Consider the following 144,179-nt stretch of genomic DNA (forward strand, 5'->3'; position numbering starts at 1 on the left):
TTATAAGGTTATTGGGAATTTACGATTTTGTTACGTTTTTCATACGAGAACAACTTCAATATCATTTTTTAGAAAATTTAAAAAGACGACAGGGAATATGAAGGTTTCTTGATGACCAATTTTTGGGACGAGATGTTTAACTAAAAATTGTGACTGAAAGAAAAGCATTTTTAGCATTGAAGTATGTTTTAAGTTATGTATTTAATATTAAAATAAATATCGAAAAATTTCAGAAATGTGAACATTAATATTGGTAGGTATTCAATTATTTTCATTTTTTAAATAGTAATCCCAAAATTTCTACGTCCCTGGTTTAATTTGACGTAAAATATGTCATTTTATGCATTTGACAAAAATTATAACCTTGAAATTATTTTCGACATAAACCTCGTGACATAAGTTACTAACAAAAATTTTAATAAAAATGGATAGAAACCCTATACCCGCCTATGAGTACAAAAATAAGAGAGCCGAACTATTTTCGTTGTGATAGAAACGGACAATTTAAACAATTTAAAACAATAATGAAAATTGTTGCTATGCATATAAACTAATTATTAAACAGTGACCGGCTCGTTTGCACTAGAGTTCCTTTATTCCCAATAATAGGAACTCTAGTTTGCACAAAAGAAAGGAGGAAAACCGTAGAAATTTTAAAAAATGTTGTATAGAAAAGTTGTTGTATTTGATGAGTTTTATTACGTAAAAGTTGTTGTATTTGTTAGTCTCCAACCCAAACAGCGTGCCTCGTCAATGGTAACGTAATTGAAAAGAGCAAAAATGGCAATAAATAAGAGCAAAGAACGCGCCAACCATCTCGCCGCTACCAAAAATAGCATCAATACTCGATCGTTGGCAAAAAGTGGTCATTTTGGAAAAAAGTAGCAGCACTGTTAACCCACTGTTCCTGTTTGTGTTTATTTGAAAGCATATGGTGCATTATCATGAGTAGCATAATTGGCAAAGGCAAAAAAGCCAATAAAGCGAGGAGAAAGAAAGAAAGAAAGAGAGTTGCTTGGTTGTATCACGAACGTGAGTGAATATTCGGGTGTAGAGTGAACGGCGGATGTCGGCGGTGCATCGGCCAGCGAGTTCGCGGGTTCGATATTAGGCCGCGGGGTCGTCTGCAAGTGCGGGGAAGGGGCCGAGACACGCCGCGGCAGAGCAAGACCAAGGAGGAACTCGAAACCCTTGAGAAGGTCGCGGTGACTGTGACGGAGATTGCCTGCTTGCCATTACCGTGCCATACTGGAGAATATCGCCGTGTGTGTCTCGATTTCTCGTACTGCCGTGCCGCCGCCGCCGACGGACGGACGGACGGACAAACACCTCATTTGCATAAATACACTTACCTACACAAATTTTGATCAACGCCGTTCGCCGATACAGACTTTTTCCGATGTTGCAATGTTTGCAATTCGTCGACTGCACACGAACGCCTGATTTAAGTTCAGCGGGACGTCTGGTCACTGCGAGGTTTTATTTATGAAGGGATTTGCATTCGACGTTCAAAACACGATTATTTGCACAAAAATACAGTCATGAACTTCAACATAGCTTTCAGACTACAGAAAAATCCATCTAATCGATTTTGTCGGTCATTCATCTACTTTACGTCACAAAGACATGAAACATGGCGAAGAATTTGGGAACGCAGCGTTTACAGTGGAACCTCTATAATTCGAGCTTGTCTAGAGTGACAATATTTATACATTTACAATATTTTTGATTAATTAATATTTAAGTGGTATTAATGTCAATAGTTGTAAGAAATTCTAAAAAAAATCACATGCTTATGTTTGTTTTTGAAATACAGTAAAAAATACTTATAGCAGATTCATTTTGTATCTGTATCATTTTGTATCTAACACTTTTCTGCAAAAGTATTGGTAGTTCTAATAATGATAGTCATTTGAAAATTTGTATACAACCATAATCTCTTAGGTCCGGCTCAATGAAAATATTTTCAAGATGGTGATGGTTGTATGTGTAGCGGAAGTCGCTATCAACTTTTTCTTTTAAATGGAAATCTATTTTCTTAATTAATTCTTAATGTTTAAAGATTAAATAAGTGAGATATTGACTCTTTCTTGATGTGTCATGTATACGATGTTTCCCGAAACAGCTTAAATGAAACTAAATATCAAAGAAATTTAATAGTACATTATGATACGAGTTTTATAAGACGCATTTTGTCGCACGCACGGATTTAGGGCACGACGAGCGCAGCGAGAAGTGCCATAATAGAGTAAGTGCGACAAAATGTCTTATAAACGAGATATCATACAGTATTTTTTCTACTTTGCACTTTTTGTACCAAAAAAATTAATTTCGAAATTTAGGGCATTACGCGCAAGACGTGAAATGAAATTAATAATTTGGACAGTCATTAGATTATTCGTACAAATGTATTCTAAAAGTGTCTAAGCGGTTTTGCAATATAGCTCTTAAAAAATTCGGCTTTTGTGGCAAATACGTGGAATTTGAGAAATGGCCTTAGGATAATGAGATCTCAAATTACCTACTTGCACTGTCTTTTGAAGTTATGTTTGTACATTACTCGAAAGGTGTTCGAAAGGGCCACATATCAGGGTTGATACAAAAGCCTCTACAGGTTCGTATTTGATTAATTTGATTAAATTATGAACTTGAAACAGGTGCCGATTGACTCAGTGTTGTTAAAAATACATTTTTGGAAGTATTTAAATACAAATACAAATACTTTTTTGGCAAAGTAATTAAATGTAATTCAAATACAATTTTTGGAAGTATTTAAATACAAATACAAATACTTTTTTGGCAAAGTAATTAAATGTAATTCAAATACAATTTTTGAAAATGTATTTAATTAAGTACAATAACATTAGTAATGTAATTTAAAAGTATTTAAATACTTAGTGGGGATTATAAATTTAAGGATAGGAAAGTATGAACACTAAGATTAAAAAAACTGTTTATTTACATTTTCTTTCGAGAAAATAGTCAGTAGAGCATACAATCACAATATACAATCATACATCAACACCAATACAAAATTATTTACATGTTCATAATACTATCTAATTTAATATACTTCTATATTCTAAAACCTATCCAATCATTTTAATCTAATTTATTTTTTTAAAACAACAAATTTTCAAAATGTTCATCAGATAATTTATTTCTCTGAGGGGTCAATATTTGGCCACCTACACTAAACATACGCTCAACTGGAGCGGAAGATGGTAAAATTACATTGTATTTTTTAAACATTTTCAAACCTGTCAGATATGACTAACATTAAAATGTTTTTAGTGCCAAAGAACAAGTGGAAAAAATGTATGGTCTGCTCAGCTCGTTTCAAAAGTCTAAAATTTTATCAAAGCGGGTTTTTATACTTTTAATTATAGTATTTTGTATCTCTGCACAGAATATTAAATCTACCATTTTAGATTCACTGTGCAATATTTGCAAAATCGTTGGCAACACATATCCTAAGCAAGAATTTTTTCTCCTTGCAAAGTGTCAATACCTATCGCTAACGGCTTTAAAACCACACAATACTCATCTAAAAATTCTAGCTCTATTGATTTAAGAGTGGGTGGTTAATCCTTCTACCATTTTCTGAAAGGATGGCTTATCAACTATATACTATAAAAGTTTTGTGATTTCTTCTACATACAATGTACTATTTGTCCTTTTTTTTTCTGTCATACGAATATATATATATATATATATATATATATATATATATATATATATATATATATATATATATATATATATACATAATAGTGATAGCATTTCTTGAGTTATGAAATCTATTACCAACTCGTTGCACTTCTCGTTGGAGATGGTCAAAAAGTTCGATGTGGCTTTCGGTGATCCACTATAAGTTTTATTAACACCAACACATAATAAACATTTTGCTGTAATTTTATTTTCTAAAGACGATATAACTTCGAAAATATCGTGTGTTAAAATGGCGGACAATCGGATTGACACTGACAGTTCTTCCAGATAATTGTCAAAATACTAAGTTGTCAACATTATCCAACTAAATTGCCCTGGTTTTTAGTGTAATACGCGATTTGCGTATCGTAATATCTAACGGAGTGCTATAATAATTACACCAAAAACCAGGGTAATTTAGTTGGATAATGTTGGCAACCTAGTTTTTTGACAATTATCTGAGAGAACTGTCAGTGTCAATCGCAAATCGCGTATCATAATGACCTCAATACGAAACCGAAGTAGAAAAATTAATTTTTACAACGTCTAAACAGGTATTTTTTTCAAATGAGTCAGGTAAATAATTTTTTTGACAAGGCACGAAAGTATTTTCTAACCTAACTAAGGAAAATTCTGTTTTTGTGACGGTTTTGGGAAAATATCTTTACTAGAACTTTCAATAATTCTAATGTGGAATTTAGACGGTACAGGCTGTAGAAACCTCTCCACAACGGACACCGGTGTAGAATCTTTAATTGGTCGTTGTGGAGAGGTGACCACTAATGAGAAGTGGGTAATTATAATAAATAATTTTAAGCATCATTCCATAAACTTCTCACCAAACATATTCAAATTTAAAACAGCAGCAAAAATATGTTTTACAAAAAAATATTTTAATCGTACGTATGCAGAATATTTGAATAAGTGAAGTATCTGTATTACATGGATTAAATATGTGAGATTCGTTTTCTCCTTATCAAAATTGTCTTTATCAGTCTTTTTATCACGTTTTTCTAAAAAAATATTTTCAAACACTCATTGATAACTGGATTTTCGGTATAGAATTTTTCATCTATTTCTACAAGGTCTTTGAAACAAAGACTTGGTTGGTTTTTTTTTGGGTCTGTCCGTTGTGGGAGGTAATTTTATGTGATATTATGGTAATTGGGGACTTTTTTTGTCCCTGTCCCCTATACAAAGGGTCCGTTGTAGAGAGGCTTTCTTACATTATTTTCCAATGCATTTGCTAGCTTCCTACAAAAATGTCCGTTATTCGGAGGTGTCCATAAAAGGAGGTTTTAATATTGTAATACATAATAATTAAATAATGATTTAGGATGGTATACATACTGAATTTGGACACCCTCACAAGATATATTATATCTAGTACTTATCATAACGTTTTTTCTTTTTAGACAAAAAAATAATTTTTGTATGAAATTAATCTTTTGATTTTGCATCATATGAAAAAGTGTATTATCTTAGCCAGTGGTTTATAACATTTTTTACCTGACCTGACTTGACTTAACCTGACAAGTCTCTATCTTACTTAAAAGTGTTTTTTTTTTCTATTGTTAAAAACTACACCTAATATTTACTATTTTTTGTTGTTGTTCCAAATCTAATTTTGCAATGTTTCCCGAAATTAAAAAGAAATAAAAAAGCATGCAAAATTCCTCAAAGAAAAAATTCGTCAATTAACAAATTAAAAAAATTCTAAAAAAACAAATTCTGGCTAAAACATAATTTATTTCGAAGCTTGTTTTTTCATAAATTAACCAATGAGTTTTTAAAAACTCAAAATTGTAATTTTTAAAAAAATTTAAAATTTCTGGTTTACAGTAAAATTAAGAAATATCTAAAAAGCCTTTAAAGTCATTAATTGAGCAAACTGTTATCATTATTTAATATCTTCACTAAAAAATTAACATATTCGAATAAATATTATACCGAAAAACACAACTTTGAACTTATTCTGTGATTTGCACTACCAGCAAGGAATTTTTTAAATAAGATACTTTTTTCTAAAAAAAATTGCTATATCTGGCACTAATTCCCTAAATCAGATATTAAAAAAGTACAGATTATTCCACCTACATATTTTGTATAAAAGTGATTCTCATTGAAAATAAGCTAAATCGAATAAAATACCTATAAAGCTGAAAAATTAAGTTTGGAATATATTTTTACAACAGTATGCGTCGAAGATAGGATTTAATTATTAATCGGATATGTATTCAGCACACACAAATATTTCTTGAGTTAATACTTTTAAAAAGTCAGATTGAACGGAGCAGCAAAAACATAACTTATTTCAACACATATTTTTCTATAAGCTGATTTTTTTTTCAATCACGGGTAATTTCCAGATCTGTTTCTTAGCGATTACCATACTCCCAAAATTAAAGGGAAAAAGTTTTATAATTTTAGTAATTTAAGAAAATTAAAAAAATATATTTATGAATTTAAATTCTTCTTTATATCACAGTGGCAACAAATTACATATTTATCTTAAGCAGTCACTGAAAAGGAAGGATTTATTTAAAAATATTTAATTTTTTGGCCATAATCTTCAGGTTGTTGTAGTTGCTTTTAAGAAGGTAAGTAATTTCGAATTTTTTTTGACTTTTGAAATCACGTCCTGAAAATTTTCTTAGGAACAATAGAAGTGACTATCGAAATAATAATTAATTAATCGAAGTAATTGTTATTTATTTTATTTTTAAGTTTCTGGGTGCTGTATGCCAAGATCAGTTTCCAAAAAAAGTGCTCCAAATGCACTTACTAATAATAAACTTACTAATACTAAAACTGTTTTTTTTTTCGACAGTTTATGTAAAAATAAAATTTAGTCTTCGCAAAACAATGACCGAGAATTGCATCACTTTATTCTCACTTTACGTTATTACCCGAAAATTGTTTTTAATTTTCATTCTCTGGATAGGTACTGTAACAACTTCTAATGCCAGATTTATATTGTAAGTTCTCTAGAAACTAGGAAACTTCTAACTTTCTCTAGAGAATGTTCAGTGGAACTTAGCTCGTATTCTGGCTATGAAAACTAAAACATTACACGATTCTCGAAAAGTTTAGGAAAATATTAATTATTAAACACGAATACTCATAGCAAAAAATTCGTTAATAATATATTGTACGCTATCTTTCAACTATGACCTAGGCGTGACACAATTTATCGCTTGATTGTTGCCCCAATAAGACCGAATGTAGGGATGGAAGTCCTCCAAACTTCTGCAATGATTTGTTGACAAACAACACAACTTCTCTCCTTGTTCTGGTATACTCTGGGCTAAAACAAACACTGGATTTTGCAACTCACTCGCGGACTTTAGGACGTCATAAAGTTCAAGCAGCAACACGTAAACTTGGAAATATGCACAATATAAACAATTCTTTGGATTCGGGAATTACACCGCAATGACCTTTCACGACGGCCGTAATTTTGCCCAACTACAAATACGGGATTTTGAGCATGATTTTTATACCTCAATATTCGTTGTAATTTACGTTTGCGAGATGGGATTTTATGGCAATATATAAACGCATTAATGACCAGTTTCCTGTAACGAATTGTACATTTCTTTCCCTGTAAATGTGTTGATGATAAGTGGCGACTGGCTATTGTAAATTACATCTATCGAGGAAGAATGGCCATTATTATTTTTAGATAGTAGTTGCAGCAGATTTATTGTCTAATCTTGGTCTTGAGCTTTCGCACACAAGAATAAATTTTGCAAAATCCTGAACTTTCTCTTAATTACTACCCCGATTTTAAAACTGTTTCGGAAATTCAGCCACATCTGCAAAGCGGCCACTTGTTTGTTTTGCAAATTTTTAGGCCTGTTTCTTTACGGACGTTCGAGAAATGATGACCTATTATAGAGAGCACATTGTTTTTACGACTGTTGGTGAACTCTGGCGGGCGATTTGACCTGCAATTTACTAATATTGTACTCGTACTTGAGCAAGAAAGGTACGTTTAACGACCCTTATTGTTAACGTATGTTTAATTTCACTTGTAATATCTCGAATCTTAAGGTTTTGCATAAAACCCTGCATGGAGAGTAATGAGACGCTCTAATTACTTCACCAGATAGGATCCTCATCACTCGTTACTCAAAAACGTCTGCAAAGTTCACGACACGGAAAGAGGTTTTTTCATTCTTGAAAAAATTGAAGTGGCGTTGACTTACGTACTTTAAAATTGAGCAAATAAAAAGTTCTGCCGTTATTTTTTGGCAAAATTTATTGTATTTGAAAATGTAACAACTTATTTGTGCACTAGGCAAAAATTATAATTTTTTTTATAAGTTTGAAGTTTTATAAAGCAGAATGAGATAATTTTGGTTAAAATACACACAATTACCAATCAAACTGGATATTGGCATACCATTTTTTTTGTCGTGGTATGAAGAAAAGGAAATATAGACTGAAGATACAGATCCAGATGCTTAGGTCTTAAGTTTCCACACGTAGTAGTAATTTAAACGTCTGGTTGTTTGATTTTTGGACAGTTTTTAGATTGGCTTAGAAAGACAGAATTAAAGAATCGTTCTATACATGCCCTAAAGGTTTTTTTATGAAAATGTTAAATAACAAATTCATTTGTATTTGTAATAATTTTACCTAATAAAAGAAGTTGGCAGTTCGGTTTCTGATTTACTAATTTGAAAAAAATGTTATTAAACGTCACCAAAAAATTCTGTATACTTAATAATTAGAGTTCTTTTATTGGGAGAGTTGGGACACTGAACGTCAAACCGAGCCAATTTTGTATTATGTGGACAAGGTATATATTTCTATCCATTTTTATTAAAATTTTTGTTAGTAACTTATGTCAGAGGTTTATGTCGAAAATAATTTCAAGGTTATAATTTTTGCCAAATGCATAAAGTGACATAATTTTACGTCAATTTTAACCAGGGACGTAGGAAACGTTTGGGATTACTATTTAAAAAAAAAGAATAATTGAATATCTACCAATATTAATGTTCACATTTCTGAAGTTTTTCGATATTTATTTTAATATTAAATACATAACTTAAAACACACTTCAATGCTAAAAATGCTTTTCTTTCAGTCACAATTTTTAGTTAAACATCTCGTCCCAAAAATTGGTCATCAAGAACCTTTCCTATTTCCCGTCGTCTTTTTAAATTTTCTAAAAAATGATATTGAAGATATTCTCGTATGAAAAACGTAACAAAATCGTGAATTCCCAATAACTTTTTAATTTGAAACATAATCTAAAGTTCACGTAGATGCTTAAGGCGGCCAACTAGCGACAGGTTCAACTTTCCTAAAAATTAGAACCAATTTTGGGTTCAAGTACCTACGTATTTTGTAAATGCATAGACAAATTCCCAAAATCTCATAGATTTTGTACATAACATTATTTAGACAATCCACTTTTCCAAATGCTTGTTAATAATAAACGTAAAACTTGGCAGGAAAGGTTCAATTTCTCTCTCTTTCATGGATGATTACCATTTCTTAAAGTTAAGGAAAAAATGTTTATGATGAAGAGTTTAGACGTAAAATTCTTGTACTTACAAAGAAATTTCTTTTAAAATTTGGAGTTTATATAAAAAAACAGTGAATTGACGACGACTGCCAGTCCAAGCCATTTCTAAACGCAGTTAGTCGACGAAAAATGGAATCATTTTTTGACAAATTTATTTGACTTTTCGCCAAATTTCAAGTGTAACACCACTGATTTCTATCCCAATTTGTATTTTTACACATTCCAACCGACGTAAATGAAACAAAATTTCGAAAATTGACATTCAATGTCCCAACTCTATTAATATAGAGTTATAGGAACTCTATTAATAATAAGGAAGCGAAACCACAGAAACAGAGACAAATTCTATACCGGTAATTGTTGACTGTGTTGAAAAATTAACATTCAGAAGAAAAGTAAATCGACATAAAGTTGCTTACAACATAGTATATCAGACAGATTTTTCGGTGTCAATGGTGATGAGTACAGTTAATGGTCATAATCTCAAAATTTAAAGCCTTTTTTAATCATTACTCATCAATCATCAGGATAAATCTAGCCTCTGAAAACTCACATGGATCAAACTTTGTCGTACAAAGCTATGGGTTTGGTAAAATTTTGCTACTAAACGAACACAGGGAATTAGATTTCCTTTTAGGAATAACAAAGTTTTTTTTTAAACGTTAATATGCTGGAACTTTGAAAAGTTGCAGATTAAACGTTCAAGTTCATGTGTACCTACCCTACCAGTCACTCTGCGAATACTACTGACTGCGCCAATTAAGTTTGTACAAAAACTTGGTTTTTAAATAAATATTAAAATTGGCAATATAAATACTTATACGGTGCGTTTAAAAAGTCTTTAGATCAACTCTTGCCGTGGAATGTTGATAGTAATCGTAAGAAATCAAGATATGTTCAAAATTTCACGCCAAGAGTTGATCTAAAGACTTATTGAACGCACTGTACTAGGACAGTGGGTTCAAAAAATATATAAAAAGTCTTATATGTGCTTAATAAAATGTTAATTAATTATTGAAGTGAATTAATTATTGAAGAACTGGCGTAATGGGAGGTTCCATATCATGTCCCGATGTCCGGGTTTGTTAAACAATATGGCTGATGTGTCGTAACTTGATCAAAATGTGATCAAGTTGATTGGAGTTGTTGTAAGTGCGTGTGGAAAGTAAAATAATGTCTTGTGAAAACGTCGTCCTTGCGGCGCGTCTGAAGACTTAAGAATCCTTGTCAATAGTGAAGTTAATTGTGGTCAGTTCAGTCTCAGTACTCGTCAAATTGCGTGTATTGAAGAAGTAATGAATTTTCTTGGTAGCGCAGTACTTAGTGTTTGGTTTCATGACCATGGTTCGAATTTGGATATGGTCGTGTTCGTGTTTTCATCATTAATTCAGTCATCAGTGACAAATCTATCCTCCAAAAACTCAAGCGCTCATATTTTGTCTTTATAAAAAAATTTTATAACTAAATGAGTGGGGTTTTAAAAGAAAGTACTGCTGGTATGCTGGAGCCTTGAAAATTTCTTCAAATTGCAGATTCACTATTCAAGTTCAAATATACAAATTCTTCTTTATTCGACAGAATAATTCCCCGAGTCCTACTGACTGCGCCAATTAAGTTAGTACAAAAGAAAGTTTATACGCTATACACCCTGTATTGTTAATTAAAAGTTAATTAATTATCGAACTGAAGTTTCTACATTATTGCTATGACGAAACAACAAAATAACAGTTTTTTGAAAAATAAATTAGGTACCACATTCACAAGATAACAGAAAATAAATATAAAAGTTCTCTTAGCTTTTATATTCACAACAAAGGACACAAAAAACATTATTGATTTAATTTTCCCTCACTGCGTCTATACATCTGTGCCTATTTCAGCCAATCTTCAAGTGTTTCAAATTAGGACTTGAAGAGATTATTTAAAGTAATGGATTAATCGGAATAGGTATAAAATATATTGGAACAAACGGCATGATATAATACGAGTGCGAAAATACACGCTTAAAGTTCGAGGGCCGTCGTTATAGCACGAGCATATGCGAGTTGCAAACCTAGATACCCGAGAACTTTAAGCGTTTTCGCATAAGTGTCATTCAAACTTTTTTTGTTGAAACATTTTAATTTAAAACAGTTGCTATGGGAAACCTGTTTTAAAATAGTGTTTATAACCTAGATATTAAAAAGAAGGCTTAAAATGTTATCAACCAAAAAAATACTACTTAATGTTAGCTCTATTTATTAACAACACCGAAACTACCAAAACTAGGTATAGGCGAAGTAGGCCCTTACCGAGGGGCGCAGCCTCAAGGGGCTCCAAATTAGCAGTACTTTTGTTTTCCAAATTCCAATTAAACAAAAATGTGTGCAATCTTATAAACAATTATTTTACAGAAGCGTTTGTTTTGGAAAACTCATTTTGTAAAGATATATCTTGTTAACGTACGTGACTTTCTTTGTTTAGTTGTTAATCAATTTCAGTTCTGATATTACTTTAACAAGTGAGATTAAGTAATTTTTGCTGGTTAAGAATTAGTTCAGTTTGCATTTCATGGGCAAAATGGTTCTCGGTCTTTTGAGTCGTGTCACTGAGTCTTTAGTGGTTGTGTTAAATTTGAGTTTCAAGTGAACTAGAAAAATTGGCTTCAAAATGTCAGAGACCAAATAAAAAACCGTCAGGGCCGTTTTCCAAAAAAATTCAAAACAGCAGACAATTAGAGCGAGCTAGCGGTGCCAGGTTTTTACAAAATTTTGTTCAAGCCGAGTCTGATGATTACTGGATGAACCCAGTGAGATAATTCATATTAAAAAGACTATAGAGGTTAGTTTTATTTTTGTTTCGGTACCAGTAAGAAGTGCATCTTGCGAAAAAATTGTTTCGAAATTAAAACTGATAATTAAAAATTAAAATAAGGTCGTCAATGGCACGAGGACATCTGTCAGGTTTAAGCATTATAAACAAAAGTTAAATTAAAATTTTGATGACAAATAATAAGTGTTTGCCAGGTGAAAGCAAAAAAGGTTCTTTAAAAATTTCAATATTTGGATTAAATTAAGCGGATTCCTACATTATTATTATTGAATTGTTACATATAATCTTATTTTTTATTACTTATGTCTTTATATTCAGCTATATGCACTTAGACTAAATCTCAAATAGGAAATTAAATGTGTACTTATTGTTTAAATAATTTTAAGTATGCCTTTAATTAATTAAGACCGGGACTATTTTCTTTTTTCAGGTTTTCTTAGTCTAATAATTTTTTGTTTTTTTATATGTCTCTAAGAGATGTCTCTAACAGAAATTATAAATAGTAGCAACCTAGTATTAAGATAATTATGCTTAAGGGCGCCAAACTGAAAACTCGCCTATAGTCAATTAGTACCTGGTTTTAGTGGCATTGTCAATCAACACTATTTTGTTACCTTTTTTTTAACATCTTATTCCCTTATACGACATGAGTTAGAAAAATGTTGGCACAGTTAACTCATTTCCAGCACTAACCCCTCGCTGATGATATAGGGTTTCATAATGAACTATTGGCAATATAAAACAGTGGTTCCCATTTTGAAAAAAGCTTCTAAAAAAAAGTCAACGTCTCATACTAGGAACTGTCTCATAATAGGCACCTTTACCCAACTGTGTTTTATGATTTTTCGAAACTCAAAAATGTTTAAAGGAAGTACCACATTATGCCCACATGTCTGTATTTGTTAAACAGTAGGTATGGTTGTATCGTAATTTTGATCAAAATGTTGTAATTACATGTGGAAAGTGAAATAATGTCTTGTGTCTTGTCTGAAGATCCAATAGTAGAGTTAATTGTGGTCAGTATTCTTCAAATTGCGCGTATTGACGAAGCAATGAATGTCGTTGGTACAAGTTTGTGACCTAGTGTAGTGTCCTGGCATGGGACAATCAACACTATTTTGTTACCATTTTTTAACATTTTATTCACTTATACGACAAGAGCTAGAAAAATTTTGGCACACTTAACTGATTTCCAGCACTAACCCCTCGCTGATGATATAGGGGTTCATAATGAACTATTGGCAATATAAAACAGTGGTTCGTTCCCATTTTAAAAAAAGCTGTAACTTTAAAAAAAAGTCGATGTCTCATACTAGGAACTATCTCATAATAGGCACCTTTACCAAACTATGTTTTATGATTTTTTTTTATAATTTTGATTTTTTTTTCGAAACTCAAAACTGTTTAAGGGAAGTACCACATTATGTCCACATGTCTGTATTTGTTAAACAGTATGGTTGTATCGTAATTTTGATCAAAAAGTGATAAAGTTGATTGCAACTGTTATAAATGCATACGGAAAATAAAATAAGGTGAAAACATCATCCTTGTGGCTTCAAGAATCCTTGTCCATAGTAGAGTTAATTGTGGTCAGTCCTCGTCAAATTTTGTGTTGAAACATTTTAATTTAAAAATTTAAAACACGTTGCTAGGGGAAACCTGTTTTTGAATAGTGTTTATAATCTAATATTAAAAAGAAGACTTAAAATGTTACCAAAAAAAATACTACCTAATATTAGCTCTATTTAATAACAATCAACAATATTTTGTTACCATTTTTTAACATTTTATTCATTCCAGCACTAACCCCTCGCTGATGATACAGGGTTTCGTAAAACTATTGGTAATATAAAACAGTGGTTCCCACTTTGAAAAAAGCAGTAACTTTTAAAAGAAAGTCAATGTCTCATACTAGGAACTGTCCCATAATAGGCATCTTTATCCAACTATGTTTTATGATTTTTTTTCGAAACTCAAAAATGTTTAAGAGAAGTACCATATTATGTCCACATGCCTATTAAAAAGAAGGCTTAAAATGTTACCAACAAAAAAAATACTACCTAATGTTAGCTCTATTTAATAACAATTAACACTATTTTGTTACCATTTTTTAACATTTTATTCACCTATACGACAAGAGCTAGAAAAATTTTGGCACAGTTAACTGATTTCCGGCACTAATCCCTCGCTGATGATATAGGGGTTCATAATGAACTATTGGTAATATAAAACAGTAGTTCCCACTTTGAAAAAAGCAGTAACTTCTGTAACTGTCTCATAATAAGCACCTTTACCCAACTAGGTTTTATGATTTGTTTTATAATTTTGATTTTTTTCTGAAACTCAAAAATGTTTTAGGGAGTACCATATTATGTCCACATGTCTGTATTTGTTAAACAGTAGGTATGGTTGTATCGTAAAATTGATCAAAATGTGTTAAAATTGATTGGAACTGTTGTAAATACATGTGGAAAGTGAAATAATGTCTTGTGTCTTGTCTGAAGATCCAATAGTAGACTTAATTGTGGTCAGTATTCTTCAAATTGCGCGTATTGACGAAGCAATGAATGTTGTTGGTACAAGTTTGTGACCTAGTGTAGTGTCCTGGCATGGGACAATCAACACTATTTTGTTACCATTTTTTAACATTTTATTCACTTATACGACAAGAGCTAGAAAAATTTTGGCACAGTTAACTGATTTCCAGCACTAACCCCTCGCTGATGATATAGGGGTTCATAATGAACTATTGGCAATACCGGGTGCTCAAAAACCGGCGCACCAACTCAATGGTATGTGGTAGAGGATGGCTTCCATTTAAGGGTAAAAATAGTAAAAAAATTCTATGTATTAAAGTTGTTGATTAATAACGACTTTTAAATAAATGATATGTGTCAACGTTGTCTAACAGTCGTGATCTCAATAGAATTTGAACAACAATAAAAATTAATTATTTTTGAAACGGTTTCCTAGGAAATAATTCCCAGTGTTGCCACATCTACAAATTGTGATTTTTTTGATAAATTTTAATTTTTTTAAATTCAAAAAACTGCTAAAGTATGACAGTAAATTAAAAAATAATTATTTATCATTGCGTTAGGGAACGATTACTTAGTGTGAAACATAAATACGTTAAAAAATATCGAAAACTGAAGAAGTTAGCAACATAAGTTTGGAGCTTCACATTTGTTAAAATATGACTTTAGGAATTTTTTCAAGAATTTTCCCGTAATCTACGCATGCTTCTCAACAACGTAACACTGAGTTGGTGCGCCAGTTTTTGAGCACCCTGTATAAAACAGTGGTTCTCACCTTAAAAAAAGCTGTAACTTTAAAAAAAAAAGTCGATGTCTCATACTTGAAACTGTCTCATAATAGGCACCTTTACCCAACTATGTTTTATGATTTTTTTTCCAATTTTCAAAAATGTTTAAGGGAAGTACCACATTATGCCCACATGTTGATTGGAACTGTTGTAAATACATGTGGAAAGTGAAATAATGTCTTGTGTCTTGTCTGAAGATCCAATAGTGGAGTTAATTGTGGTCAGTATTCTTCAAATTGCGCGTATTGACGAAGCAATGAATGTCGTTGGTACGCGTTTGTGACCTAGTGCAGTGTCCCGACATGGGACAATCAACACTATTTTGTTACCATTTTTTAACATTTTATTCACTTATACGACAAGAGCTAGAAAAATTTTGGCACAATTAACTGATTTCCAGCACTAACCCCTCGCTGATGATATAGGGTTTCATAATAATTATTGGCAATATAAAACAGTGATTTTATAAGTCGATGTCTTATACTAGGAACTGTCTCATAATAGGCACCTTTACCCAACAAGGTTTTATGATTTTTTTATAATTTTGATTTTTTTTTTTCGAAACTCAAAAATGTTTAAGGGAAGTACCACATTATGTCCACATGTCTGTATTTGTTAAACAGTATGGTTGTATCGTAATTTTGATCAAAATGTGATAAAGTTGATTGAAACTGTTGTAAATGCATGTGAAAAGTGAAATATTGTCTTGTGAAAACGTCGTCCTTGTGGCTTCAAGAATCCTTGTCAATAGTAGAGTTAATTGTGGTCAGTCCTCGTCAAATTTTTTGTTGAAACATTTTAATTTAAAACACGCTGCTATGGGAATCCTGTTTTTGAATAGTGTTTATAATCTAATATTAAAAAGAAGACTTTAAATGTTACCAAATAAAATACTACCTAATATTAGCTCTATTTAATAACAATCAACAAAATTTTGTTACCATTTTTTAACATTTTATTCACTGATACGACATGAGCTAGAAAAATTTTGGCACAATTAACTGATTTTCAGCACTAACCCCTCGCTGATGATACAGGGTTGCGTAATAACTATTGGCAATATAAAACAGTGGTTCGTTCCCATTTTAAAAAAAGCTGTAACTTTTAAAAGAAAGTCAATGTCTCATACTAGGAACTGTCCTATAATAGGCATCTTTACCCAACTATGTTTTATGATTTTTTTTTCGAAACTCAAAAATGTTTAAGAGAAGTACCATATTATGTCCACATGCCTATTAAAAAGACGGCTTAAAATGTTACCAACAAAAAAAATACTACCTAATGTTAGCTCTATTTAATAACAATGAACACTATTTTGTTACCATTTTTTAACATTTTATTCACCTATACGACAAGAGCTAGAAAAATTTTGGCACAGTTAACTGATTTCCGGCACTAATCCCTCGCTATTGGCAATACCGGGTGCTCAAAAACCGGCGCACCAACTCAATGGTATGTGGTAGAGGATGGCTTCCATTTAAGGGTAAAAATAGTAAAAAATTATATGTATTAAAGTTATTGATTAATAACGACTTTTAAATAAATGATATGTGGCAACGTTGTCTAACAGTCGTGATCTCAATAGAATTTGAACAACAATAAAAATAAATTATTTTTGAAACGGTTTCCTAGAAAATAATTCCCAGTGTTGCCACATCTACAAATTGTGATTTTTTTGTTTAATTTTTTTAAATTCAAAAAACTGCTAAAGTATGACAGTAAATTTAAAAATAATTATTTATCATTACGTTAGGGAACGATTACTTAGTGTGAAACATAAATACGTTAAAAAATATCGAAAACTGAAGAAGTTAGCAACATAAGTTTGGAGCTTCACATTTGTTAAAATATGACTTTAGGAATTTTTTCAAGAATTTTCCCGTAATCTACGCATGCTTCTCAACAACGTAACACTGAGTTGGTGCGCCAGTTTTTGAGCACCCTGTATAAAACAGTGGTTCTCACTTAAAAAAAAAGTCGATGTCTCATACTAGAAACTGTCTCATAATAGGCACCTTTACCCAACTATGTTTTATGATTTTTTTTTCCGATTTTCAAAAATGTTTAAGGGAAGTACTACATTATGCCCACATGTCTGTATTCGTTAAACAGTATGGTTGTATGGTAATTTTGATCAAAATGTTGTAATTACATGTGGAAAGTGAAATAATGTCTTGTCTTGTCTGAAGATCCAATAGTAGAGTTAATTGTGGTCAGTCCTCGTCAAATTGCGCGTATTGAAGAAATAATGAATGTCGTTGGTACGCGTTTGTGACCTAGTGCAGTGTCCCGCCATGGCCATGTTTCGAATTTGGGTACGGTGTGTGTGTCTAGCAGAGTTGTCTCGGCTCGGCTTGGCTGCAAGCAAGGTGCAAAGCCCCGCTTCAAGTCGGGTCAGTTTTTTGTGATAATGTGTGATATTGATTCGGGTGCAGCAGGCCGGCGCGATGCACGTGCATAGGACGGCCGGCGGGGGTGCGGTGGGTGGTGAAGTGCAGCAGCAGCCAGACGAACGAGACGAGACGGGTAGAAAGAGCGGCGGCAACAGCGCGATCCTCTCCTCATCTCGCGAGCGAGCGAGCCATGAGGTCGTCGGCAGCCGCCGACTCTGACTCCGACCCACCAGCGTCAGCGTCTGCATCCCCGCCACCGAGCGCGCACTTGGGCGAAATCGAATGCAGCCGCAGCTCCGGTTAATGCTGCGAGTGGCCGCGTCGTCCCCATGGATGCTGCCGCTGCCGCTGCACCACCGACGACGCCATCTCCAGCGAGTGCATCTCCGCGCGCCGCCGCGCTCCACCCCGTAGTGTGACAGTGCCATGTGCCCTGCAGTGAGTGACGACTTCTTCAGCCGGTGATCCGCCACGACGATGGCCATCAACTTCTCCGCGTCCTTCGCGGCCTGTCTGGCCGCCGGCCTCAAGGTGCCCCGACAGATCATGTACTGCATCTCCCAAGGTAGGCGGACACCACCACCATGGTGATGACGACGACGACGACGACGACGCACGCACGCAGCGTCCCGACGCACTACACCACTGACCCGTGCACCCTTTTACTTACCTTCCTTCCTCTTTGCTTTGCTTTGCTTTTCTTCTTTTGTGCGCGTTTTGACGCTTACTCCAACGCCGAAAACAACAAAACCTAGAGGAACGAACCCAAACAATGATGCTGCTGCTTATTATTTATTATCCATGCACTGCCGTCTTATACAAAAATGCGCAAAAATGCGACCATTTTTATACACACACACACACCTACAAGGTATGAGTTGTACCACCCGTTCAAAAAATAAATACTCTTAGTTAAATAAGAAAAGCTTTGAGCCAAATAAGGATCATTAACAAAATTGCATTTATTTTTTTTATTTAGTACGTGTCGTCGTATTTTTACACGCAGGGTGAAATTTATTTCAGAAAATGTTGTAATTCATACTAGTACTGAAACTATGTTTTACGACGCATTAAATGTAATTCAGACTCGTGAGTTGGTTTGTCAGTTGTATTACAGAAAGTGGTAATTATAATTTAGTTAATCATAATTAATGTTGTAATAAAAATATTATTTTAAATATTTTGGGTTTAAAATTAAAATTTTCAAAATGTCACACAATTATCGTTGCGTTTCTGTGCTTGGTTTAGGTAAAAGCTTTGTTTTACATTCACAAAACATTAACAACTTCTGCGTTTTGATTTTACTTTCCATAATTATGTTTTCTTAAATATTTGTAAATTGAATTACGAGTGACCTTTTCTTAAATACAGCTGAAAAAAGTGAAATGGGGTGCCCATTACTATAATGAAATAAGTCCATTAGACGTGTTTTGAGTTAGGAAAGTGGCCGATATTTTGCAAATCTGAGGACAAATTATACCTACAACAATATTTTATTTAAAAATTAATTAAATAAAAGTTGGTGTAAAACGCTGATTGCAGGAATGTATTATAGAATTTATTTCTTTGATTTTGCTAGGATTAAGTATTTTTAAAATTAAAAGCTCTTTAATTTTTAACCAGTTACACCTTTGTCCAATTAATGTCACTAATATTAACAATTTTTCCTCTTTTTTTTTTTCGAAATCTTACTTCCACATAAATTATATGTAGTATGTGAGCTCGTAATAAACAGTGTAAAGGTGTTCTCCAAACTTTAAATTTGGAAATAGAATAACGAACTTAATTTGACTTAAAATGCGACGCAATTTTTCGTTTACAACGAGTTTTCACCGAATTTTGACAATATGTTGGGGTTGATAATAACAAAGCAACAAGAGAAGTGTTAACTGGTGAACAGATTATTGAATTACTAACTAAAAACATTTTAACCAATAAAAACGTGTGTTTTTTAACCTATTTGCAGTGTGAATTTGATAGTTGTGCAAAAATATTTTTGAGCTCCAAAAATTTAAAATAAATGAATTTTTTTATCTAAACTTTTACAAATTTTTTAAATTTAGAGGTTGCAACCTCCACTTCAGCGTCTAAAAATTCTTCAAAAAATGCAGTATCAACAAGGTTTGCGTCTTTTGAGTACTTTTTTCCAAAGTTGACATGACGAGCCCTCGATTTCTTCGTTTTATCGGTAAATAAATGTCGGTTGGATAGTTGGTAAGGTAGATACGATTTGATTGGTGTTTTTGATTTGGTAATAACTCGTTCGAGAAATGGCGGTAATTTGAGAAATGAAATTGAAAATTGCCAAAAATGTCGATGCAAAATTTTTACATTTTTATATTTTTTACGGCAGGACTTGTTTTTCTGTTACTGTTTCTGCTTTCTTCCACAGACTTAAAAACTAGAAGCTCAGCGATCAGATTTATTTTAAATTTTTGGTGGTCCCAAATTTATTTAACTACTAAAACGCTTTATACAGCGTGCTCAAAAACTGGCGCACCAACTCAATGGTGTGTGGTAGAGAACTGGTTACATATAAAGGTAAAAATAGTAAAAAAATTCTTTGTATTAAAGTTATTGATAAATAACAGATTTTAGATAAGTGATATGTGGCAACGTTGTCGAACAGTCATGATCGCAATAGAATTTGATCAACAATAAAAATAAATTATTTTTGAAACGGTTTCCTAGGAAATAATTCCCAGTGTTGGCACATCTACACATTGTGATTTTTTTGATAAATTTTAATTTTTTAAATTAAAAAAACTGCTAAAATGTGATAGTAAATTTAAAAATAATTATTCATCGTTTTGTTACGGAATGATTACCTGGTATGAAACATAAAAACATAAAAAAATAATGAAAACTAAAGAAGTTAACACTATAAGTTTGTAGCTCCAGATTTTTTAAAATATGACTTTAAGAATTTTTTCAGCATTTTTCCCGTAATCTGCACTTGCTTCTCAATAACGTACCACTGAGTTGGTGCGCCAGTTTTTGAGCATCCTGTATTTCAGAAGATAAATATTCGGATAAAACAGCTGGAGTTATTTTTTCATCATTTTCACTTTTAAGCTCTACCATCACCCCTTAACAATATTTGCACAACATTATAGCATACAGAGTGTATCAGAAATACGTGTGAATTTTAACAAATAACGGAGCTCAATAAACAAATCATTTTTTCTGTTTGTAATTTTTCAAGTTTGTAAAAGATAACATTTTAAAACATGAACCGAAAACTATTTTCGTTGTGATAGAAATGGACAACTTAGACAATTTAAAACAAGAATAAAATATGCAATAATATCGAAAACGTCGCATTTGATTTTATTTTTATTTTATTTTTTAAATAAGGTTGATAAAAATGTAAAATAGTTATTGATGATTAGATCTCACATTGAAACTATAAATTATATTAGCTACTAATTTTTTGAAGTACATGAATAATTTATAACAACTAATTTTGAGAGAAAATGCGACCTTGGTATTTTTATGGTTCTGAAACAGCTATTATGAATATAAAAAATACAAATTATTTATAACTAAACAATGAAAACAATGACCGGCTCGTTTACACAAAAGAGAGGAGGAAAACAGTGAAGATAATAAATAAGAATTTTGCAAAACAATTTATAGGATAGTTGTTATACCTGAGTTTTATTACGTGGTAAAGTTAACACACGTATTTCTGATACACCGTGTACATATCACTGTTTTTTTAGAACTTCGGATATTTCTTTGATTTTGTTAGGATTAAGTTTTTTTTCAAATTAAAGGCTCCTTAATTTTTAAGTTTTGTCCACCCAGTGTTACTGCTTTTTTTCCTATTTTTTTCTAAAACCTTACCTACTTCCACATAAGTTAATGTCTGGGAGTTCGTGATAAAAAAGTGTTAAGATTTTCTATGAAACCTAAATTTGAAAATAGAATATAAAATATGTGGTTTAAACCTCTAAAAGTAACCCTTAAAAGTTTTTTATATTTTTTTAATACTTTCTCTATCAGGAGGTTTTAACATTTTTGTTTAATAAAAACCACCCCTTCAAAAATACTGACTTCAAATTTTTGGAAAACTATTAAAGTGATAAATGTCAGGTTTAATTTACCTATAATGTTTTTATATTACTTTAGAATTAATTTTAGTTTGTAGACTTCGAGAAAAAACGGTTGTCTATTGCACTGAATACATTTACAATTTTTTGGCATTATAACAAATTTGTTTAATATTTATTGCATTTAAAAGAGAAAATAAATATTTATTTATAAAATATGTTTATATATAATATTAATATATATATTTTTCTCAAAATGACTAAAATCTGACTATGTTAACTGATGTTTTCTCAAGTCAAAATTTGCTTCTTATACTTAGTTGATCTTTTTGAAATAAATGTTGCTGATCTGAATTTTGATTGACGTTATCAACTGAATAAGGGATAGTTAGATAAGAAAAAGCTGTAAACAACCTATTGAAAAACCAAATAGATCTGAGATACACATGTTTTGAAGAGAATCATTAGTAAAAATTTTGGGACAGTTAATTTCATTCCGTCTTTTAACTTAGTTTTCTACAAAAGTGGTAAATCAAGAATTGCGCTACAAAATCACATTCAAATTATACAAAAAATTTCTCATTTTCGCTTATTAATAATTTTAAATTAGTTCTTATTATATTTTTATTTTATATTCTTTTTATCTGATTTAAATAACTTTCGAAGTGTTTGCTGGTACAAACTGTAAGCATTTGTTCTTACGCAACTGCGAGTATTTATTTTTTGGCGGGCGTAAAACCTGGGAAACCCTCTGTACGAAGGAATTTTTGGTATTTCCGCTGACTCCGAGTCACATCTAATTCAGAAATTTAAATCTCTTCACTAGTGTTGCGCGTAGGTAGCCGTAAAATTTTTCACTGCTTCTATCTTCAATTTTATTACAAAGAATCTTCATCTTATTTTATTTTTGCATCGATGAATCAATTAATAGCACCGTCGCATATTTAAATTTTTCAATGAGACAATAATATTAGTCACGTGAGTAAAATCGGTTGTTTTATTAACGAGCGATAATGATAAATATTTACCTCTGTTGGAATAATGTAATAGTTGATTGATTACATTTGAGTGCGAGTATTATTAATTTTAACACTTTCAATTAATGTAACATCACAATGGTAAAGCCAAATGTTGAGTACTGTTTTCGCTCGTAATGATTCAAAAATTTAAAGATGAATGGATGTAATAAAGATAGCAAAAACAACTTGTACTTTATACGTCGTTTTATACTTACGACTTGTATAATTTCTCTTAGTTGATCTGAAACAGTAATTCTGACGCCCATTTTTATGAGCTTTCGCCAAATACCTACGCCTTTTTTACGTGAAATTATTTAATTTTTTTTATCAAAAAATAAAACACAAGTATAAGCCCATCATCATAACTAAAGTATTTAACTTCTTTTGACATTTTTATTAAGGCTTGTAAGTGACAAAATATAGCAATAATTTAAACATATATCAGCGAATAAAAATTGAAATCGTAGTAATCGTAGCACAGATATGTTAGTTGTTACCTGACGTCATCAGATTTATTGTTTCATTTTTCTAATGTATGTATTAAAAAGCTTGATTGCCTTGCCTTGTCTGTCTCCTGATGTGTCGTCCGTTCATCTCCCACATCTTCATTCAATTTGGCTAATATTCCATTAGATCGTTTGTCTCACCACAAGGGTGTGAAACACATATGCTCTATTAATTACTCAAATTTAGGTGTTTGTATTCTCTGCATAGTTGTCGCACATGAAGCTTTGATAATAAACTAAATTACATGCATCGTTATCGACGTTAAGTTTAAACATTTCGATTAGTTATGGCACATAAGCATTTTGCATGTTTTTCCTGGAGGTATTGAAGTTTTGGACGATTTCGAATGCAATTTTTACCAATTTTGATAATAATTTCTGTATCTATAATCTATTTATGTTTGGTATGTTAAAGCAAATGAAGTAATTTTTTTATTGGCAGCAGTGTGTATAAATCCAACTTTCAAAAACACGCGTTAGTATCCATGGCAACATCAATAACCCAAGAAACGTGAAGTACAAATGGCAAATTTTTAATAATTTTGATTTTTTATTATAATGACATTTAATTCCATGACAACGGAAGGTATACTGATTATTTCCAATATTTGTACTTATGATTTCAAAGTGTACCAGTAAAAAAATAACGTAAAGTATTCGTGGATAACTGGTCTTTAAAACACTTGCTCTATTTCGAACACTCCGGCTATGCCGTCGTGCTCGAAAAATCGCTCGTGTTTTAAAAACCTCAATATCCACTTATACTTAAAAAAGAAGAAACGATTTACTTTCACAATCTTTCCTGATTGTTAATTAAACAGCAAAAAACTGTTTAGAAGAAAATTAAATAAAATTTAATTTAAAATTTCCGTCCACACGTCACACTAGCTTTTCATATATAAATTTAGTACGTATTAAAGATTATTTTAATGCATACTTTACCATGGTGTATATAAATTAAATCGCTGTTGTGTTTGGTGGCCTATATTAAACTTTGTCTGGAATGTGATGGTTACTGGAGTTTGGTTAACAAAAATGTCACATTCTAAACCATTATTAATTTAAAGACCTCTATCACAAGCTATCATAAAATCGATCTTTATTCGCAGTGTAATCATTATTATAATAATGATTTATAACTGCTGTCCTTTTTATTTCTTTTGGCATCAGTCAGTTTACGAGTCCGTGAATGTTGTTTTCCATTATTTTTAAAACATTTTTTCTGCAAACTTTCAAATTTGCATATCTTACCTGACTTGAAATATTGAAATATTGTTTACGTACCTCTCATTCACAATTTTTTTAAGTGAGGAGTAGGTACCTACCTATAGATTTTTTCCTTTTGAATGACCCAATGACAAAGAGACTTTTAAGTACAACGGAAATCTGTTAATTGTGTATAAATTTTTTTTTTGTAATTTATACAATTTGGCGTAACTACCATTTTAGGGGTGGAACACTTCACATTACTGCTGAGTGTTGATAATAATTGATAGCATAACAACAATAATAATAAAATATTTCGAAAGCTGCAATTCATGATTCTTTAATTTTGAAATTAAAAATACATTTCTAGGTGTAACTACCAGTTTTGTTTTCAGTTTTTAATATTTTTTGTGTATCAGATTTGTTCAAATTTTCTTCTTTGCGAAACAAGTACAATTATTATTGTTATGTCGGCTGTTCATTTAATTTCATTTAATTTTGATTTGATTTTTTTTCAACAAAAAAGTATGTTTTTTGTACATCTTATACATTTTTTCCAACGCTTTTAGTAAAAAAGTATACGTAACATATCAGTATAAATAGGTAATCATTTAAAAGTGTAACTAATAACAACCTAAAATTTTGATCTGAGTGTAATGAAAAAAAATCTCAACTTCTAATATTTTCTGCTGCGTAACATTTTTTGGAAAAAAAAGGTCTTTAGTAATAACACCTTAGGTTTATAGCATCAATTTTCTGTACACATAGTCGTTTTATTGAAGAAAATTAGCACAGAAATATATTTTTCTTTTTCGACTTTCTTCGATTTTAAAGTAGACTGTAAAATACACAATTACCAGTATTATTCAAAATGTCAAATAATTTAACAAATAAGAAACGAAGTTTATTTGGCTTGTAAATCTACTAACTAAATTATGTCAAAAATATTGTTTATACAAAAATGAAGTGACAACTATCTGCATAGTGACTAAAACCATTCATTTATTTATTTATTGTAGTGCTATATTTATTTTTTAATCCTTTTAATAAAATTATAATTATTCGAGGGTCAGTCATTATTTATTTTCTTACAGTTGACTTTTGAGAAAGCCTTGGCTGTTTTCATGACATCAGATCATGTTTTTTGCCTATATTAAAAAAAATAATAATAAGAATAATAATAATAATTATTATTATTATGGGCAAAGTTTAACCAAAGCTACTCCAACTTAACCGAATACAAGGAAAATAAAATAATTATAATCATGTTTAAATAGGAAAAAAGAATAAATGCGATAAACAAAATGAAAACAAAATAAGAAAAAAAATGATAATGAAAAGAGGAAAGTAAGTAATAGTAAAAAAGAGAAATAATACAAAAAATCTGTTCTTGAATCGGAACCTGATATATCCTTGTTCTAGACTAGAGTCAGTGTCCACTCAATTAAAATATCAAAGTTTTAAATTTTAAATTAAATCGGATTACATAAAGAAATTCTACTTTCTCAGTTTTTCATAATTTGTCAACAAGTGCGTTAAAAAGTTATAGAATCAATTTAGTAAAATAATAAACGACTATTCGAAAAAAGTTACGGAATAAAACACCCTTACAACCGATTAATTACAAAATCCAGGCGATACTCTTGAATATATTAAAATCTTAGAATTCTTAACTTTTTTCAAGCTTTGCAGTAGGTGGAACACGTTCCTATAAATTCTTAAAAAATAATTTAAAAATAGTCTCTCTTCATTATTCTTATAGCAGTATTAAAAAGTTAAGTGGAGAATTTTATATTTAATTTTTTTAGACATTTCTAATCGGTGACAGAACCAAGAAAATGACCAAGTTCCTTTATTACTCCACATCAACAAACCTGAAAATTACCCATCGATTATCGTCAAAATTGAACTTTAAAAGTTGTTATTTTTATATCATGACAAACAAAAATAAAACAAAATAAAATATAAAATACCAGGTGAGACAACCTTATCGCGCACCTAAGAAAATCGCTGTTTCTAATTAAATATTTTTTTTGCATTTTACACGCCTGACTAATTTTTTGGTAATTTTTCATTTACAAATAAAGTTAATAATTAAAAAAAAGTAATCTTCGACCAAAAAGTCAAATTTTGAATTTTATTCTAAACTACGCGTATTCACTTCAGATAATTGTTTACGAAATTAGAGAAAAAAATACCAATCAAATTTTAAATCAAACGCACTTTTACATTTTAACTTTAAAAATTATTTTTATTTATGAGTTGCCACTTGTGGCGTCGTAAATTTAAGTGACAATGTGAATTGTAATTGAGGTAATACTGTATAAGATTTGGTCAAATGCTTGCCATTAATTTTATAAAGCGGCATTTCTGATTTTACATGTGAAATTCAAAAAAAACGATTATTTAACAAACTAAGTAAAAATTTATAATTCTTAAACCAGGGTTCGATGGACTAGCAGGTGAGGATGCACCTAGTCTAAAAACTTTTGAAAAATTTTAAAAATTGTGGCTTACATGTTCATTTGTGTGGGAGGATCGAATCCCAGTCCTGGCCAAAAAAGTTGTTTTTTTTTTCGTAAAATTTTATAACAAAACACAAATTAAATCAGAAGTTTATTGCGGAACAAGATGTTAATTTTCATCTGCTGTTTTGTTAATAATATCAAAATTTATGCAAGTTTTTATAATCCTAGTTCAGCGGTTCTCAAAATTTGAGACTTTAGTTTCAGAACGATTTTTTTGGAAAACGATGCATTTTTGATTCACATAAATTTTGCTTAATCGATTTGTTTTGCCATTCTCAATCTACCTTTAACTTTTTGCTAAAGCATTCCCTAACACGTTGTATACAAGGTGAATCTGCTAAATGTATATTTTTACGATATCTTGAAATTAAGAAGCACATAAAATGTGGCGTTTTATTGAATGTTTAATATGTATTTTTTTACGCACGTGAATTAAAGAAAAATTCCATAATTCCTTATAATTATAATTATTACTTAAGTAATTAATTAATTCATGCTAAGTCGGTGCAAAAAATATTATTATGTTACATATGATGTTGAAATGTAAAAAACGTTATTAGCCCCAAAAAATAATTTATGTAAAAAAAATTGAAAATTGAAATCAACGTAATAAAATTTTGATTAATTAAAAAAGAAAAAATTCACACAGAAAAAATAGGAAGTATTTAACGGTAGACTATTATTTCTGTGTAACTATTAGTTTTTGAGATGTACTTAATAAAAAGTAAAAATAAAAACAAAATTTAGGACTTTAATATTAGAACGATTTTTGGGAAAACTTTTTTGATTTACATAAATTTCACCTAATCGATTTGTCTGCTAAACCATTTGCTAAAACGCTGTATATAAAATAAAATAAAAAATTGATCTGCCTTCATGGTACCAAAAATCATCGTAACTACACGAACAACTTAATTTCACAATTAAAACTGAGGTGCGAAAAAATAGACCATGGTTTATTTATTACATTTTTAGAGGTTTCTTGTAACGTATGTACCAAAAAGATTTTGCGCTACTTGGTCCACTCTGTATACAGACTATAACTTATCGTTTGTTTTCAAGCACCTTCCTTATTCTTACTGCTTTATTTTAACAAACATGATTGGGCACCAAATTCGTATCATACGCTGGAAGGTTTCGTTCATAATTTGATAAATGCAGTAATTACACTCCTTTTAAGGTTTGCAGATACGGCGAATAATTTGGTCTGTGATGATACGTTTTACGTATGAAGTGCTTATATCTGTTTATTGTAGTTACCTTTTTAGTGTTTCTTTAAACTCACATTAATTAAGAAAGTGGTGTCGAGAAATACTTTTCTTCCAGAAAAAAAATGTGTCAATTGAAATGTGTTAGATTAATTTTTCTTCCTTTGGAAAGTAATGATTAATGACGAATTACAATTTTTTAATTAGCTCATGCAGAAAATTCCAGTTTCCTGCAAATTCCATTGGTTGATATGTAAAAAAAAGTCATCACAACTCCAATTATTACATATTTGTGCCACCATGAATTTAGATCTTGAATTCAACAAGTAAAAACCAGTTTGATAATAATACCGTCTAGAGTCTCCTGTCTGCTGTGGTGGTGAATAGTGGGTGACACATAATATAATGAGAATAAATTAATTTCACTGGAAGTTCTCATTGTAACTGTGGTTTCCTAGAATTTAGTCATCCTCAACAACAACACGAAAAACCAAAATAGGCAATTCAGTATCAGAACTAATTCTTGAATTCGAAACTTAAAAATGATTCCTATTTATACCCAGCGTCATTTCAACATTTTTGATAACCTTTTTGAATTAAACCAAGGCTGAATGAATTATTACACCGAATTGTTCGCCAAGTGCTCGCGATTTTTTAAAATTAATTATTAATTTTGGCTGCAACAAGTTTTTAATTAGAGTATTACATTAACACCAATGTGTTCTTCATTGAATTAAGCTGTCAATAATGAAACATGAAGTACAAACAAACGGAAAAAACGGACATAAACAGAATAGTTAAAGCAGTTCGTGCCTCGAGTACTAACAGATTAGTGCTACTGGCAATTAAAAAAGACAAAATAAATTGGTTGCGACTGTCAATATTCGGTAACATCAACCAAATTATGTCAATAAAGTGCATTGATTACCTCGCTCTTGATAAATGTTATTATTATTAAACCCAGCGAAATAAACATAAAGCAAGTTTTATTTTTGGTAAGTTGGAGCAAGAATGCAACGATGATAATTATGCGTTTGTCTGACGAGTGGTATATGGGGAGACATAAGGTCATCAGTTATTAACCATTTGTGCAAGATAGACAGTGATGACTTTTATATGATAATTACCGTTAAAAATAGATTTGCATAATTTTATCTCCTTAATATGTTTTATATCGCGGTATTATCGGGAGATTAGATTGTAACTATGCTGACAACAGTGTTCATAAACGCATATGTTTATTTTTATCTTCATCATCTGCATCCTAATTTAAGCTTCGAAATGCTGCATTTTTCACGACATGACAACTGGCTTTTAGCTTTTAACACCGCAAATTATGCATGGAACCGGTTGGCCTTTGAATTTTTGGAGAATTCGTTTCGAAATTGGCGACAAAGGCGCCAACAATTAGAACCGGAATTGAGCCCAGATTGGTGAAGGTTAGTTATCTGAAGAGTGTCCCCAATTAATTAATATTCAGAACATTATAATAATCAATCGCCCGAAGGTTCGATTTTATAAAATCCGTATAAAATGCTTGCATTAGAAAGGAATCCTTTGCAAAAACAGATCTAGATTTCTTAATTACTTTAATAACTCTTCGGTGCACCTTTCTTTATTTTGAGTAGGTCGCCTTGTATACAGGGTGATTCATTTAGGGCCTACATTAGAAACTTTTTAACTTCTTATATAGCTAGAGTTTTAAAATTTTGCATATGATCCAAATCGACCATTCTGAGATCAACTAAATTATTTTTAAAGTTGGTACTTATCTGTCATAGTTTTTGACATATGTCAGTTTTTTTGTTAAAATTTTCATTTGAAAAAGTTTATCTAAGATATCACAGTCCTTGAACTCTTTGCGATAAGAATATTTTTTTTTTGCATTCGATAACCGAAGGTTTGGAGAGTCTTCTTGAATTTTCAAAATTTTCAATTGTCAAAATTCATCGCTAGTATGATTTTTTTCAAAATGGTTTTCAAAAACTGCTGCAACTCAGTTTTTTCAAATGGAATGACTTTATTTTCTTAACGGCAATCGAAAGAATATCGATATTTATGGTGACTTTTATCAATACGTCCTATACCTATCTCTTACAGTTTTTGAAAAAAATCACAAAAAACGGATTTTACTTCGTACTTTTCTTAGTTAATCAAGTAGACCTTGTAAAATGGTCAACAATGGGCTCGTCCCGCAAATCGTAGATTTTGTTAATTTTATACCTAATGAGACTTCAGAGGAAAACAACACAATTTCTACGAGATCTCTGGCCAAAAATTTGCAAGAATGCCTAAAAAATGAATTTAAGTCATCATGACGTCACAGGCCGAGAACCGCCCACTAGCTTTTTGATTGGTTCACTAACCTGACACGCGTATCCTAGATGCAAGCGCAAATCAAAAGTTGGGTTATGTTCATGTTCATATAACGTTTAGTGTGCTTTTTGTGGTGTGTGTAAGCAATTATGTAATGACAATTAGCAAACACAGCATAAACAACATAAGAAATACAAAAAATAACCTAAATCAGTTGATACAAATCGTGAAAACCAGCACCCAGGCCTTCTTTAATCATTCTATTATTGAGGAAGGTCGAAATAATAGTATGCGTTTACAGTGAATGCGCATGCGCGCTTTGAAATGGGAGTGGCTCGGCCTACTACGTCACGCGATCAAAAGTTGCTTTTTTGGCATTGATACTGAAAATCTATTAAAACAAAAAAATAAGGGTAACCTAAATTTTTGAATTTTCCAAAAATGCAGTTAAAAAATTGCGGGACGGTCCCATTGTCAAACTTCAATATTTTATTTAGTTTTTAGCTGGTTGATTATCGAATAAACAATTAAACAATAATATTTAATTAGGGCTTATTATAAGTTAGTGAATTATGTAAAATAAATCAGTCAGTCTGCCATCGAATTTTGAACTTCTTGAATAGAAATGGTAGACAAATCGAACATTTATTTTAATTAATAACTCAACGTTATCGTATTTTTTGAAAGTTTACTTGATTATAAATGAAAATACTGACCTAAAATTATGTTTTTTGCGATTATTTCAAAAACTGTAAGAGATGGATATAGAAGATGTTAATAAAAGTCTACATAAAAATTGATGTTCTTTTGTTTGCCATTGAAAAAACAGGGTCAATTTATTAAAAAAAAAGATTGTTTTATAATCATTTTTTTATCATTTTCAAAAAATCATAGTAGCCTTGCAATTTGACAGATAACAATCTTGGAGATTTGAAAAATCAACCATTTTGAAAATAATTTAGTTGAACCCAGAATGGTCGATTTGGATTGTTTACAAAATCTTAAAGCTCTAGCTTTATTAGAAGTTAAAAAGTTTCTAAAAGAATCAGCCTGTATTTTTTCGAGTCGTTTCACAACTGTTTTCGTCCGCGTCTAATCGCTGAAGAGGACCTGTTTGTGTCCAAGATGCATACATGTTGACCTATCACAATATCAGGTTTCTTTCCATCGTGAAATCTATTTTGCATAATTTATTTTTAGACGACGAACAGAAAAAAACTTGGGATAGGTAAAGTTAGTTGTTAGGTGTGTCGGTTTGATTTTATTGCCTAGTCAAAAAACGTCATTATTGGCGTTGTTTATGGACCGGTTTTTTGGACGAAGAACGGGATTTGTTATTTAACACAAGTGAAAAATTTTGCATCAAAACTTAAATTGCAGAAAAGTGGAAGTTGATGGAACAAGTTTATTCGCATGGCCGTGAAACTGCGGGAAAGGACCACAAGCCACATTACGGTTTGAGTTGACAGTGGACTTTGTAATTTTATTTGTTGTTTTGCCATTGCTTCGAATTGGTTTGACTTTCATAAATACCGCAAATTACGAGTAGAACAATTGTTTCGGTCGGGGTTCAAAAATTTGAAATTCATGAGCTTACGAATTATTTATATTAGATGGGCTATTAGATGTTATAAAAAGAAAACAATTATAGCTACAGAGCAGACATTTATGGTTTGACATCATGCTGGTCAAATGGCTGGTATTACAACGAAGAGCATCGACCAGTCTTGTCAAACAAAATTTATTTCTGGTTATTTTTTTGTGAAGAAAGCTTTAATAACTTTGTTGCTGGATAGATTTATCAATTTATTAAATGTAATATTTACTAAATTGAATACTTGCTTTATCAGGTAACCACGTTAACATTAAAAAAATCTAATTTGCCCTTGTTTGTAGTGTATTATTATTTTTTGGAAAAATAAAGGAGTTATAACTGCCAGCATTTTTTCAAAACAACTTGAACAACGAAAGACATTTATTAATTATTGTTTTGTAGAACAATTTTTATTAAAATTTAATACTTCAAAGTTTTTGTTCGTTTAATCAGTAATCAAATAAATAAAAAAAAATCAAAAATTAACGGAAACAAATCGATCTTTAAAAAAAAATAAAATTTCTGTGTTTCACTTCTGTAAAATTTATATTTTTAACGAAACGCACTATAAAAAATATTTTTACAAAAATTACGACCAACTAATAACATGTTTGTAAAAAAATTAATATTAGAGCAATATGTAGTAGATATTACCTGTTTCAAAATTATAAAAAAACGCCAACGTCGCATTTTACCCAATTAATTTTTTAAATTAGTTTAATAAAATTGTAAAATAGTTATTAATAATTAGACTTCTCACTGAAAATATAAATTACATTAGCTACTTTATTTTTTTGAAGTGCATAATTAATTTGGAGAGAAATTGTGACGGCGTTTTTCTAGTTTTGAAACAGCTAATACTGTGTTTACACACAGTAAAAAATTGTCTTTATTTACCTATTGGCAACACTGATTAGTTATTGGTCAGCTAATGAAATATTTGACATTTGAATTTGATAATCAAATTAAGATTTGAAATGTGCTACCAACCTCACGACAACAGTCTTAAAAAAGATTTTTCAAAAGCTTCATGTGGAAAACTACCATGTTTTTTCCACACAGTATTTTTTCTGAAATTTAATAATTAACCAAAGAACGCTAGATTATACAGAGTGAACCAAAAATAATGCACAAAATTCATATCTTTTTTATAGGTTATTTTTCAAAAAATCTATAAACCGGTCGATTTTATTTTTTTAAGTGCTACATTTTGACACCATAATAACGTTTCTGACGTCACTCGTTTTTGAGTAATGACGTCATTTTAATTTTTTTTAATGGCTATTTACATTTTTGATTAGTATTTGCTGTTTCAAAACTGTAAAAATTAGTTGTTATAAATTATTTATGCACTTCAAAAAATTAACGGCTAATATAGTTTTTACTTTCGATGAGAGTTCTAATCATTAATAACTATTTTATAATTTTATAAACCTTATTTAAAAAATAATTTGGTAAATGCGTCGCTGGCGTTTTTATAGTTTTGAAAGACCTAATACGCATTTTAGATAATTCACATTTTTATCTTGGCCAATAAGTTTACACAAATTCAAAAAAACAAGTTAGAAAATCTATTAAAAGCTTTATCTTTTCGTTGCTTTATTTTATAAGGGGTGATTGTTTTTTGTAATTTTTTTGTTTTTAGGTGTCATTTTATTGTTTTTATTTTAATTATACAAAAAGATAAAGCCCATAATGTTTAATCGGCAATATTTTCTTTATTTTAATATATTTTTTTAATTAATTAATTTTTATTTTGCTACTACAAAGATAAAGATGTGCAAATATGTAAAACAATGAACAAAAACGTTGGTTGTTATTAAAAAAAATCAATGTCACTACGATGTTAAAATGTAGCATTCAAAAAATTAATTCCACCTGTTCAAGGATTTTTTTTTTTTTGAAAAATGTCTAATGAATTTAGTTTCTAGTTTTTTTGAGATGCAAAACACATAAATTAACCTTGGAAGAAAAGAAGTTACCGTGTGTAGAAATTATGCGGTTATTAATAATTTTCTATTAAATTTTTATGATTCGTTATTCGAAAAACTTTGTTATTAATACTGTTTTCTCGGATTTGTTCTTTCTTTTACACAAACCAACCAACATAGTATTTTAAAGTCACTGTTTATTTTGATTAGAAATTTAATACAACACTCGGTATTATAATTATAGTCCCAAAAAAAGACGCGAAAATATGGGTTTTAGGAGGGAGGTCAACAAAAACATTGACTGAAGTCTAGTTAATAAATAAAACCAGACAAATAATGAATAATTAATTATTTATAATTCTATTTTTTTTCAAAAATAAACTGTTTGCTCTCTTTACATAATGTTTAACACTTTAATTCTTCCGGAATGAAATCTTGGAATAGCCGGTTTCTTTGCATACATTTTCTGCATATTCTCTCTCAAGTAAATGATGCAAACTGTTTTTGACTTGATTATGATCGACTTTAGTACTACATGAAATAATATTTAAACAAGTCTGCGGTTATTTTTTGGAAACAATTTTGGAATCACCATTCATAGGTATGTTAAATGAATTACTTACGTATAAAAATTATTGTTCTCAAGATAGAAACTACCAAACTTTTTCTAATTTTAAGAAACGACATTTTTAGAATAAATAATATCACCAAAATTATTCTTCATAACCTTTTCACTTATATGAAATATTATAGTTTTTGCAAGTAGTTATATATGAAAAGTAAAATCTTTCACAACCTCTGGAAGATTAATTGTTCTTTACCTAGTAGCTGTATACAGGGTGCTCAAAAACTGGCGCACCAACTCAGTGGTACGTTATTGAGAAGCAAGTGCAGATTACGGGAAAAATGTTGAAAAAATTCCTAAAGTCATATTTTAAAAAATCTGGAGCTACAAACTTATTGTGTTAACTTCTTTAGTTTTTATTATTTTTTTATGTTATTATGTTTCATACCCGGTAATCGTTCCGTAACAAAACGATAAATAATTATTTTTAAATTTACTGTCAGATTTTAGGAATTTTTTTAATTTAAAAAAAACTAAATTCATCCAAAAAATCACAATGTGTAGATGTGCCAACACTGGGAATTATTTCCTAGGAAACCGTTTCAAAAATAATTTATTTTTATTGTTGCTCAAATTCTATTGCGATCATGACTGTTAGACAACGTTGCCACATATCAAAATTCGTTATTTATCAATAACTTTAATGAAAAGAATTTTTTTACTATTTTTACCTTTATATGTAACCAGTTCTCTACCACACACTATTGAGTTGGTGCGCCAGTTTTTGAGCACGCTGTACATAAAATTGATTTGTTTCTTTCAAAATTAATTATCCAGACAAACAAAAATTTAGTATCTTCATAATGTTTTCAAGAGTTCTTAAATTTTAAAAATTTTAATTTTTTAGTTTAATTTTTCGTTTTGAAATGTTTACTTTTTTTCCTCCATGCAATTGCTGTCATAAATTTGTGATAAGTATTTTCGAAGATTGTGCAAATATTGGATTAAAAACTTGTGTACCTACTGCAGGAAAATAATCTCAGTTGCATTAGCTGTTGCATTATCATTACCATTTGCACAAAATGAAAACTTCAAAACTCATTTATGATTAATTTCAGTAATTGTTCTCCTAATATCAAATATACCTACCTGCTACCATCTTAAAACGTCTTTTAATAATAAGCTACATAAGTAGCTTACCCACACTTGAAAAGATTGTGTTGCATTAATTATCCCATTTCTTACTGCATTTCACCTAATTACCTTCAATTAAATTTAAGCTGCTAATGAAAGATACTTCAAAAATTCCGTCCAAAATGCGACTTACTAAATACGTAATGTTAAATCGATAATTGGAACCCTAACGAGCGTTTTTGGTAGATGTCTCGTCTTAAATACCACAGTAAAATCAATAATTTATAGCAATTTATTATTATTGAAGCAGTTATAAATTTTACGTTGGTTAAAAATGCTCGATACTTCCATTAAACTGCAATTAATCAGGAAATAGAAGGACATTAAGTAAGCCACTATCCATCCATTTTTAACGCCAACTTAAAAAAAAAATCAAACTACATATTATATTTTTCATCGTTTAGTGCAAAACTGCACAATAGTTTCTTATTATTTATTCATATATTTACGTGGTCAAATGGATCCACAATCACTTTTTGCGCGCATTCTAAACATTAAACTGCAATTAATCAAAAACTAGAAAATCATTAAGAAAGTTAGTAGTCATCTATATTTAACGCCGTACTTATCGGAACTGTTTATAGGTATTATTTTACGGAGATCGGAAAATGTACGTAATTTAAAGATAATGGTGTTTTAATGTACATTTAAATTTTTATAAGCCTAAAGACTTGTGCTTTGCTCCTTCTCAGTTGCCACTTATTACTCAGTTAAAGGATTTTTTTGCAACTAAATAAATCCAACGTTGGTGGTTTGTGGGCATTGATAAAATAACAATCTAAAAGCCAATTGTTTACAATTTAGAACTCACGTAATAATAATTATTATTATCGATATTGTAACTGTTTATTCATTCCATTTTGTAAATAGGTCTCTTTGATTTTGCTGCATTTCATTCAACTAACTTTTGGTTGCAATTAATTGTGTCAGCCAAACGCATCCAAATAACTTTTACCTTTTACATGCAGTTAAATGCATGAAGAATGTTAGGCATTAATTTATTGTTCGCTACCCTTTTTACAGCAATATTTAGTGGAAAAACAATTAGCTAAAAATTTTCAACAAATGTAAAACTTCTTCAAAAGATTCTTGTTTACACTAAATAATGCCAAATAATTAAATTGGGTCGTCTACTTTTTGTTGAAAGTTTTCCAAAATCTAGCATTTTGCAGAGCAGTTTTTGGAATTTTTTCGGTGCTTTTAACAAATAATAAAAGGAATTTTGGTATTTTTTAGGTAATAATTAGGTGTTCGTTATCAGCTAATAAAACTTAAATCATCTTGCGCATTTGAAATTTACTTGACTTTTAATTTGAAAACCAAAAAAATATGAAAATAAATCGATTTTGTTGTTTCTGGCTGCACATTTTGCTGGTGTTGGGATCAAAAACTTTAATCTTTGTAGTTTTTTTTTTGAATTACGAGTAGCAGAATAGCTAAATATGTGGTTACCAAATTATTTCTTTAACGGTTCTAATGTACATCACGACATTTTTGTTGTGCACTCGTAAAATGTACGATCACGGACAAGCCACTAAATACGTTAAGTACTTTAAAAAATTATAGAAATGACGTACCAAAAATTGCTTTTTATCCTATGTTGCCTTAATTGTGCTTTAGTAGTTTATTTTGTAAGTTATCGCTACCGGACATTAAATCTTCAATTAACAGCAAACGTGCTCTGAAAGGATCTCTCTTACGAAATGTAGGCGAATTTAGACATTTTATATTTCTTCGGTATCTAATAATAATAATAATAACTAGTATGATCTCTATGTATATATTTCTGCCAGAATTTTTTTACCATTCCATAGAATGAGAATTAATTAATTAATAATTATATATTTATTATGTCATTCTAAGAAAAACAAGTTTAATTGTTATCTGAAAAATGGGACTAGCCCCTAAAATTATTAAATTAAATTAAATTAAAATAATTAATAATTAATACTATTTTAATACCTATACATATTTTTAATTTTATTAACTTAATAATTTATTCTTCAACAGTGTCAAAAATTTACGGTTTTTCTCCTATGTAGGTATAGAAGTTTTGACAACTGTTTGGCATTTCTGAATACGAAACACCAGATTATTTTTAACAGATTTACCCCTAGTTTCTAGAACGATTTATCCTTAGATAAATTTTATCGATTGTATAATTGCTAAGGCAGTGATGACCTGATTGGTGTTTCTATAGAAATTATGAAACCGATAACAATTATCTAACAATGACTCGTTGTAGAAACCGGGAGTTAAGCAATTTTAAGCCTTGTTGAGTCTAAAACGAAGAATAAAATGTTGTATTCAACTCGTTTTCGTGTAAATCGGATCATTTATTTCACTCGTGGTTTAATATTCCACTCGTGAAATAAAGCGTCCCATTGACACTCAAAGTCGTTAAATAAATTACTAATAATTAAGAAATATTATTATGTTATTATAAAGAATTGTAAAAAAAAAATGAAAAAAATATTATGCTTAGAGGAAAATACAGGGTGTTCCACCAAATTTTACGAGGCTTGCACCTTTCGCAAAAATGTTTTTTTCTCCGTTTTGATACATCGTTGTAATCAGAAACAAAAACACATTTTTAAATACGAAAAGCAAATATGGCTTCCATAAGAAAAGCCACAATTGTAACTGTTGTAACTTTGACATCAAAAACGCTTTGGTAAATACGATGATAGATTAAGATTTCTTGTAAAAAAGTGATTAAAGAAGGTCCAAGTTAAAAACTGACTGGTGTAGCTCGAAAAACGAAGACCTGTTGGTATAACAGTAAAATATGTGGTGAAAATACGATATAATTATGTATTTCTACGATTACGAAAAAAAGCAGCAGTTAACTGTATGGGTACTTCAAAATGAAGAAAACTCGGAAATAGGGTAAATAAGCTATCTACAAAGATCTTAGTTTGAAAAAGTATAACTCGTCAATAGAATAAGATATCTTTCTTCTGTTTTTTGCGATAAACAAAATATGAGGCTAATTAAAAAATTGTTAAAACAGAAAGAGAATAGTCCTCATTTGGAACTATATAATTTTTTAATCACTATATTTTGTGTTCATTTAAAGATACAATATGTGTTATACAAAGTGTGTTTAAAAAAGGTTCCCATCTAGTAGCCTGTGCATTTTTTATGTAAAATTTGAAGTAGTGCTTTGTGGAACCAATGATAACCATTCAAACATCGAATATTGGCATTCTCCATTTATTTAAATCCCAAATTCGGATAAGGCTGCAACAATAAAAGTGCAAGAAAGCACAGTGTAACAGTTTAGTTGCTTTTTTAACAAATCTTTTAAATGTAACTAATTGACATCACATTTTTTTAGATGTAAACCAAATTCAAAGTTAACTAGATGAAAATAATTTTCCACATCTTGTACTTATTTCATAAGAAATGTAATACCTGACACCTTCCTTTCCGCACACATTTTCTGCAAATTTACATGAAACAATTTGGGTCAAAAAAAAAAAATAAAAAAGCGAGTTTTTTGAAAAAAAACTAGTTCAGACACAGACGAATTTGTGTCAAATCTTCTGTTTTCAACTCTTGAATGTGAATGTTTAATATATAACAATTTGGTACTCTTGTTACTAATTTATGTCAACATTATAGGTGAACAATGGACTTTAAAGGAGATTGCGATCATTAAAAGAACAGTGTTAGTGTAAAAATTTTTTAACTTTATGAAGAACTGTTAGACCCAAAATATGTGATGTCAATCACAGTTAAAGGCAAGAATTCCTCCTTCTTTCCGCGTATAAACCGCAAAAAGTCATTTGCTGTCACATATTTTATGTACTCTTATGTACTCAACTGGCCAGGAGATGGCCTATCAGTAGCGCCAGTAGCAGTAAATAATTAATAATTTATTTGTCCATCCGGGTTGGAGGACTTACATTTTTTTGAACTGAACTTTATGCAAAATTTTCTGTTGACTTTGAATCCAAAGTTCGATTTTCTGTTTGGAATTGCCTTCATCATAAAAAAGACGTTTTTGTGGAAATTTTTGAAAAACTTAAAACTGGTCAAACTTTGTGTTTACATCCTCATATCTTCCATCTGGATAAAGCTAGAAACTTCATTTTTTTGCACAAGATTCCTCAATGAATGTGGATTCTAACAAATAGACACAAGTTTTAGTTTTGACAAAATAAAAGTGTGAAAATTGCAGTTTTTTTTGTAACGTGTCTTAGTGTGTAGTGAAATTTTCGAGATGCGAGTAATTTTTTTTATCTTAATACATAGACCTATACATAATTGAGATGAAATGAAGCTAATAGATTATATATGTTTTTGGTGCAAGAATCATTTTGAAATCTTTAATACTCACCAATTTATTGCAATTTAAATTTACTGCGAAATGCGCTTGAAGTGGCATTGCCGCGTATTTTTCTTTGTAGATTTGCCCAATTTTCTCAGTTTTCTTTTCTTAAAACTAAAAGTTGTGTACTTACGTTAAAAACTAAATTCATTGAACAATCTTTTGAAAAAAAAGAAGTTTCTAATTTTATCCAGAAGGAAGATATGACGATGTAAATGAAAAATTTGACCAATTTTAAGTTGTTCAAGAATTTTTACAAAAACGTCTTTTTCATGATGTAGGCAGCTGCAAATCGAAAAACTATATTCGGATTCGAATAGCAGAAAATTTTGCATAAGAATAAGTGTTTTGTTAATGAAAAGTGCTCCTCAGCCATAACCATAAGCGAGCGCACAATAGAAGGATGCTGATATCATAGGCCAGTAACGCAAGTTCGTTTTATGTTTTTTACCAGTTAACGACTGACAATTGGAGCATTTCACGTGAAGCGGACAACTCGGGTTGAAATTCGGGTACAATTGTTCTTTTAAAAGGTGTGTATGTAAATACGTAATGATTTTTTTGTGAGCGACTTTTTTTAAAACTTATTGACTTCTAAATATTGACCAAATATTAAGCATAACGTTTTTGTAAACTGTTATTCTAATTAAACAATATATATCAAAATATTTAAAATGAAGCTTTATACACAAAATTCACTGTTCTTTTTAACTCTAAAATCAAATTTGAAACTTTAATTTTTTTTCGTATTGAAAACCGGAAGTGAAGTTTCAAATCCGAATTTTAGTAACTTGGACCATTTTTTTTTAAATTTTTTTTATTTAAAAAAATTGCTTAAAGTAAATAGAGTTTACACTATAAGTCGCAAAATGGGATCTCTATTCGTTTAGGATATATAGTACTATAGTATACTAAAGTCCTACTATAGTAGGAGATACTACTCAAAAGCTCGTAATTTCTTAATAATAAAATAATAATAAATTTAATTTAATTTATAAATTTAATAATAAAAATAAATTTAAAAAAAGTGGTCCAAGTTAGCAAAAATCGTATTTGAAACTTCACTTCCGGTTTTCTTCACGAAAAAAAAATTCAAATTCCAAATCTGATTTCAGAATCAAAAAGAAAAGAGAATTTTCTATTTAAAGCACTATTTTAAATTTTTTGGTATGCATCAGTTTTTTGAATAAAAACTTCCAAAAACTCTGTGTCCCATATTTCGTTAAATTTTTAGAAGTCAATATCTTCACAAATAAGTGTCATACAAAAAAATCATTATGTATTTACAATCATGCTTTCTAGGAGAACAATTATCCCGAATATAACCAAATTTCAAGATGTCAAATTTTTTTGGTTGTCCGCTTCGCGTGAAACGCCCCAATTTCAAGTTAAACCAAAAACCACTTTAATTCCAAGATTCTAACTACAGGTGCAAAAGTAATTTATTTTATATTTAACACACAATGTTGATAATGTTGAATAATGTTCAATGGGCACCAATTTTTTCAATTTTCGGTATTTTTTTCTGAATTAAATAAAGCACTTACAGCATTTTTAAAGACTTTCGCACCTACAGTAGCTTAGCAGACTGTATCTTGTAAAAAACTTTCAAAAACCTTCCTCAAAACGGCTGTAAGACTACAAGGAAAATGGCTGAAATTTGAGGCTTTTTAGCGTGGGTATTCTCCCCCTTAAGAACTCTCTTAACTCTCTAAAATTTGAATTTGAAAATACAGCTACTTTTGCTTATACCTAAAATCTCATTACACAATTTCAACAAACTTGGAAGATTTGAAGAGATTTTCGCCAGTTACTAAGTGAATGACAGCAAAAAACCCCTAATATGCCTGACTAGTCACAGTGTTTACTGACTTATAAAACCAATTAATTTTTGCAGATACGGCCGCTCCTTACGTACTGTACAAAGATGGAATGGACCAAACCAGAAGTCAATGGGGTGCCCAAGACGCATATCCGCCCCCACAGCAAGGCACCTCGGGGGCAGGCAGCCCCCAACAAGCGTGTGGTCCCACCGTACCCCTTGGAGTCGAAGCCGACGCCGTTCCTCCCCGAGACCAAAGTTTACCCTCTCCCGCCCCCTCCCCCTATCCCGCAACCCAAGCCGAGCCCCGTGACGACGACATCCCTCCCGAACAGCCGACGATGGACATAGAGCCCAGACCGGCGTCGCAGTGCTTTCCCACCGATCTCCAGCAACAGCAGGCGTACCAGCAGTACGCCAGAGCGCCACCTCCAGCGGCACCGCCTCCCGTTCCACCACATATGCTGGGAGCCGGGAGTTTCTCAGCGCTTCATTATTTAAAACAGCCCGGTGTCATGCTAACCAGTCTTGGAGCGGAAGGTAATTTCGTAATAATAGACCATTCAGCAATTGAAGTGGAACGTTATTTCGAATGATTTAGAACTGATTCGGGGAATAGAAAGAACGAACGTAATTCACCTTTACGGTTATCTTGTAGAACAAATACAGCGTGTTAGGGAATAGTTTAGCAAAAATTTAAGGGTAGATAGAAAATGGCAAAACGAATCGGTTAAGTAAATTTATGTAAATCGAAAAATAGATCTGAAATTAAATTCCCAAATTTTGAGAACCGTTCTACTAGAATGATAAAAATTAACGTCAATTTTAATATTATTGACAAAATTGCAGAGGTAAATTAACTTCTTGGTCCATGCCGTAATTCTTCTCTTTAATTTGTGTTTTGTTATCAAATTTTCCAAAAAAAAAAACAAAAAGAAATTTACGCCAGGACTCGAGTTCGAAAGTCCCACACAAATAAGCGTGCTAGATGCAGTTTTGGAAAATTTTCAAAACGTCCATGCGCCACTAGTAAAATTATGTAAATCGACAAATAGATGGGAAATTAAATTCCCAAATTTTGAGAACCGCTGTACTAGAATAATAAAAATTAACGTAAATTTTAATATTATTGACAAAATTGCAGAGGTAAATTAACTTCTTGGTCCATGCCGTAATTCTTCTATTTTAATTTGTGTTTTGTTATCAAATTTTCCAAAAAAAAAACAAAAAGAAATTTACGCCAGGACTCGAGTTCGAACCTCCCACACAAATGAGCATGCTAGATGCAATTTTTGAAAATTTTCAAAACGTCCATGCGCCACTAGTAAAATTATGTATATCGAAAAATAGATCTGAAATTAAATTCCCAAATTTTGAGAACCGCTGTACTAGAATGATAAAAATTAACGTAAATTTTAATATTATTGACAAAATTGCAGAGGTAAATTAACTCCTTGGCCCATGCCGTAATTCTTCTATTTTAATTTGTGTTTTGTTATCAAATTTTCCAAAAAAAAAACAAAAAGAAATTTACGCCAGGACTCGAGTTCGAACCTCCCACACAAATGAGCATGCTAGATGCAATTTTTGAAAATTTTCAAAACGTCCATGCGCCACTAGTAAAATTATGTATATCGAAAAATAGATCTGAAATTAAATTCCCAAATTTTGAGAACCGCTGTACTAGAATGATAAAAATTAACGTAAATTTTAATATTATTGACAAAATTGCAGAGGTAAATTAACTTCTTGGTCCATGTCGTAATTCTTCTATTTTGGAAAATTTTCAATACGTCCATGCGCCACTAGTAAAATTATGTATATCGAAAAATAGATCTGAAATTAAATTCCCAAATTTTGAGAACCGCTGTACTAGAATGATAATAATTAACGTCAATTTTAATATTATTGACAAAATAGCAGAGGTAAATTAACTCCTTGGTCCATGCCGTAATTCTTCTATTTTAATTTGTGTTTTGTTATCAAATTTTCGAAAAAAAAAAACAAAAAGAAATTTATGCCAGGACTCGAGTTCGAAAGTCCCACACAAATGAGCGTGCTAGATGCAGTTTTGGAAAATTTTCAAAACGTCCATGCGCCACTAGTAAAATTATGTAAATCGAAAAATAGATCTGAAATTAAATTCCCAAATTTTGAGAACCGCTGTACTAGAATGATAAAAATTAACGTAAATTTTAATATTATTGACAAAATTGCAGAGGTAAATTAACTTCTTGGTCCATGCCGTAATTCTTCTATTTTAATTTGTGTTTTGTTATCAAATTTTCCAAAAAAAAAAAAAAAACATAAAGAAATTTATGCCAGGACTCAAGTTTGAAACTCCCACACAAAGTGCGCACTTTCTCGATCATTTCATTTTTACAAAAAGTGTGCACTTTCTTTAGAAATTTTTATTAAGTCACCTGTTGAGAGCCACTGTGGCTTATGTTAATTTATTAGCAGTTAATTTGTTCATTAAACAAAATGAAAGTGGTGGCGCATGGGCGTTTTGAGAATTTTTCAAAATTGTGGCTAACATGTTCGAATCTCGTTCATGGCAAAAAAATTTTTTTTTCGTAAAATTTAACAACAAAACACAAATTGAAATAGACGATTAACGTGTTTTGCAATTATATTAAAATTTACGTTAATTTTTATAATTCAATTTCAGCGGTACTCAAAATTTGTGACTTAAATTTCAGAACGATATTTTTTGGAAAACTATGCATTTTTGATTTACATAAATTTTGTTTAATCAATTTGGCTTGTCATTCTATATCTATCTAAAACGTGTATTTCGGGAATGGACGTTCTTGTTGCTTACATCTGAAAATATAAGCGTATCTTTTTTTAGGATAAACTTGTTCAGGTGTTTTGGCCTTAAGATGCTATTTATGTGATTTACAGTTCAAAAATTCAAGTCCGTCAAAAATTGAAATAACTCGTGAAAATTTTTGAGCGAAATTTTTGTTTCAATTTTCTATGTGGATTATCTTAACAATAGTGCATCAATGAACTTGATGCGACTTTCACTCATGAAATACCATCAAAAACGCCTCTATATCGGTGGTGAGGGTTTTCCAAAATCGACTGTTGTTCCCGAAAACTTTGATCCTGTGCGTGAAATCATACTGCAAGATTGTAATGTGACTTTATCGTCTGATTAATGCATCTTTGGGCATTCCAGGGACCAGCATACTTCAACATTACATGAACATTTAACTAGCAAAAAAAATTGTTTGCGTTGGATCCCGCATTGTTTCAAAAATTGCTAAAAAAAAGATATTTCTCAGCCAGAAATGGGGCTCGAAAATTGATTAAAGAGAAGTCATGGAGAATATTTTGAAAATTTTTAAAGCTATATACCATAAAGAATTGCTGTTACCTTACTTTGTTCCCGAAATATAAAAGGCACCCTCGTATACAGCGTGTTCGGGAATGACTTAGCAATATTTCGTATGTGACTTTGTCATGATTAGACGAGTTAAAAACCCTTATATCATTTTTCCAAAAAATCTGTACTTTCTTCGGGAATGTTTATTAACCCACCTGTTGAGAGCCACTGTGTGTCTTATGGTAGTTTATCAGCAGTTAATTTTTTCTTTAAACAAAATAGCTTAGGCGTTTTGGGAATTTTTCAAAATCGTGGCTAACATGTCATTTGTCTTGGAGGTTCGAATCCCGGTAGTGGCAATTTTTTTTTCGTAAAAATTTAATAAGAAAACACAATTTGCAGTAGAAGAATAACGTAGTGGACCAAGAAGTTATTTTAATTTTGCTGTTTTGTGAACAATATTAAAATACATGCTAATTTTTATAATTCTAATTCAGCGGTTCTCAAAATTTGGGACTTTAATTTCAGAACGATTTTTGGGAAAACTATTGCATTTTTGATTTACATAAATTTTGCTTAATTTATTTGTTTTGCCATTCTCTATCTACCTTTAAATTTTTGCTAAACCATTCCCTAACATGCTGTATATTAAAAACTAAGCAGAATCAACCAATAAAGAACTAGCTCAAAAGCAATGCGGAAAAAGAAAAAAAGTGATTTTTGACAAAATTTTCGGCAGGGTTAGTTATTTATGACGAGATTTCGCAAAATAATTGCGTTTCTGTGCTTAGCTTAAATACTCAAAATATCCAAAAGTAGGAAATAACTTATTGTTTTTAAGCTTATTTTTTCAGTTTATTGATTCTTTGTTTTAGCGAACTTTTACAAAAAATTAAGTTTTAAGGTCAAGCATATGCTTAAAAAGTGCTTGAGAAAGGCGCAAAGTATTCAATTTTCGACATAATTTAGTAATTTTTCGGCTTAGATATGACGAAATTTTGCAATAACTGTATGCCCCTGCTTCTAATATATTTCTTTTAAAGAAAGGACTAGTGGTAAACTCAATAGGTATGGTCTCCAACTTTCTTAAAACATTTAAACATTTTTAAATTATACTTTGATACAGAGTGTTCTAAAAAAATGTCATTTGGCGGAGTTATTGGGAGCATTACGACAGAAAATTCTTGCATAAATATTTAGTCCCTAGATCATCTTTGTCTAAGAATGTTTTTGGCTCACACCAACTTCCTAATTTGGTTAATTTGTTGTAAATTTAACACAAAGAATGTTTTAAAATATAACTTATAAGTGATACGTTTTTTCCAAATGCACTTCTTACACACGATGATGGCAAAAATTAAGTTTAGTCTTTAACGCATCTAATTTTCTGTTTCATATAAACTTTGCTACCAAACTTCCGGAATGGTCACATTTACGTGTGAAGAGTTGCAGAGATGTATCTTAAAAAATGACTTTAGTGATAAGACATTTTTGACTAGGGATTTATATTCAAAAAATTTTTACCATTATAACCCTTTTTAAAACCTTTTTTAAGGCGTTTTTGAATCATTGGATAAAATCTTTTAAACCCAAAAGCATAACAAAACAGCTCTAACATCTGAAAAAAGTTAAAAAAAGAAACAGAAGGAATAAGCAGTAGGTTTTTAGGTATCATAACGTCAAGTAGGTATTCTGGATTATACTCGTAAAAAATTGGTATCAAAAGTAAATCTTTTTTAAATGAATTCGTGTTGAAACTAAAAAAATCGGATCCTAACACGTCGTATTAATTAAATGCACACTGTTATTCTTTTGTAGTACTATTTTTAAATAATCAATTGTCGCAGACGGTAATTATAAGCGTGATAGACACAAAGGGTACTTAAGTTAATTCCATGGTACTTCTTTGGTTTAAGTACTGCAGAATTACGCCCGATTAAAAAATAATGATAATGATAGTAATAATAAATTGCTTGTCTCAGATCTTATCAGACTTTTTGCTTCCAACCTATGCATTATGTTTTGTACAAAGTAGCAGGAATGCAAACATGGCGTAACGTTACAATTACTATTGGCACTTGAGAAAATTTTTGTAGGTAGGTTGCAGAAAAAAGTGTAAGATCAATATCTTAATGAGAAATGTTTTATTTTAAAAAAGTCTTCTATAAAAGCGTGAAATTGTCATCGTAAAACCACAAACTTATTCTAATTATTGTCACAGGAAAGAGCACTAATAAGGCATAACATGAAGAAAATAAAAATAAAGTCTTTAACGGATTCACTAACGAGACATTTGAAAAAAAAACAGAAGAGTCTCAAGCTTGGTTTCGAGTTACAACATATCAAAATGTTAAGTTTTTATTATACACAGGGTGATTTTAATACTTCTCCAAAGAAATATAAGTTCCCACAATTTTACCACTTTGCTGGCAGTAACTTCCACTGTTTTAAATAAGTGAAATGAAATAAGTGAAATGTGTAAATACCGCATAACACAACTAAGCAAATTTTTGTGCATTAGTTGACCGAAAAGAAAATTCAATTTTAATCGTTCATGTATAGGTGTCTGGCTAAATTAATGGATGTAACACTTATTTCCATTTCTTTGCATACTTTTGGCATTGTTAATTATTGCAACTAACGCAACACATAATTGGTTCAATTGCAGTTGGACATACCTTCATTCGTCTCGAGCGAAATTTCCACAAATTTCAACTACACAATCGATGTATGAATGAATTTATTGTTCACTGTGAAACTCATTGATGTTGCCACATTTTTTAACATACTCACATAACTACAACTGACACATCAAGTTGGATAAACTCTATAATAATTGAATAAACTCTGAATAAAACTGGTTCAGATAAATAGAAAAGAAAAAATGTTGAATGAACACGTAATTTTTAGATGTTTATGGATGTTAAATGATTTAATTTGATCCCAGAATAGTAGATCTGTCACCAACTCTTAATACCAAACTATTTTATGTACACATTCCGAATCTCCAAAAGTAAGATGTTTAAAGAAAAATGAGTAACACATTCATGGGTTCGTTTTTTGAGAAAATAATTTTGGACAAAACCGCATCCCGCTATCGTCTTTTGTTTTTGACTTATAAACACTAAAGTTACCATTTTTGTGAAATCTTAAAAAAATCTTATCTTCGTTATTATAAAAAATACACATTTAAAACAAGGAAATTTTTTTACTGAGAATTTAATAATGTTATCAGCGATTTTTTTTAACCTTTCGTTTAGCTGTAATAACATAAAGTTGTATTTTTTAAATAGGAATCATAGTTGGCTATGATATTTTCGAAAAGCTTATTTTTTTCTGAACTGAAAACAATATAAATACAGTTTGATATTTTTATATACTTTTGATAAAAAATATGTTTCAAATATTTGAAAGTAGTTGGCCATGGAAAAATTATTTCACATAAAAAATGTGAATAATCTAGAAATTTGGTGAACGGTTATTAAAGTAAAAAATGTAAAATTATAAAAATAAGCTATGTTAAAGTTATTTTCAGTTGAACAAATATACGATCGTCGCAGATTTTAATTACATAAAAATGTGTAGAAAATTAAAGATGATGTGTCACTACCATTTGATGACACTTTTTTATGTTTTAGTGAAGTGCAATGGAGGTGACGTTGATAGTGATGTATTTTTTTACCGCAGATGGGATTTGATTTTTGTGTTTGGATTGACATTTTTTTGTAAAATAAAATTTTATTGACAAGCAATCATACAATGAATAAGATTTTTCTTTTTCCGACATTTCATGTTTAAAATTAGAAAATAGAATGCCAATGTAAGCTTGCCATTTTAATCTAAAAATAATTTTTATTAATTACAAAAATTTTATTAAATAATACTTTATTATGCTGTTTTTGAATTAATTAGTTTTTAAAAAAATCTTTAAATCATAAATACTTGTTGTTTAATACAATTTTCATAGTTTTAATTAAAAATCCAAAAAATTTTCATGGCCTACTATAAAGAAAAAGCGAAATGTTACGTTTTTTCTTAAATATTTAAAAATAATGTATTACACAAATAGACATATGAAATCAGAAAAAAATAAACTTTTAAAAAATACTACAGTCGCCTATGATTCTCATTTAAAAAATTTAAAAAAATGTTATTCCAGCTAAACGAATGGTTAAAAAAATCGCTGATAGCATTATTAAATTCTCTGTAAAAAAGTAATGTCTTGGTTTTAAATGTGTATCTTTTATAATAAAGAAGATGTGAATTTCTTAAGATTTTGCTAGAATGTCAACTTTTGTTGATAGGTCGAAAACAAAAGACGATAGCGGGATACGATTTCGACCAAAATTATTTTCTCAAAAAACCGACCAGAGAGTGTGTCACTTGTTTTTTTCTAAACCTTTTCGTTTCGGACATCTAAAATACAGCACCCTGTATACAATCGCTTGAAAATATAAATTGACATAAAAATATTTTTTGGATTATTATTTCAGTAATCAGATAATTTTACTAATAAAATGACAAAATTTCCCCTTAACAACTACTACATTCTGTGTCTTAATTTTGTATTAACATTCTGGTGTACTAATAATGTAATAAAATGAAAAATGGAATAGCTCTATTGTGACTTATACTATTGTGGGTTTTTTAATCACAAAAACTTGTTCTTTAGTGTTATAAAAATTCTACAACTACTTAGACGAGGCACGCGCTTGAAATATTGAATAGAGCAGTGTAGATACTGAACTAATAATTTTGGTATTTATCGTCTCACTATCAGGCACTGATAAATTATTTAATAATGCGGTTGGTACTGCAGTAAAACCGACATTTTGGAATATTGAATTTATGAACAGGTTAGAATATCTAGGAGAACTATTAAAGGCTTTTATTATAACATTTCTTGTTGTGCCAAAAACTGACTTCAAAAACAGCGTTAATAATTCAGTTACGTGTAATGAATTGTTTGTCATTGTGAAAAGACAAATGACACAAAAAGAAACTTGCACCTCGCTACGTGACATTTGCATTAGCATTTTTATAGGTGCATTATAAGGAATTTTATAGATAAATCATTAAAATGGGCGAGTTAGGTGATGTTTCGTGTTTCCAAATTAATAAAACAACTTAAAAAATAGCAATTCTTGGTTTCAGATTAAAGGAAATTTGTCATAAATATGAAATTAAAGTGCATAGAGCTCGCATTTTTCAATGTAATCTTTCTTATTATAAAAGGTACACATTTGAAACAAAGAAATTTGTTTACAGAGAATGTAATAATGTTATCAGGGATTTTTTTAACCTTTCGTTTGGCTGTAGTAACATAAAGTTGTATTTTTTAAATAGGAATCATAGTTATAGTTATTTTTTTTCTGAACTGAAAACAATATATTTGTTTTCAAATTAATAAAACAACTCAAATAATAGCAAGTTTTGGTTTCAGATTAAAAGAAATTTGTCATAAAAATGATATTAAAGTGCATAGAGCTTGCACTTTTTTAATGTTTAATTTTAAAACGCACTAAATCTAATTTTGTATTTTGTTTTAATAAAATATCGTATTAACAAAACTAAACGTGTTTTTGATGGCAAAGAAAACGTGCAACATGCAAGTATTAAGTTAAAGGAAACTTATTTTGTAACCTTAGATGAACATTTCATTTATTTTTCTTATTTGCTGTATTTGTAGAGCAAGGTGCTTTTTATTGATTAGGAATTTAACCCAGAAAATTATGCATCCTCTAATTAGGTACACTACCAATCAAACATTTAAAATAAATCTACTAAAATAATCATCAAATAATAGCGGATCGTCAAAATCAATTGGAATCGTTGTGTTAGGAGGTAATTTGTAATATCACCCATTACTCGCTCCATTATCAGGTTGGCCTCATAAATCGCTGTTGTATGCGTACTCACTACTACTAGTCTCGCATTATGTTATTTATCAGCATCAACTTAAAACTAACTACAAAACTATTTTAATTGGAACCAAATAATGAATGGCTATGATAGCAAGCTATGGTTGTGGAGTGTGGCATGCTTTAGACACAAAGAATTAACAAAAACTCACACAATACATGATCTTTATTTAAGAAAGAAAGTAGGAACACGATACTTTGCTGGGTTTTGTTTATAATATCTTCTTATTCTACAGTGAAGTTCCTCTGACATTAAAAAATTCTAAAATCAGCAATTTTAAACATAAATGGAAAATGTTTCTAACAAAATGATTTTTCTTATGTGTTTTTTTCCTCTCTATAATTTTGTTAAATAGAATTAGATATTTTCTTTATTATTATATTTTTTATGTTTCGTCAATCACATTGTTTATTTTTATTTTCTGTTATTTATCATTTATTGTCGGGGCCAAAATCTTGATCAGCTTTGCTGCCTTTTGGTCTAATTTGTGGTAGGAACAACTTGTAAAAAATTTTAATTTTCTTATCGTATTTTTTTCTTGTTGTAAGTAATTATATTGTAACTGTTTTATTGCCACAAATAAATTATTATTACTATTATTGTTATACTCTTAAATTAGATACAAGAAATATTGATGCTTTGTACGAAAAGAACATCTCGGCATTAGAGGTCCCTCAAGAAATTAACGCTGTGTTTCAAATTTGCTTTAATGAGTTTTTTATATCCAGACCACACAGTTTTTTCAAGAATGGAATTGAAACAATTTTCAAACACTTTTTGACTTCTGAAGATAAAACGTGTGACACTAAATCCGGATAAAAGGCGGATGACCAACCAAATCATTATCATTTTTTAATGATTTAAATTTAATACAGGGTATAGTAAACGTTGTTTTTTTGCACGTTTTCTGAAGAATTCTGTAATTTTTTCACTTAATTTAGTTACAAACGCAATACGTGTCTAATAATAATCTATCCCGTCTTTGTCCCAAAAATTTGGAAGTTATAGTAAATTTTCGAACACGACATTTTTTGGTCCTGAGGAAGCAGAATACTTTCGCTCTTTTCATTGCTTTTAGTTTCAGGGTCATAACATAACTCATAATAGAGCACCCACGTTTTGTCTGAAGAAACAAGCGGACCCAAAAACCTTGAACAAAATTTTTAGAATTTGACATTAAAGAGGTTTTCTCTAGGTCTAAAAATTCAGTTTTATTATTTTTCAACTTATTAATGTTAAACTCTGAGAACTTATTTATACAGACTGATCCAGAAATACTGAGACTGTTGGTAACACTGGACTTAAATTTTTAAGGATACCAATGTAGTACGCTTCCTGTTAACAACAATTTAACATTCTTGTGAGGTTGTACGCCAAATAATTGTCAAAAAAAATCAAATTCGGTTGCAATGTTGCAAATTACGAGCACAAATACTTTCAAATTAGTTGCCAACAGACTCAGTATTTCTGGATCAGTCTGTATAAAAATAATATATGTATAATGATAAAATAATAATAAAAAATAATATAATAATATATAAATAAAAATAAAAATAATAAAATTTTAGCTTGTACTCCTCAAACCACATTCAATTTTGTTTACTAGAAACCCTATCGACCAGCTAGAATACTCTGTACCTATGATATCTACGATGCCTTATTTTTATAAAATTGGAAAAATTTCGGATAATGTAGAGGAGCATAGGTGAAGGAACATAAGCATAAACATTACCGCGGATGCAAAAAAAACGAAAATTATTCATTAAAACGCACAAAAGAGCAAATAATTTATTAAGTCATTATTACAAACTTTATGAATTTTTTTGGAGAAATTTTTGTCTTCTGTGGAACTGTTTTAGAAATAAACATCGATAGTTTCTCGTTTCAGAGGCGTACTTTCGTTTTTTGCAGTGACTTAAATAACCTAATTACATTTGGATTGGATTTTTGTGAGTTATTTTAAATTAATAAATACTTCGTAGCGAATTAGAGTTTTCGAATTTCTGAAGAAACACCAAATGTGTGGGCGAATATATCCTTTGAAAATTGCCGGAGTTTTTTTTTGTCTTTAAAATTATTATATAGAATTGGTTTCTTTCGTTAAAAACAAAATAATTCCTGACAAATATTTAAGGAGATTTCTCATTTGACGCCACAACATATGTAGTTCTTTCTACAAATCCCACTGACTGCGCCAATTAAGTTTTTTAAATGAAGTAAGATGTCACTAAATTTTCGGTCTGAACCATTACTAAAATTAGTTGCTTTGTTTTTTTTTTTTCGATAGTGTATATTATACATTTCTCGTCCCTTTCATTACATTTTAAAAAACGCGATTATTTGGTGAGACTTCGTCAAATACGGGTGCGCCAGTAAGTTGGTAAAGTACACTTTTATTGACCATTAAATGCACTTATAAAAATTTAAATTCATGTGTAGATTTTTTGGTAGATTTTAGTACATTTTTTAAATAACTTGATTTCTTTGCGGAAAAAACTATTTGTATTCAAATTAATTTATCTACCGTAGATGAATTAATGCTCAACGCAAAAAGGAGGGCAGTAATCAGTTAAGCATCTAAGAGAGAGAATAGGCTTTACTTCAGTATCATAAATATCATAAATATCATAAATATCATTTCCACTTGCCAAATATTCCGTGTAAGTGCGTTATTTCCTCCCAAGGGAGGAAAATGAGAGAGGAAAATACTTTAGAGAGTAGAAAACGATATTTCCTGAAGAGGCCATCGAATTTTTTTTATTTATTATACCAACGAAAACGATGAATAATAAAAATTTTAAAAGAAGAAATTATGAACTTGAGTGATTCAACAATTTTGTGGAGGCTGATGCAGTCGAGAAATTAAAGAAGTCTCTAAAAGTTAAATTACTTTTTAAAATTTGTGTTGCTACTAATTTATTTAAATATTTTAACATTAATAGACTTAACCAACTCACTGGAGTTTGAGTTATCTGTATAATATGAGAAATTTAAAAAACGAGCAATTTTTGCATTTTTTCAAGCGTTTTAGCAAATTTTTGACATGAAAACGCAGTTCTTTTTACAGCTTTTGATTGATTAATTGGCAGATTTTCCGGGAACGTAACTATTTCTCGAAAGCTAGTAAAACATAAGTCGACAAACTGCCGAATTTAGTCCAAAATGGTGTTTTTTGCGTTTTCTGGTCGTTTTTGTAATTTCGTAAATTTTAGTCAAAAGACACTCACGTTTTTGGGCTGGAAACTAAGTTTTTTTCATGTGTATTACGAGTACCATCCTTGATCCAAATTCCAATTATAGGCTGTCCCAACAATCCAAAAAAAACTCTATAACTTGTTTATTACTAGGGACATTGACTTTTTCTTTTTTTTGTAGATTATAGCTATAGTGCGTTTCTGCTGCATAGTTTAAAAATATTGCAGTATACAAGGTGTTTCACACAACTTTACAGGCAGCCAAAAATGCAAAAGTCACAAAATACTACATAGTTTCAAAAAGTACACCTTCAATTATTTAATTTTTGGAAACCCATTACAGGTAGTTGTCAAACCAATAAATGTTTAATTAATAATCATGATTTGGATTTTTCAGCAACAATTATCATGTGTTTTATTAAAAGAGGACCAATTACCCTAATCTATCTATCTTAATAATAAACTAACTAAAAATGTTGTAATTTTTTGGAGGGGGAACAAAGTAGAGAAGACTATCCAATTTTTAAAAATTTGTAATCAAGTTCGAATCGGACTAGTTTAAGTATAGTTGCTTAGATATTCTCATTGTTACAAGCACTAGTAATTAATTTCTGGCTATGACTGTGATCAATAGCGTCGAATGTGTGTGGATAGGGGTTCATTTATCCCCATTATTTTTGACTTAACAAAAAAGGTTTTCCGGACTTGTTATATCGGAACCATACTGTATACTGCAATAATTTTAAAATAAATATGCAGTAAACCCAGTTCTAGCACAAGTTCTCTAAAAAACAAAATAGTTCTGAAAATATTAAATTAAAATCCTGAAAAAGTTCTTTGTTATGTCACCAAACATGCACTAGATTTTTAAATGTAGTGTCTTTTATTTTCTAAGTTCTAAGATATCTATTAAAAATCACTCTATGTTTATTTAAGAAGATTCTGTTTTACAAACTGTTTTACACTGTTTCGTATAATATTACATTGTCTCTGACTTTTTTCAAAGATATTATTATTTTCTATTGTGAACCTACTACTCAAGCTTTTTCTTCTATTACTCATCGTAATTCATTTAATTTTGTTTTATATGAAATGAAACTAGGCAACTAGATACTCATTACCTAAACGATTAAGAACTTAAGAAGTTAAAAATAGGACAAAAAGTAAAAATGTGTCAAATTGTTAAAAAAACAACATCAAGATAGTTTTCTACTTTGGTGACACAAATTGTTCATTGTGAAACCGAAAATAGTTTCACAAAGAGAACTTATGTGCAACTCCTTTTAGTACATTTTTAGTAATCTAGTGTATGATCTATCAAAAGCGTCAAGTTGTTTATAATAAACCCAGAATAATTAACAAAATTAAGAAAAAATAGTTTGGAGAGATTTTAATAAGTTAAACTAAATAAAAACAAACAACAAACATATAAAGTAGAAAAAAATAGTATATTACACTTTTTTTTATAAGACTTAATTGTGGCACTCCTTCGTCGTGCTCCAGAACCATTCGTAGAACTGTTTGTCGCTACTGAAGCTCTATCGTCCTGGGGCCTGTTTCATAAAAAATACAAGTTGAAGTATGAAAAATTATTAAATAGGCTTCTGGGCTATATATAGTCCATTTAGCCCATACGTAAATATGCCAGTGATTTAGAGTACGTTCGAATTTATACTGTCCCTAGTAGCACGCTTGTATAACCGAGATGAAATCTTCCAATATAACCGCCAATTCCTAAATGTGACACTTTTATAACCTAATTGTTAGTTAACCACTTTATCTAACCGTTATCTACGCGCGGTTATGTTGCGGTTATATAACTCCTTTTATATCTTGGTTATATTGCGGATATGTGTCTTTATCTAACCTTTATCTAGGCGTGGTTATATTTGGGTTATATAATTTCCTTTACATCTCGCTTATATTTCGGTTATGCTTAGTGATCTAACCATTATATTGCTCTTATATAACTTTTGCCTAAAGTTTATTTAAAAAAACTCGTAAAATAAAAATTTTAAATATTTAGGATAAATAAATTGGTACTTCTATCAGCCTCTTTAGGGTGCACAACATCACTAGGGCACAATAAATATTGTTCAGTGTTTTGTTGAAAATTCCAAAAGAATTTTTAGGAATAACTTCTGTAAAAAAATGTTCGATGACCAGAACTAACATAGAACTACTTATGTTAAGACCGAAGATGCTGTACGAGTAATAGAAAAGGTGAAATGCCATCTTACGGCAAAACTTCTAACGTAGTCAGTGTTATCTTTTTCCTCCACAGAACAAGAGTTTGTCAAACTGTTTACAAATTACAGTTATCAGGAACTAAAGTATTACTATTTTCAAAAACGTATTGTTTACTGTTTTCTCAGCTTTGGACAAGTTCTCCGAACTCAGCTTAACATTGTAGGATTAAAGGGTTGGCAGGTAGAAAGTGAGAAAACATTCATTTCTTAGAATAATTTGCTTGGGTTTTAACAGATTCATTTTTTTGTGGTCAAGACAAAAATACATTTAGGCAACTTTTTTCAGCTTTCAATTAAATATTAATTCAAATTGTACTCTACTTACATGATAAACAATAAATATAGATGACGATTCACGTGGTTGCAACACGTAGAAGTAAAGAAAAAACAAAAATCACTATTGAATGCATTTTACGATCAACAAACTAGATAATTTTCTACTATATAACCAAAAATTTCTTAGATCACTTATTTTGTTTTGTAATTATTATTATAAAATGCCGGCGGATATTAAATATAACTGTAACATAACCATGCTTAGATCACCGATATATAAACTGAATCTAGCATACGCTATATTGCATTACATACATAGCAGTTATATAACCGTCACATAACCTTTGCTGTATACGCTAGACATAACCGTGGTTAGAACACTGATATGTAACCTAAATCTAGCTTGGGCCATATTGCTTAAGAAACATAACAGTTATCTAATCGTAACATAATTATGGTTAGATAACCGTTATATAAACCGAGTCTAACATAACCAATGGTTAGATTTGTGTATTGCGGTTATATAACGTTATATAACCGAAAGATAACTCGGTAAAACTGTGCTACTAGGGATATGTTGAAAATGGCATTGGTTTTGTTTATAACATCGCGTAACTGATCGTTTAGTTTAATTTATTTCAGTTATTTTCTTTTTGTTAATAATCTTTAGGTGTTCTTCACCAATTTGGCGCCCTTTTTCACTAATCCAGCTTTGTAGTTAGGTGTTTGTCTCAACAAGAGCAGGAAAGGTGTAATTTCAATAAAAAATTTTTCCTGAAGCCGATAGATAAATAAGATGGTTAATGTTTGCTTTTGATGACCTAAATGAGTGTCTGCTTTGTGTTTCAGGGAACGGCCAACTCGACCAGTATTCAGGAACCATGCAGGACTTGCGGTCGGCAAGCCTCCCGGACGTGATCCAGCAGCAGCAACAGCAGAGCCTGAAGCAGAGCAAAAACGGCCTCGGTGGCGAGCTGCGACTGTTCAAGTGCTTGACATGCGGCAAAGACTTTAAGCAGAAGTCGACCCTTCTGCAGCACGAGCGCATCCACACGGACAGCAGGCCGTACGGGTGCCCCGAGTGCGGGAAGCGCTTCCGCCAGCAAAGCCACCTCACGCAGCACCTCCGCATCCACGCCAACGAGAAGCCGTACGCTTGCGTCTACTGCGAGCGCACCTTCCGCCAGAGGGCCATCCTCAACCAGCATCTGCGAATCCATTCCGGTGAGAAGCCCTATGAGTGCCCGGAGTGCGGGAAACACTTCCGCCAGAAGGCCATCCTCAACCAGCACGTCCGCACACACCAAGGCGAGCGCCCCTCCTCAAAGGCGGCCACTCTCGCGGCCCCGTGATCTATACAGTACTTGATATTTGATGTCCTACCGCACGGGCGGTTAGAGTTGGTCTGCTGCACTCCCCACATATTCACTCTTTTTTTTCTCATTGTGATTGATGATTGTTTCTACTTTTTTTTTCTTTTCGTTGCGAATTCGATTGCCGCTTGTCTGTCGTTCGGGACACACGGGTGCGTGACGGCCGATATGTGCTACAGCAATTTTGCAAAATAAAACTATTCATTACTTTGTTATAAAATGCCGTCTTGTGAAGAATTTACCCAATAAAAGGACAACCAACCTCATTCGAAATTCAGATGTAAATACGGGATTCTCTATGAGAGATGAGGATGTTTAGTGACTTGTGGGTAACTAGCGACATCTCTTGTTACAACAGATAAATTTTGCGGAAACACCTACAAGCCTTTACAGTATTCGTTTTCATTGTATTGTTTAAAACATCAAAAGCAATCAATAATATAAATGAAAATCAGTCACCACTTCTAAACTGTTTTTGCCGTTTTGTTACGTTTTTCAACCAGATGATATCTTTGACAAATAAATCACAATAAATTAAGAATATTTTATTGAAACAATTCATTATTATTTCAGGCAATTACAACTTCTGTAAATATACTAGAAGAACACTTTTTAAAGTCACACCTCTGCCGGCAGGCTGTTAGATTTTTTGTACTGCGGTTTTGACTTCTGCGGCAAATACTAACAATCGTTTTATTACCAACTGTTTCTCCATAATATTCTTTAGAGTTACTGGAGTCTTCTATGCGGCTCTTTAGAATTTATATCTATTAATTACGAAATTTAAAGAACACAATTTGAAGACACTACATATCTATTTTTTTTATTTGGTATTTACATTATTAACAGATTAGTTAACTAGAGACACCAATGCAACGATAATCTTATATGAATTATTCAAAAAAAATTTGCTCTTTAAAACAGTACAGTTGTAGAAAAAAAGTGGTTTATACTACGAGCAAAACCGGTTTTCTAACTTTCGAATGTATTTTTAATTTCATTAAAAAACTCAACATGCTCGAACTGGCCCCTGAAAATAAAAATATAGAGAGTGATTCTGTTCGAGTCTACATTAGAAACTATTTAGTTTTAATGTAGATATTTGCTGTTTCAAAACTATATAAACGCCAACGTCGTATTTTCTCTCAAAATTAAAAGAGTAGTTAATATAATTTATGCTTCTAATAAGAGATCTCACTATTAATAACTATTTTACATTTTTATCACCCTTGTTTAAAAAAATAATTTGGTAAAATGCGACGTTGGCGTTTTTATACTTTTTAAACAACTAATACATGTTTGAAATTTTGTGCGGAACCAAAATACACAGAATACCCTGAAATCAACTAAATTATTATTTAAAATGACTAGATTTGGAAGCGCCAACTTTGAAATTTTAAAGCGTAACCACCTCCACTTATTTTTATTCCATTTTTGAATTCGTCTTCAAATTGTTGGTACTTATGTTTACCATACAGTTTTTAAGCTTCAGGTACCAAGGAGTTGAAAAAAGCCATTACTGACCGTTAAATAATTGGAAAATAAATAGTATTTTATAGAAGCCGTATATACTAACCCTTTGCTTCACCTAAAATTATTTTCAAATATACATGGTGTTTCTGAAATGAGCTACAATACAAACCAACTTTTTTTAATAGAACACTTTAAATTTTAAATTTTTCGAATGTAGCTTTTAGGACTTATTAAGGTACTGAATGCTGTAATGGACAGAGGTACTGTTATCATATGATTTTGACAATGATAGCGGCTTTTTGACTTTCAAATCTTGACACTCTTTTGGCATTTTTCAAGGTCAAAAAACCGTTGTCACCAAAATCATATGATGGCAGTACCTCTGTTAATGACAGCATCCAGTACCTTAGTCATAGACCTTAGTACAAATGATTTTGATTAAAAGTTGTATTAGAGATTCTGCTTAGTTTTTGAAATAATTTCATTTTTTTGACGAACACGCTTTCTAAAATTTACACAAAAACTACTAAAAGTTCTAAAAAAAGTAGGACTGTTTTAAAGGGAGAGGTTTAAACTTAAATCTGTACCAATTGTTTGCTGCATTGCAATTAGGAACGTGGATAAATTAAAAAATTTACTGAAAGTTGAGAAACCTGAAAAAGTTAAATAGAACATTTAATTTTTTGTTTTTGCTTTTCTAAGATTATTAAATTGTCTCTGCAAAACGTATAGTTTCAAATGTCTAAAATTAATAACTAAAAAGATATGAGTTGATATTGTTGTTATCATGGTAAACCATACCATAACCATTGTAACTCCACCAAAGATCATCTGTTGGGGTTTATTTAAAGATTTGTCATTAATATTAAAATTTTAATTTCTTCACTGTAATAAATAACGAATAGCGGCCTAGTGATGAAATTAACGTTATTATTATCTGAAATTCTCACTTTTCGGCTATTAAAACAATAGTAATATTTTTTTATGTTTAAAGTTAAATATCCTTTGAGCAACCACAGGAGACACCTAACTCTTTATGTTTATAGGGAGACAATTTATAGATCTGTCCAATTTCAAAAAAAAATTGGTTCTTCCATTTAAAATCTTTGTTATTCAACTTATAACAAACCTCTTCATATTTGTATCTTCTTGATTTCTGTAAGCTAAAAAATTATATCCTTCAACTTTAATCTTCCTTCTTTAAAATGCTGAAAGTCCTACTTTTCTAGGATTCTAATGGTTTTTTTGTGATAATCTTTTTAAGCATATTTTTGTCAACAAAATCGACCCATAATAATTTAGTCTAAAAACATCAGTCTTAAAAGCAACATCGAAAAGTGCAAAAAATACTGGGTGTTTCATTTTAAAAAAACATAAATTTGTATTGTAGCTAATTTCGGAAATAATGTTAGGTGCACAGGGGGTCGTATCTATGGCTGTAAAAAATATTTTTCTAACATTTAAAGGTCAATAATGAACTTTTTTAAATCATTGAGACATCCTGTATGTAATTTTTTTGTCGAAATTTTCGTAAGGATTTATTAAAAAAAATTACAACTCTTTGTAATACCTAAGTGAATATTTTTTTGCGTTTAATTACCCAAGATTTAAAGAAGTATAACTATATATTTAAAATTTCACTCATTTTAAAAATTACGAAGACGAAAGTTAAAGTTCTAATGTTGATCCGAAAAAAGTCCTTGCTTCAATTTTTCATATGTTATCAGTATCACACAGTCTTTCAACATTTATTTTGCGAAATTATATTAGAGCTAAACCGAAAAACTTCACAGCTTTTTAGTTTGCTTTTAGTTCACGCTTTTAAAATCACCCGATTTAATTGAAATTTAGGTAATTTTAAGGTTTTTTTTCAGAATTTGTTTAGCCAAAAAGGCTCCAATTTTGAAAATTATATTATTTTTACATTTCGTAAAGATTCTAACATGTTTTCCTGTATCTTATCGCAGTTACACAAAAATTTTTTTTGGAAGAAACTTGTATTATTTTTGCGTTTTTCGAGCATCACCTTTTCAAAAACCACACATTAGGACGAAAATTATTTTTACTTTCTCCAAACTTCTTAACAATTTTTGGAGTCACATGTGCACTGATGCGAAATTACATCAATAGTAACCCCAAAATCACCTGATTTGTTCAAAAATGCATTTATCTTTTTTTTTTTTGTTCAGGCGTGTTAGCACATTATTCAGCATAAGTCAAAAAACTTCTCAACTGACATTTTACTTTTCTTCAAAATAGACAAAGCGATTTTAACAATTGAGTAAATATTCTAAGACAGGATAGTAGTGATAAAAGAAGGCATAAATTTTTATCTTACATCTTCATCTTTAACAGATACAAATCGATTGGAATAATTTTTAAAATGTATTGAAAAACTCATATCCACTTTCTCTATGTAAAAAAAAGATAAACTGTTACTGTTAGTTGGTACTACTTTTGTGAAAAAAATTTTCAAATTAATTTCAGAGTGGAAGAGAATTTATTTTCTCCTTGTGAATTATGCATATAATACTCTTACATATTATTCCCATGTTTGCGGTCACATTAAATTTATAATACACACAATATTACTGTCACAATATGTTACGTTATCTTGTTATTAAACGTAGCACATCGCTTTATGGATACTTAGCAAACCAATTATTTACGAGACATACATAGCAATATTTTTTGAGAACTGATTTCTAAATTATTTAAAAAAATAATCCGAAACTAATACTAAATAATAATTATGTACGACCACGATGAAGCCATTTTCTGTAGTTTCACACATGGTACCAACAAGTTATGCGTTTTCTGTAATTGTTCAGGGTTTAACTTGGTCTTTCTTATTTATGGCTTGCTATAGTCACGAGAAAATTACTGCAATATGCGTGGAAATAAGCATACATATTTATTTGTGATGCATCAAGACTGTCGATAATTCTTTTCTTCCTTTAACAGTCAAACATATTCATTTAAGATTTACAACATAATATTGTAGTCGAACGAAATGCATCTACGTCTTCACAAACATGTATTGCAGATTCCTGGAGGTTTCTAAGAATGGAACACTAAATCTCGTGACATTTGCATGCACAGTCCTCTTTCTCATTCATAAATAAAGCCAATAGGCGAAAATTATATTTCGAATATTTATTACCTTATATTATACAATGTGTTTTTAAATGATTCTCATCTAGTTAACTTTGAAATTGGTTTACATGTAAAAAAAATGTGCCGCTTAACTAACTTGAATTATCTGTCAATAAATGTCAAAACTGTCAGTTGTGAAATTCACAAATTGTCAATTAATTATGTTTAAAATGCAACTAAACTGTTACACTGTGCAAGAAAACACTTTTATTGTCGAAGTTTATTTCCGAATTGAAGACTTAATAAATGAAGAATTGTAATATCCGGTGTCTAAATGGCTGTCATTTGTTCTATAAAGCGGCATTTCTGATTTTGCATGGACGACTAGATGAGAATCATTTAAAAACACATTGTACAAATATTGTATTTTTTTATTGATTCAACGGCGAAGGTGACTCAAGTAAAACTACCGAAACATATAACTTTATTTGCATATCGATTTGGATAAAACTAAATATTATTATAGAGCAATTGAGTGACCTTGGCAAAAATTAGTTATTTAAATTCATGTGGTGACATTTTACTTATTTTTTTCATTTTATTCAGATTTATTTTTATATGGACTACTTGTTTGTAGGGTGCACCATTTTAGATGTCTAAATAGAGAATCTACGAAACTAAGCATCTTGCTATCGTCTTTTGTTCTCGACTTGTAAACAAAAGTTGACATTTTAGCGAAATCTTAAAAAATTCATAATCTTCTTATTATAAAAGATACACATTTGGAATAAAAACATTATTAGGCGCTTTTTTACAAGGAATTTAAAAATGCTATCAGCAATTTTTTAATCTTTTGTTTAGCTGTAATAACAAATAGTTGTATTTTTTTAAATAGGAATTGTAGGCGGCTGTGATATTTTTGAAAAGCTTATTTTTTTCTGATTTGATATGTCTATTTGTGTAATACATTATTTTTAAATAATTAAGATAAGACATAACATTTCGCTTTTTCTTTTTAGTAGGCCATGAAAAAAATTTGGATTTTCAATTAAAACTACTAACAAAGTGTTACCCAACAAGTATTTATAATTCAATGCTTTTCTAAATTCAAAAACACCATAATATATTATTACATCAAATTTTTGCAATTAATAAATATTTTGTCATCAAATGGTAGTGACACATCATTGTTAATTTTCTGCACAATTCTTATGTAATTAAAATCTGCAACGATCGTATATTTTTTCAATTGAAAATAACTTTAACATAGCTTATTTTTATAATTTCACATTTTTTACTTTAATAACCATTCACAAAATTTCTAGAATATTCACACCTTTTATGTGAAATAATTTTTCCATGGCCAACTACTTTTAAATATTTTAAATATATTTTTTATCAAAAGTATATAAAAATATCAAACTGTATTTATACTGTTTTCATTTCAGAAAAAAAAAGTTTTTCGAAAATGTCATAGCCATCTATGGTTCCTACTTAGATAAATACAACTTTATGTTATTACAGCTAAACGAAAGGTTAAAAAAAATCGCTGTTAAATTATTAAATTCTCTCTAAAAAAGTGCCTCAATAATGTCTTTGTTTCAAATATGTATCTTTTATAATAAGAAAGATATGATTTTTTTAAGATTTTGCTAAAATGTCAACTTTTGTTTATAAATCGAAAACAAAAGACGATAGCGGGAAGCGGTTTTAACCAAAATTATTTTCTCAAGAAACGGACCTGAGAATGTGTCATTTGCGCATTTTTACTGTAAATGTTAATTGAAGTTCGGTTTTGTCGTCTCCACTGCTAATACGTTTGCGATTTATTTTTCCGCTTTATGATACCTACGTTAAATATCTGCCATACATGTCTCGTAGCTTCAATTTTAAATTACCATAAAAGTAGGTTTAAATTGTTTTCCTTTTTGCAAATTCTAATAGAATTCTAAAAAGCTTTACGTTTCCGCTCAGTTTTATTACAGCCATTGTAGATATTATTTTGCTTTTAAATTAAATTAAAGGAATGCTCAAGAGTTTTATAGTTAGAGCTTTCCTTTTCATTAAGATACATTAGATGATTACTTCAGAAATTCAACAAATAACCTAGCCGTGTAAATATATATTGCTTTCATCTCCAACATAATTAAAGATTCTTGCTAGGTCCTGAAAAGGTCTCTAAATATTCGTTGTAACTGCTCCAACTAGCTTTCCTACAGCTATTCAAGTCCAAATTAATTTATAAATGAATCTTGACCGAGAGATTTCAAAGTTACACCAAAGCAAAGGACTTGTAAACCTACTTGTTGACTATTAACTAATTGAAGTAATGTCTGTTTTTTAAACGGAAATATGGTACTACTAGCTGAGCTAGCAAGTCTGATTTTGTGTCATTTTGAAAATTTTTTTTTGGATGTGCCAAAGTTTTAATGCCATCCTATTTTTTGGCAAATTGTTCATTTTAATTGCTTAGAATTATCACATTTCTATTGTTTAGTTTAATAGAACACCCTATATTTTTTGCATTTTTGGATTCTAGTTTTCAACAGTGATTTTAACTAATTTAATTGGTGGTTCGGATTATTCAAAAATTACTGAATTTTTAAATATTTTGAAACCGTATTTGGGTATTTGCTTTGGTCGTTTCAGATTTCGAAAAAAAAATAATAACAAGCCCTAAATTTTTAATTGTAGAACTTCAAATAATATAGAAAGCTTTCGCGTTCAAAATACCTGAAAATAACAAAGTTACCAATTTTTGAAGAAGGAGGGGCAAAACCAATTTTTTTTACCTAAAATAGAAGAGAAGAGTTGGACAGTGATATAGTAGTGTCCAATTATAAAGAACACAGAAAATCTATCAAAATAAGTTCATTATATCCAAAGTTTTCTATAAGCGGTAAATTAAAGCGAAGTGTTTTTTTAGCAGTTATTTTGATTTTACATCTGAAATAAGACAAAATATGCAAAAATGCATATTGGGAAAAAATGTTTCCCAAATATATATTTTCAAGAGTGATTGTACCTAGAACTCCAAATAACTCCAAACAATTTAACTTGCCTTATGCGAATAGTTTTAAAACAGTTTAATTTTCTTTGCGTTCACTGTGGTGCAAATGACTAACCTGTTTCCATGACACCTCATATAAAAGTTAATGCCAAGAGCATACCATTTGCACCACAGTGGACACAAAGGAATGAAACTGTTTTTGTTTCTGAGGTTAGTCCTTCAATATTTTAATACATTTCTTTAAAAAAATTTACTTAAAATTAGCAACCACAGATAAATAAGTCTTCCCATTAAAAAATATAAGAAGGTAGTTAAAAATTTTGCATTGATTTTTTGCGAAGATACCACTAAATTTCATTCCTCAAATGTTACCAACCATGCAAACTTTGGAATAAGTTTGTCAAAAGACGAAAACCTATCATACATTGCATTTTTTGATGAATTTTTCATACGCTAAAGGGAAGATTGCGCTCTCTATATCTCAGAAAGTAAGGAAACAGTTCTCCTACTATTACCTCTTAAAATATTTGCACGACTATCAAATTCGCACAGTATTTATGTTTCAAATTTCCACTTATTAAAATGTTTTTAGACGGTAATTTTTACCATTAGTTAACACTTCTTTTACTGCTATTGTACTGTCAGCATATTCTTCAAAATTCGATCAAGAATTCGTTATAAAAGGAAATCATCATATTTTATTTCACATCTACACCTTTTCCAAATTTATTTCAAAAGTAACTATTCTGAAATACAGGGTGTTTTAAGTTTTATGGCCGAGGCGAAAATAAATATTTTTAGCTCCAATAATTTATGGCAGGCTTTGTGGTAATTGGTATTCAAGTAAGAATTCCTTCCTTGCCAATAGATAAAGGTTCGCTATGGTGTTTACTATTGTCAAGGAATTCTGACCTAATCACCGCATACCACAAAGTCTGCTATTAATTATTCGAGCTTCAAGATCTCCAATATTAATATGTTAATTATTGAAAAGCTATCAGCTGTCGCATAATTAATTCTATTTTAGCAATTTCGGCTCTAAACAGAAAAGTCCCACTTTTCTAGAAGTCTTAGTTTTTGAGTAATAAATTTTTATAATAAGCGTGTTTTCGTTAAAAAAATTTAAATACTTCAAAAACCGGTATGTAGTGTTTTTTTTTTTTATTAAGAGAAAACTATGACAAATTTTGAAATACTTAAAAATGAATTACACCTTGTGGTTAGGAATACTTTGGGATAAAAATGTCAATAAAACTTCATTTCAAAAAGACAATTTTATAATTTATACAAAGCCACCATAAAGATTTTTCGGCACAAATTAAATGCACAGTATTTTATTTAAACGCCAAGTATTTTTGATCAGTAAAGATAACAAATGCACAGTAAAAATAATAAATGCCTAGTAAAAATAATAATTGCACAGTAAAAATAATAAATGCACAGTAAAAATGATAGATGCAAAGTAAAAATAATAAATGCACATTAAAAATAATAACTGCACAGTAAAAATAATAACTGCACAGTAAAAATAATAACTGCACAGTAAAAATAATAAATGCACAGTAAAAATAATAATTGCACAGTAAAAATAATAAATGCATAGTAAAAATAATGAATGCACAGTAAAAATAATAACTGCACAGTAAAAATGATAGATGCAAAGTAAAAATAATAAATGCACAGTAAATAATAGCATTTTAAAACTAGAGTGTAGGATTCCACATTTCGAGTTTTACGTTTTCGAGTTTAATTGTTCGAAGGGTATGTTTCCTTTAGGTACAAATTAAATGCACAGTATTTTATTTAAACGACAAGCATTTTTGATAGTAAAAATAATAATTGCACAGTAAAATAATAAATTCACAGTAAAAATAATAAATGCACAGTAAAAATAATAAATGCACAGTAAAAATAATAAATGCACAGAAATAATAATAAGTGCACTGTAAAAATAATAAATGCACAGTAAAAATGATAGATGCGAGGTAAAAATAATAAATGCACAGTAAAAATAATAAATGCACAGAAATAATAATAAGTGCACTGTAAAAATAATAATTGCACAGTAAAAATAATAAATGCACAGTAAAAATTATAATTGCACAGTAAAAATAATAAATGCACAGTAAAAACGATAGATGCAAGGTAAAAATAATAAATGCACAGAACTAATAATAAGTGCTCTGTAAAAATAATAATTGCACAGTAAAAATATTAAATGCACAGTAAATAATAGCATCTGAAAACTAGAGAGTGTAGAATTCCACATTTCGAGTTTTACGTTTTCGAGTTTAATCGTTCGAGGGCTATGTTACCTTTTAGTTCGCTTGGGCGAAATCCCAGCCAGCAAGCTAGCTACTGAGCGTTTATTATTTCAACTGTGCAAACTGAAACTAGATACTGTGCATATACGATTTTTTTACTGGTCAAATGTTACTTGTCATTTAAATTTTTCACTGATCAAAATCGAATTTATTACTGATCGCTTTATTACTACCCAAACTTTTTTACGAATATTATTGACACTTTCTTGTCTGTAGTAAAAAGTTCGGAGTTTCTTTCTGTAATTTGCCTGAAATAGTTTTAAAGTTTTTTTGAAGTTTTCCTAAAACGCTCAAAGCGGTCCGAAGGAAATAAGCCGGTTTTTCCTAGCCGCCATCACTTATCTTAAAACATTTAAAAAAAATCGCGTTAGATAGCTATTAATCTTTGTAATTATTCCAGTTTAAAGAAAAAAAAACAGACTTCACCGTTCAATTATTAGTAATAATAATAATCTAGTTGAAGTATAATTTCAGTGATGGATTTTTTCAACATGCTGTTTTCTCTTTATAGACGTGAGCCCTCACCTGGTGTTCAAGAACGGCATGAACCCCACACTCTGGCCGCAAGACGTGCCGTTCCCGCCCGACGAGGGCAAGGAGGAGGTGGCGTCGACGTACGGCGACGGAGACACCAACTCGCAAAACGACCGCTCCGGCTGTTTCTCCCCCAACGGCGTTTCCGGCAACTTGCAGTACCCCGCGTACTTTAAAGACGCCAAAGGCATGAACCACTCTGTGTTCGGGTCGAGTACGAACTTTGGTGCGTTGCAATACCTCAAGCAGCAGCAAGCGGGCAAAGTCCTGCCCGATGTCATCCAGCACGGGCGCTCGGCGGGGATGCCCCTCTACGTGCGGTGTCCCATCTGCCAGAAGGAGTTCAAGCAGAAGTCGACGCTGCTGCAGCACGGGTGTATACATATCGAGTCGAGGCCGTATCCGTGCCCGGAATGCGGGAAGAGGTTCCGACAGCAGTCGCATCTCACGCAGCACTTGAGGATTCATACGAACGAAAAACCCTACGGGTGCGTCTACTGCGGCAGGAATTTCAGACAGAGGACCATTTTGAATCAGCATTTGAGGATACACACCGGGGAGAAGCCGTACAAGTGTGGACAGTGCGGGAAGGACTTTCGGCAGAAGGCGATCCTGGATCAGCACACGAGGACGCATCAAGGTAATTTTTTATTAAAATTGTTATTTTTTATCAAAACATAACAATATTTTTTAAAACCATTATTCATTCTTAATGATCTTTTATTTCATAACCATTTACACCGGGTTTCTCTTTGAAATTTCGTAACTTTTAAATTTAAAAAAAAAGTGTAACCATATACAGGCTGTCTGGAAAGTCGCGCACCTCATTGAAGGGGAGTAGTTGGAGAATCCTCCAGGGTACCGAAAAAATGTTTAAAAAGATTCCACATGCTCTGTTTTTATATCAGAGCCTAAACAAATTATGGAAAAAGGCAACATTGCACAAAGATACACGTGAAAACTGAAATTAAAAATTATATATAATTAAGGTCTTGGATACCATTAAATGTTGTTGAACATATTTAATTTCTAGAGTTCCTATATTGGGCGAGTTGGGACACTGAAGGTCAATTTCCAAAATTTTGTTTCATATAGGTCGGTTGGAATGTGTAAAAAAACAAATTGGGATAGAAATCAGTGGTGTTACACTTGAAATTTGCCGAAAAGTTAAGTAAATTTGTCAAAAATTGTTTCCATTTTTCGTCGACTAACTGCGTTTAGAAATGGTTTAGACTGGCAGTCGTCGTCAATTCACTGTTTTTTATATGAACTCCGAATTTTAAAAGAGGTTTCTTTGTAAGTACAAGAATTTTACGTCTAAACTCTTCATCATAAACATTTTTTCCTTAACTTTAAGAAATGGTAATCATCGATGAAAGAGAGAGAAATTGAACCTTTCCTGCCAAGTTTTACGTTTATTATTAACAAGCATTTGGAAAAGTGGACTGTCTAAATAATGTTATGCACAAAATCTATGAAATTTTGGGAATTTGTCTATGCATTTACAAAATACGTAAGTACTTGAACCCAAAATTGGTTCTAATTTTTAGGAAAGTTGAACCTGTCACTGCTTGGTCGCCTTTAGCATCTACGTGAACTTTAGATTCTGTTTCAAATTATAAAGTTATTGGGAATTCACGATTTTGTTACGTTTTTCAAACGAGAACACCTTCAATATCATTTTTTAGAAAATTTAAAAAGACGACAGGAAATATGAAGGGTTCTTGATGACCAATTTTTGGGACGAGATGTTTAACTAAAAATTGTGACTGAAAGAAAAACATTTTTAGCATTGAAGTATGTTTTAAGTTATGTATTTAATATTAAATAAATATCGAAAAATTTCAGAAATGTGAACATTAATATTGGTAGGTATTCAATTATTTTCTTTTTTTAAATAGTAATCCCAAAATTTCTACGTTTTCTACGTACCTGGTTAAATTTGACGTAAAATTGTCATTTTATGCATTTGACAAAAATTGTAACCTTGAAATTATTTTCGTCATAAACCTCTGACATAAGTTACTAACAAAAATTTTAATAAAAAAGGATAGAAATATATACCTTATCCACATAATACAAACTTGGCTCGGTTTGACGTTCAGTGTCCCAACTCTCCCAATAAAGGAACTTTATTAATTTCTAGTCTTTAAAACCATGGTTACGCCATTGTTCTTAGTCAGATTAGTTCGCGCATTATCGTAATTTTTAATTATGTTATTGAATGCAACTGAGCGGAGAACAGCTTTATTTATTGTAATAATGTTTTAAACAACTTAAAAACCGAATAAACAATGCACTAAAAAATTATAACAAATGCTCAAAGGTTTGGCTTGCACCATTTGTAATATTTCTGGAGTGATCGTAGCACTAGCGGCATGATTTCGGTTCACCAACTCCTCACGAGTTCTTCTAAAATTGCTTCTTCCGCAGTAACGGTTTTTGTACCTCTGGGCCGATCAAGTTCCCTTGGTAAAAGATCCAAACGACCAATTGATCGCATTCTTTGGTCCAGTCAATGGAAATTCGAGTTTTCGTCTAGATCGGCATCCTGATGAGCGGCTTCACTTGCATTTCCAACGTATTCACCAAACAGCAAACACAAATCACAATATTCATAGTAGGAAAACATTTTAATCCTTCACTGACACTGTTTGAAACTGAAAAATTACCGCTGACAGACGAAACAAAAATTTTAATGACATTATAAGCAATCACCGTAACCATGGTTTCATCTGAACAACAATGGTTTGTGTCAAGTGTTGCCAGATTTATTATCATTATTGACTCAAAAATTTTGTTAACAGTTCTTAAAGAATCTGGGAAGGTTTCTTCAGTTCTTATGTTACTACGTCCTTTTATGTAATGTCATTCATACCACAAATGAATTTGGATTTGAAATGGTAGTGCAAACACCTTCATTTTTAGCAAAGAATTTTTAATCTTTACGTCATCATATCTTCATCAATAAAAGACTTAGATTTTTTTTAACATTTTTCTGGTTATCTAGAGCATCGGCCGATGATGTAGTGTCACGGCGGTGCGCGAATTTCCGGACACCCTATACAGATTGTTCCGTCTAAACCCCGCATTAGAAGTATAGGAAGTTCTAATATTGACATATTCTACAGGGATGGTAATTTACGCGTAGAAAACGTTTTTTACGTTTACATGTCGTAAAATGCGTAAAAAACGTAAAATACATAAAATATATAAAATAAACCGATGTTTTTTACGTCAAGTAATTTACGCGCCCATCCCTGTAATATTCATCTAAAATTTCGCACGCAGCCATAATTTCCAACATGGTTGTAACCTCCGGTCTTACCGGAAGAATATATCAACTTTCTTATTTTAAATAGAAAGCTATTAGCTGTTTCAAAACTATATAAACGCCAACGTTGCATTTTCTCTCAAAATTTGCTGTTATAAATTATTCATGCACTTCAAAAAAATAATAGCTAATGTAATTTAATTTTTAATGAGAGATCTAATGAGTAATAACTATTTTACAATTTTATTAATCTTATTTAAAAAACTAATTCGTTAAAATGCGAGGTTGGCATTTTTATAGTTTTGAAACAGTTAACATATTTTTACTATGTTTTTGGATTACACGAGTTATTATTTTAAAGGACTTTCCGTCAGTTTTCCCTATACAGGGTAACCCAGGGGTGTGTCTATAACTTTTTTGGTAATTGAAATATTGTTAGGCTGTTTTTATTATCCGATAAATGGACTTAAAATCCACAAACTTAAAATATTTTTATTATGCACAGGGTGTTGTATACATGGTGGTGAACTCAAGTTATATTTTTTAAATGGAACACTTTATACATTTTTCATAATTGGAATCTTCGCAAAAAACAATGTAACTTCATATAAATAATCTGTTATGGGTCTATCTTTTTTCGTTTTAGAATTATTTAACTTCTCCTTATAAAAAAGACCAATTTTTGAAAAATCCCTGCAAAGTCGCCAATGAATATTTTCCGGCAAATTTGCAACAGAAAAACACAGAACAACAGAATAACTTGTAGTTTTAAAAATGCAAATGCCCTGTTGCAAAATTCTACTATGAACTGAAATAGGATATACTAGTATACAGGCTGATTCTTTTAGGGCCTACATTAGAATTTTTTTAACTTCTAATATAGTTAGAGCCTTAAGATTTTTATACAACCTAAATCGACCATTTTAAGTTCAATTAAACTATTTTCAAAATGGCTGAATTTCTGTAACAACGAGAAATTGGCGCCAACTTTGAAATTTTAAATAGTACCAAATATTTTTATTGCATTTTTGAATACGCCTCTTGAAACTGAGTAAAATGTACCCTAGTTGTTAGTACTTATCTGTCATAGTTTTTGACATATGTCAATTTTTTTATAAAAATTTTCATTTAAAATATTACAGCTCGTGAACCCTTTACAATAAGCGAATCATTCTTTTTGCATTTGTTAGCCAAAGGTTCATAGGGTTTTCTCAAGTCTTTAGGATTATCAGCTGTTAAATTGCAAGGCTACTATGATTTTTTGAAAATGATGATTAAAAATGACTAGAATACAATTTTTTCAGATGGGACGACCCTGTTTTTTCAATGGCAATCGAAATAACATACATTTTTATGTATGTTATGTATGTTATGTATGTAATGTATGTATACCTATCTCTTACAGTTTAAAAAAAATCGCAAAAAACAGAATTTTGGCTCATTATTTTCAATTTTTATTTTTTAATCAAGTAAACTTTTGAAAAATGTGATGAAATTGTGCTATTAATTAAAAGAAATGTTCCATTTGTTCACCATTTCCATTTAAGAAGTTTAAAATTCGATGCCAGATTGACTGAGTTAGTTTACATAATTCACTAAGTTATAACAAACTATAATTGAATATTTTTGTTTTATTACTTATTCGATAATGAACAAGCTAAAAACTAAATAAAACATTTATTATTAACTATAAAAATTATGAAATAAAAGCCGTTTCTTGTGATTTTTTTCAAAGTCACCATAAATATTGATGCCCTTTCGATTGCCGTTAAGAAAATAGGGTCATTCCATTTGAAAAGAATGAGTTATAGCAGTTTTTTGAAAACCATTTTGAAAAAATCATACTAGCCATGAATTTTGACAATTGACAATTTCGAAAATTCCAGAAAACTCTTTACACCTTTTTTTAATCGGTAAGGTACAAAATCGATTTGTGATGTATTTTTGCTGACATTATCGTTTTATCTTTAGAAAAAAAGTCTCGTTTTTATTCAAAGTCTTATTATTACAAATATTTGAAAATATTTTATCCGTTTTTACATCTTTTTTTCGTTAGTCAAAAAAAATTAAAAGCATTTGCAAATCCATTCATACAAGATTAAAAAAATTATCTCTTTTTTTATTGTAACCAAGGCTATAATAATAATATAATGTGCCAAATTGTAGTTGTATTTTGAATTATAAACTTAAACTTAAAAAGTAGTCTTACACACACAAAAAAAAATTCTATGTATGTAGTTTTTCGAGGTAGATATATCATGCAATTTTGCTTAGGTGGAAATAAAAATCTAGCTATTTGATGTTTTCGCTTTCTTGTTTTTATTTAGCGCACATTCATTACTTCGCATTTCAAAACGCATCGACTTTTACAACAGATTTTATTACCGTGGTTTTTCTGATGTAGCTGTTAAATAAATATTGCTACTTTTTAACAGGCCTTAAACGTGCAGAATTACACAGTTATTACCACTTTAGGGAGTTAATGGATTTACCATAAAATTTTAGTAAACATTATATCCTTGATAAATCGTTACTTTTTAAAATGCAGTGTGTTTGTGTTATCCTTTATATCTTCCTGAAGACCTATCTGTTTTTTAAGTGTTTGATTTTATAATCACAATACAACTAAAAACAAACAAAAACAAGACAATAAGTAATTCTTACAAAAAAGCTGATTGAAAAGAATGTAATCTTTGATAATTAAATACATATTACATCTGGTGCAATTTTTCTTGTCAGTCTTGATTGAAGAAGAATGTATGAAACAGTAAACTTACTTTTTATTTTATTGCAGTTATAATTGCTTACGTAAGGCAAAAAATATGATTACATTCCAGTGGTTTATTAAATCGATGTGAATAATAATAATTTCTCTGGTTTAAGGCAACGTTTAATATTACCTGTGACTGATTCATTGATTCCCAGTTACCCAATATTTAAAATTGAAATTAGAGAAAATCATTTTTCTAATGTAGTTATGCACGAATGTGGACAAGTAAACTGATATGAATTAGCATTTAACGATTTTTAATGCGTTTCCAATGCAAATTTAATAACAGTTATTTATGTATTAAGGGCATAATATTCTTTAAGATACCCAGAGGGAATAGTTAGGTGTTTTTACGCGAGATCTACACCTATAATCTTTAATTATATCCGTGGTGCACACAAGATTTATTTTATTTTTCCTTTAATTACAGATTTTTTCCAATTTAAACCACACAGGTAATAAAAACAGCGCTTCCTTATATCTCCAAGTTCACTTAACAAATTATTTATAATTTTTTAGCCATTCCATTTTTATTCCCGTATATTTGTTTCTCGTATCGTAATCCACTATAATATAAAAAAAACAATATAAAAACATATGAATTTTAGACCCATTTCGGGATTTCTTCTTGACAAAAATTCGGGAAATAAGTAGTTCTCAGGCTGGTAAAACTTTTAAAAAGCATAATCTGAAATATAAATTCTCGGATTTTCTTGAAAAACTTAGTCTTTCACTTCTTCTTCAACCATATTGGTAGTGTATTGTAAAATTGGAGCTGTACGCATACTTATTGGTAAAAGCTTGCAATGTGTTTAAATATAGTTTTTCATAAATGTATTACATTACTTTCATTTTAACTTTAGATTTTTAGTCTTTTCGTGGTACGCTTATGGTTAACGTTTAAAAAATTTTAATTTATGACACCGCCAAGAAATAAAATATGATTTATAATAATAGCCCGGCGCATCCACCATTTTTGGTTCTCGTTCAATTAAATTTCTAATCAAAATTGTTTTAAATTAATAACATGAAAAATAAAATACGCGTATAAATAGAAGTCTTTACTCTAGGCAATCTAACCAACTTAGTTTCAGATTCATAGCCCACTTTATTTAGAATTTTAGTGATAATAAAGTTATTGGTGCAATAAAACAATAATTTTTACGGAGGTCACAATTTGAGAAGAACACTAGGCAACGATTGACTAAAAATACATATTAAAAATTAATAGTTATTTATTATGGAAAACGATAAAATTTTATTTTATCTTCCGAGAGTGGTTTTAGCCTGAAGACGTAGACCGAAACGCTTGGAAAGATATTGGTGAATATTAACATCGTGGACAAACAACACAAAATTTTATTCCATCAACCAATATTTCGATTGATTTACGTAGTTACTTTAATGAGCAATTATAAACATAAAAAAATCAACAATAAAAAAGACGTCAAAAACAAAAAAGAAACAATGGTGTGAACCATATTTCTCTAGGCGACCAAATTTCATTTTACCAAAAAGTAAAGAATGAATAAAATACCATTTTACCGTTTACAACGGAATAAAAATACATTTATCTACTAAAATTGTTTGAATTTAGTTTTAAAGCTATTTCGAGGTATGCAGTCTTTTTCACAAAAAAACGTACTATTAGTGAGGTATGGTGGCGGTCAGCTTGATTTGCGTGTGCGTCATCAATTTCATTTTTTCATTACCAACACAAAGCTGTAAAAAAATTATCAAAAACAATGCAAATTTAAACTAAGGGGTATCTAAAGGTGGTATCCTTGAACATTAATTTACATGTGCACTTCGACAACACCGTCAATTGTCACGAATTTGTCAACCTGACATTGACAGTAAATTATAGTCGTTGTCGCATGGTTGTCTAAAGTGTTATCGGTGTTAATCGCAAGTATTTTCCGTTTGTTTATTGTGTTTTGTGATTTGCGTTTCGTTAGGTTTTTGATTCTGCGTTTATTAGTTCTTGTTTTGTGAATCTGTATTTTTTGTAACAAATCATAATTTAAACACTTCGTAAGCTCAAAAGATATTTGATAGTTTGTCACCGCTATGACCCTGCTATGTAAACGTAGTGACAGAAATGTCAGATGACGCACACGCAAATGGAGCTGAGCGCTACCATACTTTAGTAACTAACTGAAGGTAAATCTTACCCAAGATTTTAATTTTGAATGCGTATTTCAGTGCTTTAGTAGAAATTAGATTAAATTCCCAGCTTTCTGGCCACACCGTACGCTAGGATGTTAAATACGCATGTCTTTATTATTGTCGTTGAAAAATAGGAATCTGCTTTTGATTTTTTGGTGATTTTTTTATTGTTCCTTAAAATGATGCAATAAATATCCACAGCACTCATGTTTCAGATAAAATAATTACAGCGCCACCAAAACACAGTCAAAAACTGGTCGCAGAAAGTGGCAAAATTGGGTGATATCCCGCGAAAAAATTAGGTTAGAAAAATAAGGAAACTAACCCTTTAAAAGTAACTCGTCACATTTCCTTCGGTAAAGCTTTTAAACTTAGTTAATACCGGGCAGTAGTGAGGAAGTTTTGGTTAAATTATCTTATCCTATCCAGTATGATCCATTTAATAATACTATCATACTAGTCATTTAATCATAGCACTAATCACATCTTTTTAATGAAGTCTTATTCCCAGTCACTTAACAGTCTTTCGCCCGATATTTCAGTTGACGGTTAAACCAAAAATGTTTTGGTTAGCAATCTATTTTTTGGCTTGGCGTATTTCCTTGCTTGGTTATGAATTACCAAATCTTTATCGAAGTCGGGTTACTAACTTTTTTCAGGGTTAGTCATATTCATACGCAATGTTTTTGTTTTTCTAACCAAATTTTTTCCAAAATATCAAGCAATTTTGTCACTTTCTGTAATTCATTTTTGCCTTTTTAACGTCAACAACGCATGCGCATTTAAAATGCTAGCGCAAGTTTTTCCCAAAAACTCAGAATTTAACCCAATTTCTGTTAAAACAATGAAATACACATTCTGGGTTAAATTTTAGGTAAGATTTACCGATGGTTAGTTACCATATATTCTAACCAAGCACTGATGCTGGTATGCTAAAAAAAAGTTTTGCTCTATTAATTTTTTAGCTCCATTTAACGTAAGGAAAACCTTTGACAGAAAAAGGGCATTAGCTATTTTTTACATCAACAGGTAGAAAATGCGTAATAGAATTATTATTCTGCAAAAATTTCATTTGAAAAACTGTTAGAAATTGATTAAAATTCATTTTTACAAAGTAATTGACCACTTTGATATTATTTTGTTGAAAAAGTGTGCTGCAATTTCAAAATGCAAATTAAAAGTCAACGACGAATATCTTCCAAAATCTAATTAGGCATTTTGATGTATTACTTCAAAATACACTTATGGGCTAAAAATCATTAATGTTGAATTATAGTAAACTTAGTTTACTGTAGTCGTACTTAGTATAGTACTATAGTTGTTTACTTAGTTTTTATAGTAGTACTTAGTTTGTAAACTAGTTGGTTAGTTTATAAACTAACCGGCTAATGTCTAAACTTGGCTAGTTTGTAAACTAGCTGGTTAGTTTATAAACTAACCAAACCGTTATTTTTAATAGAAAACGCAGTTTCCGCTAAAATTTAATTTCGTTACAAAATGAAATAAATAAAATAGTTCAATAGTTTATGAACTATCCAAGGGCATTCGATAGCTAATACGAAAACCATATTTTTTCGTAACACAAAATATACAATGCTTTAGCTAATGTTGACGAACTAATTATTTGCTGACTAACTTAGAAAAGAAAATGAGGTTATGAGATCTTTTTATTTTTGATTACCGAGTTACATGTATAAACTAATTAAAACATTGGTTGTTTTATCTAGTTTATAAACCAACCAACCATCTAACTTGGACTTCTATTTTCAAGTAGCTATTTTAGTTGAAACTGCGTTTTGTATGAAAATAGCCAACGGTTTGTTTAGTTTACAAACAGCTAATATACAAACTAGCCAAGATTTTCCACTATGGGGATCTCAGTTATTATAAGAGATACAAGGTCGGTGAAATTAGGGCAAAGTTGTGCATTTTTATGCTGAACAATTATCTGAAAAAGAAATTTAATGTGTCGTTTTTAGTTTTTAAATAATTGTAAAAAACAGAAATTTGCAATTTTTGTTTTTATTTTTTCAATCAAAAACCAAAAGAACTAGACATTTTTAACTAGGACCTTCTTAAATCCATTTTCTACAAGGAATTTAAATCTGGCATCAAATTTTCCAAGGCGTTCTTGATGTCACAGTTACAACACTCAAATTTGGTTTTGCTTATGGGTGTCATATTTGCTTTTTATAATTTTAAAAATTGTTTTTATTTCTGATTACAACGATGAATCTCATGATATGATCGAGTGTTACATACTGATCAAAATGGAAAAAAGCACTTTTGCGAAGAGTGCTTGGGAAAAAAACACCAATTTTGTTTTTAAACAAACAAAATTTTGGAAGTCTCATTGAATTTGGATTTGGAAGGCTCACATTTCGGCCAAACTTACTTATTTAAAAACTAAACGACATCATAAGCTAGAAGTTTATTTTTTGCAAAACAAAACAAGACAAAAATTCTGCTTGCATATTTAATAGAACTGTCAAAAGTTAGTTTGTTAAAAAAAATTGGCGTTTTTTCCAGAGCACTCTTTGCAAAAACGCTTTTTTCTTAATTTTAATCAGCATATAAGATTCGACCATATTATGTGATACATCGTTGTAATCAGGAATAAAAAGACTATTAAAAATACAAGTATTAAATATGGCGTTCATAAGAAAAACCCAAAGTTGTGTGTTGTAATTATGACATCAAGAACACCTTGGAAAAGGCGATGACAGATTTAGATTTCTTGTAAAAAAGTGCCTGAAGAATGTCTCACTTAATAATGTTTAGTTCTCTTAGTTTTCGCTTGCTTAAAAAAATAAAAACGAAAATTATAAATTTTTTATTTTTTTCCTCAAAATGCGCAACTTTGCCCTAACTTAACCGACCTCGTACTCTTATAATAACTGAGATCCCCATGGTGGAGCTCGAAAAACGGACACCCTGTATACAATAAAATCACCTACGGTTTTTCTAGAGGTGTTTGGAGAATGAGAATAAAACTGGACGAAGGTAAAAAGATGTTTCTTTTAAACGGATCAGAAAACAGTTTTAATTTTGGTACAACAAGCAAAACTATTCGTATGTATCTGTTTTAGTGATCGGTAATTCCTATTTTTGAGTTATTAAAAAAAGTTTTATTAAACATCGCTAAAAAACACAAAAACAGTTTAATTTTTCTGCAGAAAACTTAATTACATTTTTCGAAAAGCAACCTCGATATCGTACAGCAAAGCTACGAGTATATTAGCTTTTGGGCAAACACAGAGCGTTTATTAATTTCCGCGGTCTCTTTTATCCACCCAATCCTACATTTGTTGTGTTTTTGGTGTTTCAGGTGACCGACCATTCTGTTGCCCGATGCCCAACTGCCGGCGCCGCTTCGCCACCGAGCCCGAGGTCAAGAAGCACATCGACAACCACATGAACCCGCATGCTGCGAAGACGCGCCGCGACTCCACCGGCTCCGACGGCAAGCTGACAGCCAATGGGATGCTGCCACGCGGCCTCACCCCCACCACCGTGGTCAAGCCCGAGCTGTACTTCCCCCAGTGTTACGCGCCCAGCTTCAACCCTCCAACCAGCGTAGCCCAGTTCCAGGCTGCGAACCCGGAATTCAAGCCGCCCAACGCGCTGCCGACCCAGTGACTAACGGCGAGCTGGCAACTGGGTCCGTGTATTGGGTGACCCTTTGCCAGTCTATGGACTGAACCCGACACTTAGTTGCAGGCTTAACGGACTCATCCGCTAGTTAAGTTATATATTTATTGGTGATTTCAATGAAATATCGACGAGATATTTTGCTGAGTGATTATCACATGGTGCTGAGAACCACTACACTGGTTCACTGTAACATACGGAATGTAGCACTTAACGCGATAAGTATACATACTATAAATATATGTAAAATGTAAAAGTATTTTAAATTTTATCCAGACGTGTCCTGTTCACATAGTGGCAATACTTTTAAGAACAAAGTACTTTCATAAGGACAGTCTGGGACCTGGCCGACGACTTACTTACACGATTTTAGACACGTTGAATTTTGTAGAAAAATCATTCATACTTGAATCGCTTATTTAAGAAAAAATAAGAGATTTTGGTACAAGAATTATATTTACACAACTTGAAACAACCGAAAATTTTTAGTCTTTAAATTAGCGTCATTTTTTAGCAACTTTTTTCAAATTGACCGCCTCTGGGAATCTTAACTTTCGTTTTTTGTCTGAGCTCAGAATTCACATTTTCCCGTTTTTTTTTTCTAAAATGCAAAAATACCTAGATGATGCAACAGAGACAAACTTATCAGCAGAATTTTAACGTTTTAATGTTAAGACTCCTACGCCTCTTGTAGTGAATTCCTAAATTTTAATTTGAAGAAGGAATACTTCATTTTTCAGAGCTGAATACAAAATTTTGCCCTTTTTTAAAATCTTATAGGAAGGCTGTACTTTCAAAGAACAGTGTTTTTGCATTTTTTGGACTAAACTAGAGCATAATTTGAAAGTTTCTGTGTAAGAAAAACTTTTTGCGTTAAATTGAATTCCAGCAACAAGTTTAGAGCCATAAAACCTACCAATTTGAAGAGACAGTCATTATGAAAATTGATAGTAGTTGATAAAGTTAGAACCGACCATATATTACAAATTAAAATAAAAATGTTGAATTTCCAAGGCATATTTTGAGTACAAACTCGGGATTAAGTTCAATACTCAAATATATGGTTCTTCGGGCCGGATATAATTAATTTGAAAAGTGAGCAAAATCTCGTTGACACAATTTAACCTAATCTATTTTACCCTTGCTATAGTCACAGTTTTGGTAATTTTTCTTAAATTCTGAACGAACTATATAACTTACATCTCCAGTTAATAGCAATAAATTTTTTGTACATACCTAATAATTTTTACAAAAAAAAACATTTTTTTTAGTTTTGTTGTTTTGTTCTTAGATCACCGCCTTCTTATCATAAGTATTTCGTGTAAACGGTTATTGCTATTCTGCAAATTAATTAATTAATTAATTAAACACAATTAATATATACTGAGAAGTAAGGGTACAACCAGATAAGATACAGAAGGACTAGATGAGATCTTCAAGTTAAACACTTTAGTTCCATTAAATGAATGTTTAAAAAAATGCCATAGACTGCAGCGCCAACGCTAAAAAAATGTCCAGGCGAAAAAAGAATTATTTTTTTTAATGTCAACCACATATTCAAATTTTTAAAAAAGTTTTCTAAAAAACGCGAGATTTTTCTCATTTTCTGAAAAATTAATAAACACTTGTACACTTTGAAACCTCACATTTGCCATTTTTGTTCAACATTGTTTTTGACAAAATTGAATACTAATTAAAACATGTTTTATTTTGAGCACTGTTTTTGGTTAGAGAATTCAGTCTAAGCTAAAGCATTTTGATTCAATTTTTGTTTATACCTTATACAGAGTGATTTTTTTAAAACGGAAAGCGCTGTAGAATTTTTATTTATGGTCCATCTTCAAAAATTAAAAAATACATGGCTTTTAATAATTTAATGCTGATGCTTAAAAAAATTGGGCTGTATTCAATAATCCTATATCAAATTGCGACTTATAATTTCTTTTTCGTAATTTGGAAAGTATTAGTTTTTAGTTTTTTTTTTAATACAAAATTATGTAATTACTAAAAATTGTTGTTTATTAAAACTTGAGAAATAAAGGAAATGTTATTAAAATCTAGTTGCATGATGTTAATGAAACATTTTGACGTTAAAAATAATATTGTTACAAGTAAACTCTTTCTTTAAAATGAATGATTTTAATTACTTAACGAATATGTTGAAAGTATATTTGAGAAAATATTAACAATAGTTTCTTTTATTTGCTACTTTTTGACATAACAACAACAGCATTGCTTTTTTGACACCAAACAACTAGGTTTTATTAACTTTTATAAAAAAAAATAAATTCAATGATTTATTAAATTAATAAAATTAGTAAATTAGAAAATAGCACTTGTTTGAAGTTTGAACCAAAAAAATGAATATCTTTCAAATTACAAAAAATATATAGGTTTTTATTTAAAATAAGAAAGTTGAATATATCACAAAATTGACTCTTTGACATTTAGAAAAAAATTAAAAGCATCAGCATTTTTTAATCAGGCCATAAATAATAACTCTACAGCGCCTACAGTTCTTTAAATATCACCCTGTAACTCGTTTTATATCCAGAATGGAATAACAATGACAGACTCAATCACATTTTACTAAGGTAAGACAAAAAAAGACTTGTGTTTTATCATAGGTTAATAAAAAAACAACTTCGATAATTAATAATTGTTGTGAAATGACTTGTGAAATAAGAAATAATGAAAATTGAAAACCAAAATATCAATTGTTAAAAAATAAACAATTTCTAATGAAGTGCTTTGAATGAAAACATCAGGGGACAAAGTGGGTTTTTTTAATTTTGTTTATTATTTTAATAGATACCATGCATTCAATTAAGTTTCTGATCAAAGTGACCTGTGAGTTTAAAATTAAGTTGGCAATAATGAAGAATGTAGAGATTGTAAGATATGTCAGATTCCATATTATATTATTTTCTGACTCCTTTTTGTTAATTTTTCAGAAACTTAATTGACATTACGGATGTTGAAAATTATGCAGTGTTCGAACTTTCTCTTTGACATCCCTAAAAATGCAACTGTCTTTTCAAAAATTATGGAACCATTTTACTAAAGTCTAGTAGTTGACGCTTCAATTTTTATTAATTAATTTTTGTTTACGATTTATTAAATAATAAAAACACGTTCACTTTTAACTGAAAAGGTGGCGCTATACCTTGTTGAGGTACATGTGACTTTATGCGTCAACTTTTCAAAATCGTCCCAAAACTAAAACACAAAACGTGTTTTATTAAAAACTAATAATTCTTTCGACATTTTAATGTAAGAAAACTAAGAAACAAATTTTCAAATAAAGGATTACTGTTTTGTTTTTGCCTTGGTGGTGGCGACATCTGTCAGCAGTTGTTTGAAATGGACCTTTGTACTGTCGTATATTGACAGATTTAGCGAGAAATCGTAACACCACCATCGCATTAAAACATGACTTCGTACCAAATTTAAAAAAATATTATTTAAAAATGTTGAGTCACAAAAAAATCAAAGAAATTAATTCGAAAATTTTTCTACATAATTCAGTCCGTCCTCAGAAATCCTGGAAGTAAATCGTGCGCCAGCTCTCAGTCTAGCATAACTTTATTGTTGTAGTTAGATTTTACTCTTATGTGATCTCTTTAATGTAAATTGGCAAGAGAGAGTTATAGAACTGTTTGACGGGTTCTAACTACAGTTTTGCGCAACGCAGATCCTCTTCACTTCTCCAGCAACAACAGAAATTTTCGTTAATATTTATACATCAATCATTACGTTAAAACTGAATTTTTTACAGATTTAAATGTTATAAACACACACTAATAATAGGGGTGATGGTGTGAAAAATCATTCTTTATATGATCTACAGTTTTTATAAACATATATTCTATATATACATTAAGAGGTAAAACTTTTTATAGACGGTCTACACACCTAATTTGAGTCAGACTCAGACACTGCTTCACCTTGCACAAACGGAGTCGAATTGTGGTTGTTTTATGCACCGGGCGACCAGAGGGCGCCGTCCTCGGTCACGTGGTTCACATTGTTTTAATTTAGGTCCCGTCAAAACCTAAACTAATGACCAAATCGTTTTGTAAATGTATTTGTTTATATAGATTATTTGTATACGATTACTTTAGTGAAAAAGATATATTGAACCGTTTAGGATTTGAAAGTGGTGTGCAGGCCTACCTTTTTTAATTGTATATGACATTGAACAAGGCTGTAGCAGCCGATTTTGTTGAGCTACAAGACTTATATAAAACGTGATAGCATTTAATTAGTTGTAAGCCTTTTTATGTATATAATTCAATTTTTAAATCATTTTTACTAAAATGTGTTACACCTACTGTAATAATGTAAAGAGATAAGACGAGATTAAGTGATTGTGTGATATCCCAGTTGGGTCACTTTTGTTAACTATACTCTACCTACAAGTTTCACAAGTTATAACCGTTTTTCGAACCGACTCCATCAGCCAATCATCTCATTTATTCACCAATCATCGACGACAAGACTGACCGAGGGCGGGAAAGTGTCGCTTTCCGCCCAAGGGCTGAAATGACAATTTTCGTTTGCATTTTTGGTTTACAGCATTCCCGGACCTTTATCTGTTCAGCAGATACATTCCAGTTCAGTCGGTTCGAAAGCGGGTGAAAAAATCTGGTGTTAGTTTTAATTTGCCGGCGTGCAACTGCAATAATTTAACTTCCATTTCGCTAGATCGTAGTTTAACTACTCTAAAATACTCATATATTTATGTAGTAATAAGAAATATTGTACTAAGTGCAGCTAAATCCTTGGAAAACTAAAGTTTTAGTAAATCTGCCTCCGTGCTGAGATCTCTTAGAGTGGAAATGGTGTAGAACTATTTGTTAAGTGCCATAGTCTAATAACTATTGTAAGGGTTTTGTTTGTTATGTTTTGTTGCTCATTTACACTGCATTTTAGTATTTTTCGTGACTCACTTTTGTGTTTCCTTAATAGTGAGACTGATGATGCGAGAATATTCGTTTTAATTAATTTGCCAAGTGATAATCAAAATTCAAACCTTAGTAATTCTAAGATTGCAGAACTATTAAATCAGTAGGAACAGATACAACCAAAAGACTGGGATATTAATGAACAGGGTTTTTAAATTGTCTTGTAAATGTTTTTATTTAGTCAGAGTGTTTGGACAATGCGCGTTTTTGGTGTTTCAAAGCGCCCTCTTTCTGTTCGTAAGACAATCTTTAAAGAATCAAACGTTATGTTTATCTTATAGGTTTTGATTTAGAATTTCATTCAAGAGAAATGTGTTTTTTTTTTCAAGTATTATTCAGTTGACGATCCTATAAGATAAACATAAACTACTCAAAAGTTTATCCAGTGGTATATATGTGTTTATAAATCGGAACTATTTTGCGTCCAACGTACTTTGAATAAGAGAATCATTTCAATTTTTTTACTACAGCTACTCAACAGTAACCTCAATAATGCCATTACACAATGACAGTTACTAAATGCTCAACCAATGTACAATAGTCGTATTTTTTTTAAACACATGCAATACAAGTATTTGCTCAAAAGTACAAATACTGTAAATAATAGATACCGGAATTGTTTTATATTATAAATATATTCTAATAGAAATATATGAATTGATTCTCTTTGTATTGCATATTAAATAAATATGAATGTATTTGTTAAACCCAATCTTGTTTTTTTCAACCCGACCTCAATAACAAGCTAGATCGCTTCCTCATTCCACTCCAGTGTGCAATTTTTCTAACCGCAGGCGGTTGCTTTATTGAATTGACGAATGTGATGCCATTTTTGTTACTTTTATCGCTTGGTCAAATTTTTAAAAAATTTATATTTCGACGAACGATTTTTTTTCAGTTTTTTGACAACTTTACGAAAATTTGAAGCTCTAAACTAATTTTGTTAACTTCTACAGTTATCATATTTTTTTAATGTTTTTATGTTTCACACTAAGTAATATGGTTTTCCAACACAGTGATGAATAATTATTTTTAATTTGCAGTTTTTTAATTTAAAAAAAAACAAAAGTAACAAAAACATCAAAATTTGTAATTTTGTCTAGACTAGAGTTCCTATATTGACTGAATGTCAATTTTCGAAATTTTGTTTCATATACGTCGGTTGGAATGTATAAAAAAACAAATTGGGATAGAAATCAGTGGTGTTACACTTGAAATTTGGCGAAAAGTCAAATAAATTTGTCAAAAAATGTTTCCATTTTTCGTCGACTAACTGCGTTTAGAAATAGTTTAGACTAGCAGTCGCCGTCAATTCACTGTTTTTTTTTTATATAAACTCCAAAGTTGAACCTGTCGCTGCTTGGACGCCTGTAGCATCTACGTGAACTTTAGATTCTGTTTCAAATTATTAAGTTATTGGGAATTCACGATTTTGTTACGTTTTTCATACGAGAACACCTTCAATATCATTTTTTAGAAAATTTAAAAAGACGACAGGAAATAGGAAGGGTTCTTGATGACCAATTTTTGGGACGAGATGTTTAACTCAAAATTGTGACTGAAAGAAAAGCATTTTTAGCATTGAAGTATGTTTTAAGTTATGTGTTTAATATTAAAATAAATATCGAAAAATTTCAGAAATGTGAACATTAATATTGGTAAGTATTCAATTATTTTCTTTTTTTAAATAGTAGTCCCAAAATTTCTACGTTTTCTACGTCCCTGGTTAAATTTGACGTAAAATTATGTCATTTTATGCATTTGACAAAAATTATAACCTTGAAATTATTTTCGACATAAACCTCTGACATAAGTTACTAGCAAAAATTTTAATAAAAAAGGATAGAAATCTTATCCACATAATACAAAATTGGCTCGGTTTGACGTTCAGTGTCCCAACTCTCCTAATAAAGGAATTCTAGTCTAGACTGGGTACTATTTCCTAGGAAACGGTTCCAAAAATAATTAATTTTTATTGTTGATCAAATTCTATTGCGATCACGATTGTTATACAACGTTGTCACATATCATTAATTTAAAACTAGTTATTTATCAGCAACTTTAATGAATAGAGTTTTTTACCTTTATATGTAAGCATTTCTCTACCACACACCATTGAGTTGGTGCGCTGGTTTTTGAGCACCTGTAGAGTGGTATGATTAAAAAAAATATTTGCTTTTACTTCAAGTAAATACTACCTAACGTAGCATTTACTTCACAATATACTTGAAGTAAGTAGTAAAAGTAAATACTTCAGACTTTGCTTTATGTACTTTGGTATATAGAGGACAATACTATGGAATTTTCCAATTAGCTATAGTATTTGCTTCATCGTGAAGTTTTTGCGAAGTTGCTCAAGGAGTAACTTCAATTTCCTGATTTTGTCAAAAAACTGTTTAAAATAGCTATTTTCACCAATTATAATACAAATCATAGACAAATACGTAAAATATTATGATTAAAATAAAGCAGAAATCTTATAGCTTTAATGCAGAGAACGTTAAATGGATCAGGACCACCGAAATCTATAGAAAATTAAATAAGATCAGAAAATGTAATAAGAATGAAAATATTTTTAAAAAATCTCGTTTATCCTGGGTTTCAAGAAACTGATTTTCTTCTAAACCAGTGCATAAAACTGAATCTCCAAAAAGGATAGCACACACCCAGAGACCCAAAGCAATAAGGCTTACAGATTGTACCTACTAACACTAAAATAATAATAAAAAACTAATATCCTTTAACAAAAGATCAATCCTTTGCATTTGCTTCCCAACATTATTTTGACTCTCACTTGTGGTGAAAACTATTAACTAGTGTTAGAAAACTTAATGAAAATTAGTTAAATATAATCAAAAAGCTCAAATCAAGATTCATCCACTTTGGTAATTAACACGTGTGAACTCTTTTACTGTTTAATTCTGTCTCTCGTGCTCCAGAATACCGTCCTTCTATCCCCTTGGTACTTCATGACCTGGGCAGTCTTTTCCTGCGTTATTTGTCCTAGACACTTCCCATAAATTTAAGTACTATATCACTACTTCTTGTTGGATTTCCTTGGCGTGAAAACTAAAATAAACAAAGTTTAAAAAACCCGACACACCAAACCTTTATTTAAAAACACTACGCGTTTCAACCACAAAGTGGTCTCACCTGAGGATAAACTGTTTATATTCTCACCTGAGGATGACAATTTAACAATTTGCGTTGCACCTTATATTTTTGCGAACGCTGCGAATACGGTTGAAGATATAAAAAAAGTGTAAAGAACAAAGTTGTAGAGAATTAAATTTTCTACAAAAAAGTCCGCGACACCAAACTTCTATCTTCAACGGTTTAGCTATAAATTAACTTTCCAATACTTGACCACCGGCACAATGAGGCAAATCTGTCGCTTGAGCGTCTTTGAATAACTTTGGGGCCTAAATGGTTGAAGATAGGTATACGGGGTGAGTCTAAATTCCATCATAATCTGTGAACTGGAGTATCTTGAATATGTGTATAAACCAAAACTGTAGTTCAAAATTGCAAACACGTAAAGTAAAATTTTCCTTAATTTCATTCCTAACGCGACGTTTGTGAAGGTTCTGATAAATCAAAACAGGAATGGCCGCAAAAACACTTTAAAAAGAGGGGTACTACTGTCTTTCTTGAATGGAATAACGCAAAAACGCTTTAAATTAATTTAAATGAAAACGAGTGAAACGCCAAGTTAAGCAAAAACTCCAAATAAACAATATTCTTTGCACTTACATTTACAAAAATTGTTCACACAGTCCGCCTCGATTTCTAATAAGCGACTTGGTGCAAGGTTGCAACCCTTGCTCTGAAAGAGCTGAAGCTGACGAGTTAACTGCCGGGTACTTGTTGATGGAATTTTTCCACAGCCTCAAGAAGACGACGTTCGAGGCCCTTATTCACACTTCACGCTTATTCCGCACAAAACAAACCGAAACAAAACAGGTCGCGCCGGACATTTTTCGCGGAACAATGTGTAAATCCTTAAAACACCACCATCTGGACCATATCGGTCATTTCAGGATTTGTGTGATTTTTCATGATCATGAGCCGCTGACTCACAAATCAAAGCCGAACTAACACCAAAATAATCTGCACCGTAGTACAGCGCACCTGCGATAACACCTTTTTTTTGCATCTTTTTTGAGTTGCAAGCGATAAGTTTTTCATTTCTCGATTCTTTTAAATGTAGTTACCAGGGGCGTACTCATCTTTTGTGCTTAAACTTTACATAACATTTTTGCTCTCATGTGGGCGTATCGTCCAAAATGGAATTTACGTGATGTTGCGAAATGATTTGAACACTCTCCAGTTTACAGAATATGAAGGAATTTAGACTCACCCTGTATAGACTCGCGGACTTTTTTAAAGGATATTTAATTCTCTACAACTTTCTTCCTAACATTTTTCTTGTATCTGTAACCGTATTCGCAGCGTTTTGAAAAATTTGGAGCAGAGTCAGTTTTTTTATTAAAATTAAATTGGCTTCAAAAAATGCAAAATAGATTTGCATAATGTCAAAAGTTATTGAGACTGGTTCCTTTTTGAAATGAAAGCCCTGTATATCAAAAATCCCCGGGGGTGGGGGGCAAGCTCGAGCTAGAGGGCCATTTTTTATTTTTTTGTTATATTTTGGAAACGATCACTTTTATCAATTTTTATCATCTTACCAGAATTAAAGCTGATCAAATTTCCCACAAAATGGTCATATGCATTTTTTTCGTAGGTCTAACCCTAAACGAGTATACTAGCTTCTGAAGTTTGGAGTCTACAAATACACTGCATTTATTAAACATTAGTATTTACATGGAAATAATGTGTGTAAAGCGTCCCCCAACTATGCTAAGGGGGGGAAATAAGAGAGGAAAATATTTTCTTTCCTGGGGCAGAATGAACTTTTGGACTTAATGCTTTCAGTTTATTATAAGTTTTATTCAAAACATCTACAGGGTCTCTCAGCTAAGACTTTCGAGCTTAATGTCTGTTATTTGTCAACGGATTGTTATGAAATTTAGAATGCACGTGTTTTAGGAGGTGGTCTTTCAATTAGGCGCAAAAAATGACCTCAAGTTAAAAAATGAAATTTTAAAACCCATTTCTTTTATTTAAAATTAAACCAAAGTACCGTTGGATCATTAAACCCCGAAAAATAAATGGCCACACAAAAAATTAACAAAATCGCTCGGCTGATCCAAGAAAAAAATTAAATTTTGTTGTTAAAAACTTAATCCAAATTTTGATAGTAATTTGGGCAGTCACCTTTTCAAACAATTGATGAAGCGTTTCTATGCGGAATTTTGTGTACCACTGAAAAAAACTGTCAAAAGTGTGCGTGCTGTCAGAAAAGTAAAATTGTTTTAATTTGGTGAAATTACTATAAAAACCAACAACAGTGGCTGAAATTTCTGTGTTGTGGAAAAAGGAATCAATATTCGCCTATGAAAAGTGTCGGACTTTTTGTGAAATGTTATTTATGAAATTTAAAGTTCAAAGAATCGTCAATAATTTGAAGACACAGAAAGCGTATCTGAACTAAATCAAGTGAGGACAAAACACGTCACTCGAAACGAAGCAATAGTTGGGGCTGTAATTCAAGCTTTTGAGGAGAATCCAATCAGCAGTGTACGAAACATTTCCAAAGTCCTGAATGTTCAAGTGTCTAGAATTTTTCAGTTGTTGTTCAGTCTTTTAGTCCTTTTTGAAAGAATGAAAGCATCCAGTACCAAAAATAAGTCAAAAATATTGTTTTTAACTTTGTATGGGTGAGAGATAATTGTGAAATGTCTCTTGCGTGACAGTTACGTTTCTGCGAGTAGGGCTGACCAAAATTCAATGGTAGTGCTCATTTGTCTCATAGAGATCTACGCTTTTGCATCTGTACCCACGTTTAACAGTTTGTTTCTCATTTTTCTCGCGAAACAGACGTCTTCCACGAACGAGTTTTTTCTGACAGCATTTTTCACTGACGATAAATTTTTAAATATGTCTTAAAAGGCTTAACATTTTAAAAAGGCATGTAAAAATAACGTTTTTAAGACTTGAGTTGTTGCATTAATTGAATTTTAATCTTTATCTTCTAAAATATCCGCATTTTAATTTCATAAAAATCCGTTGACAAATATCTGAGATATCAGGCTCGAAAATCTTAGCTGAGACACCCTGTATATTAAATCATCTATCTATTAATATTGTACTGAACAGGACTGTTATTCAGTTTTCAATGTTTGAGATGAAGACGAAAATGCAGCATCTAAAGACGACTCTGAAGATTTCAGTGACCCTTATGTCTCCTCTAATGAACTGTTGAACCCAAAAAATTAGATTTATTGTCAGTTTGTCAAAAAAGCACATTTTTTATTTAAAAAAAATGATTATTTCCTTCCAGCCCTGTAAACTCGCTTAGTCCTACGAGAAAAATGCATGGGATTTTTTATAGGAAATTTTATCACTTTTAATTTTGGATGATAAAAACTAATAGGAGTGATCGTTTCCGAGATATAAGCGAAAAAACAGAAAGTGTCATTTTCAACCCTCTCGTCCTCCTCGAGCTCACCCCCCACCCTCGGGGACCCAAATCTAAAGAAAGCATATAAAAAAAATCTCCAACTCTAGGAATTTTTTCCACCAAAAAATTTTACACACAATTTGTGCGTTAGATAATTTTATAAATTGAACTTTTTTCCATAATTCCTGAAATATGTTCTCCCTCCAACCATCAATCTGATTTGAGTGAAGCAATAAAACACAGCTCCTCTAGTTCTTAATTTAATGCATATTACAAACAAAAATATTAGAAAACAAAAATAAACACGAATGAATGCTTATAATATACATAGTTATTACAATAATAAATATTTACAACGATATCTCTTCCGGATCACTAAACATTCCGATTCTTTTATGAATATCCACAGGACGTACAGCGAAATAGTATTTATTTTTATCGGCAAACTGCGTCAAAGTGCACGCCATCGGAAGCGCTAGCGCCTTCACATCACCCACTTTGCGCCACATGTCCGTACTAGGCGTCGCACTAGTCTCTTGATATGCATACAACTGATAACTAGCTATGACTTCGTACATGTCCAGGTCGTACGGCATCTTCCATTGAAGAATGATCCCAGTATCAGTTTTTCGAATGGTTAAATGCGGCTTTGGTGGTATTGGCTTGAGTGACTTATCGCAGCTCACTCGAATCACCGGCGGTTGTGGCAATGGGGCTGGGTGTTTGTTTGACATTTTAATGGGCTTAGGCGACACCACTTTTGCACTACTGATAGGCTTTGCAGTTGACACGGGCTTCAGCTGAATTGTATTCGCCTGCTTTGGAATGACGGACACTGCGGACCCGTTCAAGGTAGACGCTAAAACAAACATTCATACATATTACACCATACTATCAAAGTAAAGTAAGATTTTTTATAAAAAATTAGGTACAAAGCGATTTTTTAAAATTCTTATCAAGTTATCCATGACAGTTACGCCAGCAGTGAAACGTATTGTGTAAATATATTCAGCATCGCTTTATTTGAAGAGTCTTCTAGAATTTAGAATTTTCAAAATTGTCAACTGTCAAAATCATGGCTAGTATGATTTTTTCAAAATGAGTTATCAAAAAACTGCTATAACTCAGTTTTTTTAAACATAACGACCCTATTTTCTTGACGGAAATCGAAAGGACACCGATACTTATTGTGACTTTTATCAATACGTCCCATACCTATTTCTTACAGTTTTTGAAAAAATCACAACAAACAGATTTTACTTCGTAATTTTCATAGCTAATCAAGTAGACCTTGCAAAATGGTTAACAATTGTCAAACTTTAATATTGTACTTAGTTTTTAGCTGTTTCATTATCGAATAAGCAAGAAAACAATAATATTTAGTTATGGTTTACTATAACTTAGTGAATTATATAAAGTAACTCAGTCAGTATGGCATCGAATTTCAAACTTCTTGATTGAAAATGGTGAACAAATCGAACATTTCTTTTAATTAATAGCACAATTTTATCGTATTTTTCCAATGTTTACTTGATTAAAAATTAAAATAATGAGCTAAAATTTTGTTTTTGTATTATTTCAAAGACTGTAGAATATAGATAACAAGATGTTAAATAAAAGTCTGCATGGAAATTGATGTTCTTTTGATTGCCATTGAAAAAACAGGATCATTCCATTTGAAAAAACTGTTTTATAACCATTTTTTATCATCACTTCCAAAAAATCATAATAGCCTTACAATTTGACAGTTTACATTCCTGAAGATTTGAGAAGACCCTTCGAATCTCTGGCTATCAAGTGCAAAAATGACTTATCGTAAAGGGTTCACGAGCCGTGATATTTTAAATAAATCCTTGCAAAAGAAAATTTGTATAAAAAATTGACGTAAGTCAAAAACTCTGACAGAAGGTATTAACATCCAGGGTAATTTTATTCAGGTTCAAGAGGCAAATTCAAAAATGCAATAAAAATAGGTGGTTACCTTTAAAATTTCAAAGTTGGCGTCAATTTCTTGTAGTTCCGGAAATTCAGCCATTTTGAAAGTAATTTTTGTCAGAATGGTCGATTTTGAAAGTGGTAAAGCTCTAGCTATATTAGAAGTTAATAAGTTTCTAATGTAGGCCTGTATAAAAAAGTATTAGCTTGTTCATTGTGCCGATAGATGATGCATTCACTAACATATTTCTGGAATTCCGCTAGATGGTGCCACGGCAAAATATGTTCAAACATTAGAAATTACATATCGACTTTTTTGAAATCAAAATATATGCAAAACTATCAAATTCAGCTTGTACAATACAGGTGATTTTTTTAAATATCATGGAAAATAAAGAAAAAAATTGAAAATCCCAAAACAAGAAAATTTTTATTGACTGTGAGACATTTTTGAAATTTGCAACACTTTACCACCATTTCTAACTTCAATACCTTCAAAATTTCAGATGACATGACCCCCTTGTAATCCCAAAAATGAAATGTATTTTGATCAGTTCAGCTGTGTCTATTTTTTGTGTCATTTTTAACACTTTATTGTCAAAAAGGATAGGGAATTACACAGGTTTATATCAGCGAAATTACAAAGGTGCCCAATTTTTTTTTCTCTAAAAAGAAAAAGCAGCTCTGAAAATTAACTACAAATTAAAAAAAAACTATTTTGTTTAACGAGAATAATGTTTGCCAAAACGAGTGAGCGCAGAAAACAGGTTTTGCAAATTATGCGAGCTAAATAGTAATAGGCTTATCATAAAAATTTTTCGCCTCCGTCGTAAATTGAAAATTTATTCCAACAATTTCCTTTATAAAAAAGTAAACAAATCAATTAGACTCGACCATTAACACGTTACGTAGCGCGATTAGGAAAAGTTTATTTGTAAAGTCACCAAACTTCCAGTTTTTGTCTGCCATTACTATTAGAATTTTCTTTGTGGATGATAGTTTTTTGAAATAGATTTCATCAATACACATTTTTTTCAAAAACGCAGTTTAAATTAAAACAATTATTCCAATTATATTAAAACCCAGCAACGGATGGATGTGACCATGAAAAAACTGCAAAAGTGAGGATTTTTTGACATTATAAAATTTAAAAAATCGGGCTAATGAATATAAAAACGTATTTATTCATTTACTATAATATTTCTTCTGAAAATAATTGCATGCCATGGAGATATAACTTCTAGTGATTACTTGTTGTTTCGAAACTCAAATCGTCATAGATGGAATGAAAGAATTTTCAGTTTTTATAAAAGTAATAAATGATTATTTTTATATTTTTTACTGTATTGCTCTTAGGGTCTTAGGTATTAAATTCGGAAGATTTATTGCAAAAACTCATGTCGAAATAAATGTTACACAAGAGAGTAATATGTCGTTTTACTTCCTGAAAACCCTTATTATGACAATACATAGACACAGATTCTGTACCGATCATATTGGATTCTAGAAAATCATTTTCAAAATCATAAACAATGCTATGCAAATCTATGGATAATGTGATAATTAATGTTCAAGTATAAGATATCGTCTTCATAATTATTCTACTTTCCAAATGTTAAAACCTAGTAGTTTCAGGATATTAATATAAATCATGAAATTTTGAAGTCCTGGTCCTTAAAAATTGTCTACCTTGTAAAAACAACCATTTCAAATGATTTGGCTCTATTCTTAACCGAGTTGTATAAAAAATTAACAGCCTTTAATACTGATTTAAACCCATAACAACAATTCTAACAACAATCACTGTTATGGGTTTAAATTTTTAAAGATAGGTCTTAGATAATTGAAAATGGCATATACCACAGTTTGCAAATAAAAATCATAGATAAAAATGTCAACACGGCGCCATCTACCGACGAACAAAGAAGGAGATACACGAGAATGTCATTATCACAAGGGATTTTTATTTAGAAATTTCAATCCAAAGAATAAAAAAAACACCCGAATGATTTCGATTCGAATCACAGTACAATATTAAAATATACAAAATGCAAAAAAACTTTTTAAAACTGTTTGCAAAACGCTTACCTTAATGTGAAAAATGTAAAAAAAGTTCAAAACAGTCTTGAATCAATAGAATCAATAGTAACTATGTAAGTTGACAATACTGCATTTTTTTTACAACTGAGTACACTTCAAATTGTTGGCAGCTTAAGACCTGAGGTTAAAATTTGATTCCACTTGAATAGCATAATAACAATTTCTTTAACGAAACGGTTGCAAAGTTGCAAACAACATTAAAAAAAGCTCTTGATTGGATTTGTTGATCATCTGACAACAGCCTCATTGACAAAAATTTTATTAAGCATTTTTTATCTACTGCCCAACCTACAGGGCAACATCTCCCGATTTTTTATTATTTTTTAAATTAACTACATAAAGCTTTGCGCCAAAATAGGACACAAACTCAAAATCATCTGTAGGGGAGACTCAAATTTGACTTTTCAAAACGTTAAAATACATCAGTGGCATAATTATAGTCTATTTTTTTATAATCAACTGTTTACGAGCCGTTAGGTTGGTATTATCATAGATAGTAATTTTTTTGAATTAAGGTTGGTGTAATTTTTTACCTGGAAAATTCAATTTCCAAATTTTTTAAGTTGTCTCCAGTTTAAAACACGTACAACAACACATCTAGTTATTTTAGATCACCTTTACACTAACGAATTAACGATTAACACTAACGTCCAATTTTCAAAAATGTCAAATCTGGTGGCCAATATGTCAAATACAGAATACAGCCAGTTTCAAAAGTAGTTGGACAAGAACTTTTAGGGTGATACAGTCTGGTCTGTAACAGAATTTTGACACTGACAGTTGATTTAAAAAATGAACTATATAATCAAAGGCCGTTTACAAGAAATGTGAAACGTAAAACTGTCTGTCCTGATGTTATTTTTTTCCAAATGTCATTTCACGTAACTTGGCGCCCTCTATATATTTTTTTTTAAAGTGTTAGTTAAAAAAACTGTAAAAAAATAAAAATAAAAACATACTTATAACACCATTAGCAGACTGGAAATTCACAACAACGGCCTTCTGCCCCAGCGTCGTATTCAAAACATTCTGGGGCGCCGACTGCACGACATACATGAGTTGGGGGGCGCTTGAGGTCACCACTGAACTCATCGGAGTCACCTTTCCTTGCGAAGTCGCCAACCTGATCCCTTGTGGTTGTGCATTCACCCGCATGGGCGTTGTCCTCAAAGGAACTGAAATGTTCTTTTGGGCCCCCATTTTGTTCGATTTATTTTTGTCATCTTCATCGGTTAAATCGATGACAGAAGCTGAAGGTCCTCCCTGTTTCGTTTCGGGAGGTTTGCTTCGAATTGCAGGAGGTGTCTTGGGGGCAGCGTCGCTCACCCTTCGATTCTGTTGCAAAGCTTGGGAAAGCAAGGCAGTGGCGCCGCTAGGTTTGGCCACTTGAGCTTGCTGCTGGGGTTTCTGAGGACTCGCCTGAGAAACCAATAGAAACGTACACTAAATATGCAGGATTTACAACTGCTTGCTTATGTCATACAGTACCGGAAAGGGTCTAGTCGCACAAGCATACAGGGTGATTCTTTCAGCACCTACTACATTAGAAACATTTTTATTTCTAAAGTAGCTAGAGCTTAGAAATTTTCTATACGATCCAAATAGACCATTCTGAGTTCAATTATAGTCTACCTAACGTGTTTAAAAAATACAATTTCCCAGATGAGAACTTTGTTTGCGACACGAGCGCAGCGAGGGTTGCGTGAAGTGCGAAAGTGGGAAATTGCTTTCCAAACAAGTTAGGTACAATATTTTTTGTAACAAATTATATCAAAAAAAATTAAAAATAATTTTTTGATAGTTTTAATTTTATATAATAATTTTAAAATTTTAAATGGTAACCACTTTTCCAACTGAATAAAATGTACAAAAGTAGTTCGCAAAAAGTTCAAAAGAGCTGTCATATTTTGACCAAATATAAAAATAAAAAATAAATAAAAATTTGGGCAAAAAAAATTACATATGTTAAAACTATGACAGATAAGTCGCAATCTGAAAACCATAAAGTTCTTTCTAATCGACTTTTTCACAATTTTTCAGTATCATGTTTTGTCTTCTTGATTGCCTCAAATGTTTATCATAAAATCTAACAAGCATTATGTGTTATTGTTAAACAGACAATACATTTTATACTAAATACTAATATTTTTTAAATGAGCCGTTCAAAAATTAAGAGAAAAAACTTTTTAACTTTTCACACATGCTCTACTTATAATTTTATGGTTTAAAAAATATTTCGATATCAATAATCCCAAAGTAACAAAATTTATTTTAAAAAAATTAACAGTGAAATATTAATGTGATCGAGTGGAAGAGTTCCTAATTTTTGGGTGGGAGCATATTTGCTGTTTCAAAACTATAAAAACGCCAACGTCGCATTTTCTCTCAAAACTGTTATAAATTATTATTCATGCACTTCAAAAAAACTTATATCTGATGTAATTTATAACAACTGTTCAAAAATTGTTCTGGTCAGATCGCCTATGTGTGGCAATTGTCACAAAAAACGTATGTCTCGGTTAACATTACAAAACAATGACAGATGACAGCTGTCAGCGTCAGGCCAAAAATTCACAAGTTCAACTAAGCTTGCAGAGAAAGTTCTTGAACGTCTGCATACAATTATCATGATTTTCAATGTGATTTTTATTAAAAACCCCTAAATGCAAAAATAAGACAACATTTAAACAGTTGACAGCAAACCATATGAACTTATCACGCAACCTACATTCATACTATAATGAGAAAAAATATTTTGGTATAATGCGACGTTGGCGGTTTTATAGTTTTGAAACAGCTAATAGGTGGGCCAAGAAAATTTTTGTTGAGTAAATAAAATCTAATATCAGTAACAAATAATCTAATTTATCATCTTTTCCCAGATTTTATTTAATTTATCTGTTACCGCATTAATAAACTGATAAAAAATGGGATAACTAAATTTAAAAAAATCTGTATAAAATTGAAAATTTATAAACGATTAATTTCAAAATGCAGGCGATACTTTGGAATACTTATTTAAAATACTAATATCTCTAACTTTTTTCGAGCAGTTTAGTTTTTTACACATATTTTAAATATGTTCTACAGATAGACTGAATCCTTACTCGCTTAAAGCACTATTAATTTCCACTTTGTAATACATCTGTTTAAAACTATTGCCAACAATTATATTAAAGTAGTAAGTTACACTGGATAATTACTCACCTACTGTAACAAAATTTTACAATTATGATTAGAAGAATTAAACATCCTCGAAGTTTACTTAGACTCCGCTATTTTTAATTCAATTTTACACTAATCAGAGCAAAAAAATTTTTCTTTCGTTTGTCACTAAGTTACAAAAATGTCTAGATGGTCTTCGTAATTTTTAGAGTTCAAATCTGAAACTGATTCTAAATCCTTATTATCGATTTCAATAGAAACCACCAAGTTTTCTAAATTTGGCTTTTCTGATACTTATCCATTTTTCAAAAGCCAAAGAAAACGAACCTTCAGTTGTTTGCCAACGTCTACAACACATATTATTCATATTCTGCCAAAAGAATTTTTATGCATTTTGTATCTTCTGTTTTATTTTATTTAAAATCATTGTCTGGTATTAACCAGCTGTTTCAAAACTATAAAAACCCGAACGTCGCATTTTCTCTCAAAATTAGCTGTTATAAATTATTCATGCGCTCAAAATTTTTTTTTTCAATGGGAGATCTAATATCATTAATAACTATTTTACTGTTTTATTAATCTTATTAAAAAAAATAATTCGGTAAAATGCCACGTTGGCGCTTCTATAGTTTTGAAACAGCTGTTAGGAACATTTAAATCTCAAGATTAAGACGGAAATAAAACTACCGTTGGGGGCGCCACTGAGCCAGTCGAAAACAATAATATTTTGAAGTTTCTATAAATTAAAATTGTTTCGTTATTTGTAATGCCGAACTTTAGTTTAAAGCTTTAGTGCTTAATTGTGATAACATAAGTCAAGATAAGTTACAATGCTGTTTTATTCACAAATTTATAAGAAAATCGTAATTAACCTGCAAAAGTTTGGTTTGCATTTACAACCTGCATTTATTTACTTCAATGATTATTTTTATAGTTATTTATTAGATATATTGATTATTTGAAAATTTTGGCGGTTCGTCCGCCTTGTGTCTCATTGTGCACACGCCTTGTCTTACGTATTGGGATCTTTCTTTTATCAACTTAACAAATGCGAATATCATTCAGTTTTTTCCAAATGCAAAACTACCGTAGACTTATGTTTAAATCATTCGGCTACCTTTCAGAATACTGAAAGTAGATTTGTGGTTGAAGGTAGGAAGCAAGTACTGAATGCAAATCACGTGATAAAAAACAACGCATCTGTAATTAAGATTTTCGGGCTGTGCCTTCAAACAAGTTCTCTCACTGGGAATTTCTGGTCAATTTCGTGTAAACAACAAGTAAAAGACAGTTGTGGAATTTTCGTGCACTTCCAAGGCAAGGAGCTCCTGGGAAGTGTTGTATTAAATCTTGTTTTGCAAGACATCTTTCTGCGGTCAAGCATTTTTTATTCTCTTATACACTATTAACTCTTTCTTTTATTATTTTTACCAGGGAAAGATTGCAAATTTAGTAGAATTTTCAAGCACCGACATAAAATGTTATTGGGTGCAGCGGAAAAGGAATTTTCAAGGCAAATATGACGCCAAACCTTTGACACTATACTGCGTGAAAGAAGTTAAAAAACGTTGTAGGTCATTGTCAGAAGCTGAAAGTTCAGAATGTTTCAAGACAATGCATAAGTTTAATTCTGCTTTGAGTCACCATCTGTAAGTATTTTAATAAATCGTGTTTAAAGGTGTATAATATGAAAATATTGGATGAAATTAGAGATTTACGATGACAATAAGATCTGTTTTTAAGGCAAGATCGCAAAGTATAGAGCAGTATGGGCTAAAGGCTTGTTGCAAGGAATTTTATAAGACAAATTACCTAAATTCAATTCCTGAAAAGGTAGCCCTTACTTGCACATACGGGTCGGAAGAATGGAAAATTGAAGGGAAACATAGATTAACAGGTATTTTTTTCAAACAATCTGATAACTTGAATGAAATATTTATTAAGGATTATTCATTTACATTGTGTGTTATTTTATTAACAGAATACAACTCGTTTCACATCTATCTACAAGTATCACAACTGAATTTTTGAGGTCAAATGGGTCACCTAGATGTTTAGGGACGAATTGTGGGGCTCTGAAAATCAACTAAATGAAAAACTGAACGTAGAATAATACTATCAATTGTGTTCTGTGTGTTATGTAATGTTCAGTAAAATAAAAACCTCAATGTATGTTTAATGTATGATTTTTTGTTTAGGATCTAGGTGGTATTCAGTTTTCACTTACAATCGAAATGTTTGGAAGAAAAAGGCGTCCAATTAATTAAACGAAAGAAATTTGTAATGTGAAAATCCAAATGTCCAAATAAAGTCGTAACAAAATTGATATTCTCTAAAACTCTCTATAAACACTCGCGTTATAGCGCTATAATTAGCCATAGTTGATGTCGTTCTATCGATGCTTCGCTAAATTAAATTAAATTTTTGTGATTCTGGACCAGTTTTGTCCACCAAGGAATGGTCTAAAGTGTGGATGAACAATTTATTTTGTATCAACTGTTGTAATAAATAATTTGTGACTGGAAAGACAACTCTAGGGCAAAATTGTAGAAAATCGACTTAGTGAAAGAGAAAGAAAAATGCCTCCATTAAGTAGAAAGAGATCTTTCTGTTTGGGAAAAAATTGCTGTAACGGGTATTCTGTAAAGTTCCAGTGGCAGAGGGTTTACAATTATTACATTTAGCTCCATTGTAGCCAATTATTGAAAAATCCCCGTTCCTAACACACACAGAGAGAGAACTAACATCTGAACATTTTCTTGAAGAAGAACACCAAGAGAATGTGGCGATGTTTGAAAAAAAAGCAGAACTAATCTAAAGGAACAATATGAAAAGATAGTAAAAGCAATGAAAACAAATAAAGAGACAACAAAAAACCGATCTATTAGAGAAAATCAATCTATTAAGAGAACAGGCCAATAATTACTTGCTAAATATACAAAAAGTGATAAAAACCAAGAAGATGAAAGAAGATTGAAACTAGAAACAGCAGACTTTAAATTTTAAGTGGCAAAATATAAATTATATAAATTCCCAAATCCGTATTTTTCTTTTATGTAGATTTATAAGAAATGAATAATTACCATCCATTATTTTATTATACATATATTTATTAAACATTATTTCTTTTAATATGATTTTCTCTGGCAATTGGTGCAATATTATTACGATCCATTATTGAACTACTTATTAAGTTTTGGAATCAGAGTGAGATAAAACAATAGTAAAATGTAATCTGTGATACTAAAAATAACAAAAAAACAAAATAGCAACATTGGCAAAATACTGAGGAATACCAATATATTTTACAGGTGGATTGACATTTTATTGTTAACAATTATTTATTGTTACAGAGGCTAGAAGTCTTTAAGCTTATACAGGGTGTTAGGGTGTTAGGGGGGTATAAAATCCCGGTCCTGGCAAGAAAAAAAGATTTTTTCCCTAAAATTTAATAATAAATTACAAATTGAAATAGAAGAATAACGTAGTGAACCAAGAGGGTAAATTACCTTTGCTCTGATATAAAAATAAATAGGGGTTGTCATTTTAAATTAGCAAAATAAAAGGCTCTAAAGATTAAAAAGTTTGGAAATAAATTGTAAACACTCACTTAATAAGTCTGATAGATCTTGTTTAACATTTACGTAGTAAAAATGTCTTCAAACAAGCACTGTTTCTATTTTTTGCAATTTTTCAAACTAAAGGTGTATAACCGATTTTTGTTGGTTTTTATTTTTTTAACAATACTCCCTGAACCGATTTAAAAAAAAACTTTAGGGACTGTAAGAAGGTAAAAGGTATCATAATGAGCACAAAAAAATTATAGCTTGCTATTAAAAAAAATGACTATGACGTCATACTTTTTAGGAACACTCTGTATAATCAAAAACATTTTCCTGAAATATGTCCTAGAGAATAAATACCATCCACAAACTCCAAATTTAATAATAACTAAGCTATAGAGGACGGGTGCTGAGCTGGACCACCTTGGATAGCTTAAAGAGTTATAGCGCTATAGCGTGTATTTTTTCTTAGAGAATAGCACCATACGTCATTATGCGGCACAACAAACAAATTGTTTTTTTCACAGGTATTTCGATGCAGTTGAGGGCGACTCTTACTGACTTAAAATTAAGAAAACATGGAATTATTTTTTTTTAATATTTACCAAACAGCTCACACACCAATAAAACATATTTTTAACAATTGGTTTGCTAATTTTGAAAAAGAAAGCTCATACATTTTTAACTTCATAAATGTTAAAAATATACTGCCCTGAAAATTTAGTTTGAGGTCTCTGGTATGGATACATTTATAGTAAAGTCATTTATTTATTTAATTTTATTTATTTTATTTATTTAATTGTAATGGATACAGTAAAGTCATTTAACATCTTAAAGTTGTAAATTCCTGTCAGAGACTTTAGTTGGGTATTTACTGAAACAGTGGAAGAAAAAGTAATCAACAAATGACCACTTTTCACTTCTGTTGATTCAGCAGAATTCTGATGAAAGATGTTTGGTTTCTGCGCTAACTGTGATAACTCTTCTTCATTTAAAGTGTTTTGATTGGATATGAGATTATCAGTCCTTTTATTTTTCATCCCTAGATTGCGTTATCACCTCTGGTACAAGTGTTGTACGGATGTTTTAATAATATTTCACAGTTAAAATAAATTCATTTTTCAACTTTCATTCCGGGTAATTCACTGGTTGCCTGGGGTAAATTAAGCGAGGGCACTGCGGTTTTGATAAGTCTGGGCGCTTTCATTTTTGATCTATCACCTTCAACACCATTCAACAATATCGGCCTGTATCTACTACATTCGATACTTACTCTTTGGATAATAATCACTTTCTTTAAAATGACGAGAACAAACGGTCGAACGATCGGTTGCCTTCCTCTCTAATAATAAAACACTCTCCCAAAGTTTTCTCCTATTTACCTCCTGTTTTCGCCCCAGAGCATCCACTGCCATCAATGGGCGTTCGTTTTTTTTCGGAAAATTATGAAAATGCAAAGACCAGTTTGAGTTTTTTCTTGAACTGCAGCCTGGTACACAGCAGTTGGTGTTGTAAAGTGTTTTAGGCATTTTGGTCTATAACCAAACAAATTTGTTACGGCATTAAAAACCGCACAAAGAAAATCGAAGTTATAATTACCAACGCAGACACTTAAATAACAATCACTTAATCATCAATATACACTCAGAATAATAATTCTGAGTTAATCATTTACTTAGTTTAAGAAATGCGTATTACTGTTTTCGACATAGCACCAGAGGTCGTCACCAGAGGGCGTCTACTTACTAGTATTTTTATAGGTTTTGTACAGATTTTGATAAAAATACTTTTATCGTGGATTGTTTTATAACCAACCTAAAATAATTCTGATTTTGGAAATTGCAGATGAGAGATTTTAGTGAACGGGATTTTGCTAAACAAAAAAACTGTACTTTGGTAGTTTCTAAAATCATTTGGCTGCATTTCAATAATAAAACGAAACTCTTTCTCAATGATTTCAATAACCAAATATCACATCACTTTAAATACAGAGTGTCCGTTTTTCGAGCTCCACCAATGGGATCTCAGCTATTGTAAGAGATACGAGGACAGTTAAATTACGACAAAGTTGCACATTTTTATGCTGAACAATTATCTGAAAGAAAATTTGATGTGTACCATTTCTAGTTTTAGAATTATTGAGAAAAATAAGAAAATCTCATTTTCGTTTTTATTTTTTAAGCGAAAACCAAACGAATTAAAGGGTTTTAACTAGGACGTTCTTCAGGTACTTTTTTACAAGAAATCTAAATCTGTCATCGCCTTCTCCAAGGCGTTCTTGATGTCAGAGTTACTACACTCAACTTTGGTTTTTCTTATGGACGCCATATTTAATACTTGCATTTTTGGAAAGCCTTTTTGTTCCTGATTACAACAATGTATCATATGATATAATCGAAACTTACATGGTGATTAAAATTAAGAAAAAACCGTTTTCACAAAGAGTGCTTTGAAAAAAAAACGTCAAAAATTTTATTTAACGAACTAGATTTTGATAGTTCTATTAAATATGCGTGCAGAATTTTTATAACTTCGTCCTGTTTTATTGTGCGAAGAATAAACTTCCAGCTTATCATGTCATTTAGTTTTTAAATAAGTAAGTTTGGCAGAAAAATTAACCTTCCAAATCCAAATTCAATTAAACCTCAAAAATCTAGTTTGTTTAAAAACAAAATTGTCGATGTTTTTTCCAAAGCTCTCTTCGCAAAAATGTTTTTACTTCATTTTGCTCAGCAAGTAAGATTTAATCACATTATGTGATACATCGTGTAATCAGGAATAAAAATACTTTTAAAAAATTCTAAAAACGAATATGGCTTCCATAAGAAAAATCAAAGTTGAGTGCTGAAACACTGACGTCAAGAACGCCTCGGAAAATACGATGACAGATTTAGATTCCTTGTAAAAAAAGTGCCAGAAGTAACAAGCTAGATGTTTTAATTTTTGACATAAAATTCTGCGATATTGTGGTACGTAACTTTCGCTACAGTAATAGTTAAATTCACTAAGAAATTTATTAAATTGACATTTTGGCAGATTCTTTCTTAAAACTAAACTGCTTTCTGCTTATGTCAGACAATATTAACAATAACAAAAAAATCTCTGTGCTGTTAATTACAGTTGCTATGGAAATACTACATACTTGATTATACACTTATACAGTGAAATCTCTTTTAAAGGACACCTCCTAAAATGTCCTCCTCTGACAACAGGACATTTTGTTAGCCCCGTTTTGAGCTAATGTATAATTTAAATTTTAATAGTATTGTTTCTCTTTTAAGCAGACTCTCCATTAAACGGACGCGGACAATGCAATTCAAATCCTTAGAAATAATATCTCTCCTATAAGCGGACATGTCATACATGTGTCATTAACTTATCAAGTAGTTATTGTTATCACAATCGGTCAGAAAATTTGGGGAATGACATAAGCAGGTATGTGTTTTATTACAGTGTTAAAACAATTCAAATCAGGCCTCAGAAGAGGTTAAAGTTACGTTAAACTAGTTCTTGCTTTGCGCTGTCTGTTTGCATTCGTTTTATACAATTTTATCCTTTTATACAGCGTTAACATAACAAATAAAACTAAAAAAGCGTATGTTAACATAAAAAAAATCATAAATTCTTGGTTGGTTTACCTAAATTAAACCGAGTATACGAAATTGTAGCAAAGAAATTCTAAATATAAAAACCCAAGAAGCAAATACTGTGAAAAATTCAAATGAACTAGAACTAGAATGCACTAGAAACATTTTTGAAAAGTAAAGGATGTAAAATATTGATCTATTAACTTATAATTGGTTTATAAAACCGCTTAATCAAAGTATTCTACTTTCTGCATCAACTGTAGGGATGGAAAAAAGAGTTGGCGACGATATTTTAAAATCAAATTTTTAGGACATCTGAATGGTGCCAAGAAAAGTTTTAAATTTGTCACGCTATATGTGTTAAGTAAGTACATTTCTGACGAATCTGTGGGTATTGATGAACAACAAGATGTAGTAAATTTTGAAGAAAAACTATTATTTTTATCCAAGAAATAGTTTATACGTTGTACCCATACTCATAATTAGAGCATGGAAAATATGGAAAATGCATATAATTTACGTTTTTATGTTCTATTTTTCCGACATGTTCTCTGCTATTTGTTTTATTATGAAATGAATAAAGTTCTGCTCTATTATTCTATTTGACAAAATTATATAAGTGTTGATTCAAACAATGTTTTTAAAAATCAAACGAAGTATCCAAGCGGGAAGTGCAATGGGCTCGTCCCGCAAATCGTAGTTTTTGTTAATTTTATACCTAATGAAACACATCAGAGGAAAACAACACTATTTCTACGAGATCTATGACCAAAAATTTGCAAGAATGCCTAAAAAATAAATTTTAAGTCATCACCAGCCCACTAGCTTTTTGATTGGTTCACTAACCTGACGTAACGAAATAACGCGTATCCAAGCGCAAGCGCAAAAACAAGCACAAATCAAAAAGTTAGGTTATGTTCATGTTCATTTAAGGTTTAGCGTGTTTTTATTGGTGTGTGTAAGCAATTACGTGATGACAATAAGCAAACACAGCATAAACAACATACGAAATACAAAAATTAGTCTAAATCAGTTTATACAAATCATGAAAACCAGCGCTTTGGCCTTCTTTAGCCATCCTATTGTTGAGGAAGGTCGAAATTCGTCGAAATATTCGAAATAGTAGAATTTCGTTTACAGTAAATGCGCATGCGCGCTTTAAAATGGGAGTAGCACGGCCTACTACGTCACGCGATAAAAAATTGTTTTTTTTGGCCTTAATACTGAAACTCTATTAAAATAAAAAATAAGGGTAACTTAATTTTTTATGAATTTTCCAAAAATGCAGTTAAAAAAATTGCGGGACGGCCCATTAGTACTTTTGGTAGCGTTTTAGAACATGTCAGAAGTAACCCACTATTGACTCACCCTGTATTTCTCTTAAAAGTATACCTCCATTTACCGGACAAAAATCTTATCACTATCGGTGTCCGCTTATAGGAGATTTAACGGTACCAAATTTAATAAAATTGCAGTTAGAATCTTATGATTCTCAGGTCGCAAAGTATCAACAACTTGGGTAAATTTTACTCAATTTGAGAAGTCCAAAACAAACAGGTAGTTACTATTTAAAATTTCAATTTCAAAGTTGGCGCCTATTGCACGCATTTTGAAAATAATTTAGTTGAATTCAGAATGGTCGATTTGTTTAAAATTCCAAAGCCGCAACTACATTCTAATGTAGGCCGGCCCTAAAAAACCGCCCTGAACAGGTCAAATGCTTATACGACTAGGCCCTTGATAAAATGCAAGTCACTTACTTGTCGATTTGCGTTAGTTTGAACGGGGGCGGGGGCAGCTCGTGGGCTTCTATTCGTTGCAGGTTGGAGTGGAGCAATTTTTTGGTTTTGAGTCGGCTGCGGATTCACCTGTCTTCGTTTGTTGGCTTCAAAGCTCGAAACTGGGGTGAATTTGACTTGCAATCCCACCGAACGAGTGATTTTCAATGGACTCAAGGGTTTTTGTGTGGCATTGTGCTGTTTTAAATCGTTCATTAATTTTTTATTTACGATTTCCAAATCGCGCGCTTGTTTCGTAAGCTGTAGGATTTCCTTGCGCATTGTCTCGATTAATTGTTCTTGTACTTTTAGTTGATGGTGGACGTCGCCTAGATCGCTTTTATGGACTATCGCTTCGCAGATTTTTTGGACGCAAAATTCTTCTAAATCGTGCATTGTCGGTTTTCTACCATTTTTTCTAGTTTTCATAAATTCGGCTAACGAGAGTAGTTTTCGTAATGGCGGTTTTTCTTTTGGTTCTTCTTCTACTTTCGACTCGATGTCGCCTAAAGGATCTGTTCGTGATTTTTTCGCTAAACTGTGCTCATCCTCAGCGGAACTGGCTCTTTTCAACGATCGCCGTTTCTGACCATCTGTAGAAAAGTTACTCATTTTAACAACTTCAGACATTTAACACTAATGGATAACGTAATAAAGATCTTATATCTAAAAATTTGGGTGGTTCAAAAAAATGTTGCCAAAAACTTTTTTCTAAAAAACATTTTTTTAATTGCTTTTTAGTCTTTACTTATTCTAAACGTCTTTTTCTCTCGAGATTTTGTTTTGCCGTATTATTGTAACACCATTATTTTGCTGATTTGTGCAAACTTGTTTAGTGGTATATAATAGAGAACAGCTGTTAGCATTGAAAGCACATCCTAACCTCTGTTCTGTGTCTATCCTCTATCGTCCAAGAAAAATGAATTAAAAAAAGCGACATTTGTTTGTAACGAATTGTAATGAAAATGATTAGGTATTAATATATTTCCCAATGACCAACATACCGTTGATGTTGGTTATAAGTTACGGTATGTACACATCGAAAACCCATTTGTAAACATAACCTAAAACTTCAAAACCCCATTTAACCCATTTAGGGGATGTTTAACCACATAGGATTGCAGTGTAACGCAGATTAAGTAAGTATGCAAAATTGCAATTCTTTGAGACAACGGGAACCCTTTCAAATTTGGCTGCAAAAATATGAAACAGACAGACAGACAACAGAGCAAGTTAAATAAAAGCTATTTAAAAAACCGCTCTCCCTTGATTCAGACAATGTAAATTTTAAAATTTTCATCATATGTAACTCGAGAACAATAAGAGAATAACAGTCCAAATCATCATCTGATAATTTGACGATAACTGTGTGAGAACAAATATGGTATTTTTGGAAAATCTTAAAATTATCGATGATCATTTTAAAAGGCATACAGAACTAGTACAAATTTGAAAAAACATCTACACTTACATACTTAAGTAAAATTTGCTAAGAAAAAATAATAATGCTACTTTTACTAAAACGTTATAGGATGTAAAAAACAATTTTTGACATGCAGATCAGGTTTTAGTTTTTCTAAGAGATTTACTACTTTAGATTTGCATCTTAAGTAGTACCTACATACTGTTTTCATATAGCTTTTACAATTCTTACCCAGCGTTTACTATTGTTCACCTAGCAATTATTACTTTCAGTTAGAGTTTACTATTTTCAGTTAGCGTTTATTATTTTACGATTTATACTTAGCAAATGTACTTAGCGTTTAATAAAAACATAACCAAATTGAACTAATCAGTTGCGCCGATTCACAACCTAAGCGCGAATTAAATTTTAATTCAGTCAACTAAAGGGTTTCTCAATAAGTACAATATGTTTTTAAAATACAATACTTAAGATAAATAGAAAACTTTTTTTTTCTTTTAAAACACAATTTATAATAATTCTTTTGAATAACATATTATTCAAATGGCCATCTCGGCTTCTTCTAAAAGATCGAATTCGATGAACCCAATTTACGGTGACTTTTTGCAGTAAATGAGGTGTAATTTCATTAATGCACCCCTCAGTGTTTAATTTCTCTACTTTTAAGTTTGTTGGCATAGACTTCAAATATCACCAAAAAGTTATCTAAATGTGTTAAATCACAATTTCTTGGAGACCAATTACCAGTTTCATTTCTAAAGGTTACAGACTTTGAAAAAATACCGATTGTTTTTATAAAATTTTTGCTTAATAAATAAGCAAACATGGTTGAAGCGTATACAATGTGGTCTACAACTCATTCCCCAGAAATATGCTTGTAGTATTTTAACAGCAGTGGAGATACATACAGTTTATGCAGTACTAAGGAATGAAAAATAATTCAAGTGCACACTATTATTGTCCGTTCTACCTATTTTTGTTTTCCTAGCAACGTGTTTTATTTCGATAGTCCTCCGGAACAAGGCCTTTCATGATTGGCTTATTAGAACATTTTCGTTAAGGAACTTTCGCTTCAAAACTGCTTTAACTATATGGAGCTTTCCGGTGGGGAGCGAGTTATGGACCACTCTATTTTGCCATGATGAACAGTCACACTACATATATTTAACATAAATGACAGCTACAGAGATTTCTTTCATCAATTGAAATATGAGTACCAAGATGTTTTTAAAACATATCGTCCGTAATAGGAAACCCTTTAAAAACCGACCTTAAGAGCATATCAGTACATCTGAGTGCTTGTTTCCGGGTGTTGGGTGTCATAAAATAATTCAATTTGTATGTAAAACAAGTTCATTAATTTTATTAATCTCAGAAGAACTAATTTGCCAAAAGTAATGTCGGTTTTTATCAATTGATCAATTATCAATTTGATAATACTGAAAAAAATTTATACAAGAAACCTCCCTCAGAACACGGAATCGGAAACCACGATCTTCTAACATTAGAATGATTCTTTTACCCTCTCTATAAGTTTTTCCCGTTAAAATAAAAAGAGGAAACCCCCAAATCACGGTGTGCTAAGATAGTTTAGTATGTTTACTAATTGATTACGTAAAAAATTTTTTGGAATTTCTCTTCGTTTTACGGAAAAAAATACAAAAACTGAGGCTTTAGAGTACAAAAAAAATAGGCAGTGAAGCCGTGGGGTTGTCTTAGATACGGACATCAATTGGTGAACATTACTTGTAAACACCAGCTTAAAAACACCAAAAATTACTTTCACTTGTTTCACAGGGATAACTTATTTTTGTACCAACCTAGATTATAAATGCGGTACTCTTTATCATGTTATGGCATTTAAATTGAAATAAAGAACAAATCCATTCAAACTGAAAAAAGCTTGCACTTTCGCCTAAAGTAAATACATCCTTTCATTTAAAAAGTATTAAAATAGTTTTTTGTTGGTAACTTTTTAACATCTGAATCCTATTTTAAACACTATTTTAAAACACGTTTCCGATAGCAACAGGTTTTCACTATTTTAAAGCACGCTTCCCCTAGCAACGCCTTTTAAATTAAAATGTTCCAATAAAAAAATTTTTGAATAACACTTATGCGACAACGCTTAAAGTTGTCGGATGTCTAGGTATGCGACAGCCCTCGGACTTTAAGCTTGTGTTTTCGCACTCGTAACTATTTTCTATCATTAACATCGTCCTTTAGAGGGAAAAAGATTTTTTCGGACGCTGAAAGTGAATTTGAAACCCGTTTTAATTATTATTAAATGAATTTTGGAAAAATTACAAATAAAACAGGTACCATTGTATTTTTTTGGTGGTGTTTGAGTACTGTTTTTACTATCACTTTCTCATTTAGAAGAATATAAAATGTCGCTACGAATTGTTTCATGCAAAATCTAAAATTGAAATCCGTTTATTTCTATCGATCTTAATTTCTTATACAGTAATGTTTTTCAAGAACCATTTTACCAAAATTTAATGTGTCAGTGATAAACGCAATATACCACAATTTATCTAATAAAATCTTATTTCAATCAGAGTTTTGATCTTTAAATATTTGGAAACAAAAGTCAACTCAAGGAAAATCAAATTTTTAGACGAGCGCTATAACAACGCACCCTACGACATAGTAGTTTTATCACAAAAGCAACGTCATTGACAATTTAATGACAATGACAAGTTAAAATTGTTGTCACTGAACTGATATTGTTAAGGTCGTCTAAACACTAGTGTTCAAAGCTGGTTAGGAAGTGCAAATATTTTTGTTCATTTTGCGTTGCATTCCGTAGTCGTTTTGAATTTAATCATAATTCACACGGTATTTGTAACTTTAAACATTCCTTATGAAATACTATACTATTACGTAATATGGTCTTGAAAACGCAAAAGTTTAGGCATGAGGTAGTTACGTTTGACTAAACCATACTCACAACAAAACGTTTTTTTTTTGCTAAAACCGGCTGGTTTAGAGTTTGGGTTTAAAGTTTTAAAACCAATCAGTTGCGTTTGCCTTAACCTGCCTAAATTTGAAATTACATCTTGGATTTTTTAGAACCTAAAACGGCTTTCACATTTGCATTCAGCACCCAACAAAAAACCAAAGTTAAAAATTAAACCTAGTTGGCCATGTTACTTACCCTCAGTATCTTTATCCGTTTCCATTTCTGCCCCTTCCCCATTCGTTAACTTCCCCGTGATTTCATCCAGCATACACTCATTCGCACTTTTATCCCCCACGACAACATTATCACAAAGTTTCTCTTCACTATTTATTGTCTCAGTCTTATTTTCACTTTCCCCATCACTAGTTTCCTTCAAATTGGCCTCTTCAATCTCCACATCGTTCAACTCCTGCCTGTCAATATCCATTTCTTCCACTTCTTCCATTTCTTCAGCAGCCTTCTCATTCGTAACTTCATCTTCAGCCTTTTCGTCACTATCTTCATGACTTTCCTCAGCTTGTGCTTCGTTGTATGCACTTTCCGCATTGTCTTCCTCCGCATCCCGAATGATGCTAATATCGAACAAGTCTTCAGAATCCTCATTTTGGAGCTTTGGAGAGTTGCGAGAATTGTCACATTTTGCTTCGTCAACCGCTGGCGGATTATCATTATTTTTAGTCACCGGATCTTTGTTTTTGCTTTCACAGTTTTGTTCTTTATCTTCAAGACTATCGATTAGACCATTGACTTGCGCGGCTAACTTATCAGCTTCGATTTCTTTAACTGAATCTTTACTACAGGGTGTGCCAATTGCACCAGATTCATCGACAACACTGGTTGGTTGTTCCTCTAGATTCTGACTTGGACTATTGGTATTCTTCCCAGAATCTGGAGCATCTGCTGTTTTGACACCTTCTTCCACCGACGAAGTTTCTTCACTTCCGAAACCATTAACCCGTTCAACTTTGTCCGCTTCCTTCGAAACGTGGTGATTCACTTTCTTCTCGTCTTCTTCATCATTCAACAACTGTTCTTCCATTTGGGCGTCAATGTGTTCAACCGGCGCAGTTGAGCTTCCGAATTTATTTAAGATTTCTTCTTCCGTTTCGTTTTCGTCTTTCTTGTCTTGAAATTCTGGAAAAAAAACACATTTTTCTATTTTGCGTCTATAACACAGCCTAGTAACATTTAATTTTTCGGGGGTGGCACAACTGTACCTTGGACAATGATATCTTTATAAAAATTGCTGCTACTGACAGTAAAGTAACTATTGGTGTTGCACATGCCAGAACACCCTGGTAAGTTCAAATCAGAAGACGTTTCTTCAGTACTATCTGACTGATCTTGAAACACCTCAGGGTTGCCATTGTCAAAACGTTTGACTAGTAACATGTTATTAAAGCGATTGGTCAAGTGAGTGGCACTTGTCCGTTTGAAACAATGGCCGGTGTAACGGTCTGGATTGGGTAGTTTTAAGAAAGCTGCAATTTCTTTGGGTATGATGCCCATGGTATTCACACCAATGGGACTTTTCACACAGTAGCCATTGCGATAAGTTAGAAAGAATCGTTTATGTGTGACATCTGACGGCCGCAAGGCCACATATTTCTTAATTTTATTCACACAGAATTGATCCGTTATCGAAAACATTCGTACTGACTTCGTGATTTTTTTGATTTTGGGCACTGAGACAACAATTGACTCGCCTCTGAACTCAACATCGTCAATCAACATATTAGTGAGCTCATCTCGTCTGCACGCCCCGTAATATCCCATAATTAAAATAACCTGAAATGAACAGCAAGTGTACAAGACAATGCAAAATGTTTTAGCCTACTTTCATGGCCAAGTACCACGTGTCATCGGCTTCTTGTAGAAATTTCCAAACGTCTTCCTCCTCCAAAGCGTTTGATTTTCTCGGACTGTAGCCCTCAGAGGCGCTCTTTAGCAATGCCTGTAGGCGAGTGTACTGCGAAATGTCAATCTCTTTGTCCACACTCAGGCACTGCCTTAATATCGAAAAGTTGGACCAGAGAGTCGAAGCCTTGTATTTATTCCGTTGTAACTCAAAATATGCAAGCACAACCTCTTCGGTTACGTCGTACATTTTGTTCTCCTTACGCCAATTCTCAAAATGTTGATAGCGTCTTTCGTAAAGCGAATGCGATTTTAAATCATCGAAGGCCAAAGCGAACAGCTTCCTGTTTCTGGGCACAGACTTTAACAGCGCTTGCAGTCTACTGTACTGCGAAATATCAACACCTTTGTGCAAACTTAGAGCGTCCTTCAACATCAAAAAGATGGAGTGCACGGTGGACGCCTTGTATTTATTTCGTTGCAATTTAAAATATGACAGCACGACTTGTTCGGTTATTTCGTGCATGTCGTTCTCCTTACACCATTTGTCAAATTTGTCATAAGCACTATCGGCCGTCTCATTCATTTTGTTAAGTAAAAAAGATCTATTTTTTTCTATTTAGTACGGGCCTAAAAGGCGCAAAATAGAAAAAATAGTTTGACAAAACTCGTTTCATAAGTCATTTATGACACGAGTGCCATAAATCGTGTCTTAGGAAACTAGTTTTTTACTATTATGTCAATGTAAGTTTGTTTAGATTCGGTAGAGAAAGACTTACTTTGATCCGACTCATCGTCGTCAAGTGGTAAGTGGAAACTTTCTTCATCTGAATCCTTCTCTTCTCGATGCTTGTACGTGTCAAAAACTTCAAGAGTGTTTCTTAACGTTGTCATTGTGGGTGGGTTATTTATACAGTGATCCAAGGATGGCATCATAGCTGGAACAAAAAATATAGCAAACTTTAGGAGGCGTTGGAAGATCAAAATTATTAAAATTCCACCTTAATCAGTACAATGCATGTCTAGTTTGGATGCTAAAACGTACTTTATAACTGTATAGGAAAACAAAGCAACTTGACAAGTATTGTCAGTTTGATAACAAACACAAGAAAAAACAATTAAATGTCACATTATCTTATTTACAATGAACTATTAATCGGAAGTAAAATTACCGTTGGGGGCGCCACTGAGCTACGTCGAAAACAGTAACCATAAATGGCGGGAAAATGTTAATTCAAATATTTTGAGCGTTGTACGAATTTTGAGACTTCAAAATTATTACATTGCCTATGCGGAATGAGTTTATCTTTGGTGAAAGAAACGAATGTTCACAAATTAGAATAACAAACAACTGTTTGGTTCACCTTCTTTATTGGAAATTTTTTACAAAAACATGAAAAGCCTACCTTTTGGAACAATTTATGTTTAAATGTATCAGCAGTTGTTAATCTTAATTGTAGTTTTGTAGATTTACCGAAGTTTTTAATGATTTTTTCACTGGAAAAATTCTTACCTAAAATTTACACATTTCACTAATTTATTGATTTCTTGAGCCCAACTTTGTGTTGTGCTGTGATCCATTTACTTATAGTCTTTAATTATACAACTGTTTAATAACACTTTGTAATCAAAATTTAAATCTTTTTCATTTTTTATCCACTTTCAAATTCCAACAGTAAACGCTTTATACCACGAAAAACCGCAGAACCAAAGTCAAAGTTAATATTTACCAGCACATACTGTTAAAGTGATTCTTTCAAACACTATACACGCAAAATTGTTAAACTATTCATTAAATGTCAATTAAATGTAGAATTATGAAATTTTCGTTACTGTTTTCGACACCAGAGGGCGTCTAGTTAATTTTATTTCCGAATAGTAATCAATCTTGGCACTGACGTTTGGCATTTGATGTTTCAAAAAACTATAAAAATGCCAACGTCGCATTTTCTCTCAAAATTACAAAAATTATAAATAATGCAATTTATACTTTCAATGAGAGATCTAATTATTGATAACTATTTTACAATTTTATCAATCTGTTAAATAATTAGCGTTATCAGCTTATTTAGTTAATTTACTTTGCGTTTTTATAGTTTTGAAACAGCTAATAGATTGGTAAAAAATTCGTTCTACACTAAATACCACAAGTACATTGAGATACTTGAGTTCTATTCTGTGTCAATTTGTCAATTTTTTTTAGCTACTAGACTCTTCCTAAATAAAGTCTACTGCACAAATATGAGAGTTTTTATGACTTTGAAGTTGCAATATTTTTTGACACTTAATTATACACTACTTTCATTTTAAAACTGGACTGTCTCAGTAACTTTTACATAATACTAGGTCAAAATCCCATTTAGTTTTTAACATTTGGTTTAATTATTCAGTCACAATAACATGTCCACCAAACTCAGTTTTTTTTTCTTATAACAATAAAATTACTTCTCTAGTTTACACCTTATGCCTTGCGAACCTTTGATTTATTTTATTACGTTCTTCTTACTCATATCAGCTGTTTCAAAACTATAAAAACGCCAACATCGCATTTGCTCTCAAAATTAGCTGTTATAAATTATTCACGCACTTCAAGGAAATAATACCGATGTAATTTATAGTTTCAATGAGAGATCCAATCATTAATAACTATCTACAATTTTATCAATTTTATTTAAGAAAATAATTTGGTAAAATGCGACGTTACCGTTTTCATAGATTTAAAACAACTATAGGCTAAATAAACAGCTAAATCTATAGGTAATTAAATAAATAAGTTAAATTATTAAGAATTAAAACAGAATATATTAATTGACTATTGACGAAAAGACTAATCAATAAACTGAAACTATACAAAAACTTCTCTTTGTTTATAAAACCTGGTGAAAACCTAAGAAATTCTAACTTCATTTCTTGAACTACTGAAAATGATTAATTATAAATTATAATACACACCACTGGCACCAAAAAAGTGACCGCTAACACCACTAATTATGACTTTATTGATGGTCACTTTTGACATTCTTATGTAAAATTTCTTCACAGTTGACTCTGATGACATTTGAGTAGCACCAAAAAAATATGAAATTTTGTCATACTATAAATCTGGTTTATTGATAGTGATAACCCATCACTAACTCTAACCTCTTGATAATAGAATTATCAATAGGACATAAAAAATGTAAAAAGAATATCACTTTTATGAAAGTATTTGCGATTAAAGTTGAAATGAAGTTGCGCCCACTGGTGGTGAATTCTGCGAAGTAGCAGGAAATTTAAATGAGACATGAAGTTGACATTTCACACTTAAGTTGTGTTAAAAAGAGACACCTGAATTAGGCAAAAGATAATCATCACAAAACAGCATTTAAAAATCCTTTACTAGAGACCGCAGCCACTAATGTCAATTTTAATTGTAATTATTGTTACATATGAATAGCAGGTACAATGTTATTCCCTAAAAAGCATGGAGTGTTCAATATGTTTATGTCAGCGAAATATTCTACAAAGGTGTCCAAAGTTTTTGCACGCCACCGCACACCTGAGTAAAAACTCGAATTCATTTGTATGCTATACTTAAGACCTTAAAATGTAAACTGACCTTAAGGCAAATTCCCCCTAGAGTTATTTCTGATCACAATATGTTTTCTGTTTAATAAGTGTAAACCATTTTGTTAGCCTTCCCCGTCCATCTGAGCTTCGAGAAAAAAGCGCTAATTATTTTTCAAACTATTCAAAGATGTCAATTATTGACATTTAACCCCATCAACCCAAAGCTGACAACAAAAATTCAAATTTCCAAAGCCACCCATTACGCCAATTCAAATAAATTCGACTTTGGAAATGTAGCTTCAGTTTTTGAGGGAAAATAAATTCCGAGAAAAATCAATCAACAAAGAGGAGAGAATTTCTTTTACACACTTCAAAATATACATTTCCTAGTTCATACTTGTAACTTGAAAACAATACACCGGTTAATCGTTTCAGCACCAATGTATATTATAAAATATGATTATCCTTGACTTTAAATTTGCCTAATATTACAAAAATTACCTCAGAATGGATATTATGTGGTGTTTGCGATTAAAACCAATCACCCGGTAGGTAAAATAATAATAATAATAATAATAATAGCTATTAAAAATTATTACTTACTGCATGTAAGAATGCAGCAGAAAGCAAAATTGAACGCATTACCTAAATATCCTTTCTTAATTTTATTTCATCTAAAGTGCTTCAAACTTCATCGAACTTTATTAAAAACACTAACGAGTGGGGAAAGGAACCATAACAAATTTAACGACAACAATCTTTAGTTTATCACCATATTAATTACGTTAATTTTAAAGAATTTTGGCTACCTCAGAAGCTGGGTTAAACATATTTATTTGAGAGAATAACGTTTAGGGAAGATTGAGGCTAGGATCACTTGAATTTTCGCTTAGTTTAAACGCCCACTTCGATATCACATAAAAATACCAAAAATACAATTTTAATCAGTTGTAGTACGCTCGTACTTCTGCCATACAAAAAAAGTTGAATAGTTTTTTCTGTCACCAAGACCAAAAGTCGAATTTTAAAATTATACAAACAAGAGTAACGGTAAAAAAAGAGCATGCGATCCAATTGAAGAAATAAATGCAAGACTTTCACCGAAGACAAGCCAAATATTTTTGTTTTTGCTTTATTCATTAACAACGAACACCAGTTATTGGTTAACTTCGTTAACGGTACGGAACGCAACGCCCCCCTCGCCCCGCCTTGCCGCAATGCATTATGGGACCGCTTTGACCTATACCACTTATAAAGTTACAAACTACATATTATAATTACCTCAATACGTTACCAAATACCCAACTGTGAGTACTAAACCCGAAATTCTTTCATGGTTAAATCACTAAACTCGAACGAGGTCGGCAAATGTAGAGACTAGAAGACTGCAGACCGTATTCTACATTGCTGCATTTTCTAGATATAACCCACACTGCGCCTGCGCACACCCAACCGGGAGACGGTCTTGGTCTCCAAAATGTAAAAATTTTATCAAGACGTCAAGGATCTTTACAGTTTTCCTCAACTTAACTCCAAAAAGTAGCTTTCCCTGGGGAGTAAGTGCCGTTAAGTGCGTTCATAAACCAGTGACCCCTTTTTTGCAGAAATTTTTTGGGCCAAATGAACGTTGAAGCGCCTTAATTATAAAAAAGTAAAGTTTTGACGAACAATTTGAAAGCAAGTCCGAGACAAGCAGCGAGCAAGAACCGAACCGAGGTGTGGGATAAACGCCAACTTTGACGCTCGGCCACAAAACGTGCAAAATCACTTGCTAGGACATCGGTCGTCAATACACCAAATAACGACCAACAAATCAGCAGTATTTAGCGTTTTCAATCAGATTTATACTAATTAACTTATCCCGGAATATACAGAAGGGTACAATACAACAAACAACGGTAAAAACTGTTTGGCCTCTTCGCCAGAATTCGCACAAACACCGACAAGTTCTTAAAAATAGTCGCAGCGATAAAAGGAAAAATATCGAAGATAAACACGAAACAAACATAATGGAGATCAAAAAGGCCCCCGAATCAATAACACCGGCACGTTGGCCAACAAACGCATGACCTGACAAAAAGTCAAAAATATGAAAATTTCTGAAATGAAACCCCGAAACGAAAAAATCGTTAGAGATGTTTGAAGGTCGAACAGCATTGGTCGTGTACGCATGCGTACCAGCTTGACCTCATATTATTCTCTCGATACTTGTCGGCCAAATTGACGAATCTGTTTGTTACAAAGCATCACAACAAGAAAATTCAAAAGAATAAATAAAGAACAAAATGTGTCTTCGAAAATTGCATCCACAAAATTAACACCAAAAATCAATTTTTATACTTCCTCTCGAAATAGTTATTATTATTAAAAAGGGGGCCCTTCTAAATTAAACTCCAAATTCACACGTGCTAGGTGTGACACCCTGACCTACGAAAAATACTTGACAAAGCTATACCATTTGTTATTTATAGATAAAGAAGTAAGCCACGGGCTACCAACTAGCACAGGAAATAAAATAAAAATATAATATTAAGGACAGATGTATTGTACCGTGTGACCGAAAAAATTTATCCTCTAGAAGGCTACGACTGGTGACAGTCAAAATTATTGTTACTATTATTGAGGTTTATTAACCCGTGCATTTAAACGACTAACGCGCCAAAATTTCAAAGCTAAAAACAATTGAATAATTTGTTCGTTACGTAAAAGTAAGCGTTGCGCTACGCTATGTTAACGACACGCTGATGTCAGAGTACGACGCAATAGATCGCTACCGCAACTCCCCTCATAATGGACTCGTCCGGGTGGCTGTTTTTTCTTGTTTGGATACTATAGGACCTAACCCTTTTACAACCAACTCATTTTTATATGTTTTTTTCCAATTTTGACTAATCTTAATATAAAGTAGGTTTATTTGTTCGTTATTATTTACATTTCTGGTTTAACGACGTCACAGAAATATAAATATAAGTTACACGTATTTAGAAATATACTTTTCCAAGCATATTTTTTAGCCGTACTCGATCGATTAGTCCAGTTTTTGTTATTTTAATTTTATAAAAATAACACCAAATCAAGGGTGCCACGTCAATAGACCCCCTCTTAAGACTAAAAACATATATCGTGTCCCTTAGTCGTGTGGTCTAATTATAAAAATGCATTTTTTAAAGCACCGGATTGGCCAAAATATTATCCAGACTGGGCGAGTCCATTAGACGCGTGCAATAGGGGAGCACCGAGAAACGCGGTTTTGTTTTTGTCGCACTTGTGCCACTTGATTTCGTAGCGAGTTTTAATTATTTTGCTAAAGTAGCGAACAAAAACCACTTTGTTGGATTTTTACTCTAAGGAGGGGGGAGATTAAGCGTTGGAATTTTCCACCCGACTTTTCAAACTTTCAATCAATAGTCTTTTCACGTTTCCATTTCCAAAACTCGATCGTATTGTAACATCACCCACTCAGGGGGGTTTTAATTGCCACGTTTTTGCATACACCTGGTATATTTTTTGACGGTATGTGAACGTGGGTCGGCCAAAAATAGCCAACACCCGAAATTGACTTTCGAAAAATCTTGCATTTCTAATGAGAATCAGAAATAATTGCGCATTTGTACTTCCTGTTTTGACATTCTAGAATGACCTTGAACTAAATATAGCCAAATTATTAGTAATATCTCAAGACTTGTGGGCTAAATCTGATTAGGTATTATTGAACATAGAAGAAAATATCGAAATGTTTTACATTCTGGAGGTTTTATTTTAATTATTTTGACTTTCTATTAATTTCTACGCAACGTAAAATTGGCACCGCTGCAGCGAGGTAAACGAACGCGACTCCCCTCTCGTAACTTGAACTCGTCGGAATAAACGGAGAACATGGTACTTGTTCGACAAAATGGCCGACAATTTTATCTACACCAAAATATTCCGATTTTCAAAAGTTAGCATATTCACGAAATGTAAAAATGCAAAATCAATATTTCAAGTTACGAAAGTACGAAACCACGAAACAAAATGTTATCATCAGATCCGAAATATTTTATAGAAGAGTCGGATTTCGAAATAAAGCGAATCGTTCTAAGATTAGTAAAATCATATAAAATGTTCCAATTATCACTATTTTGTGTAATACTTGAAATCCAAATGAAACTTTGTTTGGTAAATCAAACAAAAAGAGCATACATAGCAAATTATTATTTTAAGCTTTCCTTTAAGTTGTCTTCGTAGTTCTCGTTTGGAAGAACCGAATTACACCGAAAATTAAAAATGTGGTTTTTGAGGGTGTGAATGAATTGTTATCCATTTCTTGCACCCTAGTCTTCAATTAATAAATAATTAACCTAACCTCTCATGCAACATCATTACTTTTTTCAAACTTTAAGAAAAAATAACAAAAGCGCATTTGCATTTTTGTGTTTTTGTACCAAAAACAATTCTAGTGTTGACTAATACAATGCACAAAACCCACCAATTAAACGAGAAACAATTATTGAAAAGTGTCAGCTTGGTCTAAAAGTTTGATACAGAATAATATATACTTTTTACTTATTTATTTGACCAGGAAATACAATGAGTCAGTATTAGTATTGGCTGCTAACTTGGTTTGTTTGAAGGTTATAACGTATGTAATAACCTCCATTTTGAAAGTTATTAAAAAGTATAAGGTAGGCATAGTCCTGGTCAAATAATAAGTTTGAAATTACCTTAAACCGCAGTTTTTGTGAAAAATACAAGGCAACAACGCATAACACACTCGTGAGTGACTCGCCAATGTTCGGTAGTGACTCGTCCCCCCACCCGAACTGTCGGCCATCTTGAAAGTGCAGGTTATAACCTCAATTGACTTTCTAACACATTTAAACAACATTTAAGCAAAATTGGCGAATTTTGGTTATTTTCGTATGAATGGTTTTACTTTGGACACAGTGTGGTACGTTTGTTGTGTTATACATAGTATTAAAAGAACAACTCACTCACCTTAAAATAAAATTCTTGACAGCATTAATATAATGTGTCAAATCGTCGAAACTTAACCTAATTTGTTTAAGAAAACACAACAATAATGCCGCCACAATTCTTGGTTATTCACCGTGCCCACTAGATGATAAAAAGCGTCGTCGGGAAAGACTGTGGACTGAGCGCTGTTGCCAGATGGTCGTGCCACGGCGCAACAAACCCGCGCTTACTTTTGTACTCGACAACGGCTATATCCAGTGACTTGACGCCAACTTTGGTTTTCAATTAAAAGGAGAAAAATACTATTTTGTGGTTTTGTATTGCAATATCCAGTGGGCATTGACCCATATGGGCGTTATGACAAGGCCCAACTGTAGGATTAGTGGGTCAATCTTAATCGATAGCACTTGGTGACGTGGAGTCATACAATTGTCGGTCACATCAAGCGACATAGTCTTGGTCTATTTGCCCATTAAAGGGCTACATGTTCGTTGTTGTTCTTTATTGTTCTATAAGATATATTTTATAAACTTCGTTAATTAGTAAATTTACTAGTCTAGTTTGTCTGATAAATAATCAGTTATTAGTGAAGTAGCCTAAATTCCCGAATTTTTTGTTGTTGGGGATGCAGGAGAGATATTTTTCCCTTTGGGGGACTGGAATTGATCGAAATTCAGCACAAAGTAAAATTGGATAAAGTGCGCATGCCCAGTTTGCTTTTTACGATCAGTTGTTACCGAGTGAAGGAGATAGGAAATAAATTTGGTTGCCTAATGGCCGCTCTATTATTTTTAGGTGACCTTGATTTTTACATCAAAATGATTGGACAAAACTATTTATCCGGTTATCAAATATACTTTTGAAATTAATATAAATAAGATTTTGAGTTGCAAGTAGGAAGTAGGTAATGAAAAAAAAAAAAGAAAAGATCAAGGGATCTTGTAAGACTAGAACTGAATAAATGTACTAACTAACAACTGTTTACGATTATAATTTTGGCAGTAAAATCACGGAGGGAACGAGATGGGATCTCCGCAGAGAACGGAGCTAAAATTCTCGTTGCGTGAATTCGTGGACTTGACGGACTTACGGTCTGGGTGTAACAGATTCTTAGAACGGAAAATTTAGCTCTCCGTTCTTCGGTTTTATTATGTTTTACTCGAAATTTTTTTGAAAAAAAAGTGTGATAACATTGGCCAGATACTCATACAAGGTTTTATTTGCACGGATAAGTCATCCTCGATCCCTAGATGACTTTGCTTGCATAATGGCACAGCTATCGAGGGTTCTAGTCACTCGTTTTAGGGGTTTTCAGTGAGTTCCCACGCTTACAAAAGTACTTAAAGGCCCTGTTAGGTCAAAATACATGAGAAAAAAAGCCAGATTTTTTCTCAAAATTTTAGCGAAAACCGCACATTTGTACAACAAATAAGCGCGTAATTAAATCATGACCTCCTATCTCAGCCGAGCGGAGAGGTTTTATAGTTCGGTCAAAATAGACATTTCAATTTACAAAAATTCGTATAGAACTGAACATTGGTACAAGTCTAGGTACACTATTATAGATTAGTATATTAAAGTATAAGTATACAGGGTGACCCAGCAGTGTGTAATCGGTCTATAACTTTTTTGCTATTTGAAATATTACCATTCTGTTTTTATTATGCGATCGATCGACTTAAATTCCACAAACTAAAAATGTTTTTATTATGCACAGGGAGTTGTATACAGGGTGATGCACCAAAGTTATATTTTTTTAAATGGACACCCAATATATTTTTGTATAATTATATTCTACGCAAAAAAATAATGTAACTTTATATAAACTATTATGGGTCTATCTTTTTTCGTTTTGGAATTATTCAACTTTTCGTTATAAAAATAACCATTTTTTGAAAAATCACTGCAAGTCGCCTATAAATATTTTCCGGCAAATTTGCAACAAAAAATTTCAGAATACCTTGTGATTTTAGTAAATGGACGACTTTTAGTTAAAGCACGCAGATAATATACAGGGTGTGCCAAAACGCAAAAACTTGAATGATTCATTTTTTTCAAACGGTATACCCTGTATTTTTTTCATGTTTCGAAAGCAGTTTTGATAAGCTTTCTAACGGTATGGGGTTTGCATAGCAAATTTAAAATATTTTTCGAGATTTTTCAAAAAAATACAGGTTGCTCAAAAACTGGCGCACCAACTCAGTGGTATGTTGCTGAGAAGCATGTGTAGATCACGGGAAAAATCTTGAAAAAAATCCTAAAGTCATATTTTAAAAAATCTGGAGCTACAAACTTATTTTGTTAACTTCTTCAGTTTTCATTATTTTTTAATGTTTTTATGTTTCACACTAAGTAATCGTTCCCTAACACAACGATGAATAACTATTTTTAAATTTCCCAACAGACTTTAGCAGTTTTTTTAATTTAAAATAATTAAAATTTATCAAAAAAATTACAGTTTGTAGATGTGCCAACGCTGGGAATTATTTCCTAGGAAACCGTTTCAAAAATAATTTATTTTTATTTTTGATCAAATTCTATTGCGATCACGACTGTTAGACAACGTTGCCACAAATCATTTATTTAAAATTCGTTATTTATCAACAATTTTAATGCAAAGAATTTTTTTACTATTTTTACCTTTATATGTAAGCAATTCTTTACCACACTCCATTCAGTTGGTGCGCCGGTTTTTGAGCACCCGGTATATTTATCTGATAGTCAAATGGTAATTAATTTTTTGATATGTACTAATGTGACTAATTACATAATTAATCTAGTTATTACCTGATACATAAATGAATTTCACTCATCAAGAATTAATAATAAAATAAATGAAAAATATATTTTTAATTTTTTTGAACACTTTAAGAAATATTGTAAATTTGTTATACAAACCGCATATCATTAGAAAGCTTATAAAAAGTGCTATCGATACGTGTAAAGAAATACATGGTGTTTTATTTGAAAAAAATGAGTATTTAACTTTTTGCGTTTTGGCACACCCTGTACATTATTTCCGTGTTTAAGGACTAGTTATGCACGAATACTTTACGTATTTTTTTATCGGTACACTTTGAAATCATAAATATTGCTATTAATATTAAACAAAAATTTAAAATAATGTAATGTGAGATCAGTATCCCTTTCGTTATCATGGAATGGATTGTCATTATAATGAAAAAAAAAACATTAAAAAGATGCCATTTATACTTCACGTTCCTTGGGTTATTGATGTTGCCATGGGCACTTTAAAAAACTTTAAACGCGTCAAAGGTCAAAAGTATTGGTTTTATGCATTTTTCTCGAAAAAGTTTTATCATTAACATAGGTCGACGAATGTTGTAGACCATACAATTTTCTATAAAAGTTGTTCTTATACTTTTTTCCTACGAGTCACCATTGTCGTGTACATAATATGCACACATTTTCCCACCACCTGCGCCTGTGAGGTCTGTTTGGCGAATGTTTTTCCTACACAGCCAAAGTCCTGGTCATTCGAGGTACTACAAAAGGGGTGATGCCGTTTATAAGTTTGAAGGGATTGTCTGTACATTACATAATGTCCAAAGGACACTTTAGGCCGAACTGTACATTGCGCTTATCTTGAACCTTCCCTAACCTCAAAAAATTACTCTTTTCTGATTGTACAACGACGCTTATCAACTAAGCCTAGTTCAAATACAAAATTATTTGAGGGGTGATATTTGGACGTTTAAGTTTAGCTCAAGTCAATTAATGCAGTCAATATACTCGCAACTTCCGATTTAAATAAAAATGGAACAATTTTTAGTTGGTGTTTTGGCAGACGGTGAAAACATAGTAGAATTATTAAACATTATACGTAGTAAAAGAGCCCGACCTCAGGTAAATCATTTCATCAAATGGAGTAATAAAGAATTTATTAAAAGATTTCGTTGGATCGCATTTTAGAAGAAATTGCACATCCAACTGAAAGGTAAATGCGTTCTATTATTATCAAAAACTAAAGATGTTTCTGAGTTTTCCATTATTTCAATTTGTGGTTAATATTTGTTTTCGGCAGTACTTATGTTGTTACGCCATAGGCTTTTTTGCAAGTCGTTGCAGATTTTTCTGAAATTGAAACTGCTATTGCTTCTAGAATTGTATACAGCGTGTCTCAAAATTGATGGCCGTGCTTTTAGGGTATGCTTCAGAAGACTAAAATAAATCGAAAGTTAAGAGTGGAAAATTGACCAATTGCCCTTCATTAGCGAGTTTTTGATACGAAACTAAAATTGAAAATTTAAACATTTAATTTTATTTCAAGCGAATTTACCAAATTTGTTGTCACAAAATACGCTACAATGTGATTTAGAAACTTTTCCGCATATGCCCTAGCCTCTGTAGCGGCAATGCCATCATACACACCTCTAATTTATGAAGGAGAGAACCAAACTCGAAGTCGCCCCCCAAGAAATTTATTTATAAAATAGGGACAATTGTACATTAATCCATGGACAAATAAAGTTCTCCTTCATAAATCATTGAACCACCCCTCTTTGAGAATGGATCACAGATCTCTCTTCAAGTTAATACACACCTCTAACTTATAACCGAGCATTTAACAATCGACAAAATCTCGAATGTAATAATGTAGTAATATCGTATCATTTTAAACATACAAAACCGAAGGAACTTATTAGAACTTATTAATACTCCTCACTAGACAGAGTGATCCAAAGAATTTTAACATCGCTAACATCAACTAATGAATTATGTTCCACAAATAATTGGAAAGGCAACATAAAACTTATTATTTACATTTTTATCAATAACTCGAAAACTAAAGACAATTGGAAATTTTTTTACTCTTAACTTTCGATTTGTATTAACCTCCTGAGTCAAATTCCTAATGCACGGGCAATTTTGAGACATCCTGCATAGGGTTAGCATTAAGGCTATTGTTAAGTTAGAAACCACTTTTATTAAGTTACCAAATCAAGAGATGCAAAGCAATGGCAGAGAAGTTTACAACATCGCTCGATTTCCAAAACGCATTGGTGGATTGGACTGCACTCATATTAAAATAATGTCGCCAGGTGGAGATCAAGCTGAAATTTTTAGAAATAGAAACGTTTTTTTTTTCGTAGAATGTCCAATGAATCCTGTGTGACTTTTCGAAACGACTTCAAAACTACAGTAATTCGGAAATAAAATTACCGTTGGGGGCGCCACTGAGCTAGGTCGAAAACAGTAACCATAAATGGCGGGAAAATGTTTATTCGGATATTTTAAGCGTTGAACGAATTTTGAGGCTTCACAATTATTACATTGCCTATGCGGAATGATTATTGCATCTTTGATGCAAGAAACTTATGTTGACAAATGAAAGATGACGAGGAAAACACGAATAACGAATGACTGTTTGGTTCACTTTCTTTATTGGAAAATTATTACAAAGACATTGAAAAGCCTACCTTTTGGCATAATTTACGTTTAAGTGTATTAGCAGTTGTTAATCTTAATTGTAGTTTTGTTGATTTATCGAAGTATTTCATGATTTTATCAGTGGAAAAATTCTAACCTAAAATTCACAAACTTCACTAATTTATTGGTTTCTTGAGCCCAACTTTGTGTTCGCTGTGATCCATTACTATAGTCTTTAACTAGACAACTGTTTTATAACACTTTGTAATGAAAATTTAAATCTTTTTGACTTTTTATCCACTTTCAAATTCCAACAATAAACACTTTATACCACGAAAAACTACAGAACCAAAGTCAACGCTAGTATTTACCACCACGTACTTTTAAAGTAATTCTTTCTATTGTAAGTAATTAACACTATACACGCAAAATTGTTGAACAATTCATTAAATGTCAGTTAAATGTGGCATTACGAAAATTTCTTTACTGTTTTCGACATAGTTCAAAAGTCATCACCAGGGGGCGTCTAGATAATTTTATTTCCGAATTTTCAACACAACTTAGCCAATTTTTTCTGTCAACTTGGGAATATCCGCTTAATTCTCAGTTCACGGGAGTGAAAATTGACTCGCATTTGTACAGTTGAACCGTGGTTTAAGTGAGCACTTTACTGAACTGTAACTCCCGTGAACCAAACCTTAAACGCGCAATGTACAATCAGGCCTAATAAAAGGTGTCTCACTGTAAATAAAAATTGACCTTTTTCGGGATTTTATATTTTCTTCCCAAGCGGGAATAAATTGAAGGTTTATTCCCTCGTTTTTGATCAAAAATAAGGTACTTTATTCCCTAGGGAATTCGAATTTTTTTATTTATTAACATTGAAGTTTCTTTATTTATTAATATTGAGGTTTATATTAATACTAACAACAAAGTCATTATTTGATAGCAATAGCCAAAGGCATACCACTTTTTCTTCCATTTATGGTGTTTTGTCCCATTTTACAGTTGACAACAGAACGATTTTTTCACATGAACAAACTGTGTCGTTAGCAACCGCCAGTCAACACTACTACCTAGATCTTACTAGTTCCTATATTGGGAATATAGGAATAAAATAAATAAAGGAACTCTAGATCTTACCGTACCAGCAAATTATTTTCTTTTAGAATTATCACTTCTGCCGCTTGGGAAGAAAACGTTGTATGCATCTTGGGAATAAACCTTCGTTAATCCCTTAGCTGAAGATGCTCTCGCTCCCTGCGGCCCTACAACCGCGGGATTAACATGGCGGTTTACTCCCTTGATATATAAATAACTATTATTTATTTCTCGAGATACTCAGGGCGGCTTGTGTTAAAAAATCGCTCAGTATAAGTTTTTTCAAAATAGTATAATCTGTTGTATGTATAAGTTACCTAAACTAATATGCTTACTCAGTGTCATAGAAATTGCAACAAGAAGGAATAGAAATTTTTTGTCGAAACTTGGCATAAATGTTAGACTATTAGCAGGTATTAATCAGTGATTAAAATTTGAACGTTTTTAATCAAGTGGTAAAGGAATTTTTAACACTTAAACTCTTTTACCAGAAAGTGTTGTTCTTCCAATTTTTTTCATTCCTGACAATTTTTTAAGTGTTAAGTGTTAAGTGAAATTATTAACAATTAAATAAATTTTAAAGAAGCAAAATTTTTGGGCTACCAATAGGAGTTTTTTCATTTAGAGAGTGTTTACCATCGAATTAGGACATTTGGATTGCTTCTTGTTTGATTTCTTATGTATGGCAGGGATGAGCAAAAACACAGCTTAAACCTGACACTCCAAAACTTTTATTTGGAAAGACAAAGTGTTTCTATCACAAACTGGTCATTCTCAAGTGAGAACATACACTGTTTACATTAAACCACATTATAACAGAAACGCATTGTGTTTCGAAATAAAAGTTTGATGGGTCAGCTTAAATATGCGTTTTTGCCCATTCTTCCCAAACAAAGTAAATCTAACAGGAAACAGTCCATATGACCAATATTGATGGTAAACGGTCCGAAGTGATAAAAGACGACCTTTGAACACACCCATTGAGCAAAAATTTGTCTTGTATTTAAGTTATTAAACTCCGATCACTTTTGTAATATTAAACAAAATCGCATCAACTTCAAAATTTTGGCATTGTAAGTTGCGTCATTTATCGCGAATTTAGGCTTTCAAAAATAGGTTACGTTATATGTCAGTGTCAAATTGTTCAATTCTTTAAGTAGAAATCCTGCAATATACGTTAAGTCAGTTAAGTTTTCTGCTTGTAAGTAACATTGCATAGTCATTTTAGCGATATCTGAGTACATTATTTGCATTTCCAGCCGCTAAAAAGGGACATTCAGGCAATCATAAAACTGCTTCACTGAAGCTTATTTACAGTCAAAACGTGACCAAAAGTATCAAATATAAGACATTTTAATAACAAACCAATAAATTAATGGACAACTAATCAAATAAATTAAATAATCTTGTGTATTGAAATATGAACGGACAAAAAAGGAGATTGGTAAAACCTACTTTACAAGTTTTTTTAGACAAATAATTAGTTATTGTTCGTCCGGAATTGGCAGAAACCTTAGCGAGAAGTAAGTGGAGAAAGCTTTTGAAGACTTTTCGGCGTGTTTTATGTTGTTTTGTGAGCCACAGATTGATTTAAACTCTCGTCATAATATTGAAACCAACCTTTGTCAGTGGTTGCAGAGTGTCTTGGCGGGCCCCCATGCCAATTTCAGAGGGTTATACAAACAGCAATAGGGGGCTAGTTCGTTGCTGCTCGCTTAATTCTTTTAAATTCGTTAATTTTGACAATGCCAAAGACAAACTTCAAATTTTCATGACAGTAGTGAGAGCATTGCCAACTATCAAATTTAGTAACAAAACTTGGTCCGAATGTAACAGAATAAAAATCTCTAATATCCCAATATTACAAAAGTGATCCGACTTTACCAATATAATCCGGAGACGACCATTTTGGACTTCATTTGTTTTTTTTAAGTATGCTTCTATCAGTCCGAAACTGATAGAAGAACCCCAGAACGATATATAAAATTACGTGTAGGGACGTAAATTTGATGAAAAACTTCCACAAAACACAAACAAAACTTGCTCGAAACGATTTCGGTTGACACGTAGAACCAGCGGATTTAAATTTTGTTCAAATTGGTTCAAATTGAAAGTAAAGCCAAATCAAATGATGACAGTGTCAAAACTATGAAGTGACATTTTTTACTGGCGTGGTCACAATTTGTTGCAACAAGTAAATTTTATTTTAACAGAGAAATTATTCCAGTGATCCTCAAACTCTGTACCAATATTTCGGAGTTGAATAATTTTCTTAAAACTAACAATTCTCTGAGTTTTTTTCGCAGTTAGGTACCCATGTTTCTACACTCTTTTAGTACCAGATAAAGTTTCAACTCCTAGACCGTAAACACCCTGTATTTTTTATTATACATAGTGTCCCAAAAAAGTATAACGTCATAATAATATTTTTTAATGACATGCTATTATTTTTTAGTGCTCATTAGAATGCCTTTCTAGCTTCTTATATGTATGTAAAGTTTTTTTTTAAATTTATTGTTTTCCCGTTTAAAAGCTAGAATCGTGAGAATTTTGCTTGAAATATCTTTCATGGGAGAAAATGGCTTTACATTTCAATGTGCTTTCCTTCGTATCAAATACAAACATCAATAACTAAATTAAATTTTAATTTCTTGTTGCATGTTACGACCAACCCTTCCTTCATGGCATGTCTTTCTTTATTAGTTTCATATTTAATGATGTTGAGAGTTGTTATGCCGTAATCAATATAGTTAATACATTCCAATCCTTCAATTACTCTACTGGCAATCAAGTTCTTCAAAAAATAAATACAGAAACGAATGGAACCAAGCGTTTTGGCTCTAAACTATGTATAGTTATATCTTACAAAAACATTACCTAAGATAAAATGAGAATTTTCAAAAATATTTTTTTTCAAAATTCCTTTTGGTTTTCGAATTAATCAAAGAATTTTTTTAAATGGCGATTTTTGTGTGCTCTAAAAATTACTCCTAATTTAATTACATTGTTTCTAAACCATCAGTGTCCATTATTTTAGATCACAATCTTTTGCCAAAAATCGCCGTAATCTTAAAAAAAATAAAAGGAATTTCGAAAAAAAAATTCTTTTTTAAAAAATGAACACATTTTTAAAGTACTTTAAGCATAAAACGGTTGATTCTATACTTTTGTCTAACTCAGTATACAGTCTGTTCTGTCTAAAGCCCACATTAGAAGCATTGAAAGTTCTAATAAAGTTATATTCATCTGAAACTTTGTACTCAGCTAGAATCCGTTAAGCTCTGCACAATGCAAAAAATATTTATAACATGGCGGTACTTCTGGTGATACCGGAAATCGCTATCAACTTTATTATTTTAAATGGAAACTATGTTTTTCACTGCGTTTTTGGATTAGTTGAGTTATTTTAAGGCCGTTTTTATCAGCTTTCCCTATATCTAAGTTTAACCGTTTTCGAGATATTTAAGATTTTTAAAAAAAATTTGGATTTGCACCTGCCACTTAAAAAATCGGTAGCTCTCTTAGCTTTAGAGATATCGAAATCATATTTGAAGAATTAAAAGAGAAAGCCTATGTCTGTTCTTCAGTGTGTTCAAAATTGGAAAAGAAGTTAATAAATCCAAAAATTTTAAGGTTAAATTTGGACAACTTCAAGTACCTACAACTTAATTTTTTCAAATGGGATGTCCCAATTTTTATTTTACTAAATGAATGAGAATTTTTTTTATCGATCTGTGATAATTTTCAAGTTATGTTGTTTTTGTTGACAAATCTTTCTTTTTATTTTTTCCAAACTTGTTTAAAATATTCGAGCACTTTTGCCACAACACATTATTTTTTGTTTTAATACGATTATTCCATAATTTTACTGCTCATTGTATAAAAGGATGCAATGATAAAGAATAAAAATGTTCACTCAAAATGAGGGGTAAACCGCAATCCAAATTTTGTACACCAGATTTCCCTTAATTTTCAGGGATTTCCTCAAGATTTCCTCCAATTTCCTTAAAATTTCCCCAAATTTTTAAAAATTATATCCCGTGAATTAAATACCAATTACCTGTTCACCGCAGATTTTTCTTAATCATAGTTTAATTATCATAATATGTATTTTTTAATTTGTAATAAATATTAAATCATTGGAGATGTTCATTTTATCGAAATCAAAAGACAAGTCAAATTCAGAAATTTTAATATGATTATTTGGTTTAGTGTTTTAAAAAAAAACAATAAAATTCTCATTTGGCGATTTTTTTATTCTACTGGTGAAACTTTAATCCCAAAAAATTTATGAATGTATCAGTAAGAGAAAACGTCGAATTATACACATAAAGAAAAGTTGGTACTATCTGCTCGTGATTGTTTTCTAAAACTCGTGTTCCTCACTCACTTGCAGATAATGATAAACTTTTCTTTACTTGTAATAATAAACTACTATTGCTGTTTTGCAATATCCATAAATAAAACGAGAATTAATTATTGAAAAAAATAAAAATAAAAACAGCAAATGCAAAACTGCATTGGTAAGAATGAGATGTCAAATAAATCCGAGGTTAAACATAATCGGAATACAGGGTGTCTCAGCTAAGACTTTCGAGCCTGATATCTCAGATATTTGTCAACGGATTTTCATGAAATTTAAAATGCAGATATTTTAGAAGATAAAGATTAAAATCCAATTAATGTAACAACTCAAATCTTAAAAACGTAATTTTTACATGCCTTTTTACTATGTTAAGCATTTTAAGATTTATATTAAAAAAATTATCGTCAGTGTCAGAAAAAACTCGTTTGTGGAAAACGTCTCTTTCGCGGGAAAAAATGAGAAACAAACTGTTAAACGTGGGTACAGATGCAAAAGCGTAGATCTCTATGAGACAAATGAGCACTACCATTGAATTTTGGTCACCCCTACTCGCAGAAACGTAACTGTCACGCAAGGGACATTTCACAATTATCTCTCACTTATACAAAGTTAAAAAACAATATTTTTGACTTACTTTTGGTACTGAATGCTTTAATTCTTTCAAAAACGACTAAAAGAGTGAACAACAACTGAAAAATTCTAGACACTTGAACATTCAGGACTTTGGAAATGTTTCGTACACTGCTGATTGGATTCTCCTCAAAAGCTTGAATTACAGCCCCAACTTTTGCTTCGTTTCCAGTGACGTGTTTTGTCCTCACTCGATTTATTTCAGGTACGCTTCCTGTGTCTTCAAATTATTGACCATTCTTTGAGCTTTAAATTTCATAAATAACATTTCACAAAATGTCCAACGACACTTTCCATAGGCGAATATTGATTCCTTTTTCGACAACATAGAAATTTCTGCCACTGTTGTTGGTTTTTAAAGTAATTTCACCAAATTAAATAATTTTACTTTTCTGATAGCGCGCAAACTTTTAACAGTTTTTTTCAGTGGTACACAAAATGCCGCATAGAAATGCTTGATCAATTGTTTCAAAAGGTGACTGCCCAAATTACTATCAAAATTTGGATTAAGTTTTTAACAACAAAATTTAATTTTTTTCCTGGATCAGCCGAGCGACTTGGTTAATTTTTTGTGTGGCCATTTATTTTTCGGGGTTTATTGATCCAACGGTAATTTGGCTTAATTTTAAATAAAAGAAATGTATTTTAAAATTTCGTCTTTTAACTAGAGGTCATTTTTTGCCCCTAATTGAAAGACCACCTCCTAAAATATGTGCATTCTAAATTTCATAATAATCCGTTGACAAATACCTGAGATATTAAGGTCGAAAGTCTTAGCTGAGACACCCTGTATAAGCAAAAATATTGGTTCATGTAACTTATACATACACATTAAATGATTCTGAGAATACCTCACGATCTATTGTGTTTTAGATTTATTGTTTTAAAAACAAGCCACCTGAGATATTTCAACCTGAACATTTACTAGATTTTCTAGTCATTGTGAATCAAACATTGTAAAAATTAGTCTGAAATTACTAATTTTTCTGTCTCATTCCAGTACTTAAAATACAAAATGGCAACAAGCGTTTGCACAAATTGGGAGCTTTTGTGTAAGAAAATGTGTTAAAACAACAAATTTAGACCAGTAGAACCCACTAATTAAAAAAAATATTTTTGAAAATTGACAGTTGTTTCTAGAGGATGAGACATATAATAAGCATTTTTACATTAATTTTTACTTTCGTCATATAGATTTTATTAACTGAAAAAAAAAACAACTTTTCTGTAGCTTTTGCACGTTATAAACAGTGTATATATTGTTCTCTTTATCATGAATTGATCAGTACCGAAACTAGGTGTAGACGAAGTAGGCCCTTGCCTAGGGGCGCAGCCTCAGGGGGCGCCAAACTAGCAATATTTTTGTTTTCCAAACTCCAATTAAACAAAAATTTGTGCAATCTTATAAACAATTATTTTGCAGAAGCGTTTGTTTTGGAAAACTTATTTTGTAAAATTAAATCTTGTTAACGTACGTGACTTTCTTTGTTTAGTTGTTAATCAGTTTCAGTTCTGATAATTCTTCAATAAGTGATTAAGTAATTTTTGCTGGTTTTAATGCTACAAACGGTAGCCAACGTGGAAGCGATATGAAGGTAGGTGTATTTTATTGCTGTGTCGTATTTATTTATTTCACAAACCAATAATTTCATAAAACTTAATTGCAATTAGGAAGCTACTCATATACTACAAGAATTAGTTCAGTTTACAAAATGGCTCTCGGTCTTTTGAGTAATGTCACTGAGTCTTTAGTGGTTGTGTTAAATTTGAGTTTCAAGTGAACTAGAAAAATTGGCTTAAAAATGTCAGAGACCAAATAAAAAACCTTTAGGGCCGTTTTCCAAAAAAATTTGAAAATGCAGACAATTAGAGCGAGCTAGCGGTGCCAGGTTTTTACAAAATTTTGTTCAAGCCGAGTCTGATGATTACTGGATGAACCCAGTAAGATAATTCATATTAAAAAGACTATAGAGGTGAGTTTTATTTTTGTTTCGGTACCAGTAAGAAGTGCATCTTGCGAAAAAATTGTTTCGAAATTAAAACTGATAATTAAAAATTAAAGTAAGGTCGTCAATGGCACGAGGACGTCTGTCAGGTTTAAGCATTATAAACAAAAGTTTAATTAAAATTTTGATGAAAAATAATAAGTGAGTTTGCCAGGTGAAAGCAAGAAAGTATTCTTTAAAAATTTCAATATTTGGATTAAATTAAGCGGATTCCTACATTATTATTATTGAATTGTTACATATAATTTCATTTTTTCTATTATTTATGTCTTTATATTCAGCTATAGGCACTTAGACTAAATCTTAAATAGGAAATTAAATGTGTACCCATTGTTTAAATAATTTTAAGTGTGCCTTTAATTAACTGAGACATTTTCTTTATATTTCAGGTTTTCATAGTGTAATATTTTTTTTGTTTTTTTATATCTCTCTAAGAGATGTCTCTAACAGAAATTATAATAGTAGCAACCTAGTATTAAGAAAATTATGGTTAAGGGCGCCAAACTGAGAACTCGCCTATAGTAAAATCTCTACTTGCGCATGCACATTATTTGAAGATTTCCTCTGATTTCCCCAGATTTTCCCAAGATTTCCTTTGATTTCCTCTATTTTGTACACCGATTTCCCCTACGGTTTACCCCTCGACTAAAAATTACCTTGATGCGTCCTCGTGTGCTGATCCAGAATAGCCTTCTGCCTGAAGTTCTTCCCACACAGTCCACACTTGTAAGGTTTTTCCCCGGTATAAATCCGCAGATGTTGGTTCAAAATAACCTTCTGTCTAAACTTATTCCCGCAATGAACGCAACTAAAAGGTTTCTGCTCCGTATGAATCAGCAAATGCTGGTTCAAAATAGCTTGCTGTCTAAAAGCCTTCTTACAGTAAACGCAGGAAAAGGGTTTTTCCTTCGTATGAATTCTCAAATGCTGCGCCAGGTGGCTCATCTGTCGGAATCTCTTCTTGCATTCTGAGCAAGAATATGGCTTGGATTCATAGCAAGGTGGCATTCTGTTTAATTTCTTTTTGACAAATTGAACACCTTTTTGGTACGGAATATCGGAGATCTCTGAAAGCTTCATTTGAAGGGTTGCACATGCTGATCCATCTTACGGATGACCATTTATATCTAAAGAACAAAAGGTTGTTGTAAAATTCTAGGCAAGTAAACGTAACAAGGGTTCAATAATTGTTCTGGTCGTGGTTTGCTGTGGTTTTCTCTTTCTAGCATGAACGTAGGTTGCGTGATAAGTTCATATGGTGTGCTGTCAACTGTCTAAATGTTGTCTTATTTTTGCATTTAGGAGTTTTTGATAAAAACCGCATTGCAAATCATGATAATTGTATGCAGACGTTCAAGAATTTACCCTGCAAGCTCAGTTGAACGTATGAATTTTTGACCGCATTTTTGGCCAGACACTGGACAGCACTGACAGCTGTCATCTGTCACTCTATCGAGACATACGTTTTTTGTGACAATTGCTACACATAGGCGATCTGACCAGAACAATTATTGAACACTTGTTAGATTAAGATAAGGATACAAAACAAGAATACCTAACACTTTTCAATATTAATGCACTATTTCCATTCTTCTTTAGAAGAATTTTATATACCAAGAGAGGAAAGACATACAGGGTGTCCCAACTAAAATTTGCACCCCCTGAAATCTCCAATCTCGTTCAAATTTGGGAAAAATGCTAACACAGGTCAATTTTAGTTTAAAGGAGGACCAAATTTTATCTTGGTTTCAAAGTTTTTTCTGCATCCCTCTGGCGCCCAGAGCTACTTCTCCAAAAAAATTAAATGGCAAGATGGGTAGTGTGACATCAGCTGGTTTCATTGCCTATGCAACCATGTACTACTATTGTACGCTTTTTCATCTGTACCCTCGTTTAGCAGTTTTTGTTTCTTTCAAGAATGAGTTTTTTCCTACAGCATTTTTATTGCCGATGAATTTTTTAATATAAGTCTTAAATGATTTAACATGTTGAAAAGGCATGTAAAAATTACGTTATTAAGATTTGAGTTGTTGCATTATAATTGGATTCTAATATGTACCTTCTAAAATCTCAGCATTTTAAATTTCATAAAAATCCAGTGACAAACATCTGAGATATCAGGCTCGCAAGTCTTAGATGAGACACCCTGTATCAGTGCCGAAACTAGGTACTAATTGACTATAGGCGAGTTTTCAGTTTGGCGCCCTTAAGCATAATTTTCTTAATACTAGGTTATCTCTTAGAGAGATATAAAAAAACAAAAAAATATTAGACTATGAAAACCTGAAAAAAAGAAAATGGTTCCGGTCTCAATTAATTAAAGGCATACTTCAAATTATTTAAACAGTAGGTACACATTTAATTTCCTATTTCAGATTTAGTCTAAGTGCATATAGCTAAATATAAAGACATAAATAATAGAAAAAATAAGATTATATGTAACAATTCAATAATAATAATGTAGGAATCCGCTTAATTTAATCCAAATATTGAAATTTTTAAAGAAATCTTTCTTGCTTTCACCTGGAATTCACTTATTATTTTTCATCAAAATTTTAATTTAACTTTTGTTTATAATGCTTAAACCTAATAGACGTCTTCGTGCCATTCACGACCTTATTTTAATTTTTAATTATCAGTTTTAATTTCGAAACAATTTTTTCGCAAGATGCACTTCTTACTGGTACCGAAACAAAAATAAAACTCACCTCTATAGTCTTTTTAATATGAATTATCTTACTGGGTTCCTCCAGTAATCATCAGACTCGGCTTGAACAAAATTTTGTAAAAACCTGGCACCGCTAGCTCGCTCTAATTGTCTGCTGTTTCGAATTTTTTTGGAAAACGGCCCTGACGGTTTTTTATTTGGACTCTGACATTTTTAAGTCAATTTTTTTAGTTCACTTAAAACTCAAATTTAACACAACCACTAAAGACTCAGTGACGCGACTCAAAAGACCAAGAGGCATTTTGCAAACTGAACTAATCCTTGTAGTATATGAGTAGCTTAATCAGCAAAAATTACTTAATCTCTTATTGAAGAATTATCAGAACTGAAACTGATTAATAATTTTACAAAATGATATAATTTTACAAAATGAGTTTTCCAAAACAAACGCTTCTGCAAAATAATTGTTTATAAGATTGCACAAATTTTTGTTTAATTGGAATTTGGAAAACAAAAATATTGCTAGTTTGGCGCCTCCTGAGGCTGCGCCCCTAGGCAAGAGCCTACTTCGCCTATACCTAGTTTCGGTACTGCCCTGTATTAATAAAAAAATCTGTCATTTTTGAAGTTATAACCATGAAAACTGCTATTTGAGCACTCCGTTAAAAATAAAGAAAGGCGTAGGTATTTCTGAATTTTTGGTAGTTCCACCCACAAAGGAGCTAAACGTTAAAATCCTTCATTGTTGAAGTTATAATCATGATAATTAATATTTGGACATCCAGTTAAAAAGGAAGTAACGTGTATTTCTGTATTTTTAGAACTTGCACCCCAAAAGGGGTCAAACACAAAAATCCGTCATTTTTGAAGTTGTCCTTGAGAATAATTGGTATTTGGACTTTCGATTAAAAATGAGGAAAAATGTGTCTCAGGATTTTTAGAAATTACAACCACAAAGGAGTTAAAAAGAGAATGAACGTTTGTTTGCAATTATAAAAACAAACCAAAGTAACTCGGGTTTAGATGTTCCTACTTTTTGTTACCAAGTTTTGCTTTCTCTTTCAGCGTTGCAAAATAGTTGTAGACGTGCCTGGCAACTGCTAGTTTTCCATAGCAGAACGTTATATCCTTCTAGAGACGAAATAACGCAGTACTTTTTTGAGATATTTGGATGGTGGAAAATGAAAGCTTCTCGGAAATTTTCTTACACCTATCCAAGTAAATGTTCCAGTGTTGGAAATACTGTTGCACTTCATTTGCAGACAAGCTATTCAATAAATTTGCCGCTTTTGGTGTTATGTTAGGTTCTTTCCAAAATGAACTTGAAATGAAACAAAAAAGTCCTATAATCCCAAATCTGGCGAATAAAGTGGGTGTTCCATTTATAACGAAGAGTTTTCAAAACTTTTAATTAGTGATTCTAATTCTAATTTAGTAATTTAGTAAACTTTGTTTTATTTTAATCCTTAATTTATTTCATTTATTTTTAACATATAAATGTTCGACTTAATTATAAAAAATCAGTTTCCCTTATTTCACTGATTATCGCAGCTTTATTATTAGTATAAGTTGTTTCAAAACTATAAAAACGCCAACGTCGCATTTTACCGACTTATTTTTTTAAATAGGATTGATAAAATTGTAAAATGATTAGATCTCTCATTGAAAGTATAAATTATATTAACTATTCTGTTTTTGAAGGGCATAAATAATTTATAACATCTAATTTTGAGAGAAAATGCGTCGTTGGCGTTTTTGAAACCGATAACGACGAACATTTATCTGATCAGAACGGAGCCGACCAACAACCAATTATACAGTACCTACAACAAAAAATTGACCGTACTTATAAAATATTTTTCCAAAAATGCGTTCTTTTTATAATCGAAGTTTAAAATCTAAGTAACATTTTCACCAATGTTAAAAACTTACCTATTGTGTATTCACATAACCTAGTATAAATGTGGAGGTTGACGGTTTGAGGGTTTGACAACCACGAAATAAGAAAGCAGAGAATAGGAAAGCATAGACCTTGACATCAGTAAAAACAAAACAAAAAAATGCTAGTTCTTACAGTGGTGTCAACTTAATTTGAGAATCACAAGCTAGTTTGAATGAAACTGAAGGAAGGCGATGTATGAAGTGATACAGATAAACGACCGCTGAGGATTTGAAAGAATTTTATCAGCTATTTCCAACACTGCGGTTAATAAAAAACAGAATTGCCAACCAAAACAATGATTCCAGATTGGGTATCACTTTGTAAGTTTGTATTATTGAATGTTTCACTAATAGATCGTTCCACTACTTCTAGCTGTACGTACAACCAATCGTTTTTTAAATCTTTCTAATTTTGTGCGTAATAACTAACAAGAAAAATATGAACACATCGTTTACGAAATATTTATGGTTTTTGAATTTTTTTAGATTTGCACCTTTCAGTTCAAAAATCGTTAACTCTGTCATTTTAAAAAATTTGGGAATATTTTTTAGCTCATTTGAAAGAGGAAGCCTTGAGCTTTCCTTTGGTGTTTTCAAGTTTCCAAAATAGAATAACAAACCCCAAATGTTTAAGGTTAAGTTTTCAGAACTTAAGCACCCATAACTCAATTTTTTCAAATAAAATGCCACAAGTTTTATTTCATTAATAAATCAAGAATTTAATTCTGCATCGATCTGTATACTTATGTTTAATCTTTTCAAGTTACAATAACTTGGGATTTAGAAATTCATTAGCCATATGCCTTTCTCATAGGTTGCCACGGAAACAAGAGAAAAAATGTGAGAAATTATTATTTTTAAACTAACATTCAATGAATTTATTTTGTTTTCGCAGGACGGACAACACAATTTTCAACAAAGTTTGTCGTTTGTCTAATTAGGAATATTTTTATGACAAACTATGCAAAAATAACTGTGGTTAGTAAAAAAATTTCTACAATGTCAAAAAAACAACATAACTCCAAAATTATCACAGATAATTATAGAGAATGTTAATACAGAACGGTACAGAAAAAAATTCTCCTACATCTAGTAAAATAAAAATTGGGACATCCCATTTGAAAAAATTAAGTTATGGGTGCTTGAAGTTGTTCAAACTTAACCTTAAAATTTTTGAGTTTATTAACTTCTTTTCTAAGTTTGAACACACTAAAGAACAAATACGGGATTTCTCTTTTAATTCTCCAAATATGATTTTGAAATCTCTAAAACTAAGAGAGTTTGTAAGTGACAGGTGCAAATCGAAAGATTTTCAAAAAATCTTAAATATCTAGAAAACGGTTAAACTTAGATATAGGGAAAGCTGATAAAAACGGCCTTAAAATAACTCAAATGATCCAAAAACGCAGTAAAAAACATAGTTTTCCATTTAAAATAATACAATTGATAGTGACTTCCGGTATAACCGGAAGTGCCGCCATGTTAGAACTTTCAATATTTCTAATGTGAGGTTTAGACGAAAGGTCTCCTGTTAGTTAAAAGTAATCATTAGGGTTTAATCCCAATGGTTGCCAAATCATATATCACGTTGATACCTACGTTTTTATGAATTATTTATCTGTGAAAACGGCAGTTTTTCATTTTACAATCACTAAACAACTATCACAACAATCACAACACACCATCATTTTTAAAAACTACAATGAAATGCAGGGCAATTTTTCAGAATCAATTTCTACAGACGACCGATACAAGGTTACATTTGAAACTGAGTTCGGAAGAAATGGATCTCAACTCAAGTGGTCTCTTAAAAGCAAACGAGGCAAATTTTGACTACGTCTATCAGTAGTTTGATTTACTCTTAATCAACACGTCGAAACCACTTAGAACGTTATGGTGTGTAAAGCAGCGACCTTAGAGGTTTGTCTAGAAGAGACCATTGAATGTTTTTCTGTTGCAAATTTGTCGGAAAATATTTATAGGCGACTTTGAAGTGATTTTTCAAAAATTGGTCTTTTTTATAACGAAAAGTTGAATAATTCCAAAACGAAAAAAGATAGATCCATAATAGTTTATATAGTGTAGGATGAAGTCCGAGCGGTCATAATTTTTTTTTATTTATATTTTAATTTAATGGTAGTTTGTTTTTTTTTACTTTTCGTCATAGATTAGCATGTAGATAATTAGGGTAATTAGTCAGTAAAGTTCCGAAAAGACCCCGAGACTTTTATTTCGAGAAACATAAACACTTGAGCCTAATTTATTAGTTAGTCAGGGTGACAAGCAGACCACCCCAAGTCGACCGTGAGGAAGACGCCTCCGAATATGCAATTTTGCATATGAGTTTTTAGTTTTCACCCACACTTTAGAGGGGTAGTGTGAGCTAGAGTCAGTTCCAAGTTAGAGTGACTTAAAGTAATTGCTTAAGTGAATCAAGGTGAGTTATCACTGAGTAATCCCAGTTTGTTGGTGTGTGAGATTTTTCAATCCAATAAGGTGTAGAGATTTGTGATAATTACCATATCAACGGTAGGGTGAGTCGTTCAATCATTATTTTAATTGCTGCGGTGTTGATATTTATAATTGTTGATAACGTTCATCAGAAACCTGCGTGAGTATTGAGTACAATATCAAACTGAAGTTGAATTAATGCGCTATTCATCAGTTGATAGTTTATTTAATTGGTTGATACTAAAGTTAATGATATTTGATGAGAATGATATTGAATTGAGAGTTGACGAACTATGAATAAGATTGAGTTGAGCCCCGACATGTCGAGCTAAACTTTGTTAGTCTGTCTATCCTTAATTAATCCACGGTTAAGCTTGAGGCGGGGCGGCGCTCGAAAATGCCCATTGCATGCCGAGATTAACCCAACAGGGGACGCTGGAGGGTCGCGGCGTCGCGAGGCCTCCAGGTCTGGTTTATGTTTATTTGTGGACGCGGGGATCACTAGGCAGCCGCGTTCATTGCACCCCCAGGTCTAGGTTGCAGAAT

General features: G+C 31.4%; 2 protein-coding genes and 1 long non-coding RNA gene across 9 annotated transcripts; 2 read left to right on the forward strand and 1 right to left on the reverse strand.

Annotated features, from left to right (window-relative positions):
- Positions 1 to 17,727: 17,727 nt before the first annotated feature.
- On the forward strand, positions 17,728 to 86,390 carry jim. Of its 2 annotated transcripts, none has more exons than XM_008195282.3 (5): positions 17,728 to 18,347; positions 42,138 to 42,602; positions 57,887 to 58,345; positions 68,825 to 69,487; positions 80,389 to 86,390. In XM_008195282.3, exons 1-5 carry the CDS (start codon positions 18,260 to 18,262, stop codon positions 80,697 to 80,699), a joined length of 1,986 nt encoding a protein of 661 aa, XP_008193504.1. In that variant the 5' UTR covers positions 17,728 to 18,259; the 3' UTR covers positions 80,700 to 86,390. The 2 variants fall into 2 exon arrangements, with proteins under 2 accessions (XP_008193504.1, XP_015833884.1); XM_015978398.2 differs by having other exon boundaries at positions 57,887 to 58,261.
- Positions 86,391 to 92,448: 6,058 nt separating this feature from the next.
- wde (windei) lies at positions 92,449 to 142,871 on the reverse strand. 6 transcript variants are annotated; one of them, XM_015978353.2, is made up of 8 exons: positions 123,101 to 123,467; positions 115,354 to 115,512; positions 114,555 to 115,204; positions 113,935 to 114,505; positions 112,913 to 113,851; positions 108,312 to 108,922; positions 97,196 to 97,679; positions 92,449 to 93,060 (listed from the first exon to the last, which is right to left on the reverse strand). In XM_015978353.2, exons 3-8 carry the CDS (start codon positions 115,158 to 115,160, stop codon positions 92,552 to 92,554), a joined length of 3,720 nt encoding a protein of 1,239 aa, XP_015833839.1. In that variant the 5' UTR covers positions 115,161 to 115,204; positions 115,354 to 115,512; positions 123,101 to 123,467; the 3' UTR covers positions 92,449 to 92,551. The 6 variants fall into 6 exon arrangements, with proteins under 6 accessions (XP_015833839.1, XP_015833843.1, XP_015833840.1 ...); XM_015978357.2 differs by having other exon boundaries at positions 97,196 to 97,655; positions 123,101 to 123,462; XM_015978354.2 differs by lacking the exon at positions 123,101 to 123,467 and adding an exon at positions 119,405 to 119,545.
- On the forward strand, positions 100,098 to 101,574 carry LOC135267947 (uncharacterized). The gene is made up of 2 exons (XR_010336382.1): positions 100,098 to 101,298; positions 101,383 to 101,574. It is a non-coding gene; the product is annotated as an uncharacterized LOC135267947 (long non-coding RNA).
- Positions 142,872 to 144,179: the final 1,308 nt, after the last annotated feature.

This window comes from Tribolium castaneum, chromosome 1 (genome assembly GCF_031307605.1).
Source record: "Tribolium castaneum strain GA2 chromosome 1, icTriCast1.1, whole genome shotgun sequence".
Classification (NCBI taxonomy): Eukaryota; Metazoa; Arthropoda; class Insecta; order Coleoptera; family Tenebrionidae; genus Tribolium; species Tribolium castaneum.

Bases quoted from the DNA above. Each gene is read 5' to 3' on its own strand.
- jim (XM_008195282.3), top strand. From the start codon at position 18,260: ATGGCCATCAACTTCTCCGCGTCCTTCGCGGCCTGTCTGGCCGCCGGC. The intron at 42,603-57,886 runs GTAATTTCGTAA...TTTGTGTTTCAG, and splicing joins AACCAGTCTTGGAGCGGAAG to GGAACGGCCAACTCGACCAG. The intron at 58,346-68,824 runs GCGAGCGCCCCT...TTCTCTTTATAG, and splicing joins GCACGTCCGCACACACCAAG to ACGTGAGCCCTCACCTGGTG.
- wde (XM_015978353.2), bottom strand. From the start codon at position 115,160: ATGAATGAGACGGCCGATAGTGCTTATGACAAATTTGACAAATGGTGT. The intron at 113,852-113,934 runs GTACAGTTGTGC...TTTTTTTTCCAG, and splicing joins TAAAGATATCATTGTCCAAG to AATTTCAAGACAAGAAAGAC. The intron at 108,923-112,912 runs GTAAGTAACATG...ACTTTTCTACAG, and splicing joins AACGGATAAAGATACTGAGG to ATGGTCAGAAACGGCGATCG.